We start from the raw sequence: 122500 nt of genomic DNA on the forward strand, positions 1-122500 counted from the left end.
CTGATGTACGATGGAGCTTGATTATTAAGAGCTTTATATGTGAGAAGGAGGATCTCAAAATCTATTCTGAATTCAACAGGCAGCCAATGTAGGGAAGCTAAGGCAGGAGAGATATGATCTCTCTTTTTAATTCTCATCAGAACTCTAGCTGCAGCATTTTGGACAAGCTGAAGACTTTTAACTACATTCTGTGGACTTCCTGAGAGTAATGAATTACAGTAATCCAGTCTTGATGTAATAAATGCATGAACTAGTTTTTCAGCATCTCCTGGAAAGGATGCTTCTAATCTTAGCAATATTCCGAAGGTGGAAAAAGGAAATCCTACAAACCTGTTCAACCTGGGATTTGAATGACATGTCCTGGTCAAAGATAACAACAAGGTTCCATACTTTGTTCTCGGAGACTAATTTAATGCCATTCAGGTCAGGTGATTGACTAAGCAATTTCCTTTTCTGAATTTCTGGTCCAATGATGAGAACTTTAGTCTTGTCTTGATTTAAAAGCAAAAAGTTTTGAGTCATCCCATTTTTTTGTCTTCAAGACAAGCCTGTAATCTACCCAACCGATTAGGTTCATCAGGGTTAATGGATAAATATAACTGAGTAGCGTCAGCATAACAGTGGAAGTTTATCTCATGCTGTCTAATGATTTTACCAATTGGGAGCATATGTATAGTAAAAAGAATCGGTCCAAGCACTGAACCCTGTGGTACTCCACAAGTAACCCTGGAGTATGAAGAAGATTTGTCATGTACATTTAAAAAATGAAATCCTTCAGACAGGTAGGATTTAAACCAGCCTAGTGCTGTTCCTTTGATCCCTAAAAGAACATTGTGATCAACTGTGTCAAAAGCAGCACTGAGCTCTAACAAGACTAGAACAGACACAAGATTATTATCTGAGGCCATAAGAATATCATTTGTAATTCTCACTAATGCAGTTTCAGTGCTGTGATGCTCTCTAAAACCAGACTGAAATTCCTCAAACAGATCATTAATGTTTAAATGCTCACATACTTGGATGGCCTCTATTTTCTCCAGGACTTTGGATATAAATGGAAGGTTAGATATTGGTCTATAATTCATTGGGTCATCTGGATCCAGAGAAGGCTTCTTAAGTAAAGGTTTCATTACAGCAACCTTAAAATCTTGTGGTACATACCCATTTACTAATGATAGATTAATTATATCAAGACTGGGGGCAGTAACCAAAGGAAAAGCATCTTTAAAAATTGGTTGGGATTGGACCTAAAATGCAAGTTGAAGGTTTGGAGATGTTCTCTGCTGTTTCCTGGACGCTAAACCAACAACAGCCTTCCCTGTTGTACGAGTAAAGATGGGTGAATCCATGAATGTTAAGTGGCAGTGTAATGTCTTGCCGTCAGGCTTTTTAAATTCTAGAGTTTCACCGTAGGGGACTATTTTCATGTTCATCCTGCATGAAAAACTTAGAGTGACCAATTATAATCAGAAAGAATTATATAAAATAAAAGTTTTTCATTGAACCACACCTTTAAGGTTCCCAAGAGCAATCTTGTTGCAAATGTCCTGCAATCACTTTCACCCCGTGAATCATTCATTGTAAGTAGTAAGTAAGCAAGTAAATTTTATTTATTTAGCACTTATCACAGACATAGAATCACAAAGTGCTTCACATAGATCAAAATAAAATAAAACAAAGTCATAAAATCATAAACAGATTAACATCATAAAATCAAAATGCTCTCAAAACAGAATTTGATTAACATCAGAAAAAATAAAGTCATAAAATTATAAATTTTCATAAACAGATGAAATATTAAAATTTGAGTAAAAAATAAGAGAATAAAAGATTAGGTAAAAGCAGCTTTAAATAAAAGGGTCTTTAGCTGTTTTTTAAAAGTGTCCAGGCTGTCAATGCTGCGTAAGGACATGGGAAGATTATTCCAAAGTCGGGGTGCAACAGTCTGGAAGGAGCGGTCACCTTGACTTTTATAGCTGGTCTTTGGAAGTTCTAGAAGGCTCTGGTGTGTGGACCTGAGGGCTCGGGTTGGAGCATAAGGCTTTAACAGTTCAGGAGCTTGACCACGTAGAGTATTGAAAGTTATAGTCAGGATTCTAAAATGAAATCTAAAGTTAACGGGTAACCAGTGCAGAGACGCTAGAACAGGAGTGATGTGTGCTCTTCTGTTTGCTCCAGTTAGGATCCTCCTGCAGAGTTCTGGACCAACTGAAGGTGGTCAAGGGCTTTTTTGTTAAAACATGTGAAGAGTGTGTTACAGTAATCTAGTTGGGAGGAGATAAAGGCATGGATAACCATTTCAAGTTCATGTTTTGACACCAACCTTCGCAGTTTGGAGATATTTCTTAAATGATAAAAACAGTTTCAGACCAATGTTTTTGAGTGACCTTTAAGAGGCATTGATTGGTCAAAAATAACACCCAAATTACTTAAGTTTGTCTTGACGGCAGAGGATAAATGACCAAGTTTTAAACTAATCATGTCATGGTCTGCGGGTGGAGGTAGCAGACCATGTGTGGTGGTGGGTTCCGGAGGCAGATGAGCAGGCAGACGGATGTAAAAAATAAAAAGATGTTTATTGTAGGACGGGAGCAACAGGACGAACGAACATGGACAACGACATTGAACCGACAAAGACAACAACCAGGAGGGAGGTATAAATACACAAGGGAATCAGGAACACATGGGCAGAGTAATCAGGGACAGGTGAGAACAATTAGGCAAATCAGGGCAGGAGAGACACAGTCAGGGAGGCTGGGGCGGATCATGACAGTACCCCCCCCCCCCCCCTCAAGGGGCGGATACCAGACGCCCACAAGCCACAAAACACAGGAGACACGGGCATGAACGCAGACCAGACCAGGGCACACATGACAAGGGAACACAGAAGACGAGACCAGGGAACAAGGAACACCATCCAGGGCTGCGGAGCAGGGGCCTCCCGGTTCAGGCGGCACTCCGTCTTACGACCAAACAGACGTGTCCAAGAACTTAGACCAGGGAAACTCGGACTCGAACACTTGACTTGGGCACAGGGACTCGAAGACTTGACTTGGGCACAGGGACTCGAAGACTTGACTTGACTCAAAGACTTGACTTGGGCACGTAGACTTGACTTGACACGTAGACTGGAGTAGACTCGACACGTAGACTGGAGTAGACTCGACACGTAGACTTGAGTAGACTCTACTCGACACGTAGACTTGAGTAGACTCGACACATAGACTTGAGTAGACTTGACTTGACACGTAGACTTGACTCGACACGTAGACTTGAGTAGACTTGACTCGACACGTAGACTTGAGTAGACTTGACTTGACACGTAGACTTGACTCGACACGTAGACTTGAGTAGACTTGACTCGACACGTAGACTTGACTTGACACGTAGACTTGAGTAGACTTGACTTGACACGTAGACTTGAGTAGACTTGACTTGACACGTAGACTTGAGAAGACTTGACTTGACACGTAGACTTGAGTAGACTTGACTTGACACAAACACTTGACTCCAGGAATACAGGACACCAGGAACACAGAGACAAACTGCAGCAGCAGGCGTGGGACTCAGCAGGAACTGCAGCAGCAGGCATAGGCCCCAGCAGGAACTGCTGCGTGGAGAACCTGCAGGCACAGAACCTGCAGGCGTGGACCAGGAAGTGGTAGAGCACCGGGAGCGACGCGTGGAAGCCCAGCTTGGCCGCAGGTACTCGACATCCCAATCAGAGCAGGTGCACATCCCGATCTGCTGGGTCCATCTGCAGAGGCTCGGGTGAAGGGAAGCCGGAGAAGAGCGGGGAGACCAGCCCTACCACACCGGAAAATAATGGCGTGCGTAGGGGGTGTAATTCCCTTGAGGCTCCAGGATCCGCGGCTTCAGGAGAAGAACAGGACGGGGCAAAAACAGCTGAAGGAGAATGACCCTGGCCACCCCGAAGATAAATAGGATGCGCCAGGATCTCCCAGAGGAACTTCGACCACCCCGAGAATAGGTAGGATGTGCCGAACACACAAACTCCAGGCCAGAAATCTCCCACAACTGAAAGGGACAAAAAAGAAAAAATAATCCTCCAGGAACAGATGTGTTAGCTCACCACAGGTCCAGGTTTGGTCGGTTCATTCTGTCATGTTCTGCGGGTGGAGGTGGCAGACCATGTGTGGTGGTGGGTTCCGGAGGCAGATGAGCAGGCAGACGGATGTAAAAAATAAAAAGATGTTTATTGTAGGACGGGAGCAACAGGACGAACGAACATGGACAACGACAATGAACCGACAAAGACAGCAACAAGGAGGGAGGTATAAATACACAAGGGAATCAGGAACACATGGGCAGAGTAATCAGGGACAGGTGAGAACAATTAGGCAAATCAGGGCAGGAGAGACACAGTCAGGGAGGCTGGGGCGGATCATGACAAATCAGGGGAACCATGCTCTCAGGAGCAATGGTCAGACATTCAGTCTTTTCAGAGTTTAACTGAAGGAAGATATCTTCTAGCCAGCTGGTGATAGCTGATAGACACTCTAGTAATTCAGACAGTTTATAGAACTCAGAATCCTTAAAGGAGCAGTACAGCTGAATGTCATCTGCATATAGGTGATAAGAGACATTATGAAAAGAATCAATTATCTGTCCAAGAGGGTGTATCTACAGCAGAAACAGGAGTGGACCCAAAACAGAGCCTTGGGGTACCCCACGGAACAGATAGGTAGAATCTGACATGATTTGGTTTATACAGACACTGTGACTTCTGTTAGAAAGGTACGATCTAAACCAGTCTAGAACAGTTCCAGAGATCCCCACCGAGTCACCAAGTCTGTTAATTAAGGTGTTGTGATCAAGTGTCAAAAGCTGCAGAAAGATCCAACAATACTAACACTGTGAACTCCCCGTTGTCTGCAGCCATCATGATGTCACTGGAAACTTTAAGCAAAGCTGTTTCTGTTGAATGCTTTTTACGAAAACCAGACTGGAATTTATCAAAACTGTTGTGTAGTTCCAGAAAAGTAATCGGTTGATCTGCCACAACCTTTTCCAATATTTTAGAGATAAAGGGTAATTTAGAAATGGGTCTGAAATTCTTAGGCTGAGATTAGTCCAAACTTGTTTTTTTAAGGATGGGTTCAATAACTGCATGTTTGAAAACAGATGGCACAGAGCCAGATTGTAGGGATAAATTAATAAAATCTACAATGCATGGGCCAGTTTGGTCAAACATCCTGATTAACAAGGTAGTAGGAATGAAATCAGCAGAGCATGAGGTTGGTTTCATGTGTTTTTGAATGAGGCAAATGTCCTGGAAATCTACAGGAGTAAAGACAGACCATGGTTGAGAGGGAGGGGGTTGGATGGGGGGGGGGGGGGGGTAGGAAGTAGATGTGGGTGAAAAACTTGCCCTGATATTTCTGATTTTATTCTCAGAAAGTTGTTACAGTCAGACCTTGAGTAAACGGGCATAAGAGGGGCGTGAGGTGAAACAATCCGGTTTATGGTGTCAAACAGGACTTTAGAGTTATTTTTGTTTACAACAATCAGCTGAGCAAAGTAAGTGGCCCTGGAAGTCTCATTCAGAGATGTTATCAGTTCTTTAAAGTGCAGCCTGTGACTTTCTAATCTAGTTGACTGCCAACGTCTCTCGGCTGTGTGGCATGTCCTTCTGAGACTGTAAATATTTTGATGAATCCAGGAACTTTTTCTCTTGCTAGAAAAAGTTATCTGCTTATCAGGAGCTACTTTATCTAAGCTACTGCAGCATTGTAGTGAGCATCCCAGCTGGCACCATGTGAGATGTGAATGAATCTGATTGTTCTAAAGTTGACCCATCTTGTCTTCTGACTTTTGTTGAGCTCAGTTGGGTCCCTGTTTTCATCTGTTGTTCTCAGCTTTTTCCAAACATCTGTGTTTCTGTGTTTGCTGCTATTATGCAGAGATGGGGAATTGCACCATCTCAAAGTCATCTCAATGCAACGTTTTTTTCAGCTCATCAACTAAACCAGGGTTTATTGTTTTCTGCCTCACTGGGAGGTTAAAACTCACTATGTGCGCACTACGTGAGCTGCTGGCTAAGCTGAAATATTCTAGTTGCCAATCAAAGCGCATTTTCCACTCAATTGATTCCAAGATGGGTGCCCTCTGTCTGCATGTCAGAAAATAAACAAAACGGAGAGAGCGGGAAACAGAGGAAAAGCTTCTACTTGTTTTGCTGATGAGGCGTTGCCGCCGCCGTCATTTCAAGGTTAGGAAAGTACGGTGGCTGCGAAGGAGGGCCAGGCAAGGAAATTATGCCAATCTGCTCCAAGAGATGCATCTTTCAAGCCCAGAATCCTTCTGACAGTACCACCACTTGGATCCTGAATCTTTTAAGGAGGTAGTGGAGACAGTGGACCCTTCGATCCACAAGGTACTGTTTAATTTTTGTTGATTTGGACATGCAGATGGGGGGCTACATCTGAAAACATCTTTGAATGTATCATTCGCACAGTACAGGCTACCACCATAGCAACCAAGACACTACTGAAGAGAACCATAGACAGAAGCAAGATGGAAATGAGGAGGTCAGAAGAGAAAAGTTTTGAAAAAGTGACCGGTAACTGCGGCTAAACCAAGCACGGGTTTTTGGAAAGAAGAAAAACGGACAACCCCCTAGCCAACTGAGAATAAAATCTGTTTTAGTGTAACCTTCCATCCAACCTGATTAGGACAGTAGACTGTTCTGTGATTATTTCAACATAGAATTCTTACATGTAGCACCTTGAATTATTATTAAATTCAGCTTTTTGTGCTTTGTCACCAGAAGACATACGAGTATCTTGGTGTAACCACTGGTTACCACTGGTCAGTAGGACATCTGCTTGCTTGTTTACTTTAATAATTACATTCTCACTCTCATCCTTCTGCTCTTAAATGGTGCTGCCAGACTGAACATTAACTGAGACACTTTGCTGTATTTTCTCTAGAGGGGATGAGAGTTGGGTGAATGTGTGAGAGTCACTGCTGCATTAGGCTGTAGTGATGAATTAAACATGAATTCAGTGGCTGAAGGCAGATTATAACACATCAAATATCTAATGTTTCATGAGGGAATGCTCTGAGATAACGGGCTTAACTAAACCATCCGTCACATGTTTATGAAGCACAAAAACGTCTCACGCATTCAGATTTCAGCTGCATGTTTAAATACATTCCCAGATTCTAGCAGATTAAGTTTTTCCTAATTTGGTGCAGATTGACCTATAAATGATGACAACAGGCAAGTGGACTCTGCGTTTGTTTGCTCAGAGCTCAACAAATCCTCAGTGACAGAGGATCTCTCGCTGCAGGAGTCTAATTTTATCCACAGCAGAAGCAGCAGAGAACCATGTAAAGCCAATTTAAACCACCTAATATCTGCAGGGCAAAGTGGACAAAAGCAATGCACGCTACATAACTAGATGCTTATTACAGACACACAGAGCACCAAAATAAAACACTAGTAGTGTTTCTAAGAAAGGAGGAGGGGTCAAACTCACCATGCTGGAAACTTCAAAAGGATGACAGAAAAATTAAACTAAAGAAGTGCCGTTTAACAACTTTTCAGATTAATAATTGACATTGTTAACTTTTAGAACCAGAAACTAAAAATAAATTACTGAATAACAAGCCCTGCTGTTTGGACAAAACTTGCTGCTGCTGCAGATTCCCAAGTGTCATTTGTCGCTGCTCTGCTTTCTATTGGTCAGCCCGTGTGAAGTCATGAGCAGCTGAGCTCCTCCATGTCATCAGATGTCGCTAAGACTTAGATACCAGTCACACAAGCTGCCAGAAATGCTTTAAGGATGATTCAGTGAAGAGACATAAAAAGTTTAAGATGTTAGATAATTCAGACACGTAAGTAAGGGGAAAAGCTTTAAAGAGCAGAATTATTGATTCATTTGTCATGGTTGAAAAACAAACAAATGCTCTGGCTATAATAAAGGCAGTATTCTGGACTGTGTGACGAATGTCCTGAAGTCGTGTGTGGAGTAAAACTCTTCCTGATTCCTTGGATTGTTCACCGATGTTCTGAACATATAAGTAATTGCATCTTGTGACTGCATTGTGGCACAGCTGGAAAACCTTTCACCTTGCAGCGAGAAAATTGCAAGTTCTAATAATGGCTATGAGCAGATGTGGCATTTTCATGTTATCTCCATGCATGTGTGCAGTTGCCATGTCCTCCTCATGTATGTGTGAGCATGTGACAACTCCACACATACATGTAGAGGACATGGCAACTCCACACACTTATAGAAGAACGTGGTAACCCCACACATGCGTCAGAGGATAGTGGGTTTGCTGTGGGTACATATGTGACCTTTGTCCATAGGTTAGTGTCAAAACGTATAGAAAAAAATGAGCAATCACTAAAAATCAAACAAACAATGAGAATCAAAATAATTAAACAATGTTCATACAACAGGTGTGTGAGATCTATGGCAGGTATTTTTTTAAAACACACTTAATAAATATAGATAGAGTAGCAGAAAATACTACTCAGCCATTTTAATAAACAATATATATATATATATATATAAATCGTTGTCGTCGTCGTCTTCCTCCGCTTATCCGGGTCCGGGTCGCGGGGGCAGCATCCCAACTAGGGAGCTCCAGACCGTCCTCTCCCCGGCCACCTCCACCAGCTCCTCTGGCAGGACCCCAAGGGGTTCCCGGACCAGACTGGAGATGTAACCTCTCCAACGTGTCCTGGGTCGACCCGGGGGCCTCCTGCCGGCAGGACATGCCCAAAACACCTCCCCAGGGAGGCGTCCAGGAGGCATCCTGACCAGATGCCCAAATCACCACAACTGACTCCTTTCGATCCGGAGGAGCAGCGGTTCTACTCCAAGTCCCTCTCGAATGTCCGAGCTCCTCACCCTATCTCTAAGGCTGAGCCCGGCCACCCTACGGAGGAAACTCATTTCGGCCGCTTGTATCCGCGATCTCGTTCTTTCGGTCATTACCCAAAGCTCATGACCATAGGTGAGGATTGGGACGTAGATCGACCGGTAAATCGAGAGCCTGGCTTTCTGGCTCAGCTCCCTCTTCACCATGACAGATCAGCTCAGCGTCCGCATCACTGCAGACGCCCAACCAATCTGCCTGTCGAACTCCCGATCCCTCCTACCCGCACTCGTGAACAAGACCCCGAGATACTTAAACTCCTCCACGTGAGGTAGGACCTCTCCCCGTACCCGGAGTTGGCAAGCCACCCTTTTCCGGTCGAGAACCATGGTCTCAGATTTGGAGGTGCTGATCCTCATCCCAGCCGCTTCACATTCGGCCGTGAACCTACCTAGCAAGAGCTGAAGGTCAGAGCTGGATGAAGCAAGGAGGACCACATCATCTGCAAAAAGCAGAGACGAGATTCTCCTGCCACCAAACTCGACACACTCCACACCACGGCTGCGCCTAGAAATTCTGTCCATAAAGGTAATGAACAGAACCGGTGACAAAGGGCAGCCCTGGCGGAGTCCAGCCCTTCACCGGGAACAGGTCAGACTTACTACCGGCTATGCGGACCAAACTCATGCTCCTCTGGTAAAGGGACTAAATGGCCCTTAACAGAAAGCCACCCACCCCATACTCCTGGAGCGTCCCCCACAGGGTGCCCCTGGGGACACGGTCATAAGCCTTCTCCAAATCCACAAAACACATTGGATTGGTTGGGCAAAGTCCCATGCCCCCTCCATCACCCTTGCAAGGGTATAGAGCTGGTACACAGTTCCACTGCCAGGACGAAGACCACATTGCTCCTCCTCAATCTGAGATTAAACTTTCGATCGGACCCTCCTCTCCAGTACCTTGGAGTAGACCTTTCCAGGGAGGCTGAGGAGTGTGATCCCCCATAGTTGGAACACACCCTCAGGTCACCCTTGTTAAAGATGGGGACCACCACCCCGGTCTGCCACTCCACAGGAACTGCCCCAGATGACCACGCAATGTTGCAGAGACGTGTCAACCATGACAGCCCTACAACATCCATAGCCTTGAGATACCCAGGATGAATCTCATCCACCCCCGGGGCTCCGCCGCTGTGTAGTTGTTTGACTACCTCAGCAACTTCTGCCTCCGAGATTGGACAGTCCATCCCCAGGTCTCCCAGCTCTGGTTCCTCCTCGGAATGCGTGTAGGTGGGATTGAGGAGCTCCTCAAAGTATTCTTTCCACCGTCCAACTGTAGCCTCAGTTGACGTCAGCAACTCCCCATCCCCACTGTAACCAGTGTGAGCGAGTTGCTGCCTTCCTCTCCTGAGGCACCGGACAGTTTGCCAGAACCGCTTTGGAGCCGATCGATAGTCTTTCTCCATGGCCTCACCAAACTCCTCCCACGCCTGTGATTTTGCCTCGGCATCTGCCACTGCTGCACCCCGCTTGGCTATCCGGTACCTGTCTGGTGCCTCCGGAGACCCACAGACCAGCCACGCCCTGTAGGCCTCCTTCTTCAGCCTGACGGCAGCCCGAATCTCTGGTGTCCACCACCGGGTACGGGGGTTGCCACCACGACTGGCACCGGCCACCTTGCGACCACAGCTAGCAACAGCCGCCTCAACAATCGCAGAGTGGAACAAGACCCACTCGGAGTCAATGCCCCCTACTGCTCTCGGGACGCGGTCAAAGCTCTGCCGGAGGTGGGAGTTGAAGACCTTCTTGACAGGTTCTTCTGCCAGGCGTTCCCAGCAGACCCTCACTATGCATTTGGGTCTGCCAGGTCTAAGTGGCATCTTCCCCTGTCATCTGATCCAACTCGCCACCAGGTGGTGATCAGTTGACAGCTCCGCTCCTCTCTTCACTCGGGTGTCCAAAACATACGGCCGCAGGTCAGATGATACGACTACAAAGTCTATCATCGACCTGTGACCTAGGCTGCCCTGGTACCAAGTGTACCGATGGGTATCCTTATGTTCGAACATGGTGTTCATTATGGCCAAACTGCGGCTTGCACAGAAGTCCAATAACGAAACACCGCTCGAGTTCAGATCAGGCGGGCCGTTCCTCCCAATCACACCCCTCCAGGTCAAGCTGCCATTGCCCACGTGAGCATTGAAGTCCCCCAGCAGGACATTGAAGTCCCCTGATGGTGCACTATCTAGCACTCGTCCCAGGGACTCCAAAAACAGTGGGTACTCTGAACTGATATTTGGCCCGTAAGCACAAACAACAGTCAGGACCCGTTCCCCGACCCGAAGGCACAGGGAAGCTACCCTCTCATTCCCTGGGGTAAACCCCAACACACAGGCAGAGAGTCTTGGGGCTAACAAAAAGCCAACCCTAGCCCTCCGCCTCTCACCCGGAGCAACTCCAGCAAAGGACTCTCAAGGACTTGGGTTCCAGAGCCAATGCTATGTGTCGAGGTGAGTCCGAATATATCTAGCCGGTACCGCTCAACCTCTGCCACGAGCTCCTGCTCCTTCCCCGCCAGCGAGGTGACATTCAATGTCCCAAAAACCAGTTTCGTTGTACGGGGATTGGACCGCCAAGGCTCCCGCCTCGGTCTGCCACCCGATCTACATTGCACCGGACTCTTCATGTTCCTCCTGCGGGTGGTGGGTCCACAGTTGGATGAGCCCATGTATCCGGTTTGGGCTGGTTCCAGCCGGGCCCCATGGGCGAAAGCCCGGCCACCAGGCGCTCAGTCACGGGCCCCAACCCCAGGCCTGGCTCCAGGGTGGGACCCTGGTAACCCTCCGGGCCGGGTACTCTAACTCTTTGAATTTACATCCATGAAAGATCCTCTGAACCGTTCTTTGTCTCACCCTTCACCTAAGACCAATTTGTCATGGGAGACCCTACCAGGGGCACAAAGTGCCCCAGACAACATAGCTCCTAGGATCATTAGGGCACTCAAACTCCTCCACCACGATAAGTTATAGATAACAATTAAAACAAATGAGTGTTTGTGTAATTAATATACCTATAGTGTCAATATAATTCAAAGAGAGGGTGACAGAGAACAACTAGAACAAAGTCTGGATGACAAGAGCATCCGTCAGAACTGAGTGCTTAGTGATGTTCTGGTTCTGTTGTATTTGTGTGTCACCTTTGTTCTCTCTCTCTCTCTTTCTGCAGATCTAAAAGCAAGTTCTTCACCATCCTTTATTGTTTATTTTTGTGACCTCTTCCCCTGTTCTCTTTCCTGTCATGTCCATTTGAATAAATAACAAAAAAAAGCGTCTCTAATAGTTTAAATATCAAGTGAAGGATTCTAGCGAAAGCTGTAACGACCTGTGAGAGTAAAACTGAGGCTTGTTTTCGGTACTCAGACATTATTGCTGGTTGCTTTACAGACAAGCACGACATGGGGGGAGAGAGGGAAAAAAGAAATGACTGCTTAAAGGAGATTTTCTTTTTGTCTACTCTTAATTTATCTGTTACTTGTGTTGAGAATGTTCAAATAGTAACTGAAAGCCTTACGTGACCTAAAACCCCTGAAGGAGGACTGCTTTGAAGACTGTTTATTTGGAGCTCCCCTTCTGCAGTTAGAGAGGAGAGATTGGCCACGTGGGGCTGCCTCCTCTTCAGAACCACGACTTAATCAACAACATCACGTCTGACAGCCGTGGCATCCAGCAGGAGTGCTACATGTCTGTTTAGCTTGGTCTTTCTGGCATCTTCTCTCCATCATCATCTTGTTCAGGCCAGGCTCATCATCCACCACTCACAGCCTGTAATAGAATAGAAACATGTTTAATATATTACACATATTTGCATCAGTAATAAAAAAAAACTGAATTGTACAACAGTAATACTTTTGGAGCCAAGCACAAAGTTGCACAGGAAGTCGGCCATTTTGGTCTAAGTACTCAATTTAGTGGTTTTCGCACACGTTATTAGGAGAATGATGCCCCGTCGCCCTTTCCACCGATCACCTTCAAACTTCTGCTATATACTCTTAAGACAGGGGAAAAAATTCAACCGTCGGATTTTAAATAAGTGTTTGCTTTGTATAATGTGTGGGTGTGGAGGGGCACAAATAGAGTCTCTCGGAGGTATCTGTGTACGCTAGGACCATGAAAATGATGGGGGAGGAGAACTTCCTGTAGTTCTTTGTGTGTTTATGGTCCTGATTTCCCATGAAGTTCATGTGAAGATCTGAAGTTTAAAGAGCAAAGATGACTCCTCCTTGCTTACATGTGCACGTGTGTGTGTGTGTGTGTGTGTGTGTGTGTGTGTGTGTGTGTGTGTGTGTGTGTGTGTGTGTAAGGTCATTATAATTTAATGCTTAAATATTCACATCATCAGGCTGAAGTTAGAGTTTCTGGGCATCCTGGGAGTTCACAGACTGGCTCTCTTCTGCACTTCTCTGGTTAAAACAAACAAACATATTATGTTTATTATATATTATTGGTTATAGTACACACCTGTGGTTCTCAGTTGACATCAGTGGCCCCTGATGCTGAGAAAACTCTGGGGCTCCCAGAAATTATCCTTACTATGTTGATTAAAATAGATACATTTTTGATAAATGACATCAAGACAAGGTTTGTTGGGAAAAATATTGCACTCTGCCTCGTGGCTGATAAAAGGATATGAGCATGTATGCTGGTGGCTTTATGATACACTTAGGCCTAGTCCACACGTAGCCAGGTTTTTTTAAAAACGAATATTCGCCTCTCCAAAAACTTGCATCCACACCACCTCGTTTAAAAAAAAACTGTCCACACGCACCCGGATAAATACGTTGTTAAGGACATGCCAGACCTGTAGGCGGCAGTACTTCCCCTGTTCTCAACCTCGTCTTTCGTCTGTGGTCTTCCGCAAGGAGCAGTAATTCCGCTTGCAAAAACAAACAAGCAAAAAGCGCTTGGACAATTGATAAAGCGAGTGCAGCTCTGAAGGCTTCCATGCTGTCGGCTAGTGTAAACACAGGTCGCACACGTGATGTCAGCATTTTTTTGTCGCGGAAAGTGACGTTGCGGACCTTAAAACTCCGGTTTTGTCTGTCCACACGCAGACACCCAAAACGGAGAAAACGCAGATCTTCACTTTGGCCGGAGTTTTTAAAAAGATCCGTTTTCGTGTGAAAAAACTCCGTTTTCGTGTGGATGACAGGCCAAAACGTAGAAAAATATCTACGTTTTGTCAGATCCCCGGCTACGTGTGGACAGGGCCTTACTCTCTGAAGGAAAACCAGGAAGCTGAAGAATAAACTCCATCTCTGAGTCTCCCAGTCTGACACAGCCCAGTTCTAATCATAATAAATCAGCTGCAGGAAGCCTCACACTTCTTCCTCACATCTTTCGTGGGAAAACGACAAAACAAAAACATGAGATTTGTAGATTAGCGTCTACACAACATTGTACAAAGCGGGGGTCAATGCTATTTTCCTAATTTCTCTTGTGTTATCCCTACTCTTCAGTTTACTTCTTCCTTAAATATTCTTAGAATAATTCTGTAACCTAAAACTTGCATTTCTAATGAAAATGAACCAAAACTCTCCAAAGAGTGGAACCAGAAAATGTCTCTCAAGCATGTTAGCATGGCAGCTTGTAAGCTAACTCTCCAGTCAGAGCGGAGGGTCTGAGACATGAGATACTGACCCTTTGCATGTGACGACACGCCACTACAACCCCTTTTGCCATGGTGGATGGCAAAAACACAGTTTTCACACACTGAAACTCCAGTGAAGCTAGTCAAAACAAGCCAGTTTGTAGCCTTTCATCACCTTAGTTGTTTTCACAGTGAAATGGCTTGCTGCGCAGTTGACTGCACTAACGGGCAAGGATGTAATGTCAACTCGTTTATTTTTATTTCATATAACTTTAATGGAGACTGAGGGCAGAGATGAACTGCAGCGGTCAATCAAACGGACACAAAGTATCTTTGGATTTGCAGTGAATATGTTTTTACTGGGTAAGATTAACGTTCATAGATTTCATAAGAAAGACAGAGACAGTGATAAATGTGATGTGTTAACGTTGATAATCCTAATGGATGGATGTCTCACCATGAAGGACGTGCGAGGCCGTCCACTGTAGTGAAATGAGAGATCGTTATTTACAATATTATTGCTCCAATAAATGATCATGTGAGTTAAAATTACATTATTTATTAGGGTCGTTAAGAGATTTTGTCTCATCCCGGTGTGAGAGCAGCAGCTGAACCCACCAGCAGCAAAAACTGGTAGGGATTCATACTTTTTAAAATCAGCTTCGATGTAAAGTGAAACGCTGTTTCTAACATAATGTTATAAAGCCAGCTGGCGAATTTTGGCAAAGTCGGCAGGTGGTTTTCATCGGTGAACAGCTACTGAGAGAACTTAAGCTAACGTTCGTAAGCTAGATAAATAAACCAAACCTTTGTAAATACCTCTCTATGATCCCCACCTAGGTGTCATGTTCTGTGTCCCTGTGGTCCCCAGCCCCCTCCTGTTCTCCCTCCAGGTATCTCCTCAGGTCCTGTGCTTCTTGTAGTCCCCAGCTCCCTCCAGGTTTCCCTCATGTTCTCCTAGTCTCTCCTCAGTTCTCAGTGTACACTTAGATCATTTGTTTACTTATTTTTAGATTCCCCTGTGCCTTTGTTCTACATTGTTTACGTTTAGTTTGGGTTGTTTTAGTAGCTTTGGTTTACAGGTTTAAGATATAGTTTTCTCCCCTGCTTATTTCTGCTTCTTCCCTCAGTTCATTAGTTTCACCTGTGCCCTATTCCCCACGCACCTGCTCCTTGTCTCCTAATCACCCAGCCCTGTGTATATAACCCTGTCTGTGTCTCTCAGTGTTTCTCGGTATATTGCCATTGTCAGTGTTGTTCTGTTCCTTCTCGTGAAACTCTAGGTTTTGCTCATCAAAGAGCTTTTTGTTTTTGTCCGTCGGGTTACTGACGTTAGGCTTGGCTTCCTGCTCTTTTTGGAATTTAGAATTTTGAACTTTCTTCCTAAATAAAGGATTTTACTTTGATTTTGCTCCTGCCTTGTGTCGTTCTGGGTTTCTGCATCTTGGGTCCTGACCTCCTCCTGGCTCAAACGTGACACTAGGTGCGCTACTTCTGATATCTGAACATGGACTTGAACTAGTAGAAGGAATGCTAAAAATAGCATAAAACAACAACAAAAACAATTCCAGGCTCTACTTTCTCCATGTTTAGTACTCATGTCGTTCACTGTTTACAAGTTTTGCCAACCAGTGTAGACCCACGTGATTACGTCACGTCGGTGCAAAGGTCAATATCTGATACCAGGAGGATTTGTTTAATTTCTACAGCAGCTTTCTTGTGTCAGCTGTAATACAAGTCAGTCTTTTGGAATAAATTAATAATAGTCTCATTTAGCCTTCACTATCAGGTATTAATCATATATGCTAATCCACACTTACATGAGGAGAACGTGGGTGTTTCTCAATGCCAAGGAACCTTGCCTTGAAGTCTTGGTCCCACCCCGGTTGCCTATGGGAGATACGTCATCAGGAACCGCCAAGGCATGTTCCAATGTTCATGTTATTTCGAGGCGTGTGTTCTCCGTTTGTTAGCTGTTTAGCTAGCTGAGCAAGGATACACGGGAGGTGTCTTCTAGCCTAGCCTTGGTCAAAAATTTCAGAATACACCGCAGTATTTTGAAAAGGATGGCGGTTCAGAAGCCGAGAGCTACGTCATATATACATAATTTAAAAAGTAAAAGGATCGCTTTATATATATATTGAAACTTATACGTATAAAACATAACGTTATCTCTTGTGTCACGTGACTTTACGTGACTGCCGCAGAAGCTGGGGTAATGTGATGCAAGTCTGTTCCATTTAACCGTTTTCTTTGACCAAGGAATGACAGTGTCCTCGTAAGCAAGGCGCCTGGCCTCGCAAGGTGATGTCTTGCAAGGCCAGGCGCCTCGGCATTGAGAAACTAGCATTGAGAATGCTAACTCCACACATACATAAGGAAATAATGGTAAGTTCACACGTGCATGAAGAGAACATGGCAACTCCATATTTAAATGGGGAGAACATGCTAATGCCACACATCTATGTAGAAGACACGCTAACTCCACACATGGGCTGTATAAAAGTTTGTTTTTTGCTTTTTCTTTGTTTTTTCTTTCTTTCTTTCTTTCTCTTTATTCTTTCTCTTTTTTCTTTCTTTCTTTCTTTTTTTCTTTCTTTCTTACTTTCTTTTTTCTTTCTTTCTTTCTTTCTCTTTCTTTCTTTCTTTCTTTCTTTCTTTCTTTCTTTCTTTCTTTCTTTCTTTCTTTTTTTCTTGTTTTCTTTCTTTCTTGTTTTCTTTCTTTCTTGTTTTCTTTCTTTTCTTTCATTTCTTTCTTTCTTTCTTCATTCTTTCTCTTTATTCTTTCTCTTTTTTCTTTTTTTGTTTTTTCTTTTTTGTTTTTTGCTCTTTCTTTGTTTTTTCTTTCTTTCTTTCTTTCTTTCTTTCTTTCTGTCTTTCTTTCTGTCTTTCTTTCTCTTTTTTCTTTCTTTTTTCTTTCTTTCTTTCTTTCTTTCTCTTTCTTTCTTTCTTTCTTTCTTTCTTTCTTGTTTTCCTTCTTTCTTGTTTTCTTTCTTTTCTTTCATTTCTTTCTTTCTTCATTCTTTCTCTTTATTCTTTCTCTTTTTTCTTTCTTTTTTGTTTTTTCTTTTTTGTTTTTTGCTCTTTCTTTGTTTTTTCTTTCTTTCTTTCTTTCTTTCTTTCTTTCTTTCTTTCTTTCTGTCTTTCTTTCTGTCTTTCTTTCTCTTTATTCTTTCTCTTTTTTCTTTCTTTTTTGTTTTTTCTTTCCTTTTTCTTTCTTTCATTCTTTCTTTTTTCTTTCATTCTTTTTTCTTTCTTTCTTTCTTTTTTCTTTCTTTCTTTCTTTTTCTTTCTTTTTTCTTTTTTCTTACTTTCTTTGGTTCTTTCTTTTTTTCTTTTTCATTTTCTTTCTTTTTTCTTTCTTCTTTTTTCTTTCTTTCTTTCTTTCTTTCTTTCTTTCTTTCTTTCTTTCTTCTTTCTTTCTTTCTTTCTTTCTTTCTTTTTTCTTTCTTTCATTCATTCTCTCTTCCTTTCTTTTTCTTTCTTGCATGAGGAGGGCATGGCAACTCCAAACTTGCATGAGGAGAATCAACATGTCCCTTTGGTCAAATTATTTTCTGTATTTTTTAAGGGTACCATTATTTTTGTCATGGCCTGCTCTATTAGTTTATTTTTTAACAATTCCTATGAAACATTGTTGAAAAGTAATAGCTGACTTCCATTGGTTAAATTTCATGATTTTTTTTTTATTTTTTATTACTTTTGTCCAATTCAAGTTATTTCTGTGACCGTTGTGAGTTTTTCTTTCATCGACTGAATGGTACCAACAACTTTGTCCACATCTGCTTGTATAGATATATAATGTGTATATGATTTTCTAAATGTTTGTTCCATTACATTGTAAAACTGCTGTACAGAATCATCCCAAATATGACTTAAGCTTTTTGTCATCAAAGGTAGTAAAGTGGTTTAACCACAAGGAGGTGCTCAAAGAAAGAGCCATCTGAGTTTCACTTACTGTTAAAAGCAAATATTGTTGTTCTGAACAGGTAGTCCTTTAACTTCCAGCTGTATTCATACATTGAAGCAGAGCCACTTTCTTTGGCCTGTCCTAAATATTTCACAGTTGTTTCTGCTCAAAAACATGTGATTCAAAAGCAGATTTACCTCCTTGACAGCTCTTGCGACTCACCCACTTAATCAAGGTGTGTTGGAAGCAGAAAATTGCGAGCATAATGTTTTTGCCTCAATGCATTTGGATCAGCTGGGATCAGAACTGGATGTAAACTGCATAACATCAAAGCCCAAATGAAGCATGCCAAACCCCACCAACATAAACCAAGGTAAGATAAGCTTTCCAAAACAAAGGTGTTTTTTCAGGCAGAAAGAATAAGACATGCGGACATTTGTCCAGCTACGGCCTTCCACAGAAGAAGGGAAGACACAGTTACAGAAAACAACCGAAACAGCATGAGACGGTCAAATAAATGAGGTAATCTTTTTCAATGGGGGTTTTTCATTTTAGTTTTATTTAACTTTCTCATCTCAAGATGATAACAAAACGTCCCCTTTACAGATGGAGTGTCTCACGCGTGGACGCACACACACACAAACGCACGCAAAAACACAGGCGTGTGAATTTCCCGTCCCTACGTTCATAAGCTAAATCATCCTCCCACATGCTGCAGAAGTATGTCTCCCCACGCAGATCCCCCCCCCCACCACCACACACACACACACACACACACACACACACACACACACACACACACACACACACACACACACACACACTTCAAAGCCAGAGCTTTTTCTTTCTTCCAAAACATTTAGCTGAGGGCTCTTCTCTTGGTAAACAAAGCTCTGCACATATTGTCTTCATAACCAAACAACTGCAGCTGCCAACATCTCTTGGTCTGCTGAGAAGCACACACACACACACACACACACACACACATCTCTCATGTGCAATAGACAAAAGACAAGCACTCTCATCCAAATTAGCAAGCTAATGCTACTGAATAACCCAGCAGTTAGATTTTAGCCAATAGGAAACAGATTAGTAAGGAGAAAGTGTGTGTGTGTGTGTGTGTGTGTGTGTGTGTGTGTGTGTGTGTGTGTGTGTGTGTGTGTGTGTGTGTGTGTGTGTGTGTGTGTGTGTGTGTGTGTGTGTGTGTGTGTGTGTGTGTGTGTGTGTGTGTGTGTGTGTGTGTGAGAGAGAGAGAGACGTGTTGATGGAGAGCCCGTTCCTACTGACCACCAGCCAGTTGGCTTCATCACATTTATTTTAACTTGTGGTGAAAGATCTCCATCCTCTCCATCACATGACATCAGAGCAGGAAGGCAGGGCCGAGCAACAGGGACACATCCTCCATCAGCCTCCCTCCTTCTGTTCATGGACCACCCTCCACTGCTCCCTCGCTCCGCGGCACCTTCTCTCTCAATGAGAGCAGAGAGTCAGCCTGAGCGTGAGGAGACGGAGCATGGAGGGCATGAACCTGCAGGACAAACTCAACTGAGACACCCTTTGGACAACAGACTCACACAGGTGAAGGTTTTGTTTCATTACTTTTTTAAAGTCAATGGATTTAACTTCCTGTCACGTCTCAGATGCTGGTTGGACTTCTGTCACCTCCACCTGAAAGGTGAAGCAACTCAGTACAGCTGGAATATAAGTAGAGTGAATCGCACAAAGGATTTAGGGAAAATGGTGCGCTGAGCTTTGAGCAAGGGTGGCAGAAGAGTTAAATGTCAGCCCCGTAATTAAAAGGTTGCAGGTTCGAGCCCTGCTCGATCTGTCACAGTGGTTGTGTCCTTGGGCAAGACACTTAACTCTCGTTGCTTGCTGGTGATGATCGGAGGGACCGGTGGTGCCTGTGTACAGCAGCCTCGCCTCGCCTCGGTCAGTGTGCCCCAGGGCAGCTGTGGCTACATCGTAGCTCATCACCACCAGGGTGTGAATGTGTGTGTGAATGGATTAATGAATGATTGATGATGTTGTGTTGTGCCTTGGGTGGTTCTAGGACTCTAGAAGGCACAATTTCAAATATATCTACATCTTTAAAGCAGAGTTTACATTTTTCTTTTAGTTTGTTATCAGCCACAGGAATTTTCCAACAGCAGGATATCAGTGGATCTTCGTTGGGAACGGTGGATGGTCTGATGTTGGGTTTAGTCGTGTATGAAGCTTGTGTATCATGTTGCCTCCTCAGCAGACGGGCCTCATCAGTGGCACCGGTGCTTGTGGTCTACTTGGCATGGTGCTAAAAATCCACAGGCCTGGAGAATAAACCACAGCGTGGTTAGACAAGGAAAAAGGAGGATTTGTAATTAACAATGCAGCTATTCTGTATTTCAAAATGGAAGAGAGGAGCTAGGGCATTTCTGAAGACGTGATGAGCGGCGCCAACGCAGCAGCTGTTAGGCTACTCTGTTCAAGTTTATCACACATCTTGTGTAAAAAAAAAAAGTGCCAAGAGATGAAAATGTTAAAGCTGCCGACAATGACTCACTAAGGTTTCCATGGTAACCACACACCAGCGTCTAACATCTGAGAAAAGACCCTCAGTTCTGCAGCAGAGAGAGGGACTCAGCAGGGGGAAGAAGATAAAAATTTGTTATGTTTTGATGTAAAATGTATTCATGTACTTTGAATCACGTGGGGCTAAAAAGTTTTGTTATAAGTAAATTTCAGGAATTATTATTTCTGGTAATTCTTCAAAAATGAAAAAAACAACAACCTTGAACAGCTTATTTAAAAACCATCAAAGACACAAAACGCCAGTACAGGCAAGCAAAGCTCAACTCTCTGTGACTTGATAAAGCTCTGAAGGACGTTTCTGTTCTGATGTCCACCTGAGCTCCAAAGGGGGCGGAGCTTTCTTACTGGTTCCACCAAAATCCCATTGTTCTCTTTAGGAAAGTCCTCACTGATAAAAGTCAAGGCAAGCACACTTGTACTGATGGGCTCACACGTGTTGATGGATTCAGGTTCTTTGCTATTCTTGTTTGGAGGTTTTTGATGGAGCTCGAACCCTTGCCAGCCCCCGGCTACATCCCAGTGGCTCCAGTTAAAGCAGATTTTGTCTGAGGTGGAAAAACCCAGCCTCAGCAAAGTGTAACTTTTCTGGTTGTGAAGACCTCATTTTTATGACAAATGGCAACTGATCAGGTCAGGAACAATAACATCCTGTTGGTTAGTCATCATGACAGGACTGCTGTGAGGCAAACCCGATGAAGACCATAATGGTGTGAAGGAGAGAGAATCTAGTGGGAATAAGAGCTGATGAGATTTACAGTCCCGGCTCAGGAGCCTCTAAGTAAACACCGTCCCTCCAGCCAGGCCTGACAGATTCAGATTGTGTGGTTGGAGACGTGCAGGCGTGCCAGTTCCTTCAGACCTCTACTCAAACTTCTGAGGCGAGATGACCTGTGGTTTCATAAAGACAGAGGAAGAGCACTACGACTAATAATACGCGTGTGACAGGGCCGAGCTGTTGCTGAGCTCTGACACATGGCTCCTTTTCCTCCTAAGTGCTTTTTCCTGTGCCCTCATATCGTTTATGATTCACGACGGGCTCGCACAGCTCGTTCCGTATGGCGAAACCCAAACACACAGGCTTCCAGGCAGCCGTGTTGTTGCAAAACACACTTATTAAAAACTTGTGTTGGCTCAGACGCTAAATATCAATAAAAACTTGGTGAAAACACAAAAAAATATAAACTTGAGTCATGCTATTTCTTTGACAAATGATACAATGAGGGTTTTGTTCCGCAAGTGCAGCAGTTTGGGCCGATCTCCGGGGGTACGAGTCTGTACCTGTGGACAGAAAGAGGCCACATACTGTCTTTGTCTTGAGATCATTTCATGTTTTAGATGTTCTGATCGAATCCTTCTCTGATGTATTTCATGGATCATCAGTGTACCTGTTAGAAGAGTAAAAACTGTCACACCCCCCCTCTGATTGGAACCAGCTCGGCTCGAGCTCGGTTCACCGTCACAGATCCGTGTCCAGGGCTGGACCATGCTACTGGGCATGGAAGGTGGGGACGCCGCCGTCAAAACCAGTAAGATCAAATGAAACGATTTCGTTACTGAAACAGATGTTAGTCAAAGGTATCCACTCTCCTGTTGCTAACACACACACACACATTTATCTCGTTGTTATGTTTGCAGAACCGAGGAAATTAAAATGAGGTAATGAACCCAAATTACAAGCACTTGCTGACTGTTGCAGTTTCTCCTGACAGGCTAAAAAACATTTCCACACCTCATAAATCCATCCAAGACTGCCACTGGATGCTCGTTAGATCATATTTCTGCAGTCACACCAACTCCGTGTTCAGTGGAATATATTTCTTTTAAAGTAATCTTTTTCCAGACTGTCAGAGGATTACTTTCCAGAGCTCCACGTTAGCCAGGGCAGGTATGCTGAAAGGTTCGGGTGGAATCTAATGCCTTTTCAGCCATTAAATCCACAAAAATATTAAAAACAGACATCAACACTTAAACACCCTGGGACATGTGATATAGACGTGGTAAGGGCGTTAATAACAGAGGATCCATACAGAAAGAACGAGTCGGGGTGACATGTTTGTGGGACTTGGGTGGAAAAACTCCACTGCCGAAGGCAGCTCCAGCCAAGGGCAGGGCAGTCTGCTCTGCAGTGAAGGACTGCACAAGTGTCACCGTCTGCTTCTCTTCACCAGATATTTGAAAACTAGCTGTCCCACCTCAGAATGAAGCAGGACTGGTATGTGCTCAGAGTTAAAATATTTTCTTTTGAGTGCTCCTCTAAACATCCACATGAGAATGACGTTCACACTATAGCTGCACAGATCTGGTAAAAAGTTAAAAAGGTTCACCCTCTTTCCTTCTACAGATCGAGCCCTTGTTGGATGACAGCGAGAGGAGCAGTCATGGGACTGGACATGTGGAGCCTTTTCGTGTTGTTTTGCTTGTCTCTCTGGAGCAGCAGTCAAGCCTTGACCAAGAACCCCATCTTCTCTCGGATACGAAGAGCTCCAGAGGCCAAAGATGAAAATAAGAAATGCTCCTACACATTCCTGGTTCCTGAGCAAAAGATCACAGGCCCCATCTGTGCTGCCCAAGGCTATTCCACTGACAAGGATCGGGTGACGCGCCTGGATGTGGCCTCGGTTCGTGATCTTTTGTCAAGGCAGCGTCGGGAGATGGAAACTTTGAAGCTAGTGGTGGATGTGGATGGCAATTTGGTGAATGAGATGAAGCTGTTGAGAAAAGAGAGCAGAAACATGAACTCCAGGGTGACCCAGCTTTACATGCAGCTGCTCCATGAGATAATCAGGAAGAGGGATAATTCACTGGAGCTGGCTCAGCTGGAGACACGCATCCTTAACGCCACCGCTGAATCATTGCGCCTGGCATCTCGGTACAGGGAGCTGGAGGCCAAATACTCAGCCCTGTCTGCAATGGTGAACAACCAGTCTGTGCTGATTGGAGCCCTGGAGGAGCGCTGCATGCAGCTACACAGTCATCGGCACGAGCAGTCACCCCACGGACCTCCGCTGGTGCAGGTGGTGCCAGAGAACATTCCAGTCAGTGTGCCACGTTTCACCAATGAGATCCAGAGTCGCAACACTCGAGGGTTTGCCTTGGAAAGGGGCTCTCGCTCTGGTCCATCACCCACAAGCAGCACTCTAGAGGTCCAGAAGTCTCCTGAGAGGAACTTCAGTACAGAAGGTGGGTCAAGAGAAAATGTTTTACTAATATTGTGAACTAACACACAAGAAAATCTACAGGAACATTTGAACAAATGTTTAATCTGTGTTCTGAAAGCTAAAACTTTATACATCTACGTTTCATTCTCAATAATGACTTAAAATGACAATTTGAAGCTAAATGTGGCCATGTGTTGATATTCTACCAGATTACTTGATAGTTGATGCCTCTAGAGAACGTGCAACGGATCCAGGAATCTATCAGTGAATCTTTTTTGTATTTATTCATATCTTCATTCGGTGGCACAGTCAAAACCACCACAGTCATGGCCAAATGCTGAGCAGCCTTGACTTTGTGAGCCAACCATAACAACACTCACAGACTCTGAATGCAGCTACAGATGGGCCAGTGGCCTCATTCTAAAGGTTAAAGATTTGCTAAATCAGCTGGAACGCTTCTCCACGCTCAACAGATGGAACACAAACCAGGATGGAAATACAAACGTTACGTCTGAATTCAGACAGGGAACCTGGAGTGAGGAACCCATGACCACCTCAGTTCTACTTACCAACACAATTCCTGACACACTTAAGACTCTCTTCTCCCAAGAAAAATAAGGTGTGAAGGATTTTGGGAGAGCTGGAAGGAAATGATCTGTTCCACTAGCGCAGATGTAAAACCAAGGCTGGCATAACAAAGCAAACAGAGTACAAATGCTTCCATTTGATTTAAAACATCGTACTGTTGCTCTGTGTCAAAATTGAGTAGGAGTTACTTGGCCTTCCAGTAAGCTCCCTACGCTCTTATCTGCTTGGGCTGCCCGAGCAAAAGTCTTTTCTCATTAGTGACTTCTCTGGAAACTCAAAAAGATAAAATGCTCTTTGCTTCTGACTGTGTGTTGGTTAGCTACGTACCTCACAGACTACTGGCCAGATTTGAATTAAACTTCCGAAGAGGTTTCATTTGTTGTACACCTACAATAGACTAAATATTGGCATCAATCCAATTAAAGATGGCTGCCACAGCTCACGGATCTTAGAAAACCAATGTCTTGAACTTAAAGTTCCAGGAGTGGAGGTATGGGGTGTTTCTCAACATCAAGGCGCCTGGCCTTGCAAGGAGATGTCTTGCAAGGCCAGGCGCCTTCCATACAAGGACACTGTCCTTCCTTGATCAAAGGAAACGATTAAATGGAACAGCCTCACATCACGTGACCATGCATCACGTCACCTCATGTGACACGTGAGGTTACGTTATATTTTATATGTATAAGTTTCAACATAAATATACATTGAGCCATTTACTTTTTAATTGTGTATATATTGTTTAAATTAAATATGTAAGCGAGTTACTACCTACTAGCCACCGAGCTACAACTACTAAGCAACTAACCAACCATCAATAACTGCTTTGAATCTAAAAAAAAAACCTGTTAGATATCAGCCCGATAGCTACAATTAGTTTACTTAAACTGGAAATTTTCCCTCGAAGTAGCTGCTGGCTCCTGATGTGCCATCCTTTTGAAAATGCTGCGCTGTATTCTGGGGAATTTTTGACCAAGACCAAACACCTTCCATGTATCCTTGCTCAGCTAGCTAAACAGCTAACAAACGTAGAACAGATGCCTCGGAAGAAAATGAACATTGACTCGGGGTGTGGGGGCGGTCAGCCCCATGTGAGCATCTGGGCGGGGTTTTGGGGATTGGGTCCTGACTTGTATGCTGTCGGGAAGAAGGTGGGAACACGCGCCTGGCCCATGCTCAGGGGCTTCAGGTGGACCTTGGCTCCTCTGAAATAATAACAACTCTGTCCCATCATGGGGGAGGGGGATTTCCAGGAGGGGGAGGACCCAACCTTACCTGGATGTCTTATGTCAAAAAAATTCTGGAAGTTGTACAAATTCAGGGATGAGAGTAGATAGTCTGCTGGGGTGGGGCTGGGTTGGTGCTCTCAGACTCTGTGGGGCTCTGTGATGCTGCTGCTTTGGGCCCTGGCTAGATGGGCTGGGGTCTCCATGCCCTGGGTGTCATTTTGGGAACGGAAGTGCCTATTGGAGTCAGTGGGGGAAGCTGGCTCCCTGGAGGGCTTAGGCCAACCAGCCAGTCCTCCCCATCTGTGGCCCCTCACACTCTCTATTGGACGTTTCTATTGAGAAACCTTACATATACAAGTGCGTGTACGTACACAGGTGCTCTCATAAGTATGGATTTGGGCATTTTCAACACCTGTCTTAAGGCTGTGGTTGGCACTAAATGCACTGTGATTTATTATTGTGTGATTGTTCAGTAAAACAATGTTGATTTTATATTTCCTCATCGGGTTGACACAGTGATAGCTTGCTATATTCTTGTAGATTCTTGTTCATCGCTGATTGTTTATTTTTGTGCTGCAAGCCCAATGGGCAGTTCTGATCACCATCTTATCCATGTTAAACATCTCATTGGCTACAAGCTAACTGGGCTAACCGAGCTAACAGAGATTTGTGGGCAACAGAAAAACATTAAGCAACTAGCATGAAGCTAAAAGAGCCTGCAAACCTCTGTTAGCTTCAGTTAACTCAGTTAGCCATAAGCTTGAGTTTTGATATGCTTTTTTTTGAGAGATGGCTAAAGATATTTTAGGTTTGTATGAAAAGATGTAGCAGACTATAAATGCTCGTCTCACAAAATTGACGTCATCGAACCTGACGGAGAAGAGGAGAAGAAAAATGACTGAGTTATTCGAGTTTCGCATCCTTTGCATCCTTCTTCCAAGAAGAAAGAAGGAACGTTAAATGTGGAGATTATGTCACCCCGCGGCACAGCAGCCCGTCCACAGCTGCAGGTTCCGATTACAAGGGGGAAAACAAGCGACTCATGGTCCAAAGAACAAGCAGAGGAACCTCTGAACACTATAGATCATTTATTTGGAGGAGCACAGACAATGCTAAAAGTTCAAATCTTTAGAGGCTGAAGGAGTAAAAAAATAAAACATAAAAGCAGTCCTAAAAACTGTCTAAAACATCCTATTCATCACTAGTGGCGGGACGGTGTCTAGTACAAGGAGCCACCTCTTGGCTCCAGCGGACAGTGTTGACCGACGTAGCTGGGACCCAGTCTGCTCCACCTTGTCCTTTGGCTGTCAGGCACAAAGTCGACCTCCAGCAACCTGCCGCCATGGCTCCAGCGTCGTCTCCTCGCCCGCTGGCTGTGGCGCACACCGTCAGTCTATCCGCAGCCCCCTGGCACAGCTCCGCTCCTTGGACACGTCACGTCCTCCTTGGCCCAAGGCCCTAACAAGACGCAGAGGCACCAGCACCAAAATTGCGCCACTCACATGGGGGAGGAGAGGGCATCCCACAATCCTCCACACTTGGCCGCTTGTCCACATCCCGGGATGGTGCTCCAGGCACAGATCTGCATTCCAGGGTGGACGGGCGTTCATGTCCTTGACAGAGACGTCACTGTCCAGGGTGCGTCTCTTGTTCTCAGACCTCATGCATGTCTGGTGTCTGCTGCTCTCCTGGTCTCTTACCTCAGTTCCTTTTATACCTCGTTTTGAGTCCATTGCACCTGTGGGCATTCCACACCTTTTCCCATTTGTTCCAGTTAGTGTCTCTGGGAGGTACCACAAAGGGAAAAACCATTCAAAACACAAAATAAGCATGTCAACAATAACACAAATCATGCAACTTAAAATACCAAAATGGCAAATACAAACAATGTAAATTGTGAAATTTGGAGAATGTTCATCTTCATGGTTGGACATTGTTTGTGGAGTACCACAGGGGTCTGTGTTGGGTCCAAAATTATTTTAATTATATATTAATGATTTGAGTAATGTAACAAATACACTGATATTTTTTTTTGTTTGCCAATGATACCACTATTTTCTGTGCAGGAGATAATATTAGCGACTTATAAATTTCAAGAATAATCCAAACAGAGATATCTCTATCATATACAGGTGCTGGCCAGTAAATTAGAATATCATCAAAAGGTTGAAAATATTTCAGTAATTCCATTCAAAACGTGAAACTTGTACATTATATTCATGCAATGCACACAGACCAATGTATTTCCGATGTTTATTACATTTAAATTTGATATTCATAAGTGACAACTAATGGAAACTCCAAATTTGGTATCTCAAAAAATTAGAATATTCTGAAAAGGCTGAATATAGAAGACACCTGCTGCCACTCTAATCAGCTGATTTACTCAAAACACCTGCAAAGGCCTTTAAAAGGTCCCTCAGTCTTGTTTTGAAGGCACCACAATCATGGGGAAGACTTCTGACTTAACAGCTGTCCAAAAGACAATCATTGACACCTTGCACAAGGAGGGCAAGACACAAAAGGTGATTGCTAAAGAAGCTGGCTGTTCGCAGAGCTCTGTGTCCAAGCACATTAACAGACAGGCGAAGGGACGGAAAAAATGTGGTAGAAAAAAGTGTACAAGCTCTAGGGATAACCGCACCCTGCAGAGAATTGTGACGACAAACCCATTCAAAAATGTGGGGGAGATCCACAAAGAGTGGACTGCAGCTGGAGTCAGCGCTTCAAGAACCACCACGAGGAGACTCATGAAAGACATGGGATTCAGGTGTCGCATTCCGTGTGTCAAGCCACTCTTGAACAAGAAACAGCGCAAGAAGCGTCTCGCCTGGGCCAAGGACAAAAAGGACTGGACTGATGCTGAGTGGTCCAAAGTTATGTTTTCTGATGAAAGCAAGTTCTGCATTTCCTTTGGAAATCAAGGACCCAGAGTCTGGAGGAAGAGCGGAGAAGCACAGAATCCACGTTGCATGAGGTCCAGTGTAAAGTTTCCACCGTCAGTGATGGTGTGGGGTGCCATGTCATCTGCCGGTGTTGGCCCACTCTGTTTCCTGAGGTCCAGGGTCAATGCAGCCGTCTACCAGGAAGTTTTAGAGCACTTCATGCTTCCTGCTGCTGACCAACTTTATGGGGATGCAGACTTCACCTTTCAACAGGACTTGGCACCTGCACACAGTGCCAAAACCACCAGCACCTGGTTCAAGGACCATGGTATCCCTGTCCTTGATTGGCCAGCAAACTCGCCTGACCTTAACCCCATAGAAAATCTATGGGGTATTGTGAAGCGGAGGATGCAATACGCTAGACCCAACAATGCAGAGGAGCTGAAGACGACTATCAGAGCAACCTGGGCTCTCATAACACCTGAGCAGTGCCACAGACTGATCGAGTCCATGCCACGCCGCATTACTGCAGTTATTGAGGCAAAAGGAGCCCCGACTAAGTATTGAGTGCTATACATGCACATTCTTTTCATGTTCATTCTTTTCAGTTGGCCAACATTAGAGAAACAAACATTTTTTTCATTGGCCTTTAGAATATTCTAATTTTCTGAGATACCAGATTTGATGTTTTCATTGGTTGTCACCTATAAATATCAAAATTAAACGTAATAAACATCGGAAATACATTGGTCTGTGTGCATTGCATGAATATAATGTACAAGTTTCACGTTTTGAATGGAATTACTGAAATATTTTCAACCTTTTGATGATATTCTAATTTACTGGCCAGCACCTGTAAATAACCTTTAAAAGCTTAAAACTCTGGCATAACAAACGCTAGAGGATCTACCATCAAAGAACGCAAGTCTTTGATTTTAAATTTGGTTTATGTTTTTTAAAAATAAACCATGGAATATTCCAGGTTTAAAATCTTAAATTACTTTTCTGAAATTTTATGGTGTCATAGTGAAAAAATTACTATTGATAACTAACTACCGTATTTTATTAGTTTCTGTCCAAGTGGACCATGTTTTGACCACCTCCACCCTTTCAAATGTTTCCTTTCAGGTCCCTTCAGAGACTGTCTGGAGGCTCAGGAGGTGGGACACAGCGCCAGCGGCATGTACCTGATCCGACCGGATGAAGCGGAGAGGCCAGTGCAGGCCTGGTGTGAACAGGACATTGACAACGGGGGTTGGACCGTCATCCAGAGCAGAAGAGACGGATCAGTTAACTTCTTCAGAAACTGGGATAACTACAAGGTGATGACAACTGCACTTCCTCTGCCCTGCTTGTCTCATTTTTCCTCTTTCTTCTTCTACGAACGCTCCAAAAACAACAGCAGGGTCGGTATTTGACCATTCTGGAGGAACCATCTGGGGTCTGAGACGATTTTTTTTTGTGGCTTGAATTCTCGTGTTTCTCTTACTGTAAAATCCAACACTTTGTGATTTCCATTGTGAAATATAAGAAGTCCTTCTAAGACGTCATGCTCCACACTTTAATAAAGCACACATTGCTCTCCACACCACATCTGCTGTGATCCATCCAAGATAGATGCTTGATTGGCTTACTGCACCACACCATGTAGAGTTGTCTCATCAAGTTCCAGTGAGATGGAAGAGCTCACCGCTTCAGACATCCAGTGTTCCACTTGGTCTGCGCAGCCTTGGACATGAGAAAATATAAAGGATCTGTTCATTGCTGATTTTGAGGCCATCATAGACAAACATACACCACCAGAGAAGCACCAAAATCCTGTCATTCATCATCCGTGGCTCAATCATCTCATCCACATTAGTAAGTATTCTGAAAGCTCGTATAGCCGAGGCCGACGGCTCAGGGTTCCCCCAGCCAGATCTCTGGACTTTCAGGCACAACCTTCTGAAGGTAGATGTTGATTTTCTGACATGAACTTTACAGCTGAGTGTTCTACAGGGTTTGGTGGAAGCCTTTTGCAACTGTTGTTTTGTTTTTGAAGTTTTCCTGAATTACAGAAGCATGACCAAACCACCATCCAGAAGACCTTTCTCATTTGTTCTCCTGGCAATCCCACAGACTCTTTAAAAAGAGGTTTTAGGTTCCTAAATAATGCCCATGTTTCTAAACTCCTCAAGGAGATCACATGATAAACAACAGCCATTATTTCCTGTGATCTAACTGAAACCTTCCCTTTAATTTTCTTTTGATCCAGAGTGGCTTTGGCAACATAGACGGGGAATACTGGCTCGGCCTGGAAGCCATCTACAACTTAGGAAGGCAGGGAGACTACAAGCTTTTGGTGGAGATGGAGGACTGGATGGATAAGAAGGTGTACGCGCAGTACAGCAGCTTCCATCTGGAGCCAGAGAGCGAGAGCTACCGGCTGAGGCTGGGCACCTACCAAGGCAACGCTGGAGACTCCCTCAGCAGCCACAACGGAAAACAGTTCACCACTCTGGATCGAGACAAAGACGCTTTCTCAGGTGGGTAAGCATATGGAATCCTTGAAAGGTGAATAAAACAGAACCTTTTCCTGGAGATGTCCCAAGCTAACGTCCATCCATCCATCCATTTACTGAACCCGCCTGTCCACGTAGGGTTGTGGGGGTGGGGGTGGGGGGGGGTGCCTATCTCCATTGGTCAATAGGCAATCAGGCGGGGTACACCCTGGACAGAGAGCCAGTCCATCGCAGCCAAGCTAACACATATCCCAAAATATTAGGAGACAAGAAATGTATTGAACTGTCACAAAAAAAAAAAAAAACATCTTTTCAGATGCTTTTCAGAGCTTCTTAAATGTTAAAGACCAAGTTCACTTGTTTTTTCAACACACATGCAGTGATCTCTAGCCTTGTGAATCAATTTCTGGCGCTCCTGTTTCAGGAAGTACATGTTAGTGGGAAGCAGAACACAGCAGGATTTATAGTCTTATTTCCTGATATTCGCACATCTTGCTTGTGATTGGCTAACAGCAACATGTCTCCACCACTGACTCTGTTTGCTCTGCAATGCTGATTTTTTATCTCCACAAATAGCACAAGCCTGAAGTAGTTCTGCTGTGTGGTGGAGTTGCTAATGCTAATGGTTAGCTTCTACAACTTGAGACGTCCTCTGCTGTTTCCTGGATGCTCAACCAACAACAGCCTTCCCTGTCACAAGCCAAGATGGGTCCACCTTGAATGCTAATTTATGAATTAATGAGTGATGATTTCAATGTGACGTAGATCTGACAGGTTTTTCTAATCCGAGCGTTTCACCATCTATTTTTTATCAGTGGCTAATGCAGGAAACAGCAGTAGAAGACCATTTTTATGTTTCACCAGCTTGTGAAACTCAGAGTAACCAGTCGTATAAGAAAAAAAGAAGTAAAAAAAAGTTTCTCAGTGAAGTTAAGAAGGAGAGTATTTTACAGATCATGGGTCGTTTTTGTATCCTTGACCTTTGGGGCTCAGCAAAATGATTTTTTTCTGTTTCTCTACAAAAACACTTTCTTTATTTGCTTGTAAATTTTAAAGTCAAGATAAAATTGTATTTTGGTCAGACATAGAAAATCTTTAAAGATTTTTTATGACTTTTTATTTTTTATTTTATTTTATTGTTTTTGCTCTTCAGGCCTTCTGGAGACCAAACTATTCTGTAATGCTGCAAAAGGACAGTAAAGTTCTGCTTCAGGAGGTCTCCGACTTCCAGACAGTCCCTGAACGTAGCATCCCAGCTGATTGTTAAAGACCCAGAATCCCAAACAGCCTGAAGAAAGACATTTACTTCCTTTAGAAAATAAATAGCTTTCACCCACTCAGAAGCAAGGTCATTGCTGGATTTTCTTTCATGGTGTGAGAACGTCAGACTCACAAGATGAGAAGAAGATTATCAAACTAATGTAGATAAACCTTTTGTAGCCTTTTTTAAATTGTTACTAACCTTTGACAACATTATCTTCCTCCTCTTCACATGGACTAGTACGCAGATTTTTTCCTGCAAAGACTGAACATTAAAATATTCTAATAAGTTTGATCACTGAGGTCCAATCTTCCTTCTTCCCACTTGCAGGTAACTGTGCCCATTTCCATAAAGGAGGCTGGTGGTACAATGCTTGTGGCCAAGCAAATCTTAATGGTGTCTGGTACACTGGAGGGGTCTACCGCAGCAAATTTCAAGACGGGATCTTCTGGGCGGACTACGGTGGCGGTTTTTACTCCATGAAGTCTGTCCGTATCATGATCAGGCCTATAGACTGAGGCTGCCATCATCCAGCTGCCAATCCTGGATTGAAGTTCTTAACCAGTGGAATGTGGTCAACCATCAGTAACAGACACACGTAAAAGAGTTTAGGGACATGAATCTGTCTAAATGACCTAACAAAGAGAGGCCACAAAACCTCAATGGCGCAAATATCTCAGAACCAAAAGCAGCTACCTCACCATAATAAATGTCAGCAAACCATTGATGTGTATGAAGAGAAAACAAATGTCTCCGCCTACTTTTAGAGCTCAAATGTAACGCCGTGAATCCAGGTCCGGTGACAGCCATGCCCAGGCCCAATCCCGATAATTGCACTGTGCCCTATGGTCTACTGTGAAGTGCACTTGGAAGCAGCGTGCAGTAAGGCTTCGAGTGTGTAGTGCGCGCAAGTGTGCAAATAACTGCCGAATTGGGACAGGGACCATTGTATCATCGATCACAGCACATGCTGGGATTCTGGTCGCTGACTCAAAAACAAACAATTGACAAAATTTACATTCATTGCTGTTCACATTAAATCTTAGTCTAAGACATTCAGAGCATGAATACATGTCATTAACCATCTTAAAGGGAACTTCTTTTGTTTGAAAATGCATATTTTCAGTAAAGGCACATAAGCCATTGTGCTGCCTTCTTAAAGAGCTAATTGCAGGTTAGAGACTCCCATGGACCAATGTTTAGAGAAACATAATAGAAACTCGTTGTAAACATTTTTTAACAGAAACATAAATTATTTAGGCTTTTAGTCATTTTTGTGAGAACGTTTTTTTTGTCCAAACCAAGTGACGTCAGCTGAAGGAGTCCTATTAGTTTTGTGCTGACACTTCCTGTTGTCAGCCAGCTGGGTGAGGGCGGAGGCGGCTTCTGACGCGCTTCTGTTCATAAATCAAACCTCCTTTTGTCTGTGCGTTAGTCTTGTTTATTTTCTTTTACAAGCATTAGCTGGTGTTTTACATGATGCGGTTCCAAGGATAGTAGTGCTCCCAGTTGATCATCACAAAAAGGAAGTATATTGTGCCATGGTGTCGCGAGCGGTAAAAACGTTTGCTCATCCCGCCACCCATGCGTAATCATCTCTCCCGAAACACCTGAGGACCCACTTAAATCACATGTGACGCACCCAACACCACCACCACCACAGATGAAAGCCCAACCCACAAAATAAATGGCTCCTACATCTCCGGCCCCTAATTGTGATAGAATACACAATTACAAAAACTTATGGAGCTTCTTGAAGTAGAAAGATTTTTGATATGGGTCTTTCTAGAACCCCAGTCTTAGTCTTCAGTTCAACTGTTCGTACAAAGCCAGATGAAAGCCCAACCCACAAAATAAATGGCTTCTACAAGTTTAATCCAGAGAAAAATACGGATTCTAATGCGGCTGTGACACAGAGGAAACTTTAAATGATTATAATTTGACTTCTGATGGACCAAAACCATAAAGTTATGAGTTTGCTGCTCGCCCCAGAGAGCAGAGACAAACCAGAGGGAGAAACCATCGGCCAAATCAGAGAGATTGAGGAGAAGCAGCGGGGGAGCAGCAGGTGAGTTAACGATGCTAGCTTAAACGCGTGTGCTAACATCACAGTGTTGTACAGATTACTATCGTGTACCACACAGTTAAAATAGTATCGGTTTGTTAATATAATATTAATACTAATGAGCGTCTGTCAGCTGTCTCATACTCGTTAATATCCGTTCATGTAACGTAGTTTAGCTCTTAGTGAGAGGGAGAGAGATCCCTGTCATCCGGTTCTGGAGCTCATGCGGGCTTCTGTGAGATGGATCCGACCTAGACACCAGCGAGCCAGTCGAGCTGGTATTTTTAAAAGCCGCGCATCCTCTTCTGGTAGTCCAGGCGGCGGTTCTGATCCGGTTCGGAACCTGGAAACCAGCTGACCCGCTGAGCCGCGAATCTCTTCTGGTGGTCAGTTCTGATGGTGATCTGAGTTTCAGAAATCCACATTTAATTTTTTAAACCCCGTCACAGGGAGTCCAGCGCAGACCTCCCTGTCCCGGTACCGACCGATGTGGGCTACAGAAGTCCGTCTTTTCAGCTGCACAAAACGCCCTCAGGCACGGAGATAGAGGCGTTGTTTCTCTTATCTGGAAACCCGTGGACTCGATGTCCAGACAGGCTGGAGTTGGTACAGCCTTCACAAACAATAGTTTATCAAAAGGAACACAATCCAACACTAGTAAACACACACACTGACTGGATCACATGACCTCTCTACCCTAAAACTAGCCACTCTCCACACTGAGCTGAGGCAGCGCTGAGCTTCTAACTCCCTTTGGTTACGTCAGAGGTTCAGATTTAGAAAAAAAAAGCCTTTTTAGAAGTTTTGCTGAAAAAAGACACTTTTTACTAGAAAAACTCTGTTGTTATGTATTTACAACGAAATATCCACAATAAGCATTTCAAATAGTATTTTTTGAGCATTTTATATGAATTAGAAAAAAAGTAACCTGCAATTTGCTTTTTAAAATTCCCGCACAGCTATGGATTGTGGGTAATACCCTTTGCCTAAGTCAGCATAAATGCAGACTTGGGCAAGTGCGGGTAAAGGGTACAAAAGGGGCGTGGTCAACTTCCACACTTGAGGATTGGGACATCCTATGCACTTGCACCCCTGGACTGGAACGAGTAAATGAAGGGCGCAAGCGTACACCAGGCGTGTTTTGATTACACGTTCAGCTGTAAATTTTAAAACACATGGAGTGTGTGCAGGTTAGTAGGTGGGACTTTCAGCCCTTATCTTCTGACTCACATCCTCGGTGAACACATGGATCAGAGCGGGCACCTGCCAGTCAGTTTTATTTTCCTCACTAGCTGTTGAAGTGTCCTTGAGCAAGACATCCCCCTATTCATCCACCCACACACACACTTGGGGTGTAGACTGCATACTGTGAGAGGATGAATGTGACGTGTCAGACCTATTTGAGTGGTTGGTAGATTAGAGAAATGCACCACAGACATGATCCAGAACCCATTCAGACCCTGGTCCACAAATACAACATGGCTGCTCCCCTCAACGGGATTTTATGGCTAACAACTGAAGCCGGAGACGCTTGATCAGTCTTTAGACACATGCATGGTTTGGTTCTATATTTATGATTGATGGTGCGCATTTGATATTTACTCTGCTGCAGGTGCTTGAGCTGCAAAACACCTCATTTACCTTCATGACCCCCCCCCCCCCCCCCCCCAAAAAAAAAAGCTAAGGCTTGGTTTATGCTTGATGCATTTACTTTCCGCTTGGTGATGCGGCTCACGGATGGAACGAGCTTCACAACTTGCAGCGTTTACGGTTCATACGGCTTGTCTCTGCGGTGAGCCAATATTCTCCCAAACTGTAGGGGGCAGCAGGGAGCTCTACGGCATGCATCCAACACTACACCATAGTAGAAGTAGAAATTACTGTTGTTTACAACATGGCATTCCAGCATTTTCTAACAGCGTGCTCGTTTTTTCCGACAGTGCGAGCTATTTCTCTCCAAGAATTATTAACAACATGTTGATCACGGTGATCTCTGAGAGCTGAATCATACAAATGTCTGTATTTACGAACCTCTGCCATACTAGTTCTTGCCAGTCCGCCATGTTTTTCCGCGTCCGACCGTCCGCGTGGTTAGAAAATTTCCTAGGTGCGCGGTGCGGAAAGTTTGGGCCGTGCGGAGGCGCGTGGTTGTTAAAATGACGCAATTTCGCCGCGCGGAGCCGTGCGAACCTCGCGGACGTGTCAAGCATAAACCAAGCTTAAAGCACCTCTGTTGATGTACCTTAATGCACTAAAACAGTGGTGCTTTTATTTTAGATCCCTAAAACAAAATTTCATACTGCATGTAATATTATTCTGTCCAAGTGCAGATGACCAGAAAGTATAATATATGTGTGTAATTAAGTTATCATAACAGTGAAAAGGACCAGGTGTCCTGAGGGAGCGGTGAATGATCCTATGGAAAATAGGAGCTCTTTCCTCCGCTGTAAAAAGGACAATCATTCTCAAAGTGTGCTGGCTCATATGGAAAATGCTCTTGTATGTTTTTCTCGTTTGGACTGTGATTAAAGTTCAGTACCACTATGGGAACACAAGCATTGTTGAGAAACACACACACACACACACACACACACACACACACACACAAAGAAAAATGCCTACCAGGCACATTGAGAGTTTTAAGTGGCGGGACAGACAACGAGAAACACATTTCTGAAAAACCAGACAGGATGGAGAACGGGGGTGAGGAAGGGGGGATGAACTGGGATGGAACCAGTCCAAATTTCCAAGACTTTTTAAGAAATCTTTCACATTATCCCTCACCCCAATTTTGCCATTAAGTACAGAGAAATGTGCATTCTTTCCACACAGTGGAACATGAACATGAGTGGAAGTGCTTTCAGAGACCTTCTGTTGGATGAGAAGGGTTGAACTGCTGGGTCCACGTTGAACAGCAACCCTGCACACATAAAGCACCAGCCAGTCTGAAAATAGACTGTTTATTGTGGTTCTTTTTCTTTGTTTATAACCACAGAAAATCCCACACCCGTTAGATGATGTAAAAAACTCACAGTGGTCAAACCCGGCTGGACACGCAAACACTGCCACAGACATGTAATAAACATGGTAAAGCCTTCTCACAATTAATGAGCAATAAAACTTCAAACCAGTGAGGCACAAAGTCTGGCAAAGTTATTTTATACCAGAAAACAGCCAAAATGGACAGCTTAGCACCAAACAATGGGACTACCTTCATGTTGACTTCAGCATTAAATGGGTTTTCAGATCAAACACATGCTCTGGTCAAGACTTTGCAAGCCTACTGAGACACAGCCTCTTGTTAAAGTAGATGTGAACTATTGTGGACTAGTGACAGTGCTCAGGTGTTGGGTTTAAAATAGTTGTGATGGATCTTATAATCAAGTATTCTGTAACATGTTTTTCTAAAAATCTTATCACTAAACTTTCTGTTTTTACTGTAAGAACTATTTAATGTATTATTATATATATTTTTTGTCCATTAAACAATAACTGCAATCAGACCAAAATCAGCGCTCTTCAAACCCAATACTCTAAGGTCCAAATCAATCAGTCAAAGGTCCTGAAAATCTAGCATAACCTACGTACCTGTTACCTACCTGTAACATGTGAGTATTTGGGGCCAGTGGAGAAGTGCCCCACCAGGTGGTGCTCTGGGGCTCCATGCTCATCTTTATAAAGTACTATTGTACCAAGATTACGTTGTACAAGTGTGTTTATATCATCGGCATATCTAAGTCTTTTTAAATTCTCCAGAGGAACCTGAGAAGAGGCCAGCATGTTCTGAAGAGGCAGCCATCGGGCACAAACACCACCACCCAAAGAACAGATCATCTAAGTTAAAAGTCAAATACTGGAATAGCGCGTCATTCTTTTAGCGTCCTGAGCCATGCTGGTATCTTTGTTAGCTACCAAGACAAATAAAAATCATTGCCAGTTTTTGATGATGGTTGAATTGAACATAAATTTGAGAGCCAACGTATAGGATCACTGGACTTTGATGGATGAGTTACGGAAAAGTTTTCCCGGATCAGCGCGCATCTTTTCTGTCAAGGAAATGAACGACGCGGGTGAGTGAGGCTTTAAAAACATTTGCTTCTCATATAGAAGTGTGCAGGTTTTTGCTGGTTTGTGTTTATTTAATAATGATGTTCTGAACCAGAAAACACCACTCATACAAAACCTCGTTGTAGGAGAAAGAAGAAGAGGACAACAGTAAACATCTCACAGCTGCTTGTAGCATCCTGCCATTCATACATTTGCTGTACATTGTAGCTAGTCACAGCAAGTCACCCCCAAATCAACATTTTTTTGCTGATAAACTATATAAACGTGTGTCCAATTGTGCTGCAGACACGTGTAGTCAATAATTAGGTACTTCAGTGCATCTTAGTTCAAATTTAAATATTCTGCCCAAAAGTGCGCCGTCGTTAGGTAAAAACTCTGCTCTGTATTTGAATTGAAATCTGCCACCGCTATTGGCTAAGAGGTATGCTATGATGTAAACTGGTACATTATGATGTCACAACGCCGTTGTGAGCCTGTGTGTGGGTGTATTTGTTAGTGGCTTCGCCCTCTCGGTCTGCTAGGCAACAGCATTTGTTGCATTTTTCAAACATGAAGAGAGAGTGAAGTAAGTTTCTTGTAGGGGGTGACTTGCTCTTTGACTTATTAGTTTTATGTGCTTGTAATTGTGTATATAAAATGTGTGTTTTAATACATTTTAGATTAACATGGTATACTTTTACGTGCTTTGATGTATGTTATTCTGCAAATAATTATATACTTCATGTAATACTGTGTTTATTATGTATATATTTATTCATTTAAAAAATAAGAAGTCCTTCGACGAACAGCCAGAGCCTTGACACAATGGGGAAGTCCGTGCAGTCCTGACATGTTAAGTTTAAATTTGACCAAAGCCTTTGTTTACATTCTGGAGGTATTTTTCCTTTTAGAGAATGTGTAGAGCAAAAGATCGTCCTCTCGTGTTGGTTGTCACCAGGACCCTGACTGGTTTCTCTGGTTTTGTCTCAAACCGCGCCTGTTCGGTCATAGTGTTTCTGACTGAGCCCTAGAAGTGAGTGTATGTGTGTTGACTGTGTAATGGACTGATGACCTGTCTGCAGAGGTCACCACTGGCCACTAGGGTGTGTGGTGATCAAACCTCGAGAGAAAAAGGTGCATTCAGGGATGTGCCTGAAGTCACGTACATGGGACTATCCCTGACTGTACATACTGCTGCTTGTCATTTTGGATTGCTGCTGCTCAACCATCACACTGCTTTCTATCCATGCTGCTGTTTGACTTGTATCTGTAAGTCTTCACCTGCTTGTTAAGCTAATGTAATGGTCACATTGTCAGTATGCATGCTAAGCCGCGCTGCATTTGTTTACCTATTTTACCGCATTGCTTGGCTTTGGCCTTCAGCCCATGCTGCTGCTTCACGCTGCCGTTAGCTTCTGCTCACTCAGCTTTGTATGTCGCCGCAGGGCTCCTTCATCCTTGTCAATAAAGCCATTAGACATCGAGGAGTGTATTTCTTCATGAAGGAGCCATGGTGGTTGTCAGATGCTCCGTTCCAGCCTGCGTGTTCGCCACCGACGACGTGTCCGAGGCTCTCGCCGTGGCGTTGCTGGCAAACCATGGCCTGGCCCATCAGAGCCGGACCGAACCCGCTGTGCCCGTTCGGGCCCCGAGCCTGTCTGGCCCAGCGCTGGATTGACCGAGAGTGGATGTCGGCATGTCCATCGAGGAATGGAACGTTTTTACACGCTGCTGGGACCTCTTCGGTGCTGGCTCGGGCATAGGTGATGCCCAGGCCCCCTTCCAGCTGTTTCAGTGTGCCGATCCGGAACTTGGGGACAGTTTGCTAAAGGCTAACCCAGATGCTGCAACTGGACCGGTTGAGACTCTGCTGGCTGCCATGCGCTCTCTGGTGATGATACCGGTTGCCACATGCGTTCTGAGGACTGAACTACTTCAACTACACCAGGATCGTGACGAGCCCTTTCGTGCATTTGCCGCCAGGGTGCGTGGCAAGGCAGAAACCTGCACCAACAACGCTGTGTGCAGATCGGGGCAGTCAGTTGACTATTCTGATCATATTATTCGTGATGTACTGATTAATGGGACTAATGTCTCTGACATATGAAGGGACATGTTGGGGACTCATGATGTTCTGTGTAAGTCTGTGAATAATATTATAGCACTGGTGGAGAACAGAGAAATGGCTCGCAACGCCCTCCCCTCCTCCAGCCTGTCAGCTACAGTATGTCCTCGTTCAGGTGCAGACAAGCTATGCCACCATCAGGGCCTGCTTCCTCTCCGGCCCCACCAGACAGGTCTGCTAGGGCTATATGCCCTGATTGTAAAGCGTCTTTCTGTGTTTTTTCTGAGGGATCTCGGGGTTGGAACACCAAGCCTCATCGAACGTGTGCCGACTGCTTCCGGGCCTGGAAGAGACGGGCACGGCACCAGCCACACATGGACGGACAACAGGCTGCCGTAGGCTATGACGTGATATCTCAGGTCTCATCCGTCACGTCGGGCGTCTGATCTAATGGGCGCCGCAGAGACAGGAACTGACCCTGCACCTTGGGGACGCACAGCTGCAGTGATGGGCCCACGCCGATCAGGCTCAGCCATCACATCTTCTCCTAGGGCGAATGGCGGCGTGCAAAGCTCAGGGACCACCCCCGAGTGCCCATCTCCATCCAGATTGATGATAAGGTGAGGTTCACTAGTGGAGCCTGTGCCAGATGCCCGGCTGCAGAGGCCACCGTGTCCGCCATTGCAGACACGGGGGCTCAATCTGACCTGTGGTCCCTGGAGGAGTTTCTGGCATGCTGTTTCGTACGCAGCGCCCTCCACCCGGTGGTCCTAAACCTATCAGCGGCGAACAGCTCCCCCATTGACATCGAGGGCGTCTTCTTTGCCAAGCTATCCACTGCTGCCCCTGGTGGTGAGGTGGTGTCCTGCCGCACAATGATATATGTTAGTAGGTCAGTTCACGCGATGTACCTCTCGTATGTCTCCCTGCTCAGCCTCGGCCTTCTGCCTGGAGGGTTTCCATCCTGCACGGGTGAGGGCAACTTGGTAGTGGGCCGTGACCTTGAAGCCGCCAGCCGTTGCGGTGGGCTCACCAAAGTCACATTCCTGGGAGAAGTCTGTGACGGAGGCATGGCTTCCCATCATGTGGCTTGTTGCTCATGTCCTCAACACAGCGCCCCGCCTCCGCGCCCCGTGGAGCTGCCGTTCCCATGCTCCCCAGAGAATAATCACCAGATGAAGGCGTGGCTGCTTGACAGGTACGCATCTTCAAAATTCAACACTTGCCCCCATCGACCACTACCATGCATGGAAGGTCCACCCATAGAAATACATGTTGACCCGGCGGCAATGCCAAAGACGTGCCACACTGTGGCGGCCTTGCCTTTGCATTGGCAACAGAGGGTGCATGACGATCTACTTCGGGACGAGTCCCTGGGCGTCATTGAACGTGTCCCATATGGCGAACCAGTGACCTGGTGCCACCGGATGGTGGTCACCCGGAAGCACGACGGAACTCCCCGCAGGACCGTTGACATCTCACCTCTTAACAAGTTCTGCAAACGTGAGACTTCGCAACCGAGTCCCCATTCCACCTGGTGCGCCGGATCCCGAAAGGGACCTGGAAGACTGTCACTGATGCCTGGAATGGGTATCACAGCATGCCCCTACCATGCTCACTACCTTCATCACTCCCTTCGGCTGCTGGCGTTACACCAGAGCCCCACAGGGCTTTCTGTCGTCTGGCGATGGCCACAATCGCCGCTTTGATGTGATCCTCTCCAACTTTGAATGGAAGGAAAGATGCGTGGATGACACCATCCACTATGACACCGACCTTAACACGCATTGGTGGAGAACAATCCACTTCCAGACGCACGTTGGCCGATCCGGCATCGTGTTGAACCCATCTAAGTTTCAATTTGCCGGTTTCAGGGTCTTCGATGCTACCATCGAACCCCTCCCAAAGTACCTGATGGCCATCAGGGACTTCCCCACGCCTACCTCCACCACAGACATCAGGAGCTGGTTTGGTCTGGTTAATCAGGTGGCCAACTACGTGCAGCTGCGTGATATAATGGCACCATTTAAGCCCTTTCTGAGCCCTCGATGCAAATTTGTGTGGTCACCCGAGTTAGAGGCAGCATTTCAGGCATCCAAGCTGGCCATCGTAGACTCTATCCGGGCAGGCGTAGAGATCTACGACATGGAGAGGCGCACTTGTCTCTGCCCAGACTCGTCCAGGTGCGGCATTGGATACTTCCTCCTCCAGCAGCACTGCACCTGCAGCTCCGGTGTCCCCGGCTGCTGTCCGGATGGATGGAAAATTACTCTGGCCGGCTCATGCTTTCTTTCCTCCGCTGAGCAGCGATTCACCGCTATTGACGGGGAGGCCTTGGCTGTAGCATGGGGTCTGGAGCAGACCAGATACTTCATGCAGGGGTGCGACAACCTGATCGTGGTCACCGACAATAAGCCCCTGGTGAAGATCCTTGGGGACCGGACATTGGACGAGATAACTAACTCTCGCCTGTTCAGGCTCAAACAGAGCACACTCCCATGGCGTTTTGACATTGTACACTTGCCTGGCAAGAGCAACTGCGCTGCAGACGCAGCCTCCAGGTATCCCTCGCCCTCTGGCTCTGATGAGGGCCGCTGCATGGGCACATGGACCGTGACCGATAGCGAGGAGTCGGTGCATATGGCGTCCATTTGCAGCGACGCACTGGAGTCTGCTGCCATTGCACGGCCACTCCTTAAACAGGAGACAGCCGCAGACACATGCCTCTCCCACCTCCTGCACCTCATTGAAGATGGGAGCAGCATTGACCCAAAGGACCCAGCACTGGCCGACCTGCCTAAGGTCTGTAAGTCAGTGTATGCGCAAGATGGGGTCCTGCTGTACTGTGATCGCGTCGTTGTCCCTTCGTCGTGCAGTACTTCAGCACCTCCACGCCGCCCATCAGGGCAAGTCGGTAATGGAACGACGGGCCTGCTCCATTGTTTACTGGCCTGGTATGTCTAACGACATCCAGTTGACCAGGGAGCGATGCGCAGACTGTAACCGCAATTCCTCCTCGCAGGCAGCCACACCCCCCATGCCGGCATCACAGCCATCCACACCATTTGAGGAGGTGTTCGCAGACTTCTTCGACTACAGGGGTCACCACTACCTGGTCGCTGGCGATCGCCTCTCCGGCTGGGTGGAAGTCATGAGCTCTCCTGCGGGCACCAACCTCAGGGGCTCCATTGGTCTTATCCGTCACTTAAGGGCTTTCTTTGCCACGTTTGGTGTGTCCGAGGAGTTGTCAAGTGACGGAGGCCCGGAGTTCCCGGCAGGGCGCACAGCGTACTTCCTCCGCTTATGGCAGGTCAGGCACCGTGTGTCCTCGGTTGGGTTCCCCCAGTCTAATGGAAGGGCGGAGGTAGCTGTCAAGACGGCGAAGCGCCTGCTAGTCTCAAACACCGGCCCGACCGGGATCCTCAACCATGACCGCTTTCTGCGTGCGATGTTGTAACTGCGTGATACGCCCGACCCCGGCTGCGACCTGTCGCCCGCGCAAATCATCTTTGGTTGCCCCCTCAGGGACTCGCTGTCATTTGTTAATAGGCTGGGGAAGTTCTCCAACCCTCACATCCGTCCGCTCTGGCGTCAGGCATGGGCGGCAAAGGAAGAGGCCCTCCGGACTCGGATGGCCCCCACCACTGAGTCTCTGAGAGAACACGTACGACCGCTCCGCCACCTCATAGTCAGAGAGGGCGGTGCTCCTCTAGAACCTGGTTGGCTGTAGTCCGCGGGCATGGGACAGATCTGGGGTGGTAGTAGAGTCACTAGGGCATGACTAATACCGCGTCAGGGTCGATGGGTCTGGCCGCCTCACCCTGCGCAACCGGCGCTTTCTCCACGCCTTCACCCCGGCCACCCCTCGCACTCACCCAGAGAGCGCTGCTCCCCTTCCTGCATCCAACGACGAGACACAAAGACTTAGGTCCCACCAACCCGGGGTTAGCGGGACCCCTGCCAGATCAGTCACACACACCACCCGAGCCCCAAGGTACAAACCCTGGCACTGTCCAGCCGGTACCTTGTCGTGACTTCATGTCAGCCGAGAATCCTCCAGACGTAGCCAACGGAGACGCTGCCCCAGCAGCGTGGACCCCGGAACAGTGCCCATCACCTCCCTCCTCCCAGCCAGCGGACTCCGGTCGGGTAAGGCGGCCACCCAAGCGTTGTGTACCTGAAACTGGCCAGTGGGTTAGGTCATAAGTCCACTACGCCGGTGTGTCACACGGCTTCCTGGACTGGGGCGGATGCAGAGGTCACCACTGGCCACTAGGGTGTGTGGTGATCAAACCTCGAGAGAAAAAGGTGTATTCAGGGATGTGCCTGAAGTCACGTACATATGACTATCCCTGGCTGTACATACTGCTGCTTCTCATTTTGGATTGCTGCTTCACCTGCTTGTTAAGCTAATGTAATGGTCACATTGTCAGTATGCATGCTAAGCCGCGCTGCATTTGTTTACCTATTTTACCGCATTGCTTGGCTTTGGCCTTCAGCCCATGCTGCTGCTTCACGCTGCCGTTAGCTTCTGCTCACTCAGCTTTGTATGTCGCCGCAGGCTCCTTCATCCTTGTCAATAAAGCCATTAGACATCGAGGAGTGTATTTCTTCAGGTTGTACCCCACCTCTCCTGGGAAAGCCATCAACCCACCACCATAATCTGGGGTGAGAGCATACAGTAAATGAGTGAAAGAGGCCGCCTTTATGCCATAAATCAGCCTCCAAATGTTGCTGCTTTCCACCCAAAGGCCAGCCTGTGTGCTGCTCCATCACTACTGGAGCATTCAGCTCATTTTTCCAAAAACTGTACCCACCACACACACTGAACCCTCACATTTGAACTAACCTCAAGGGGACATGGAAATGAAGGATTCGCCCACAAAAACCCAACTTCTGTGCAAGCAGTCAGATGCTGGATCAGAGAAGGTGACATCCCTGGCTCCGTCCACTCACCCCCTCAAATACCTGGCCAACAGGACCGAGGATGGACACCTCCGCTGCAGTACGGTTGGTTCTCTGAGAAACACAGCAGATTCAAGACCTGAAAGGTCTCTTTGTTGACAAGTGAAGCGTCACTGTCTACAGATTTTACCCACAAGGCCGTCAGAACACTTGGAAAAGATCTGCTGTGGGAGAATCGACTCGTTAGCTCTCAAAGGCGTACTTACAGTCAAACGGTGGATCAACAGACAGGATGCGGGGCTGTTTTCTTTAAAAATAAACAACACGACAAATTCCGTAGCTCTGACATGCATGTCTGAAATAATTACTAATCACGTCGGCTTCTAAAAAGCCTTTTGAGTCAAGAGTGAGCGGCCACTTGTGTGAGCTAAATGACCTTTTACTGGGTTTCTAAAGCAGCATTTTACAGCAGGCAGCTGCAGTTTCCGCTCCTCTTTCAGGTCTAATAAATACGGCGGAGTCACGTTTTATTCAGCCGTGAAAAACTACGACGATTTATTGTAATCAGGGTTTGTGAGTCTGCTGTTTGACTTTCTGCTGCTCACTAGTAGACCTTTGGTATGTGAACAAATCTGCTAATGAGCAACATCCAAGTGGCTCCATTATTAACCTCGTTGGAACGGCGTGCTTGTTTATTCTAGGCTCAAACCTGAAACCCTTGGGATGATCAAAGCGATCTCCTCTGTGGCAATGTGTGACCTCACAGTGCTGGAGTCAGAGCTGCTCACCGAAGGGAGAACCCACAAGCACGCCTCTGTTAACTCCGTGTGCTCTGGTTTTGGGATTCCACTTATTGTGATGAATGGCGTGAGTCATGACTGTCTGTTTAAGACTTCATGACCGCCTGGGGAGACAGAGCCACGGGGGCCATCACCCTGGCCACTCAACTGTTTTTACTCCGGAGCTAAAACAGAGAAAAACAAACGGGCCTCCCAGAACCAAGCCTGCACGAGAAGGTATGAGCTCCAGGGCCTACAAGGGACAGGAGGAGCCTCAGAAAATCTCAACATTTAGTCTGTTGAACCAGTAGCACCCCATATACAACTGGTAATTCAATGATAGAGAGTTGGAACTTAATTTACTTATTAAAGTGTATTTTTAGAGCAGCGTTTCGTAGCTGTAGGCTTGATTGACTCCTGGGTGAGGCAAGAATTTGTAGTGGTTAGATGGGACGTTGTACAAATATTCCTTTAGAGGGCTTTCTTTAATGCCATTAAAATCACTGGCAGATGTTTAAGTTTTCTTATGGGAAGCAATTTATGAGATTTAGAGGAAAAAAACGGTGCTTAGGGGACTAAAAATAAATTCCCCTCTAGATGAACTTTAACGTCAGCAGAATTCTGGATAATCTCAGAGCGGAGAATTCCTTCAGTCACGTTCCCGGCATCGAACGTTTTTGAACGTTATTCTACACATTTTATTTAATCCTCACACGCTACACATCAGGGTCCCGGACCAGAACTGGACCGGGCAGGTTCTAACATGTAAATTGGGCTGGTGAGGTTAGGCAGTTTCAGCTAGTTGGATGCATTTGATGCAGACTTGGAAGAGTTGGGAAGAACTAGCGTTCTGGTTCGTTTTTGTGAAGTTTCGTGTAGGCTTCAGTGATATGTTGGCATTAAGAAGTGTCATTAGGGTCTGACCTGCCAATTGAAGATTTAGTCTTCCCATTTATGACAACTGGACTGGGTTTTGCAGAATGCGACAGAGTAAAATCCCCTTCAGATCATGTTTTATACACTTCACTTTGCAGGCACACTTCGCTATAGAGCCAAGATGACTCCATAGTTCTGAATAAAGTAAAACATCAGATGGCTTTTATGACTGACTTTATAGTTTATGGCTTTCTTCGCTCTCACAGGCCTTCAAATCCCAGATGGCAGTGACACCTAGTGGCTAAAATATGTAACTATCAAACAGAAATGTCATTCTTGCATGAAACCTGTCAAATTCTTCCTCTCAGACAGGGGGTCCTAATCCTGGACCTGGAGGGCTGCTATGCAGCATGTTTTAGTTGTTTCTCTTGAACACACCTGATTTGAATCAGTAGGTGATTAACAGGCTTCTGCTGTTTGTGATGAACAGGTGATCCAACCACTAAATCAAGTGGGTTGGAGCAGAGAAATAACTAAAACATGCTGGATACCAGCGCTTGAGGATCAGGATCAGGCACCCCTGATCTAAGAGATTGTTCTCGCATTTGTTTGTTTGTTTGTTGCATTTTTATTTAATTTATGAGCGTCTGTAACGTTCTGCAAAACAGTAATGTAGTCTGTTCATTATGTAAGTGAAATAACGTTCACAACAGGATTAAAGAGGGTTGCTTTAAAATGTTTCTTTGAGATCATCTTGCTCAGGTTGAGAAGCTGCTCTCAGAGTCACACAGTTTGGTTAAGATGCATCTTTAAAAAAAAGAAAATCTGTGTTTTCAAACGGCTCGGTTAAACCTGGGTTTAGGTCACATTTCAAAAGAAGAATTAAAACGGTAAGATTTTGAGACACATCATTTAAAAACTGATTTGAATTGAATTGCCAAACCATTACATTTATCTTTCTCTCTCTTCTGCAACATCTGGATTTCTATCTTGATGTGCCCATGGCAGCTTTTAACAATGCATACAACATGCATAAAAGTGTTACTTTGCTTCTGTGAATGTGCCCCAGAGCAGCTGTGGCTACATTGTAGCTCATCACCACCAATGTGTGAATGTTTGTGTGAATGAGTGAATGATACACTGTAGTGTAAAGCACTTTGGAGCCCTCTGACACTGAAAGGCGCTATATAAGTGCGGGTCATTTACTTTTATAAATTTAATGTTTTCTTTTCATTAACTTTTTTAAAATAAAATATATATATATATTTCTGAATATGAATAGAGTACAAACAAGTTTTTTTGTTTGTTTTGTACACACACTAGAAGAGTTTGCTTTATTTAATTTAAAATTTACAGTGAGTAATTGTATTTAATTAATTAAAAATACAATTAGAGTATACAAAAAAATATTCACACGATGAATGATAAAGTGAAATTCTCCAGGAAATGTGCATGTATATTTAGTATTTGGCTTAGAAAAAATTGTACCTACTTTGAAATACAATGTCAATTTTAAAATACATATCTTCTAAACTAACAATTAAAAAAACAAACTGATGTTTTTGTGTAAAATCATTTAAAAGAAATGTTCAGTATTCGAATCAATGATGATAAGTATTTTGCCATATGTTTGCAGCAAAAACGAAGCTCTTTTTTAATTTAATTGTATTTTATTTTATTTTATTTTTAATTAATTAATTTATTTATTTTTTATTTTTGTCGTTTGCGGCTCTAATCAAACGCTAGCAAAATGTTAGTTTGACTGTCGGCGCGTGTTTATTTGAAATGCTTTAATAAAGTTGGAAATTTGAAACAAACTGTTATGTGATGACGTGTATCCGGGTGTTCCTAGCGCAATGGCGGCTCATCCGAGCGAACTGGAGATTGCAAAGAAGAATTTAACGGACGCAGTCGGCGATAACGTGAAACAGTAAGAAAAACGAGCTTTGAACGAGTTTTATTTTGCGTAGGGATGATGCATTTTAATGTGTCGGTCCAAAAAAGCCTAACGTTTACCCTTATTCGTTTAAGCAGTGTGCCAACTAGCGCCTAGCTAGCTGTTGCTGAACTTTTCGCTGTGCAGATTACCGTAGTTTATGTTTTATTGGTGCTGTCCGTGCTGTGTGGCACGATTAAAACGCGAGCTATATTACTCGCCCTACATATCATTGTCTCTTTACTTTTAAAATGTGTTTTGGCTTGTTAAACAAGTAAATATCAATCCCGAGTTTAAGCTTACGAGGACAGGGATGCGCTGATATGTGCAGCTATCTGTTTATACTTAGTTACTGGGCAAACCTGAAGCTGTGGTTCAAACAAAAGATCAGCAAGGAGGAGTTTGACATCGAGGCTCGTCGTCTGCTGCCACAGGAGAATGGTTGGTATGCAGATAAAGCTGATCTTTACCAATGTTACAGGAAAATGCGTGTCTATTTTCTAATATCCTCTTTTTTCTTTTTTGCAGTACACGTTCATAATGATTTCCTCTTGGCCATTCTCACACGGTGCCAGATCATTGTTTCCACACCAGGTAAAGAGTTTTTGTGTTGGCCACAATAAACCGTTTTGCCTCAATGTTATTGTAATATTATTGTGGGTCCGCTATGGACAGAAGTCTTGTCCTTGTCAGAACCTCCCAATAACCACCAGACACTAGTGCACAATAGCGGTTCTTTATTTAAAGACACACAATTATCACGCTGCAACAAGCACCAATAAAAACTGCCCCTCCCCGCTAAAACACCCCCATATAAAATAAGCAGCACACTTATCTAGTCAGTCCGTTGCGACCCTCTCCCGGGGTCAAAGCTGCAGCGCCGTCCAACGCCCTGGGATCTAACGTCATTGGCGGCGGTTGAATCCTCCGGCCTGGTGATCGCCGGACGGTAAAACGTCTGGGGAGTTGTCGCTGCTGGCTGTGGCGCCCTCTATGTCCCGGCCCTGGCTAACTACAGGAGGCGGCTGGCCTCCCTTCCTCTCACCGAAACGCCTCTCCTCTCGCTGGCTATCTTCGCCGCCGGCAGCCCTAAACAGCTGCGATCGACACCCCACCCCCTGTCACCAGAGCTCCGCGTCCGCTCAGGCAGTCCGACTGTTCTCCCAACCACGAGCCTTCCCCTCTCCGGTCTCTTTATCTCTTCCCGTGTCCTCATCCAGGGGTGGACATTAACTTCAAAACCAACCGGCCAGCCGGGCCGGTAACGCTGAATATTTACCGGCCCCGCCAAGAATCTACCAGCCCCGCTGGTCAGCTGCCAAAACGAGTCAAAATAACAACTGAACCGTTTTAAATGTAATAAACCTTTATTTTGTACACATTCACAAACATAATAACGTATTCAAGTTTGAATTTGTTTGTTCCCTCAACAAAACACGATTTTGTCGTCGCATACTTCCGGCATACAACGCAGTACATCACCAACTCCGTTTTGCTGTACTCGAGCCATTGGCTGTGTTCGAGATGAGCCAGTTCTGCGCAGATTAGACCAGCGGTGATCGGCGAGCAGCGCATGCCGGTTAGATTTGTGTCCGAATTGACGCTGACTTGCTCTGACGTCATGCATACATAGGCAACGATAACCTTGTGAGATCAAGGCGGCCGCAGATTTTGGAGCAAGGTGCTGCAGTTGCTCTCCACCGGCTGCAAAACCTAGATGACGGGAAACGCCTGGCTCTCACCTGATCTAAGATCTGATTGGTTCATATTTTGATCCAAACATCTGGTGGTAGAACATGAAATGCTAGTTGGTCACATGTATTCTGTCAGTCATGTTATGTTGATGATGACAACTATATAGGCCATAAAGAGAAATGTGATTTTTTTTCTATTGTCACGTTTCCTATGAGCACACTGAAGCTACAGCTGATAACCTTTACTCATTATTACAGTCAGGTCTCCAAATACAATATATGACATCCACAAGCACGTGAGGATGTGTTTCAGCTGCTAACAGGCACCAGAATTAAAATTGAACAAGTGTGAACGCTAACGCGATATCTTCATCCACCGTCACCCCCGAGCTCGCGCTCTCTCTCTCTCTCTCTCTCTCTCTCTCTCTCTCTCTCTCTCTCTCTCTCTCTCTCTCTCTCTCTCTCTCTCCCACTCTCTCTCTCTCTCTCTTTCTCTCACTCTCTCACACACACACAGGAAATGAGCTGAGAAAAGGCAGAGGAAATGGAGGAAAAACTACAGCTGAGCCGAGGCGCGCCTCGACTGGGGCGCGCCTGATCCGAACTGAGCAGCGGCCGAATTTTGTGAGCGATTCGCTTCTCGGCGCTTCCGCGGCCGGTGTGTCCCCGGCGTTAAACGCCGGCTTTCAGCCACTCCCCCTGCTGCTTCCGTCTGCTCTCGTCTGTTTTCCAGGCGAGGCGCTGCTCAACTCAAAAACGGCCATTCTCTGCGCCTCCCGTCTTCTTTAAACCGCCAAGAATCATTCCACCTACGCACACGCTTCTCTGCTTCATACCGTTTAGAACTGTCTCGCTTCTCCTCAACAGTTTTAAAGCGTTTTGCCAAAGATTTCCTCAAGAAATCCCATCGCTGTGGTGGCGCGATCTTCCTGCGTGCTTGTGTGTTTCTAGCGTGGTTCCACTTCGTCTTTAATAGTGAACTTATAGTTCACGTGACTATAACTAGAATCGTGCAGTACGTGCACGAATCGTACAAGTGCAGTACGTGGCTAAAGGCCTCTCCGCAGGTTCACGCGCGCAAAACGAAAACGGCGGCTTCCTACAGGGCGGGGCCATGATGTAGGTGAAAGCCGGTGTGTAAATGACAAATAAGGCTTGGGTGCCACCCGGGCGGTAAGTCGTCAAGTATTTACCGCCCGACGAGAAAATTTAGCGCCATTGGCGCCCGGGCGCTTTAAAGGTCCACCCCTGTCATCAGTGCGATAATACATCACACCTGGCCCTCGAAGGTTAACTCTGCCCTCTTCACACCACATTATCATTCACCTGCAAGACTAACTTTAAGTTTAAGCATGCATAGTTATATTAAAGTTTATTGAACATATATAGTTTATTAAAATTTTACTCAAACTTGACCTTTTCTTGAAATATGTAAGTAAGTAATGTTTATTTATATAGCTTCTTTCTCAGAAAGAATCACTAGATGCCTCACAACAGCAAAGTAATAAAGCAGCAATCATAACGATGCCATAGAGAGTGGCATATTTTTCTGCCCTTGTCATTTTGAATTAAATCTGGACACATTTCCACCTTTGTTGTTTTTCCTATTTACGATGCTGTTGAAAATATTCATGTCTTTTAGGGATGTAGAAAAAAAAGATCAGTATGGCAATAGGGGTGGGCGATATAGCCTAAAATCTATATTGCGATATAATTTGAAAAATGTGCGGTAACGGTATATATTGCGATATATGACTTTCTTTTGTATATATGTCAAAAACGACTGTTTCTAAACATACTCGCGTCGTAGTTGCATAGTGTGTTATTCCTTGGAGTTCTTGCTTTACTTGCTAGTCGACTTTCTCGTACAGTTTTGGCATCTCTGTTTGGCTGAAGTGTTTGCGGCTCGGTACCTCGTAACGTGGATCGAGTGTCTTAATCGTGTCCCGAAAGCCGCTTTTCTCCACTTTAAGAAACGGCACCATGTCCTTTAGGGCTGGGGGTAAACGATTATTTTTAAAACTATTATTCTGACGATTATTTTATCGAATAGTCGACTATTCTAATGACTATTTAGAAAATTAATCTAATGATTATTTTTCTATTGCACAATTAACAAAAACCAGAAAATCTCAAATAAATTCCTCAAAAAAAAAATTGATAAATTCTTACTGTAAGAGAATAAACTCTACAGGCCTTCCATTTTGTATAACACTGCTTTTATTGTGTTGGTTATGTTCTGGTGATGTGTAGAACTTGGGAGTGCAGGCTGCTGCCTGAGAGGTGGTAGAAGATGGAGTGTCTCCATGCTGCTTTGTTTTGGTCACTTATGTGCGTGAGGCGAGTGGTGTTACGGGTTAAACCAAACTCAGGTGATATTTTAAACTAAACCGAAAACCCACAACACTCTAAATGTAATAAAAGGGAGATCTACACCACAAAAAAGATGAACTCTAAACCAAAACGTAACAGCTTATCCCAACGCAAGAAGCTGTTAGCGAAGATGCTAACAGTAGCTTTACCAACATTAAGTTCAAGTTACCAAGTTTAAATAAACCAAAATCACCCAGCAGCAAACAGACCAGCACGGAGGAGAGACTGCTACCACCAAAACAGCTCTCCTCATGTCTGAAAGAAGCTCCTTAATGAAGGGAGAAGCGCTCCCGGTGATTTTCTACATCTGCGATAGACACGAAGCAGCGCATCTGACCCCGGAAGTTGTTGTCCGTTGCCGGGAGACGAAGGGGCAAAACAGGAAAATAATCTAGTAGTGGACGGACGTTGTTCCGGGTCTTCGGTATTTGGCGGAGATGTTAGTGAAGGCGGAGAAGAGGGCGAACTAGAGGAAGAACAGGCAGATTCCTCCTTTTTTTTTTTTTTTTTTTTTTTTTTTTTTTTTTTTTTTATTGAACTTTTTCATTTACAAACAACATGGCATAGATTCCTTTGTTTTACATTACCTGGGATCAGGTGCAAAAAAGGATAACAAAAGAGATTTTGCGTAGAGAGCAAGAATATTTGTGAAGGAAACAATCTAACAAAAGATAAATAAATAAATTAAACAAACAAAAACAAAAAAAAAAAAAAAAGAGACAGAGCTAGGGCTTTGTTTTCAAATCATACTTTTCAAAAAGATTAAGGAGTTTCATTGCATGTTTACTTTTCATAAATTTAAGGGCTTTGGAGAAAGAAAGACACTCGTTATGAAATGCATAGAATCTAGGTTTCACCTTTCCATATCTACATTTGTGAATATAAAATTTAGCAACAATGATTGTTATTTACCAGAAAGTCCCACTCAGTATTATCTAATATGGCTCCATAAATGACATCGTTCTCCGACAAGGGTTCAATACGCATCTTTGTGTATAGCCAGTCATGTATATCAGTCCAGAGAGCTTCAGAGTAGATGCATTGAAAAAATAAATGAACAGAGGTTTCTATATCATCACAAAATACACACTTATTTGTTTCAAAACCACATCTCTGTCGTAAGAATTCCCCAGATGGGTATACGTCATTTAAAACTCTATAATGGATTTCTTTGGCTTTTGGAGTTATAGGAAATTTGAGGTATTTAGAGCGTAATGAGTATATAATATCTATGGAGAAAATTTGTTTAATGGAATTTCTGAAAGGCAGTGAAGGGTGTGAAATATCATCAAGCATTTTTCTAATTGTTTTATTAGGAGTTTTAACGCTCTTGAAGTCGAAGTTCCCAGCTACTAGATGAGGAAGAGCAGGGGAGACTGAATGAGAGTTCGAAACAATTTCTTGAATTAGATTTAATGTAGGAATAGGGATGGCTCTTATTATGGAAGCGAATGAATTCTGATCAACTGTGATATTATATTTATGACAGAAATTTTCATGGGTCATCACACGCCCATCATTATCAGTTAAATGAATGAGGGACCAAATGCCTTTGTCCATCCAGTCCTTCTTATATAATGATTTGTTTTTAATTGTAATATATCTATTGTTCCAAATTGGCGTGTTGTGTGGAGTGAAATTATGGTTGTATAAAAGCTTCCAATATAAAAGGACTTGTTGGTGGAACTGGGATAATTTAATCGGAAGTTTCTTAATATTGAAATCGCATTTTAACAAAAGGTCAATGCCTCCAAACCTTTTGAAGATTTCCCTGGGTATATGATACCAGAAGCTTTTATTGTTAAAGAAGGATTTTAACCAGTTAATTTTCAGTGTTCCATCCATGATCTCAAAGTCTATAGCTTGTAGTCCACCATCTTTATATTCTTTGGTCATTTCTGCTCTCTTAATGTAATGCATTTTTTTCCTCCATATATAATCAAAGTTGATTTGGTTGATCTTTTTAATGGCTCTGTTAGGAATGGTCAGTGAATATGCGGGGTAGATACATCTAGGTATGCTCTCCATTTTAGTAAGAAAGACACGCCCAAGTAAACTGATGTCTCTCAACAACCAGGAGTTTAGTTTAGTTTGACACTCTGCTATTGTTTTCCATATATTCAAGTTTTCCCTTTCAGTTGGGTCTTTGGATATATGTATTCCTAAGTATTTTACCGTTGACCTAATAGGAATGTTATATGCTTCTGTTAAATCACTTTGATGAATTGGCATTAACTCACATTTTTTTAAGTTAAGACTAAGTCCGGAGGCCTGGGAAAATACCTTAAGAACTTCTATTATCTTAGGAGTCTCTGTAAGATGTTTCATAAAAATAGTTGTGTCGTCTGCAAGTTGGCTAATGATTACAGGTAATCCCATAACATTTAAGGGAGCAATATCTGAATTTTTAATAAAGATAGAAAGCATTTCTGTAGCAATTATAAAGAGAAAGGGAGAGATAGGACACCCTTGTTTAACCCCTCTTTTAATATCAAATCGTGGTGACGTTCCATTTGGTAATGAAATAGAGCTAGTTGCATTATCATACAGAGATTCAATGGTAGCACAGAATTTGTTTCTAAAGCCTAACTGTTTTAAACATTGAAAGATAAAGGGGTGTTCAATAGAATCAAAGGCTTTATAAAAATCAAGAAATAAGATAAAACCGTCATCATCAATTAAGTGACTATAGTCTAGGAGATCCATCACCAAACGAATGTTATTGTGAATAGATCTACCTTTCATAAAGCCAGATTGGGAATCACTTATAATTGAGTTTAATTTGCTTTTTAATCTATTGGCATAGGCTAAGGTTACAATTTTATAATCAGTATTCAATAATGTTATGGGTCTAAGGTTATCTATAATTTTAGAGTCTTTACCGGGTTTTGGTATCAGAGTAATTAGGCCTTGTTTCATAGTGGGAGGAAAATATAAAGTATCAGTTGCTTCATTTAACATAAGAATAAATGGATTTTTTAACAGATCCCAAAAGTGTCGATAGAAATTAGACGTTAGGCCGTCACAACCGGGGGATTTATTTATGGCTAAGTTTTTAACTGCGTTGTCTAGTTCAAGCATAGTAATATCAGCATCGCATAACTCTGCAAAATCATCATCTATACTCGGGATAAATTTCTTAATGTGATCGAAGAAAAAGTTTGAATCAGTCTCAGAGAAGGCCGCTGAGTATAATTTGCTGTAGAAAGAGGTCAATTCTTTTGCAATTAAAGTTGGATCTGTACATATTTGATTTTGAATTAATAATGTTTTAATTGAATTTCTTTCTTGCCTTCTTCTTTCTAGTTGACAAAAATAAGCTGTGCTTTTTTCACCATCTTCAATCCATTTAGCTCTGGATCTTATGTAGGCTCCTTCTGCTTTTTTTAGATACATTTCATCAAGCTTACCTTGTAGAGTTAATAATTTTTGTTTGTCACTTTCATTTGGTGATGCCTTATTACAATGCGTATTAATTTCTTTAATTAGATTAAGTTCTGCTAGTTTATTGTTTTTGTGAAATGATTTCCCAAAATGGATGGAGAATTCTCGAAATTTGAATTTTAGAAACTCCCACTTTGACACATAAGACCCTATAGTGTTATCAGCCATCACTTCAGTGATTAGAGATTTAATACCATCACAGTATTCATGAGAAGTTAGTAATGCAGAATTGAATTTCCAGTAGCCTTTATTTCTGAGTCCACCGCCAGGAGGCGCAAATTTCAACTTTATAACTGAGTGATCAGACAGAGGAGCTGCTGACATGCAGCAGTCTGAGACATGAGATGTAACTGAAGCAGAAATTAACCAGAAGTCAATCCTAGATTTTAGGTTATTATTTGGTTTGAACCAGGAGTATTGTTTAAAATTAGGATTTGCCAGGCGCCAGGGATCTACTAAGCTGTGATTGCCACAGAAATTAGATAAGGTGGAATTATGAGAACTATGTTGACACCTAGAAGGGTATCTATCCAAATGCTCATCATAAACCATGTTAAAATCACCTCCAACAATAATACTTGCACTTGGGTAGGTTAGTTTTAGATTAGTGATATTGTTAGAAAGTTCTGTAAGCAAGAGTTTATTTTGATTTGGGTTGTTAAAACCATAAATATTAGCCACAATACAATACTGGTCATCACTATTTAAAACACAGATTAGCCAGTGACCATTGCTGCTAGATTTAGAAGCTACTAATTTCCAAGGAGAATTACAAAATAGAATGGCCACTCCTGCTGATTTGGTGGAGCCGTGGTCAAAAAGAATTTTATCCCCCCATTGATTAATCCAGAATTTTTCGTCCTCCTGTTGTGAGTGTGTTTCTTGTAATAAAATAATGTTAGCTTTCTCTCCCTTACAAAACAAAAAAATAGATTTTCTCTTATTAATGTTTCTTAAGCCCCTAGCATTCAAAGAGATGCAAAACAGATTAACATTCATTATTAAACTAACTAAACTAACTAGCAACTGCTAGAGAACAATAACTTCAACCGACTTTTGGAAAAGTCTGCGAAAAAAAAAAGGACATAAGGCTCAAAAAGGCACAAAAGGATATGTTAATGTCCCTTCAATATTTTGAATTATTGGACCATCCGGACCGTATTTAAGTCTTCCTGTTCTTCAGACCGTGATTTTGTGACCATCGATGTAACCGTCTCCTCCTCTGTAGTACGCTCGTTTTCCAGCCGCCCGTGCTTGTTGAATTTTAGGCCACAGCGCCATTCGAGCCTCCCTGTCAGCTTTGCAGAGGTCTTCAATGAATCCGATCCCCAGTTCTTTGCAAATGGAGGAATCCTTGGTCATCTTCCACAGCGCGTCACGGTGTAATCTTTGTGTGAACTGGACGAGGACATGCCTGGTTCTTTTCTCCTCTCTTTTCCCCAGCCGATGAGCAGAATCCACGATATGGTTGATGTTCGGAGCCCATTCAGGTGAGATTTTTTTCAGCAAGTTTGCTATCATATCTCGCGTGTCTTCTCCTTCACGTTCCTTTAATCCTTTGACTCTGAGGTTCCATCGGCGTTTGTACCTCTCTAACTCCAGGACACTTTCCATTAGCATGGTGTTATATTTTTTATTGACTGATACCTCTCGCTCCATGGTTTGTAGCCGCGTTTTACAGTCTTTGATCTCCGCTGCGTTGAACTCCACTGCTTTAGCCATGCTAGCTAGCATATTGGAGTTGTGACTAATTTGCGTGCCGAGGCCCTCCACTTTATCTGTGAGCTTTTTTATCGCTTCAAGGATGGCCTTCGTACCTTCATCTGTAGTCTGGTCCTTCATTTTGGAGGTTGTTTTGTTCTTTGCCGGAGAGAAAGGGTCTTTCCTTTTGAGGCTCTCAGCCGAAGTTTCCATCTTTGCTGCGTAGTTGTGGTGGGTAGCGGCCGTGTCACGTTTTGAAGACGGTTCCATGGCTTAACTCTTTCTTAAAAGTGAATTTCACAATGATATAAAGCTTGAAATATCTGGTGAATATAGCTGGATGGTCAGGTTGTTGAATAACTGGGACAAATAGATTGCGTTCAGAATTTGTGATGCACCCGCTCCGCCATTTTGCCGGAAGTCAGATTCCTCCTCTATTTACAAACTCCTGGGGATGCAACAAGTGGGCGCGGTGCGTCGACTTCCGGATCTGACGTCGACAAATTTTTAGAATCGAGCCGTCAACGTCATCGAGGCTTCGCTACAGCCCTAATGTCCTTACACAGGTACGTGGTAATGGCATTTGTAATATCAATCCACCGTTGATTATTTCTCTCATACTGAGTGCCTTTAGCAAATGCTTGTAAAATATCCGTCTGCTGGTGTTTTAGACCACCTTTTTGCTTACCGCTCGACTGACTGGGCGTTTGTTGAGGACGCGGTTTTTGGCTTTCTTCGTATTCCACAACGTGCTTCGTCTTGAGGTGGTAAAACAAATTAGATGTATTCCCTAATTCTTTCTTCCTGCATACTTTGCAGATTATATTGTTCTGCTCCACATCCGACTCCTTAAAGCCAAACCAAGTCCAAATGACCGATGTTGCACCGGTCTTCTTTACGAGAACCTCCTCCTCCTCCACCACAGGCTCCATGCTTTCAGCCTCAAGGCCTCAACAGACGCTGCTTGATGACGTCATCAACATGCGCTACCGTGATAGGCCGATATAGTCAAAATCTCTACCGTTGGTGAAATTAATATCATTTCTACCGTATACAGTTTATACCGCCCACCCCTATACGGCAATATATTGTGATATTTTTCTGCAATTTTATATCAATATTTAAATGCAGTTTATCGAATTTTTGGAAAAATTTACATGCAAACATTTGTGTATTTTCTTTTGGTGCAATTCAAATGGTGACTGCTAGATGGCAGCAGTGTGCAATGGGTTTGGTTTCCACCACCGAAATGTAAATCCCTCTATTATGTTACATATCAGTTTGGACTGTTTATTGAATTTTCTTACAATCATTTTGGTCTAAAACATTGCTAATATGGTCTGGCTGAATGTATCGCAATATATCGTATCGTCTCCCCTGTATCCTGATACGTATCGTATCGCATCGCCAGAATTTCACCAATACACATCCCTAATGTATTAGTGATAACCATAGCTCTGTTTGTGTCCCATTCTGTGTTTTGCTATCTGACCTCTAGAGGGTGCCGGGCCGTTACAGTGGTCGGGGAGTTGTGCGTCAAAGCCTGGCAAGCCAAAAGTGAGAAAAAAGTGTTCCTCTAGACAAAAGTTTGATGTAAGTATATTTTCTCATTGCAAAAGCAGTTTTTCCAAAAGGTGCTATCAGCGATTTATATCAGACAATTCGTGCTAATATGGATGGTATAATGAAATGTTCTGCATAGTTATCCTGGTGTTTTATTGGTTCCTCAGCATCGCTTCCAGCCTCAGAACCCTCTTAGTGCCGCTCAGCCATTCAGCCCTAGAGAGGCAGGAGGTGAGGAAGAGGAACTGCGCCTCAGTGCCCAAACGCTGCTGCTGCCGACGCGGGGCCAGCTGGAAGCCCGTATGATGGTCACTGCCTTTGAGCTGGGCCTGGATAATGTCACTGAAGAGTCCATCAGCACTATGGTCTATGCTGTGGAGGTGTGTGTTTAACCACGCCAAAGTCTCTGCGTAATAATTAGGGATGGGTACCGAACTCGGTACTTTTTAAGGTACCGACCGAATTCCATAGTACCGACCGAGCACCGATTCACGTCATTTGAAACGGTGCCTCGTTTCGGTACCCGTCCTTCACAACGAGAACCTGCCTAGACAGCTGCGCATGCGCAAGAGCGTTACGTCGTCGGTCGCTGCGAGCCAGTTGTAAACAGAGCAGCATGGTAGAAAGAACGCACGCTAAAGCTTGGGTCCACTTCACTAAATGTGATGGGTAACTGGGTGATGATGAAACCAGCGACAACGATCTAAGTGTGACATCCTCATCTTAATCTGCTCCGGTAGGTAAATAAAATGTTTAAGATAATGTTAGCTTGATTTGTTAGTTTCCGTTCCGCTAATGGTGCGTTCGCTTTCTCCTCGGAACTCCGAGTTTCCGACTAGAAGAACATGAACGCGCTCTAAAGTTTGGCGTCACTTTACTAAATGCGACGGGTGACTGGGTGAAGATGAAACCAGTGACAACGATCTAAGTGTGAGGCATCATCGTTTTAATCTTCTCCAGCAGTTAAATAAACTGTTTAAGATAACGTTAGCTTGATATGTTAGCTTCCATTGCCACCAATGTTATCAGCTAATGGTGCGTTCGCTTTCTCCTTGGAAATTCTAACTTCCCAGTAGGAAAAATCAAAAGAAAAAGGACGGCAAAAGGAATGAAGATACACAGTAAATTTAGTTCACAGTAAAGATGTTTGCTTCAGTTTAATTATCAGCTTATAAAACTACAAGAACGATGTTAAAATACAAACAGTTGAATGTTATTTATTGTGATATTTATCAAATATGGTTATATATTGAGAAAAATATATATTTAATTATAAAAATTTTTTAAATATATATACACTCAAAAGTATCAAAAATTGGTACCGTTAAGTACCGGTATCGATTCCTAGGTACCGGGAATTAGTACCGGATCGATTCAAATGTCAAAGGTACCCCTCCCTATAATTAATCACTGTATACATTTAGCTATCCTCTGAGTTATGTGCTGTGGTTGAGCAGAACCACCGATCTTCTTTAGTGACAATTTTGTTTTAATAAATGAGAATTAGAATGTTACTGTGATGTGAGCAGAAACGTATCTGTATTTCAGCACCATCTGAAAGATGTTCTGACTGCCGTGATCACCCGGAGGAAGGCCTATCGATTACGAGATGCTCAGTTCCCGTACGCATTCGGCAGCGATGTCACACCTCAGCCTTATCTGAAGAACAGCCTCACTGCCTTCCACGGGATCAGTGAATGGTAGGGAATGAAACAAGTGGTGCTCGCTGCAGAACCACAAAGGTGGAGCTGCACCAGAGTCAGCCCCGCCCATTCCATCAGAGTCAGTCCATTTCCTTCCAGTTGTCAGACATGATAGCATTCTGGAACCAAAGAGGGTGTTATAGCTAATATCATCTAAAATGCAAGATTGAGGACGGAGTTGAGAAGTTAATTGAACCGTTTTTGTAAAGGTTCCATATAATTAAAAATCTAACTTTTAGAACTTTTTACCATGTTATATTGTCATTTCCTCATAAGAAACACGCCAAAGCCATTTTTGGCCTCATTCATGCATTTTCCTCCCATCTCAGCTTCAATTTGGTCTCCTCCCCCGAAGCGGGTCTGGTCTTGGTTCTCAAATCTGGATATTCTGTGAATTTTCTGACAAATAATTCCTGAAATGACTTCTACTGAGACACCGCTGGAAAAACCGTACATCCCATCTACAAAGACACACTGGATGGCACAATTACATGTAACGCCACCAGCTTTTTATCAGATGTGGTGGTGAAGTGGTTATGGAGTCAGGTTGGAATGTAATTTTGCGCCGGTTCGCCTCCCGGTAGCGGCAGCATGAAGGTAGTTTAAAACCCTTTTTCTTCTTTTCTAGCTACACTTGCCAGTACTATGTTTACAACCATTTATTGGTATACCGTTTAAAATATAATGACTAATGTGTTTGTTTTATTTATTTATTCGTTTATTTAGCCAGTGTGAGTCCATCTGTGAGCAGAGTTTCAACTGTAGCGTTATGGATTTATGCTCTTTTATGAAAGAGAAACCATGCTACGTATTAGTTCGGAATATTAATTTTAATAAATCAATAACCAAATTTTATATTGTTCAGAAGACTCAAAGGTTGTTTTCATCCATAAACTGCCGATAATATCTGAGTGTCTGTGTTTCAGTTCAATGAGGAAACAAGTTTGAAGGATTAAAAGTTTTAATTCTTCAAATTAAACTAATGATTTTGAAAATTGACAAACAGGAAATAACAATCACATTGGCAACTTTGTGGGACAATCTTTTAACAGTTTATATGCTGTTCTTGCTCAAATAGACCTTCTGTTGAATTTATGAAGATTGAGAATGTTGTGACATGAATGCGTGTGTGAGTCTGATTTTGCTTCAAGAAGAAACAGGTGTCTGAGTGAAGTGATGGTTTGGATAAACTTAGGTCTTATCATAGAACTGCATCAAACGCTAAAACCGTGCTCTGTCTCACCGAACTCTTGTGGACCCTCTTTCGGATCCGGGCCGTGGAGGATGTTGTGGTTCATCCAGATGACACCGGCGGCTGACAGGAGACGTAGGTGTCGAACGGAACCGGTCCAGAGTTGCCCTCGGTACACGTGGATGGTAGAGCGTTTTATCGATGCGCTTTCTTAAGTTAATTCACTCAGAAATCAAAAGACTCGGTAATGAGTCTTCGTTAGAAGTCGCGATTCAGCTATTCTGCCTGGCTTGGCAGAAACAGCGTGAAAGGGGGGAATAACGAGCCAACAGGCTCTGCCCCCCCTTTGGTTTTCAGGTCTGTTCTCTCTCGTTGTCCAACACGAACTGAATCATAAGACTGAAAACTTACCAAAAACCTTTCTCTTCTCAAAGCAAACGTGCGTCATCAAATGTGTCTGGAGTTTACTGTGAGCAGGTGTGTGTGGATGTGTGTGAATGTTTGTGCTTGAGTGTGTGTGAAGGTCAGTAACAAACATTCTCAACATTATTTAAGAATGGATTCATTAAACCATTATAATTACCCCAAAGCTAAATAGTCATTCATTTGATTAATCACATTTATAATGAGCAAAATGATAATGGTTACTTTAACATTAAAATCAAGAAAAAGAAGTTTAAACTTTATGTTTTGACTTGGTCTGGGTACAACTCATGTAAACACATCTTCTGGTAGACTGCAGGTGGCAGATGTTATGGTTTCCTCCCAGACTCGCCGGCGTTCAGGACTTAATCTGTGGGTGAAAGTTCTCAGCGACCCAGCTTTGACACAGCTGAGTCCAACACCACCATTGTGACAGAAAACCCATATTTCCTCACGTTACATTCCCCCCTTTTGTGACGACATGGAGGTCAAGCAGAGGCCACCTGACGTCACAACCACAATAACGTGATGTACTCGTGAAGGTAGACATCCCAGATGAAGGCAGGAACGATGAAGCGTCACCACAGGTCTCGTGTAGAAGGGAGTCTATCCTGATCAGATGATTAAGGCCAAAACTGTTGCAATCATTGTAAAGTAATCCACTTAGGGAATCTTGAAAGCAGAGCTATTTCAATAGCAGTTAATTTTCATCAGCAATAATGCAAAGGTATTCAAAGGATAAGCAGCTCGTGTGTCACACGGAGCTGGGCAGGTGATGTGTTCCCCAGGCGTAGTCCAGGCGAAGTCCGGCGCAGATCTCGACCCATCCCGAACCACGACCGAAGCCCCATGCGACAGGAAACCAGTTGAAGGATGGTGAAGACGACCCCTCTGATGGGATGTAGTCCATACGAGCTCGGAGAAGGAGACAAAGTGAGACAGCTCACACGATAGATAGCATTTGATGCAAAACAAAGAAATCAATCAAAACCTATCTATGGGTGCCTCTGGGAAAATGTGGGTGCCTTTTGTGAATTATCTAAAGAAGAAATGTACTGCACCCTGTTCTACGTGTCATGTAAAAACGTGATGCAGGGAAAACACAAATAAAAGAAAGTAAATCCTAACTGATATGTGAGACTCAGCAGGCTGCACTAATTAAAGGCATATATATAAAAGAAATAATCATGAAAATGAAGGGCAAATTGGCTTGTGGCCCTTTAAGGGAAATAGTAACAAAATAAAATTAAATTTATAATCAAATATAATCATGCTACACAAAGCACTAATAAAAAGATAGAGATGTAAATCAGTTCTAAAAATGTAAATCAGTAGGTTAGTAATCCCTAAAGATGTGAGTTAGTAACAGGACCCTGGCTGGAGGCAGGTAACCTGAAAAAAAAAACCCAAAGGATATCACATTTGTTAAAAATTCATCCCACAAACGAGAGAATTTGTAACGGTCCACCAGTCAGTGGAAAAGAATCCGGTCAGAATAGAGTTTTGAATCTGGTATTGCGGACCCACAGAGACACGAGTTTGGACGTATCTGTGGGAGCAGGCTCATAAGCGATTTGGTTAACAAACCGTTTGTATCTTGTGTTACGGACCCACAGGGAAACTTGTTTGAATTTACCTGAGGGTCCCGTTTGGAACTGGAGCGAAGCTGATGGTTTAGCTGTTAGATCAGAACCTGATTTTACCTGCTCAAAGTTGTGTTGCAGCTTTACGGAGGCGACTTTGTTGTGATCAGAAATAGTAGTGAACTGGAAATGCGAAAATGATGCTCGCAAAGCAGGAGGAGGCTCCCCACCCCCCTTTTGTTTCTCAAACTTATGCCGTGTCTGTGAGACAGGAGAAGCATAACAAAGAACAGTTCTTAAGCTCTTAAAAGCCCTAATACCAAGAAGATGCACATTGTCACCTGAATCGTGCTGAAAGAGTAGGTGTTCAGATGTCCAAAGACCTGGAGGTGCTGGACTTGGAGGTTCTGAAAAGGAGTGATCCAAGGATGGTTGTGTCACGGGTGTCAAAGCAAACCTAGCTATGTTTAGAATCAGATACAGACATGATGCTAGCTGTAGGAACATGGTCTGTCCTAAAAACTGAAGCCAAGAATACTTTATTCCCAAGAATGATGGAGGTTCCCACACTGAATCAGAAAAACCCGGTTTAACCAGAGTATTTACAGACTGACTAGAACTCTGCCCCGTAGAAGGTGCAGCACCTAACTCCGGGTCGGAGGTCAATGTTGTCAGCTGAATTGGTGGAAGGTCAGTGTCGATTTCTGCAATGACCCGCCCGCTCGGAGGAGGCGTTCCCCCGAACCGGTTAAAGTCCGCAACGGAAAACTCAGAGCCACTCAGCACCCCCCCTTTGTCAGGAGGGGCCCCGAGCATAGCATCACTGCACGCACCTACACCTCCCGGGCCGGGTTGCCTTCCCGAGCCCGTGAGAGAGGTGTGCGCAGCAACCACCGAGCCACCTTTAATATCGCCACTGACCACAGGACTGCTGGAAACCGCAGGGTTTTCTGCGTCGTCGTGGTCACCTGTAAGAGAAATCACAGGAAAGAGAGCACAGAGGCCCGAGACTAAGTCACACCCCTGTGAAAGGAGAAAAGAATTGGCCACCGTATTAGCAGAGGTCACAAACTGAAAAGTGACAAGGTCATTCACATAAAGGTCAAGATGTCCGGGCACAAACCCCTTAAATGGCATGGTAGCTCCGTCCGGAGACCACAAGTGTTTCACGGCGGCTGACGTTTCCATCACGCCCCGATAAAGAAGCTGGTTTGTGCATGAGGCGGACTGACGAGTAAAACAGACCTCTGACTGAAGCGGTGGGTCACAGCCTGAAGATTTCACACCCATGCTGGAGAGATGTTCAGCCTTTAACATGGATGACAGAGGAGAAGCATTAGGAACCAAAGGGTTAATCACAACTTGTTTGTCAGAGAGGTTAACCATAGGCTCAAGAGATTTATTCAGCTTAAAAGTAGCAGAGAAAGTGTTGTTCATGCGTCCAGCACCACCTTTGTGATAGAAACCCATATTTCCTCATGTTACACAACTAAAACGCTGTTTAGGAACGACCAAATTCAAAGAACTTTTAGAGACATAAATATTTTGCAGAAAATCAACATTACAACTAAAATATAAACAAATTAAATGTTTCAGCTGGCTAAATAGATTGCTGCCGACCCCACCGAGAGTCGAACCAGCTTCAGCTGAGGGAAAAGCAAAACTTAAGTCAGACGATCTTGCCACTGGACCACCAGGACCCACACAATAGATGCTGTTGTAGGCCACGTTTGTTGGAGCGGCTGTGGGCAGATATTTGCTAAAAGAAACCTTTTCATTTCTGGATATATTCAGGCTTTGGCATGTAGCAAGTTATATTTATCTTGTTTAATTGGAGCATAGAACATAGCATCAACATTTGTAAACCAGTAACAGCCGTAATTCATGTGGGTCAGGTTAGTTTACGATAAAGTAAACAAAAAAAACAGAAGTCAGTGGGCTAGGCTGAGTTTGCGTGAATGGGCGGGGCTGACTCTGGTGCAGCTCTGCCTGTGTAGTTCTGCAGCGAGCACCTCTCTAATAAAAGGCAGGCCACACGCTCACACACACACGCATGCACGCACACACACACCCAGACAGAGCTGTCACATGTTGGTGCCATGTGAACTCTGCTGCTCTTATGTGTTTTTTTCTTCTCAAGCCCTCCTCCCAGTGCTTCTCTGCCTGCATGCCCACCACCACAGGTGTCACCAGATGAGGCTGAACAAAAAGCTGTTCACCTGCTGGCTTGTTCCTCCGACTCACTTCCTGTGCCGCTCCCTCCAATCAGCATGTTTGACCTCCTGGAATCATTAAAGGTGAGATGACCAATCAGGGTTAGGAAGTGAATGAAAACAACAGGGGATCCGGACTGAACAGACCAGCGTGTTACGTTAGAAATGTGTAGATATGACGAAATAACATTGATGTTTACTACATTAATAACATGTTTTATACTTACAAATTATTTGTTTTGTAAGAAAAACATTTTAGACTCTCATGGCCATCCTGGTCTGAGACTAAGATGTAACCATGGCAACATTTATCTGAACTATCGACCATAATAGAGGGATTTACATTCCAATGGTAAAAACCAAACCCATTGCACACAGCTGCCAACTAGCGGTCAGCATTTGAATTGCACCAAAAGAAAAGAAAATACACAAATGTTTGCATGTAAATTCTTCCAAAAATTAGATACACGGCTTTTGAATGTTGATGTAATATTGCAGGAAAAAATATCACGGTATATTGCCATATCGATATTTTCTTACATCCCCACTCCAAATTTATATATTTTCAATAACTATTAAAAACATTTTCCAATTAAAAAACCCTGCTAAAATCCAGATGTTATACAGGAAAACGCTCGTGGACTGCAGGTTCTTCTGCATAACAAAACCAATTATTCTCCGTGAAAAATAAAGACTCCTGAATCTGTCACTTTAACAAAAGTCTGAGTATAAAATACTTCAGACACTGGAAATACAGCAGGGTATCCGCGGGTCCTTAAAAAGTCTTAAATTTGCTTTTCCAAATTTAAGGCCTTAAAAATCCTTAAAAATGACAAATACCATACCATACCATCTTTATTTATAAAGCACATTTAAAAACGGCATGGCAGCCGACCAAAGTGCTGTACAGAATAAAAAGTAAAAACACAATATAAAACAATACACGGTCAACAATAAAATGCACAACAAGGCAGATAATTAAAGTCAATAAAAAGACACAATAAAATAATAAAAGTCAGGGATTTTAAAATGCCTGGTCGTAAAAGTGAGCCTTCAGCAGCGATTTGAACCGGAGGAGGGATGGTGCCAGCCTCACGGAAAGAGGAAGTGCATTCCATAGTGTCGGAGCAGCATAGACAAAAGCACACTGCCCCCGCGTTTTGTATTTCATTAATGGAACACGAAGCAGCAGGCAATCAGCAGACCTCAACGCCCGGTTTGGCACATATCTAGTGACAAGATCTGACAGGTAATCAGGTGCTAGACCGTTCAGGGCCTTAAAAACAAAAATCAGGACCTTAAATTTGACCCTAAAGTTTACGGGTAGCCAGTGGAGCTGCGCCAGTACAGGTGTGATATGTTCTCTCCTAGGAGTGTTTGTTAAAAACCTGGCTGCCGCGTTTTGTACGACCTGAAGCCTGTTAAGAGCGGAGGCAGGTAAACCAATTAAAATGGAATTTGCATAATCCAGTCGAGAGATGATAAAAGCATGGATTACGGATTCCAGGTGTGCTCGTTTCAGGATCGGTTTTAAGCGGACTAGTCTGCGCAGCTGATAAAAACACGATCTGACCACTGCATTAATCTGAGGGCCCATGGAAAACTGTGTATCAAATTTCACCCCAAGGTTGGTAACACACTGCTTGAGGTCAAAAGGGAGAGTGGCCAAATCAGAAGATACTTGAGTTGTTTGGTTAGGGGTCATCAGGAGTGCCTCAGACTTAAAATCATTTAGCTTAAGGAAATTATTAGCAAGCTAAACCCTCACTTCAGCCAAACATTGGTCCAGAAGAGAGATGGAGTCTGGTTTTTTCAAAGCCAGGTAGATCTGGCAATCATCTGCATAAATATGATAGCCCAGGCCATATTTCCTCAGGATGAAACCCAGGGGAAGGATGTAAATTGAAAATAGGAGAGGCCCAAGCACAGATCCCTGCGGGACTCCCCATGGAAGTGGGAGGAATGCAGAGGAACAATTACCCAACTGGACCTTGAAAACTCTGTTTGACAGATATGAGCAGAACCACTGAAGTGAGGTACCCCTTAGCCCTACCCATGACTCAAGTCTATCCAGCAAAATATCGTGGTCAACGGAATCAAATGCTGCAGAGAGATCTAATAGTAGGAGCAAAACAGGCGACCCAGAGTCAGAAGCCACCAGGATGTCATTGGTCACGCGAAGAAGGGCTGATTCGGTACTGTGAAGTGGCCTAAACCCAGACTGGAACACGTCATCCAGAGAAAAGCTATTCATGTGTGCTGTAATCTGTGAATAGACAATCTTTTCAAGGACCTTAGACAAAAACGGTAATTTGGAGATTGGCCGAAAGTTTGCAAGGTTTGAGCCATCTAAACCAGGTTTTTTTAAAATTGGTTGCACAACCGCCTTTTTAAAAGAAGTAGGAAACACCCCAGTAGCCAAGCTAGAGTTAAAAATGTCTAGAATTGTGGGGCCCAAAATAGGGATGATCTCACCCACCATCTTCGGAGGGAGAGGGTCCTCGGGAGAAATAATCCTTAAATACAGTTTCCAAAGGTCTTAAATTACCAAAGACCCAATAAACAAGATTCTTTTATTTCTAAAAAAATTCGTGAATTTCTAGTTAGTGTTCAGCATTTTTTGTGTATGATGTTGGCGTAAGCGGAACCGTACACATTCAGTGAAAGGGGACTATCTTTAGAAGAGCACATTAGCTGGTTAAGCTAGTGGGAGCTAGTGCAAGTTTAATGGTAACTGGATGGCTAATCCCACGTTCGCGACGTTCCAGGCAATAGCTAGAAATCATAGCTTAAATATAATTTCAAAAAACAGCTTAAATTTGGTCAAAGTGGCCTTAAAAAGGTCTTAAATTTGGCTCCCTTAAACCTGCAGATACCCTGAAATAAAGCCAGACAACAGAAACTCATGGGTTCAGTTCCAGACGCAGGAGGCAGAAATTTACTTTCAGTCTTAATGAAGAAGCTTGTCACATTTTTAAATGTAAGTTTTTTCTATCACATTTATTATTGTACAAAGAAGTTATCGTTTTGTTCCCAGTGTTGGCAGAAGACGAGCTCATGAAGACAGACAGAGCCTTGTTTTTACTTCGATGAGCCCGAGCAGGCTCAAAACCCGTCTGTTAATGATCAGCTCTAAACACGTCAAGCTGAATCTCCCTGAGAAAACGGCACGACTTCCTAGGAAGTTACACAGAGACCAACCTTTGTTTTAGTCTTGGATGCACTAAAATGTTTATTCAAGCATGCATACGTCTCAATTCACCGAAATAAAGAAGCGGAGGAGAGAGAGCTACACCTAACCCCTAAAGCTGGGCGGACACTGTGTGACTTTTTCACTCGTAGCACTCGGCTTCAGCTCAAACTGTACGACTTCCTCACAGGGCAGATCTCACGAGTCATGTGCTCACACTAGAGCCCTGCACTGAAGCCCTAGGCCCTCGGGTCGGCCCAGCCCGACGGCCCGAGGGCCTAGGGCTTCGGGCCAACGACTGTGTATTTAGCTCGGACACGGGCCGGGTGCCTTTATTTTTAATCGAATTCATAAAAAATAAAAACTGAAACACTTGAACGCAGCAGCACCTGCCTGCTTCTCACGCACCGTTAGCTCAGTGAAGGTGTGTGTGGTTTATAAATGCGCCTATATAAACGAATTCTCAAACTGCTGATTGAAACATGTGCCCCTATTCTAATATGCCATTTTATGTCCACTTTGATGTCAGAAACCATTCGTTTATTCTCATGAAAACGGCAGCATTCTGTTTTTCTGTGAATAAATTTGCTCTGCAGTTAAAAAAATACAGCATTCATTGCTGGGTTTTTCTAACTGGAGAGCGCATTTTCAGAGCGGCAGATTAAATTTACAAACGCTTTATTAACTGGGGGCGTTTATTTAATCTGCCGCTCTGAAAATGCGCTCTGCAGTTAGAACGTGAGAATGCTGCTTTTTTTTCTAATTGCACAAGAGCGTGTTTTCAGAGCAGATTAGATTTACAAACGCATCCAATTAATATGGTGTCCATAAATTTCATCTGCCGCTCGAAAAATATGCTCTGTTAGGGGAAAAAAAGCGCATGAATGCTTTTTTTCTTTCTTTTCTTTATTATTTATTTATTTATTTATTTATTTTTACTGCAGAACGCTTCTCACAGATGATTAGACGGCTGAGCATTCTATCACGCTAAAACATTATGAAAGATTAAAAAAAAGTGGGGCTCGGGTCGGGCCAGAGAATCCTGAAAACCTTTTCGGACCGGGTCGGGCTGGGGCTCCACCCTCTCGGGCCGGACACGGGCTCAGATTTTAGGCCCGTGCAGGGCTCTAGCTCACACTGTACGTCTGGTAGCAACACGTCAGACCTAAAAACATGCTAAAAATAGCCGTTTTTACTCAACACGTCAGACTTTTTTGACTTGCCTGTTGTCCTTCGGGAGTGCTGCAGGAGGACACACAGGGATTTATGGGGGTTGGATGAGGAAAACGAAATAAAGAAAGTAAATCTGTGTTTTGTGATCAGTTTAATTTGACATGAACACGACAAACACGCTTTTTGACAATCTTTGTGAGTAAAAAACGTGTAGAAATAAAAACAAACAACGTGTTATTAGGGAAATAGCGGGTGAGCGGCGTTGATGCAGGATTGCGCATGCGCCGTGAGCGGTTCTGATACATTTTGGGTCGCAGCTGCTCGCAGCGCCGCTTCAACAGTGCGATACCCTCACGAGGGACGAGCAAAATATCAAACACGCCAGAAGTCCGTGTTAGCTCACGATTGCTGATCGGTAGCTGGTCACGTGGTGTTAATCGCCTCTCGTAACCCCCTGTACACTACACCACGCTCAGCGCTAAACTCACCCCGATCTCGTGGATTCTCGCACGACTGGAAAATCGGCTCAAAAAAGTGAAAAAGTCGCACAGCGTACGCCCGGCTTAAGTCTCTTCCTCGCCACATGGTGCACCTTTCCTTCGGTCTTCTTGCTCAGATGAAGATGTGTTTTTGTGTTCCTCAAACGGCGCAGGTGCAAGGCTTCTGCAACTTAGAGGTCCACTTTTCATTAATAATTAATAAAATAGGTTTCTGAATGTAAGTCTGTATCAGATAAAGATTGAGGTGTTACGTGTAACTGACTCTGCTGTATCTACATGTGTAAAGCAAGAAAAGATAGACTTAGGGTGGTGGATGTATACCTGCCCCCATCCAGGACCAGACCCACCTGTCTGATGTCCTTTAATCACCTCAAGACGTGGAACTTCAGTCAGTGGTGTACAGTGTGGTTGGACTTTTTATTCAGAGGATTCATCACGTGTAAAAACAAGGGAACATTTTATAATCTAACCATCAAGATTCAGCTAAAAGCTCAGAAAACTACAGAGTACATTAGTCTTTCCTGCTGGAGCAGATGTTGTTCACAAGTAATCAAAGCATGTCACTTTTTTTCTCCTGTAGGTTCACCGGGGCGTCATGCCCTCTCACACCATGTACGCCCTGAACATGGAGCGCATCCTGGCTCGCCTGTGGCACCCCAGCCACGAAGAGCTGGAGCAGGACCACGTGCACCGGCAGCGGCTGGCTGTTAAGGAGGGCACGCTGGTCAACTGAGACGCACTCTGCTCTTACTCAGGACTTGAAGAAGGAACCACATCCCAGGGAACCAGACTGGTGCCCAGCCGAGATGGGGTGGAGGATGCTGCGTTTGAAAAAGCAGACAGGGCAACAAAAAAAGACACCGGGAGGCTGTTAAGTTTTCTACTCATGAGTGGTTTTCCAGCTGTAATGGTGTTTTGTTTCTTATAAGAGAATTGACTTTAGTTGAAAGGTTTCTGAGTTTACGGCCTGTAGGATGTAACGGCAGAGCTTCTGAACGAGTCCGGCTCTGGAGCCAGCGCTCTGAAGTATTAGTGGTTCTGCAAAATAGCTGCAGGTTTAAATCAGGATTTTATTGTGAAAGTTGTATTTTTCCTATAGAGAATCATCAATGTTGCAACTTATCCTGAAACTATGAAAGATGACTAACCAGTTAGTTATACTACATACGGACAGCCTGGATGTTGTCGTCAGAGGTGCGTCTGTCCGTCTGAATCTAACACCGAGTGAATCACAACCAGCTGTCAGGTCCGTCGCTTCCGGATCAGTGCAGCAGCAGCGGCGGTATCGAGCGGGCTGTTAGTTTACGCATTCAGATGACTTCTGCTTTACTTCCTGCTTTGACCACCGTTACGGCCATGCTCATAAACATGACGTTTAAGATTACGTGGACTTTGGTTAAAATGTTCTCCACATAGATTATTCTTGTTTGGTAATTAGTTGCTTTCAATTTTGTAAAGAATCCATAAAGGGTCAGAAACCCTGGGTTTGCCCTGTGAGCTGGTAACCTTTGAGTAGCCGGCTAAACACGACCAAACAAGCTGCTCTAATAACAAAAACAAATCTCGTGTTTTTATTCAGTTTGGCAGCTTCTATCACTTCAGTCAGAACATTTAGAGTTCGTCTCAGGAGTCTAAACAGTCCAGAGATGGCTGAAGTTAACACACCTGTGGTTTATGGAGGTGTGTGTTCAAGTCTGCTGGACAGCTGGCCTCAAAATTAACTTTACAGGAACTATGTAGGTGGTCCCGTGTGTGTGTGTGTGTACGCGCGCGCGCGCGTTCAGTGTAAATACATCTGTGCATTTTCTAAGAGGTGTCAGATATTTATGTTCTGAAATCATTAAAGCCTTTTTAATAAAACATGAGCCCCTCGTGAGGAGTGTAAACGAATCCAACTGGTTTCACTAGCTGCAGTCTTCAGCGGTGGTTCAGTCATGCGCGCGCACCTACCCTGCTGCGCACTCCGGCCTTATTTGGATTCTTGCGGCTCGATGACTCAACCCACCCCCCCACCCCCCACCCAATAACAGTCTGTCCACTCCACACACCTGCTTGCTAATTCAAAAGGCCTCGCGTGCATTTTCATTTTAAGTATGTTTTTATTTTTTGCCTTATTTACAGTTAAGTGCTCAAAACGTAGCGTACAAAATATTACAAAGTGTTATTTCAGGTCTAACAATGATACTATAGTATGAGTAGAAGTTTATGAAAGTAAGGCAGCCGTCAGTAACCCGCTACACGCAGCCGTGGGAGTGAAAGCTGGTAGTGTTTTATACATTTATGTGACCAGAATCGGCTCCAAACGGAAGTCCGGAGATCGGGTGTCCCCGTGCTGTGATCCGACTGGAAACAAGTCTGTTGTGTGCAAATAACAGAACAGGAAGACTAGTAGAGCAGAGTTCGTCTGTGCGCCTGGACAACAATTCTTATGGCTTCTGATCTGTAATAAATCACATTTACAAGCCAAACGCCATCAGAGAGTCTGGGTTAGTGGGGTGGCTGTGATGTTCCTAAAAAGTCTCCAGCAGCCACCTGAAGTTGCATTTGGTCCCTTCTGTAGCCGCGGTGGTCTAGTAGGCCTGGAGCTGCTGCGTCAGGATCAGCTGACAGCCGCTGTTGACGTGGTCCATGACCTTCTGCTTGAGCAGAGCCAGCTCGTCCCGGAGGACGTTAGCGGAGGACACCAGCTCCGTGTTTTGGGTCTTCAGGTTCTTGACCCTCTCCTCTAGCCGGGAGATCCTCTCCAGCTTCCTTTTCCGGCATTTAGACGCGGCCACTCTGTTTCTCATGCGCTTCCGCTCCGCCTTGATGCGCTCCTGCGTCTCCATGTCTATCGGGGAGAGCGGCGGAGTGTCGCCGGCCATCTCGGGGACCGTCTGCGGCTCTTCCTTGAGCGCCTGCAGCCGCGGGTGCTGCGCTGTCCCCAGCTGGGGGTCCGTGAGGTTGTGGGGCGGCTGCGGGGCAGCTGGATAACCTGTAGGCGGGTTCCTCTCCCCGACAGGTGCGGAAACGGAGCCCACCGTTCGGCTGAAAGCGGCGAGGTTGGTGTATTCCGGTGGTTCCGTGCGCACCGTGCAGCTGTAGGGAATCCCGCCGCTCTCGCACGCAGCCGCGCCTGACGCACCGGTCTGTGCGTCGGGGTGGGCGGCGGGGATCTGCTGGTAGTGGAGCTCAGCCAAAGCCCTCACAAACCCTTCGGCAAAGCCCTCCTGCTCATCCGTGATATTCTTGGGACAGACGAACTGGGTGGGGGTGGGGGTCGTGAGCCCGTTACAGGACTGGATGATCAGCCTCTCCAGCTCCGGCGAGGCCAGCTTCAGCAGCCCCACGTCAGGGGACGTCAGGATGTCCAGGGCCTTCGCGCCCAGCTGGGGCCTGAAGTTTTTCGGATCGTTCAGGTTCAGAGTCATGCTCTGCTTGAGGGTTTTCGGGTTGAAGCCGAACACTCCCGTTCCGTCATGCTGAGGGTTGGAGGCGTTTTCATCATAAAAAGTTGCTTCCATTTTCCCAGACATAAGTTGGAATCGCTGTGAAGGTTTTTGTTCCGTAAATAGTCCCAATTTTTACTGTTTACATTCGTTCAGACACAACCTGTCCACTCTCCGGAGACAGAGGCCGTCTATTGTTGAAGTTCAACTCACTTGACAACTTTGCGTCCCGAGAAAACTTTCGCCCCCTGCTCAGAACCGGACGGTCATGGACAAACAGGCTTCCGTCGCCTCCGAGCCGCTGCTTCTTCTCCGCTTCTCACTTTCACCGTCTTATTGGAAAAAGTCAAATCGGAGCCTGAAAACGACAAATACTTTCAATCACTTCCAACGTGGAGACGAACTTTATCCACCTCTAAGCTGCAGCTCCACTGAAAATAACAATGATGTCATTTCTACGGACTGTCATTGGCTGGAGACCATCGTGAAGGCGGGGATTGTCCGATGACATATCCGTTGCTCCGACAACCGGCTGATTCCCCGCCCCTCCCGCAATGGATTATGGGATTAGGTAATGCAGGCAGTGGAGCAATGTACTCTGGGATTACGTAGTGTTTTTGAATATTTAGTTACCCGCTCAATTTCTTTTGTATTAATCCCAGACAGTGGAGTTTTTATTGCCCGCAAACAGGAGATGCATCATATTCTCAGGGATCTGAACACGAAGAACCAAAACAGATCAGCTGGTAGTGGTCTGGAAAAGTGGAATGAGAGTACACAGGCCTGACCTACATCACACGCTCTTATGATGTACTTGATGTATTATTTAAAAATCAACAACTGTTCCAAATTGTGTCGGCTAATGTTAAATTCATGTTGGCCTTAAAGCTCACCGAAGCAGACGCACGAAATCTACAGATTTTCATTATTCACCAAAAACGTAAATACCGTGTGTGTGTGTGTGTGTGTGTGTGTGTGTGTGTGTGTGTGTGTGTGTGTGTGTGTGTGTGTTTGTCTGTGTGTGTGTTTGTCTGTGTGTGTGTTTGTCTGTGTGTGTGTGTGTACGCGTTTGTGTGTGTGTGTGTGTGTGCATGCATTTGTGTGTCTGTTTGTGCGCGTTTGTGTGGGTGTTTGTGTATATATGGGAGTGTGTGTGTTTGTGTGTGTATGTGTATGTATGTGTGTGTGTGTGTGTCTGTGTGCATTTGTTTGTGTGTGTGTTTGTCTGTATGTGTGTGTGTTTGTGTGTGTGTACGCATTTGTGTGTGTGTGTCTTAGTGTATGTGTGTGCGTGCGTTTATGTTTGTGTGTTTGTGTATATATGGGAGTGTGTGTGTGCCCGTGTGTGTGTTTGTGTGTGTGCATGTGTTTGTGTGCATGCGTTTGTATGTGTGCTCATGTTTGTGTGTTTGTGTATGTGTGGGAGTGTGTGTGTGTGCATGCATTTGTGTGTGTGTCTGTGTGTGTGCGGGTTTGTGTGTATATGGGAGTGTGTGTGTGTGTGTATGTTTGTGTATGTGTGTTTGTGTGTGTACGCATGTTTGTGTGTGTGTGTTTGTGTGTGTGTCTGTGTGCGCATTTATGCGTGTGTGTTTGTGTATATATGAGAGTGTGTGTGTGTGTGTGTGCAGGCCAGCTAACAGTCTAGCCTGAAACAAGACAACATTAGACACCCCCCATTACACACACGCTCACAAAGACTGAAGATGAGCCCGGAGGAGCAAGGGAAATGGAGACATTTTGGTGAGTGTGTGTTCCACCGATCAGAATTCACTAAAACTCTCCAAACGTCCTAACTGAGTTTACACAACGCTGAGCCTTGTTCAAGATGCTAAACGTAAAGAATGTCAACAAACCAATGGTCACCACTCTCTCAGTTTACAGATATTAATCTAGCATTCACTCTGTAGGCTAGCTGAGTGTGTTCCACAACACACACCACAGCTCTAAGTAATCAGGAGATATTTGCTTAAAGCTTGACGAGTGGTGTTGACCCTCGGGGTTTGCGTGAGTACACCAGGATAAAGGAAACTCCAAACTCCATCCAAAACTCGATTAGTCTTTAGAGTCTTTCTAATTCAAGATGGACACATTAGTAAACGGCCATGACTTAGTAACGCTTACAGATGTGGAGACATTTGATGAGATGATAGCTGAGTCATTTATAATACTCAGATTCTGCAAATCATTATAATCAAGATTAGACTAAAACATGACTACACTAAAGACCAAGTTCACTCTTTTTTTTTCATCACATCTGCAGTGGTCTCTAGTATAAACTAATGCCTCGAGAGCCGATCTCTGGAAAAAAGCTCTCACAGTGTAAGTCGTGAGTCTCACTCAGTGTAATTAATGACTCAGCAACCATCTTAGCAAATGTGTCCACATCTGTACAGTTGCTGAGTTTTAGCCCCTTTTTGGTGTTTGTTCCTGTCAATTAGCTGAAGCATCCATCTTGAATTAGAAAAAGGTTAATAATCTGTTGCAGATTAAGTGATCATGTTTCCTTTAAAGATGCGGTTCACTTGTTTAATCAATTTGGGATTTGGAGTCTTATTTCCTGATATTTGGACATCTCATCTCTTATTATCAGACAGCAAAACAATAAGACTGACTTTGTTTGCTCTGCAACGTCGATGTTTTATCTCCACAAATAACTCAAGCCTGGAGGAGTTCTGCTGTGTGGTGGAGTTGCTAATGCTAACAGTTAGCTTCTACTAGCCGAGACATTCTCTGCTGTTTCTTGGACCCTAAACCAACGACAGCCTTCTCCGTCAAGAGTCATGATTGGGTGAGTCCGTGAATGTAAGTGACAGTGTGACATAGATCAGTCATGCTTTTCAAATCCTAGATTTTCACCATCTATTTTCCACCAGAAGCTAATGCAGGAGATCGGTGTATGAGACTATTGTCATGTTCAGCTTGCATGAAAAACTCAAAGTGACCCATAATCAGAAATCATTTTAAAAAAAGGGTTTTCAGTTCACCACACCTTTAAATCCATCCGTGGCATGAAAGGCCGGCGACACGTGGGATGCTTTTAAGCCTAATTATTAAATGATGTTTAATTATAATAACTTTACTCCTCATGCAGCTACATAATAGACCCATTTATAGTGTCCATTCTGGTGTGGTCCTGTTTCAGATGTAATATCTGCTAATGCACAGCTGCTCCTGTGCAAGTGTACATTCTGCGTTTGGCTCACAGGCTTGTGGGCAAAAACTGAACCTGCTCCAGCCCATGATGTGTGTTTGTAGCTGCAGTCCAGTCTGTCTGGTTTCTCCCTCTGTATTATTCAACATGTTCTCCACCAGGCAGCTAAATAAGTGAACAGCCCCAGTTTAACTGGGATAACCAGAGTTGCATGTGGTCAACAATTTAAATGGGGATTTTCCTCACAGCCCACTAATGCAACACCATGTTAGCAAGTGGTTCAACACCCGATGCCAAGTAGTCTATTTCCTTATTATGTTCTTCTTTTCTTTCAAGTTTTCCTGCCCCTCGAAGGTGTGCGGGTGTGGAGAACACAGCATGCTGTTTTCCTTTCAAGCTGTAACCGAGTCCAGGCTGTTTCCTGTTCCTCTGTCAGCTTTTCCCCTTCAGCTGGCCCAACAGGCTCCCCGTTAGAGAATAGTGTTATTCCCCTCCCAGTTTGGGCCAGCTGTTTCCACAGCATGGAGTTTTCCAATCGGGAGCTGGACTTGCCTGCCTCCCAGCAGGCCCTGCAGTTGTTGTTTCAGAGGTGGGACCGTCCAGGATCCGGTCCTACGCTACGCCTTCACCAGAGCTAAACACAGAGGGGTTGTGTGTTGATGTATCAACAGAGTTCTGATTACCTTCAGACGTGGAGTTAAGGGACACACACACACACACACACACACAGGCTCAGAGAAAGACGGATGAGATTTCAAACGTCTGTGGTGTTTGTTGAACACCAGCTGCTTTCTGTCCTGCTCCTGAGGTTTCCCCTCTTTGCTCCATGTCTGCTGACCATTACTGGTCCAAACACACTGGTCTCCCCCAACCACTGCCTCTAGGCAGCTGCTTATCTCCTTAAAAAAATAGCACAACAGCAGAGTAGGTGGCATACTGAGAAAAGGGTCTCAGTGCCAAGAAATGTCACAACATTAACTGTCTGCCTTTGGGAAATGTTTAAATTTTCCTCGTGAATTAAAGCATAAACACAAACTGCTGCCCAGGTAAACCAACAGTCTCCTTGCCCTCAGACACGTGATAAAAAGTAGTGTGCAAGTCATTTAATCGAAGATTTGATGAAATCTGCCAGCATCCTCAGGCTTTTATAACAGATGTTATCATTTTTAATCCACTTGTTTTAAAGCTCTTGGTTCAAGTGATGAGTAAAATCAACCAGCCTGAGATTACTAGCACCGTTTTAAATTAGCACCATAAAAATAAATCATCAAATCAAACTTTATTTATACAGCACTTTTCATGCGTAGGATGCAACACAAAGTGCTTAACAGATTAAAATGACCCATATAACCCACATTCCCTCCCTTTCCCACACTTAAAACAATCGTGACATTTTCACCCCCGTAACGGAACGAAATGACTGTTTTTTTCCCTCCTCTGCACAAGACTAGTCTGCATGAGATATGGCCTCAAGGTCTCATGCATTCCTTCTGACCTGCTCATTTTCAGCTCAACAGAAGAACGAAGAATGAACTCTTTTCTTTTAATTAATCAAAGAACTCTATTTTAATAAAGCTAATCCATCAAAGTGTTAGTCAATAAATAAGATGTGACCGATCTGTGAAATCAAAATATTAATTACGTTATTATAATCCTATAGAATATAATAAGTAACATGACTTTAAATGTTCCAACAGGACTGATTTCACGTAGCGTTAAAAGACATGACACATTACTTTCACTGATCCAATCAGAATCTGACAGATCTGACGGAGGCGTGGTTTTGGTGGTGTTTGGTAAATCTGTCAACTTTTCATTCGACCATAACCCAAAACATCTGAAGTATAAAACTATGCCCACGTCATCTAACACCAGTTCAAAGCGTTCCAGAGAAGTTGTCGGAGTGGCCAATCCTTAACTTTCCTCTTCAGCCAAAAGAACCAATGACAAGCTGGGAAATTCATTTTTGTTCCAACTGCTGCAACGGTTCCTTTCAAAATAAAAGCTGAACCATCAAGACCCAGGCTCAGGTCTCAACAGACGACAACAAATTGTCGTGACCCGGAAGTATCTCACAGACTGGACTGGTCGGAACCGCTGCTTTTCCTACCATCTCGGTTCCAGAGAAGGTCAAGCTAGACCTCGACATTCCTGATCTAACGGGGACTTCCTGAAGGGTAGGTAGACCGGCAAATGGTGTCTCATGTGTTTATGAACCTCCTAACCAAAGCTTAATGCGACAACATCACCTTCAGTTCCCATCAGAACTAATCGCTTCTTTGGATTTGCTGGTTCTGATCAACATCACACGTCATCCATTCACCGTCTCATCCACCTTAGTTACACCATACATTTAGTGTTTAAAGTCAGTCTCGTTTAATTTTTTTGTAATAAAATTCTTAACTTTTAAACTTGACTCTCTCTCTCCTGTTGTCTCTGAGTGAATACGAAGCGGTTATCTAATCCCTGCAATAAAAAGATCCAATCTTCTGCTTTAAATAACTCACAGATCTGTAAGGTGGATTTCATATTTCCTATGGAATCCTACGCCTTACGGCTCATTAAATAACATGTCATTTAAATCATTACACCCCCAATCCACCCCCCCCCCCCCCCACACACACACACACTCGTCCACATAACACCTTAAAAGACCACAGTAAACACTAGGCTGAGCTCAGATTGAACAGGTAATGAAAGAATAAGAATGAAGTTATTATTCTGAATGGATTATTCCACTCAATAAAGCCTCTTCCAAACAAACTTAAGGCACTTTGTATCATCGCACTACTCTTTCATAACAAGCCTGCAAGCAGAGCCCTTGTTGTTACGCACCTGTTGGGTTTTCAGATATTAATGGCCTTTCTTCTTCTTCTGCGGCCCAAAGAGCAGCGGGCACCCCCACACATTGTACATCAAAATGAGCGGCTCAAAGGTGGGAGGTGTGCTATTACCTTTCTAAGCAATCCGATTTACCGTGGCGAAATTATTTGCAGAAGAATTCTCAGCTTTGGACAGATTTTCTAACTGAGTGTGCAGCATTTTTAGGTCCCTTTCTAAAATGTATTGAGGAACTTTCTCGTTATTCTTTATTATGAAAGGAAATCATTACTTTCTGAAACGGCAGCAGTTTCCTTAATGAATAAATGAATCAATTGATTGATTAATTCTGGAACTTTCTAGGAAGTCTTCTTCGGGAATTTTCTCATGATTAAGTAATTAATTGTGCCTTTATGACATCATGAAGACACAAGGTGCATTAAGGAGCCCCGGTTCCCACTCAGTTCATTATAGTGACAAGCCCCTGGTGAGAAACACGTCCCATTCTTATCCTATCCTCGACTCTCTGTCCGAGACACAAGAACCTTTGATTTTTACTCAAGCCTTTACTCTGAGTCTGATGGACGATAACTGGGATTGAAGAATTGAATAGACTTTGTTGATCCCACCGTGGGGAAAGTCACTTGTTGCAGCAGCACCAACACTTCACCAAGAGAATAATTTGAAGAAAAATCACAACAAAGTTACACGTACAAGGTACACACAGGGAGTAAGCTGGTGTTGTAAACTTTGACCAAATAAAACAAAAATGCAAATAAAAAAAATGAAGAACTCAAGTTCTAGAACTATGCAGCTTACTGTAAGAGACACAGACATATTATGTAAATCTGGTATTGCACAGGTATTGAACACATACAGAGTATTGCATTGGTGTTATTGTGTAACAGGATAATGCCAGTAAAACTGAGGAGTTGTAAACTCTCACAGCAGAGGGGATGAACGAGCTACGGTGGCATTCTGTTTTGCATCTGGGATGTCAGTCTGCCTCTGAAGGAGCTGTCCATGGTCTCCACAGTGGAATGCAGTGGGTTGGATTGAGGTCTTCTTCACCAACATCCTCTTTTCTCACGTCTCCTCAACTGAATCCAGTTAAAATGTTTGATCAACGAGGGCGGTTCAGCAGAAACTTTCTGGCTGTACTCAACAAAAAGTTATAATTTCCTGTCGAGGAAGTTAGTCTCAGCTGGACTGTACCATGATGAGACAGAAAAAAGACAAAAACTGAACGTGCTTTTTATAAAAATGAAACTAACGAGTTGGAACTCACGATAAGAACCAAGGAGGACACAGAGAACGATCTCCAGAGTATAATTGCAGTTCTCCAGTTGGATCAAATCCTGCATGAGCAGGAATTAGAAATCCTGAACCAGGAGCTTCCACAACAACAAAGTTCTGATCTCCAGTCTGGTTCTGAAGACAAAACACACAAAAGACAAACATCAGTGGAGATGAACATTTTGTTGGACTCAGAAAATCCAAATGATGGTCAACTGAAAACAGACCTTTACCCAAAGAAGATGTTGGCCTCAGAGATGTTTCATAAACAATCAAACGCCAGAACATCTCTACATGGAGGTGCTTTAAGAAGTTCACGATTCCAGCGTGTCAACGCAAACACAAGGATAAGTCATGAGTCAATCTTTTTTTTTTTTCAACTTTATTTTCATTTATTGACATTAAAATAAAAATACAAAACTAAATTGCTAAAAGCCAAAATGAAAAAGGAGACAAAAAGAAGAAAAACGTATGTTATGAGCCCCGTTTAACTAAAATAACATTAATACAAATGAAACAAACGTGATTATAAGAACAATATATTTTCTGGACTGGTTGGTCGACACAACCCCAACCCACGAATTGAAAAAAAGAGAGAAAACAAGTTACACAGAAAGAAGCATAAAGTTATATACATATACACTTACATATAAACACATATGCATACATAGACTTGTTCCCTTTTTTTTCTTTCACCCACCCATCCCCCCCTCCCCTCACGCGTTTATGTAACAGATCTATATAAGTTAATCATTTCATTTTTTTTCTCTTCTTTTGAAAGTCAATATTGTTTTTGCATTCTTGATTTCAGTATTTAATTTATTCCACATTTTAACTCCATATATGGACACACAATGTTCCTTTATGACTATCCTATGTCTAGGTATGTTAAATAATTCATGTCCTTTTAAATCATATTTACTATGTCTTTTTGAAAATCTTTTGATTAATCCTGCAGGTACGTTCCTTTTGTTTGCAATATACATACATTTTAAAATATTGTAGTCCACCAGATCATAGAATTTCAATGTTTTTAATTTTATAAATAATGGATTGGATGGATCTCTGTAGTTGCTCCTTGTGATTATTCTTATTGCTTTTTTCTGTAAGATGTAAATGGAATTTGTGTAAGTTTTACGTGTTGTTCCCCAGATTTCAATGCAGTAGTTCAGGTATGGTATGGTATGATCAGTGAGTTATATAACAAATATAATGAATTATTATCAAGCAACCCTTTTGCTCCATGTAACAGTGCAGTAGTTTTAGATATTTTAGTTTTGACACTGTTTATATGCAGTTTCCAAGAAATGTTTTTCATCAATGATGACTCCCAGATACTTGACTTCTTTAACTCTTTTAATAGTAATCTCATCTATATTTAATAAAATTTAATCATTTGAATATGTATTACTAAATATCATAAAACATGATTTATCACTGTTTAATGATAGTTTGTTCCCATCAAACCATAGATTAATTTTTTTCATCTCTGCATCACTTCTATCATCTGGTCAACATTATCTCCTGAATAATAAAAAGTTGTATCATCTGCAAATAAGGTGCATTTATAATATACTGGATACCTCAACAATGTCATTTATATAAATGATAAATAGTTTAGGGCCCAATACCGACCCTTGTGGTACACCACCCAATGTGCACTTTTGGAAAATGGGGTTGCACAAAGAAGATGTCAAAACTTTTATTTTGCTCTCTTACTTTTATATCTAAAACATGGGCTGCATGATGGAGATGTTGTTGGCACTGTGGCCTAGCAAAGAGGAAACTGATTCAAGTCCCAGCCGCAACCTTTGTGCGTGACGCTAGAATGTTCTCCTTGATGCATGCGTGGGTTTACTCCAGGTGCTCCCACACATACCCACTCACACGTATGAGTGAATAACGAAGGTAAAAAAAGTAGAATGTTCCTGTAGAAACTTTGATGAGAGACACTTACAGAATCATCTCTCACATTAAAAGTCCTGCAGATATTTTCACACAGTCAGAGAGATGGGATTTTCCCACCCTGTGACACCAGCTGTCATACCTTTCTGGAGGTATTCGGCATTCTTCTGATGACCGTTGACAAATTTCCCTCTCCTTTTATTAACATTTTACTTTCTTTAACATAGAAAGTAGTTCATCTATTTAATTTGTATCTGCTTCGTCTTTAACTCAAATTTCAGATTGAGCTACCCTTTCAAACTTTAGGTGTGTGGCTTTTTTCTAAAGATTTGATTACCACTGTCTTGTACCAGGTGACAGGTCCCATTTTCAAATTTCTTCATGAATGTTCTTGTTCAAACTATTCTTGTAAAACGTTTACGCACCATTTTATGGAAAAAACCAACGGAACCACTCAAAGCTCTGGCTCATGTTGTATTTTTCCAAACAGCTACTGGTAAAATACTTCTCACCCAACCTGGCATGTCACCCTTCAGGTTCTGCTCTGTAGTAGTCACATCCTGAATGTAGAGTGTGGATTGAAAAGGGCAGAAATACTTTCAGAAACATGCTAATTTCAGTTTAGAAAAATCCCCCATTTAGTGTTTAGCTTCTTTTCTTTTGGCTGCATTGGGCTCAGTCCTATGGTTAAAATCTGATGTTAGCCCAGATCTGGACACCTGGGGGAGTAGAGGGAGGTGGAGGATACAGTCGATAAAAACGGCTCTCCCTTGCCCTGCCTCCAGCATGCCTCTATCTAAAAGGCTAGCTTATCCAAACTTATCTCCGTAGTTATGCTGCTATAGGCTTAGACTGCTGGAGGATACACTGACCACTTTCCACTCTCGACTACTTTCTTCTACAATCTGCTCTTTAACTGTATTATTTCCTGCTATTTCAGCTGTTAAACTTTTTTTTTCTCTGTTTTTCTCCCCAGAAGAAGCTACAATGGTGTTCTGCTGAGCTGTGGTGGCCCCATGGAGGGGCCATCGGCTTGAACACTGCTGCTAACCACTTAATCATTCTCCTTCTCCTGATAATAACATTAACTTTCCTTGACATTGGATGTGCTACTACTAGTTTACCCGTTTAATTATAGATTCACTAGGATAAATACAATAAAGTTGATCTCACACCAAATAGAATATTTACTAAGAAATCACAATGTAACCATAGAAACACTACTTGGTATATATGTTGTGTGTGAGGATTGCTGTGAAGACTCTGACACTAGTCAGTGACTTGATGCAATTTGCTGGGTTTCTTATATAAGAAACTTTTTAATGATTGGCTTAATGAACTGACCTGCATTGGAATGTTTACTATGTGAAGTGCCTTGAGACGACTCTTGTCCTGATTTGGTGCTATATAGATAAACTTTAATTCAATTGAATAAAACAGCTTCTGGTATCTCAAATTGTCAAGATTTGTTGATTTTATTAGAGATTGAACACACACACACACACACACACACACGTATATATATATATATATATATATATATATATATATATATATATATATATGTATATATATATATATATATATATATATATATATATACATACATATATATATATGTACAGGTCCTTCTCAAATAATTAGCATATTGTGATAAAGTTCATTATTGTCTGTAATGCACTGATAAACATTAGACTTTCGTATATATTAGATTCATTACACACAACTGAAGTAGTTCAAGCCTTTTATTGTTTCTAATATTGATGATTTTGGCACACAGCTCATGAAAACCCAAAATTCCTATCTAAAAAAATTAGCATATCATGAAAAGGTTCTCTAAACGAGCTATTAACCTAATCATCTGAATCAACTAATTAACTCTAAACACCTGCAAAAGATTCCTAAGGCCTTTAAAAACTCCCAGCCTGGTTCATTACTCAAAACCGCAATCATGGGTAAGACTGCCGACCTGACTGCTGTCCAGAAGGCCATCATTGACACCCTCAAGCAAGAGGGTAAGACACAGAAAGAAGTTTCTGAACAAATAGGCTGTTCCCAGAGTGCTGTATCAAGGCACCTCAGTGGGAAGTATGTGGGAAGGAAAAGGTGTGGCAGAAAATGCTGCACAACGAGAAGAGGTGACCGGACCCTGAGGAAGATTGTGGAGACGGACCGATTCAAGACCTTTGGGGACCTGTGGAAGCAGTGGACTGAGTCTGGAGTAGAAACATCCAGAGTCACCGTGTACAGGCGTGTACAGGAAATGGGCTACAGGTGCCGCATTCCCCAGGTCAAGCCACTTTTGAACCAGAAACAGCGGCAGAAGCGCCTGACCCGGGCTACAGAGAAGCAGCACTGGACTGTTGCTCAGTGGTCCAAAGTACTTTTTTTGGATGAAAGCAAATGTTGCATGTCATTCGGAAATCAAGGTGCCAGAGTCTGGAGGAAGACTGGGCAGAGGGAAATGCCAAAATGCCTGAAGTCCAGTGTCAAGTACCCACAGTCAGTGATGGTCTGGGTTGTCATGTCAGCTGCTGGTGTTGGTCCACTGTGTTTTATCAAGGGCAGGGTCAATGCAGCTAGCTATCAGGAGATTTTGGAGCACTTCATGCTTCCATCTGCTGAAAAGCTTTATGGAGATGAAGATTTCATTTTTCAGCACAACCTGGCACCTGCTCACAGTGCCAAAACCACTGCTAAATGGTTTACTGACCATGGTATTACTGTGCACAATTGGACTGCCAACTGTCCTGACCTGAACCCCAGAGAGAATCTGTGGGATATTGTGAAGAGAAAGTGAGAGACGCAAGACCCAACACTCTGGATGAGCTTAAGGCCGCTATCGAAGCATCCTGGGCCTCCATAACACCTCAGCAGTGCCACAGGCTGATTGCCTCCATGCAACGCCGCATTGAAGCAGTCATTTCTGCAAAAGGATTCCCGACCAAGTATTGAGTACATAACTGAACATAATGATTTGAAGGTTGACTTTTGTGTATTAAAAACACTTTTCTTTTATTGGTCGGATGAAATATGCTAATTTTTGAGAAGGACCCATATATATATATAATGTTTCCTTATTTCGAGTATTTTCTTACAGTTCCACTTGGAAACCTATTTGACATTTCAGTGTTTTGTCGAGATGTGTTACCCTATTTAAAACGGGCACACACACACACAGAGAATAGTGTTATTTTGTGTTTATATCAAATACAAGCCATTTTACTTACAAGAACAAACAAAAACCGGACAGAAAATAAGAATCTTTCTATTCTAGTCCATTTAATTTAAAAAGGGTGCTTTATACAGCAGAGTTCAGGCAGGGAGAGCTAAACCCGATGGTTAAACCGCTGGGAAAGAGTTTTTTGCGGGGCACATTTTTCGGCGTAACACCGGTGTAAATAAACGCGACTGTATCCTTTTTGTCCGTTTCCACTTGCCGTCTTGAACTGCTCCTACATGTCAAAGTTCATTCAGTGGCGATCATTAGTAAAACGTGATGTTTTGTGGGCAGAAGTAAAGGTTTTAATCACACGGTGAGTCAGACATGTTTGTGTGGATTTAAAGACGTAAAAGTACTCAGCTACGTAACGTTTTAAGCGTATTTCACGCGTTAAATAGTCTTGTTTTGATTGGCTCTTTGGTCGCCTTGCTGCAGCGGTTATCTTCACAACAGAGAGTGGGATCATGAACGTTTATTCACAGAAACGCAACATAAGTTCATACTAGTGTTAACTTAAATGTTTAATATTCCAACGTGTCGTGGTTAATAATCGACCAGGTATGCCTTGTTCCCCCTCCTGATGGGAGAAGACTTCTACTATGTGGGGGTGGATGTAGGCACCGGAAGCGCGCGCGCCGCTCTGGTGACCCGAGAAGGTCAGATAAAGACCACCACAGAGGAGCCTCTCAGCATCTGGAGGCCCAAGCCCGAGCACTACGTCCAGTCCTCCACAGAGATCTGGCAGAGATGTTGCACAGCGGTAAAGGTAACGCAGCATCCCAGGTCTTAGACAGGTCCAGACCCTGTTATACACGCAGCCGAGACCATGATGACGTCATGTATCATGCAGAATGAGGGACAGAACGTGTGTTAATAAAGGGAACTAAATACAGATAAACACAAACAGATAACACAGAGTTAGTGATGCAAAACAGGTACGGTTACATCTTCTGCTGATGCAGACATGCCTGATTAATTAATCATTTATTACTGGTGATTTTATTAATCATTGTTCACTTAAACTTGAAGCATTTGCTTTGGGCATCATTAGTGTATCATTATTTACTGTACATTATTATTATCAATATTATTCATAAGAATGATTATTAATGAAATGTACTGAGAATGAGTCACAGGATCTATTTCTGTATATCTGTGCAGTGACAGAGAAAACATGGTGTATCTGTTTTTTTATGTTTTATCTCTTTCCTTCAAGAAGTTGAGCTTTAGGACCTGAGGCCTTCCAGATGAGCCCAGTGTTTTTACGTTTCTGTGGTATTAGTTAGCATCACAGCTAACTAGCTCATCAGTTTATTGAAGAACCTTTAAGCTCATATTTTTCATTCATTTCAATAACTTTGGATAAAGCACACACACACACACACACACACACACACACACACACACACACACACACACACACACACACACTTCATTAGGTTCATAAAGTTTCTAAAATTGTTACCGGTTAGGGTCCTAGGGTTAGGGATCTGAATCTAGTGGCTAAGTAGCTGGTCATGCATCACTCTCAGCTTGCAACTTAAAAAACTTTTTAGTGTTTTGCCATGCAGCCATGGTGGGAACATCATGCTAACACCACACATGCATGAGGAGAACATGCTAACACCACACACACATTGTGAGAACATGCTAACACCACACATGCACGAGGAGAACATGATAACACCACCCATACATTGTGAGAACATGCTAACACCACACATTCATTGTGAGAACATGCTAACACCACACATGCACGAGGAGAACATGATAACACCACCCATACATTGTGAGAACATGCTAACACCACACATGCACGAGGAGAACATGATAACACCACCCATACATTGTGAGAACATGCTAACACCACACATTCATTGTGAGAACATGCTAACACCACACATGCACGAGGAGAACATGCTAACACCACACATTCATTGTGAGAACATGCTAACACCACACATTCATTGTGATAACATGCTAACACCACACATACATATGGGAATATGCTAACCCCACACATGCACCAGGAGAACATGCTAACGCCTCACCGCACCACACATACATTGTGAGAACATGCTAACACCACACATGCACGAGGAGAACATGTTAACATCACACATACATTGTGAGAACATGCTAACACCACACATACACGAGGAGAACATGCTAACACCACACATACATTGTGTGAACAAGCTAACACCACACATTTTTGTGAGAACATGCTAACACCACACATGCACGAGGAGAACATGCTAACACCACACATGCACGAGGAGAACATGATAACACCACCCATACATTGTGAGAACATGCTAACACCACACATTCATTGTGAGAACATGCTAACACCACACATGCACGAGGAGAACATGCTAACACCACACATTCATTGTGAGAACATGCTAACACCACACATTCATTGTGAGAACATGCTAACACCACACATACATATGGGAATATGCTAACACCACACATGCACCAGGAGAACATGCTAACGCCTCACCGCACCACACATACATTGTGAGAACATGCTAACACCACACATGCACGAGGAGAACATGTTAACATCACACATACATTGTGAGAACATGCTAACACTACACATACACGAGGAGAACATGCTAACACCACACATACATTGTGTGAACAAGCTAACACCACACATTTTTGTGAGAACATGCTAACACCACACATGCACGAGGAGAACATGCTAACACCACACATGCACGAGGAGAACATGATAACACCACACATACATTGTGAGAACATGCTAACACCACACATGCACGAGGAGAACATGCTAACACCACACATACATTGTGAGAACATGCTAACACCACACATGCACGAGGAGAACATGCTAATTCCGAGCAAAAAGGCGGCAGCCTGGATTTGAGCCTGCAATTTTCTTGCTGCGAGGAACCAGCAGATGTTCTGGCTTCAGCATCATTTAAAGCTGCTAAATTCTAGTTGACTTGGACATGGTACAGATGGAACCAGTGGGATGTGTTCTTGCTGCAGAGAGTGACCCGTGGGGTGCAGAAGAACCAGGTTCTGGGGATCGGATTTGATGCCACCTGCTCCTTAGTGGTTTTGGACCAGAACTTCCAGCCTGTGTCTGTCACTGAGGAAGGTGAGTGTTCTGTGTATCGTGTCAGTGTGTTTGTAGTCTGATCTGAATCTGCTGTATTATTTATGCATTCCTCGGTGGTAGAATGGAGAAGTTTTGAGTTTCTCTTCTGAGTTGTAACATTTTTGTAGATAGTTTTATTATCTCTTGCTTTTTATCTTTGCCCTTCCCACCTTTGTTTAGTTCTGTAAAATTAATCACGTTGGAATTTAAGATATAATTTCTGCTCAGAATAATCAATGTAACATTGTAATCAACAAAAATTAACTATTAAAATTTTGTCTCATTCCGGGTAGCAAACATGCTCTTTTTTCTAGTCGTGCCTTCAAATGACTCTCCCAGTGCCTCTCCCAGTGCCTCTGCCAGCCTCAGCCCACCTGGCCTGGTGGTGTTTTAAATAGTCAGCCCAACATAAGACAGCAAAACCCAGTAAAAGATAATGTGCCTTAAAAAAATAAAACTTAAAGGGACTTCACAGTTTTGAATTTTTATGCTCGTGATCGCCCCCTCAGGCCAAAAGCATAACAGCAGCTTCAATAGTAGGCTCGTGCACGAGGTGCGCGTGCTGTACGTGCACACTCCTTAATGAAAAGACCCTTTTACTGTTTGTAAACAATATGACGTCAGCGAGAATGCGCGCGCAGCTTGGCAACAGAGAACGGCGTTGTGTCAGGCTTTATCAAGCTACGCTGCGGGGTTATCACCGGCAAATCTTGAATGTTATATTATTAAAGTCACTTTAACGAATGGCAACAGACTCCCGGATCCCTGTGGCATTACGGAATGGGTGGAAGATGTAGGTGCGTGGCCAGATATCCAGTGGCCCGATATGTATACGTTTTTAGTGGAGAGGCCCAGTAAGTACACACGTGAGAAGCTACGGGCATACACATCGTTAGATGCATACAACTATGTTGTCTGTGGCCACGTACAGAAAGTAAAATATCACGACATAGACTCTGAGTTTTGCGTCTTGAAGGCAGAAGTCCTTCCTAGCCAAAGACAAGGACACAAGACTGCTATGTACGAGGCTTGGGTCATAGTAAACAAACCAGAGAACTACGTCTTCACAGCCAACTGTACCTGCATGGCAGGGTGAGTATAGCATAGGTTTCTTTTTTTAGCGTGCTCAGAGTACAATCGTGTTCATTTTAGAGAAATACAGTTTATACTAATATGCAGTGGGAAAATACAGATGAATTAGAATGAAATGTTAATTTGAAGCATGAAATAAAGCGTATACATTTGTTTAATTATGTAATTTTGATGTTCCAGACTTGGGTCATGCAGCAGCAATTTTATTCAAAGTTGAGCTTTGTGTTAGGATGGGAAAACCAGAAAACCTCGTCTGTAAATAAATAGACTGCTTAAAAGCAAACCGGCAAACACAACTTACTTTATTTAATAGAACACGCGTTAACCAGCTTTCTGGTGTAATCTTAGTACATAATTACCTTACCTGATATAAAATGGGCGCTACAAACTCGAGCATTTCGGATCGTGTTTTCAGTCGTTTTCATCAACCCTTTTGATGGCCTGCAGCCACAGACACCTCCGATTTTGTTGAAATGGATGTGCTCCCTTCGGAATTCTGTAAAGTTTCAGTCCACTGCTTGAAGAGAAGCGATTCTGGCATCCATACACGCAACAACCCGACATTTTTATGTGCTCAGAACTTCAAAACAAAGGGTTTAAAACGCTGTTTTAGTATCGAGTGTGAATGAGGAAGCCTTCACTCTCGTTGCCAGGCTGCGCGCAAAACTTTTGATGATGTAGGTAGTAAAAGGGTCTTAACAGCTGAGACAGTCTCTTGTGTGTGTGTGTGTATGTGGCTCGGAGGACAGAGGACAGGAGAACGCGTAGCTAATTAATTAAATAATTTGGTTCTGTACCTTTCTCTTCAGCACAGCCGACAAAGGTTTAAGATGGGTCAGTCCTCCTGCATGCTCAGATCATTCCCTTCCCTTGCTTGAAAAATTGTTCCAAAATGAAAGTTGAACCCACATCTTTTTTATCTGTGAATTCAATGCCGTTCGGCGAGTCTCAAATAAAAATTTGGGCATCTTACTGTAAAAAATATACCATTAATGTAAAATAGAGACTCTAAATAAACTATGTTCACATCCAGAATCAAACCCAGGTCTTCTGCATGAGAGTCCGACGTCTTACTAGGTGAGCTAAATTGTCAGTGACGTCTTCAGCATCTGTAACATTTATATCCTTGATGACAGCTGAAACAACGTTCAAACCAAAGAACGGTTCGGAGCGAAAATGGCTATTTTGTTGCTAATTTGCAGGAAATATCTAGAAGAAAGTTCTACAGAAAGTAGCTAAGGGTCCTCAGAAATGTAGCTAGCTTTGTCACTAGGCGTTAGGAACAGCGACAAAGTGGCACTGCCTCTCTCTCTGCTGCTAAAGCTACGGATAGCAAATGCTACGGGCGATGCCTGAGCGTGAACGCGCATGAAGCAGCCTGCTCGACCCGAGCATCTCTCTTTTTCTGTGATTTTACAGAAAAACAGGCGATCACAGTAAAAATGCCAGGGCTCATTCTACAGGACCAGGGCATTGCAGGAGAACGTATGAAGAAGACATTTATTATTTCTATGCATGTTTTGGCTGTCAAACTTCCATAATGTCCCTTTAAATATCTTTATCACTATTGTCTCATGTCACGATCTCATGAAGTCCAGAAAGAATTAATTTTTTCTGATTCTTCAACAATAATTTTGGTTTTAAAAAAATAAAAATAAAAAAAGCTTGGCCCTCCAGGCTCCCCTAGCAGCTTTTCTCTGCTTTTCTAGCAGCCTGAGAAGATGGGATGGTGTCCACTTTATAAAAGAGAATTCCAGTTATATTGATCTCTTAAGTTTTGATAATGACCAAACAGCCCAGCGCCGCTCCTCCCTGGTGTCTGTGGTCTCTTTAAAATGTGAACTCTGGATATTTTATGACATATGGTTCAGGGAAACGTTTGCTGGAAATGTGTGTTCTTTACAGACAGCCTGTCAAAACGAATATTTCTGAAGTTATTCATCTAAAATATAAACTGTAACGACTTAAGTCTGATCATATCGTAGAGTCTGGAGCTCTGTGCCCCGGGTCCAGCAGCGTGTCTCAGCTCTCAGAGTAATTCAGATTTTTATCTCCATACTTGCACACCCTTAGGATGGATAGTGTTTGTGTAGTGTCATATGGGAACAATCCCTTAAGGACAGGAGTCCCTCCTCCATGGTGAGGTCAGGGGTTGTCGTCGTCTTCCTCCGCTAATCCGGGTCCGGGTCGTGGGGGCAGCATCCCAACTAGGGAGCTCCAGACCGTCCTCTCCCCGGCCACCTCCACCAGCTCCTCCGGCAGGACCCCAAGGCGTTCCCGGACCAGATTGGAGATGTAACCTCTCCAACGTGTCCTGGGTCGACCCGGGGGCCTCCTGCCGGCAGGACATGCCCGAAACACCTCCCCAGGGAGGCGTCCAGGGGGCATCCTGACCAGATGCCCAAACCACCTCAACTGACTCCTTTCGATCCGGAGGAGCAGCGGTTCTACTCCGAGTCCCTCCCGAATGTCCGAGCTCCTCACCCTATCTCTAAGGCTGAGCCCGGCCACCCTACGGAGGAAACTCATTTCGGCCACTTGTATCCGCGACCTCGTTCTTTCGGTCATTACCCAAAGCTCATGACCATAGGTGAGGATTGGGACGTAGATCGACCGGTAAATCGAGAGCCTGGCTTTCTGGCTCAGCTCCCTCTTCCCCACGACAGATCGGCTCAGCGTCCGCATCACTGCAGACGCCGAACCAATCCGCCTGTCGATCTCCCGATCCCTCCTACCCTCACTCGTGAACAAGACCCTGAGATACTTAAACTCCTCCCCTTGAGGTAGGACTTCTCCCCCGACCCGGAGTTGGCAAGCCACCCTTTTCCGGTTGAGAACCATGGTCTCAGATTTGGAGGTGCTGATCCTCATCCCAGCCGCTTCACACTCGGCTGCGAACCTACCCAGCAAGAGCTGAAGGTCAGAGCTGGATGAAGCTAGGAGGACCACATCATCCGCAAAAAGCAGAGACGAGATTCTCCTGCCACCAAACTCGACACACTCCACACCACGGCTGCGCCTAGAAATTCTGTCCATAAAGATTATGAACAGAACCGGTGACAAAGGGCAGCCCTGGCGGAGTCCAACCCTCACCGGGAACAGGTCCGACTTACTACCGGCTATGCGGACCAAACTCATGCTCCTCTGGTAAAGGGACTGAATGGCCCTTAACAGAAAGCCACCCACCCCATACTCCTGGAGCGTCCCCCACAGGGTGCCCCTGGGGACACGGTCATAAGCCTTCTCCAAATCCACAAAACACGTGGATTGGTTGGGCAAACTCCCATGCCACCTCCATCACCCTTGCAAGGGTATAGAGCTGGTCCACAGTTCCACGGCCAGGACGAAAACCACATTGCTCCTCCTCAATTTGAGATTAAGGGTCAGGGGTCATCCAGGCTAACAGCAGAACTCATCCAGCCTGGATGCTAGTCGTCTCCTAATCGAGTGTTTTTGCCATAAAAACTTCTCCTTGCAGTAGTTTGGTTCTGGCTCACGTTCTCTGGTTGTTTCTTGTTCTTCCAGGTGACTCACAGCAGAATGTGGTCATGTGGATGGACCATCGTGCTGCAGAGCAAGCTGCTCGTATAACAAACACCAACCACAGGGTCCTGAGCAGGGTCGGAGGGGTCATGTCACAGGAGATGCAACCCCCGAAGCTCCTGTGGCTCAAAGAGGTGAGCGAGGTCACCACCCAGCCTCGGCTCTCTTTTAACTAGCTGCTTGGTTCAGTCAGATTTACCAACCTGTGATTTTTAGCTGTTCAGTCATAAGATTTGTTTTTATTTCTGATGATTCGTTTTCCTGTCAGAACCTGAAAGACAGCTGTTGGGACAAAGCCGCCCACTTCTTTGACCTTCCTGACTTCCTGTCTTGGAAGGCAACAGGCTCGCTGACGAGGCGAGTGCTCTTAGGTGAAACCCTTCTGTTTTGGTTAGGGTTAGGGTAAATGACACTGACCCACGCTTCACTATCTCTTTGTCATGGTTGGTTTGTAGACAACAACACAATATCTCCATCAGCTTTGATTGGTGTGTTTTATCTCAGACAAAATGTTTCTGATGGTTCAAAGCGACACTCCGAACTCCTAACAGACATCACAGCTCACTACGGTTCTGTTCCTCAGATCTTTATGTACCCTGGTGTGTAAGTGGACCTACTGTCCTCCTGAAGGATGGGACGACAGCTTCTGGATCAGTGTTGGACTGGAAGACCTTCTGGAAAACAACTTCTCTAAAATAGGTGAGAAACCTATGACATAGGTCGAGACTTTAGCTTCAGCTGAAACCGGCGTACAGGCGTTCTCTGCTTCATATCTGTACTCCTCAAAGCAGGAGCTAATTCGTGATTGGTCATCGCAGAACGTGGCTCTGGATTTTGTCTAAATTCCACCTGAGCAGGTGCTCAGTTTGATCCCAATTTCCATTTTATATTGCACCCTAATGACTTCATGTTCCAGTTAGAATCAGCAGAATTCAACCACACCTGGTTTTCATAAACAGGCTTAGTGGATTTTGTGGGTTGGACTGTGTTCCAGACAAGCCCCCACAATGCGGGTGAAAAATTGAGGCCAACGCGGAAGTGACATAAATTGCAGTTCCACCCTCATCCACTAGGGGCTGGTGTCAGAAGCGAGCAAATCCTCATTGACTCCCATGTTAAAAATACCAATTTCACAGCAGAAATAAACATGTTTACAGCCTGGTACCAAAACATGTTTCTGGTTTAAATGATCTAGTTTACACTCATGACAACTCTGAGGGGGGTGAATTTTTTTCTCACTCTTCTGTTTAAGTGTATTAAAAGCCTAAAATTCTGTATAATTAATGAGCACCAGACCCACGTGACCACAGAGCTAGCTCCGTGGAAAGGCCTCAGTAGAGCCTCGGTCTGGCCTGGAAACTGTTCCGGGATTTTGAGTCTCTGTGTTTGTGTATTCTGTTTTGGATATTTTTTGTGCAATTGTTGGACAAAATGACTTGCTGTGGCATTAATTGCACTAATAGAGCGTCCAAGGAGTCTCCACTTCATTTTTATCGGTAAGTAAAATTATATTTATGTATTTTAGGTCACTGCCGAACTGAGCTTAGATTTTACCATGTACTGTTTAACCATGAAATTTAAATGTAATAGGGTAAAACCCAGTGCATTTAACATAATGGTGCACTTTAGAAAATGGGTTGAAATATAACATGTTGGTGGAGCTGGGTTCCCACTATCGGCTTGTGGAGCTCTCGGGAGACCAATGTTTTCCACCAGTCCTCCCCTCCCCGCAGCTCGGCGCATCTCTGTCTGATCGCGGCTTCTGACTGCTGCGCGGCTGCCGGCTTGTGGAGCTCTCGGAGACCTCTGTGTTCCACCCGGTTTTACCCAGCGGTCAGCCTGGCGTATCTCTGACTCAGAAGCTCTGGTGTTGTGCACAGTTAACTCTGGTTGTAGCTAGGTTGCTACCGCCGTTAGCTTAGCTCCCACCTCTGCGTTAGCTTTGGGTTAGCTTCAGGTTAGCTTGTAGTTAGTTCGACCGGGTGTCGTCAGTTGATCCCAGCCTTACAGCCCCACCCTCAGCCCTTTTGTGGAATTTTCTGGGCTTGACGGAACCTGTGACACGGTCAAAATGGCGGTGGTGGCCACCTCCCATTTATCTTCAAAAATATGTTATTGGAGCCTATGGAAACCCATTGTCCAATATTTATATTTCGATGGTTCGAGCGGACCGTTGTGTGTGGGAGACCCTGACTGTTTCTGAGCATCTAGGGGAAGAACGTGGCTCATTAGACTCCTGATCCAGGTGGAATCAGATTTACAGCCGCTTTTTGACTTTCAATCATAACTTTGATATAAATGTTCAGGAAACATTTAGAACATTTTCATAAAAGCATGTTGAAGGTGTTTTTTTATTAGTTTGTCTGCTTTTTAGGCATATTTTAGACCTTCTGTCCTTTTGTCACCAGGCAGCGTGGCAGCGCCTCCAGGAAGTCCTCTGGGAGGAGGTCTAACAGCCGAGGCTGCATCAGATCTGGGTTTGAACCCAGGAACAGCCGTTGGTGCTTCTCTCATCGACGCTCATGCTGGAGGCCTAGGTACTGGCCGTCACAGAATTCTGGATTCTGCTCATTTTCTCAGAGTTGTTTAGTGCAATAAGTACAGAAAGCTCCTCCTCCAAATCCAAACATTTCTGGTATTTTATTATTGACGGCTCTTTCTACAGCAGCCCTTGTTATTACGCACTGGGTCTGGGTTTGGCATTAATCGCCTTTATTCTTCTTCATCCGCGAACATTAATGCGGCTCGAACGACAGCGTGCACCCCCCACAAATTATACATCAGAACAAGCGGCTCGGCGGTGGGAGGTGTGCTATAGGGAGCCTAAGTCTACATCTACTTCTGGACCATGGGTCCCTGGAAGAACAACAAAACAAACGCAAGTCAACAGGGCTAAAAACGCTATTTTCCGATTCCGCTTGTTATGTTCCATGGATTTCACATATCAATCAATCAAACTTTATTAATAGAGCGCCTTGCACTGCCTCTGCGAAGGAAGCCAGTGTAACGCTGCCAGCACAGGAGTAATATGTGCTGATTTCCTTGTCCCTGTCAGAAGCCTGGCTGCCGAGTTCTGAACCAACTGGAGACGATTCATTACTGCCTGGCTCAACTCAACAATAGTCAAGCCTAGAAATATACGACGTCCATGAATTTTAAAGAAGCAATATGATACCAAGAACTTGCTTATTTTTAAACTGGAGAAACGTCATTTTAGGGTTTGTGTGAAAATATGTTCAGGACTACAAATGCGCTGTCATCAAACCAGACACGAAGAAAAACGGAAAATGGCTGCAAGTTCGGCAAACTTCAAATCCTTCCTGGCCATGTGATAATTAGCAGCCATGCTAGGGGGGAGGATAGTCTGTCGTGACGTCATATATGCGACGTGCCGATGTAGTCGTGCTAATTACGAACTTTTACAAGCTGATAAATCTCAAAGCACATGGCTGGCATGATTGAAATACCATCATTACTTTTCATTTAAATTGCAGTACAACATTTGCGTGATCCAGGGCGTAAGGCAAAGCCGATTTGAAAATAGCGTTTTTAGCTCAGTTGACTTGCATCCATTTTTTCTTTCTTCCGGGGACCCGCGAGCCGACTAGAAAGGGAGGAGACAGGGTCCATATTACTTTTCGAAGCAATCCGATTTACCATGGCGAGATAATTAGCAAAAAACATTAAAAAAAAATCCCATTTTTGGGCAGATTGAACTATCCTTTCAAATTTTGAGCGTGCAGCATTTTTCACATTTACATAAAAACTGTCTTGTGCCCGGTTTTAAAACATCTTCAGGAATTGTTGAGTTGTTGAATTTGCAACATTAATCACTTTTATTATGGTAACTGCTGCTGCTTCAGCAACAAGGGCCCTTATTGTTATGCACCTGGGAAGTTTTCAACATTAATATCCTTTATTATTATTCTTCCAGGGGCATTAATGCTTCTCTTTAAAGGGGCATTATGGAAGTTTGAGAGCCAAAACATGTACAGAAATAATAAATGTCTTCTTCATACATTCTCCTGCAATGCCCTGGTCCTGTAGAATGAGCCCTGGCATTTTTACTGTGATTGCCTGTTTTTCTGTAAAATCACAGAAAAAGAGAGATGCTCGGGTCGAGCAGGCTGCTTCATGCGCGTTCACGCTCAGGCATCGCCCGTAGCATTTGCTATCCGTAGCTTTAGCAGCAGAGAGAGAGGCAGTGCCACTTTGTCGCTGTTCCTAACGCCTAGTGACAAAGCTAGCTACATTTCTGAGGACCCTTAGCTACTTTCTGTAGAACTTTCTTCTAGAAATTTCCTGCAAATTAGCAACAAAATAGCCATTTTCACTCCGAACCGTTCTTTGAACGTTGTTTCAGCTGTAATCAAGGATATAAATGTTACAGATACAAAATATGTCACTGGTGCTTTAGCTCACCTGGTAAGATGTCTGACTCTCATGCAGAAGACCTGGGTTTGATTCTGGATGTCAACATAGTTGGTTTAGAGTCTCTATTTTACATTAATGGTATATTTTTTTACAGTAAGATGCCCTAATTTTTATTTGAGACTCGCTGAACGGCATTGAATTCACAGATAAAAAAGATGTGGGTTCAACTTTCATTTTGGAACAATTTTTCAAGCAAGGGAAGGGAATGATCTGAGCATGCAGGAGGACTGACCCATCATAAACCTTTGTCCGCTGTGCTGAAGAGAAAGGTACAGAACCAAATTATTTAATTAATTAGCTGCGTGTTCTCCTGTCCTCCGTCCTCCGGGCCACACACACACACACACACACACACACACACACACACACACACACACACACACACACACACACACACACACACACACAGGACGGTGTCAGCTGTTATTTTTGTTAAGGAGTGTGCACGTGCAGCATGCGCGCCTCGTGCACGAGTCTACTATTGAAGCTGTCGTTACCCTTTTGGCCTGAGGGGGCAATCGCGAGCATAAAAATTCAAAAGTCCGAAAAGTCCCTTTAATGTCTCCCAAATATCATTTTTTGGGTTGTTCACCTCAGCATGACCCAAATATCATGATTTTGGGGGTCACCCAAAATTGTTATTATTATTATTATTATTATTATTTGCTTTCCAGGCGTAAAATTCCACTGACTGAATTCTTTAGTCAGATCCAAAAACAGCTAAATTATGTCTCCCATCCTCTCTTCAGGATGGAAATCTTGGCTCACAAAATCTGGTGTGTGGTTTAGCTCTTGGTTAAAGTTATCTGATATAAAAACCAACTGTCCCCCCATCCAGGTGTGATCGGCGCCAATGTGAGCGGCTTCAACCTGCCCTGCGAGCATCAACCAATCACATCACGCATGGCGATGATCTGCGGGACCTCCACTTGTCACTTGGCGGTCAGTGTTAGGATTAGGGTGTATTTATGACTCGAGCTCAGTATTCACCATCAGTGCATTTATGTGTAACATGTTTTTGTATTTAGCTTCCTGAACAGCCTATGTTTGGAGAAATAGGTTGTACACCCTACACCTAACACGGTTATTAATCCAGAGACTTTAACACCCAACTCTGAGGATCACGCCCAGCAGGAGATTGTGATTCCGGCCGAGGTGACGGCCACATTAAAGCCTGATGAAATTATTTTTTTCCAAATGTAGTTTTAGGAATTCTGTGCTTCAGGATTTAATCGTTATTGTCACCTAAAAGGGTTGGATAAGTAAAACTTAAGCAATTAACACATAATTTCACTCACACTGATGAAAATCTGAACATGACCAAATAAAACATGTTCCAGTTTATTTTAATGATGTATAAAGTTTGTTTCTTATGAGAGGAAATAATCTGCTCTTCCTTCTGTAAAAGATTTCTCAGCTATAGACCTAAAATCCACATTAGACCCCTGCTGACAGGCTGTTCAGCTACAGTCAGGTGATAATAATAATAATAATAATAATAATAATAATAATAGAAACAAGGACGTAATTTTCACTTTAGAAGTGGGGGGGACACGGAGGGGGGGGGGTCTTGACAGTATGCTCTAATGGGAAACAGGCTTCAACACAAACGGTTGTTTTCCGCTTGGTCCTAGAGCTCAACCAGTGTCAATTTAATATAGCGTAATATTGTTTTTGGATGGTAAAAATTGCAGGGGTCAAAACTTGACTTTGGAAAAAGTGGGGGGGGCATGTCCCCCCTGTCCCCCCCCCAAAATTACGTCCATGAATAGAAATATTAACGAGTTGAGTTGCTGTGTGTCTGGAGCAGGTCAGTGGGCGGGCCCTGTTTGTGCCGGGGGTGTGGGGACCCTACCTGTCTGCTATGGTACCTGGTCTGTGGCTCAACGAGGGAGGCCAGAGCGCTACAGGAAGTCTGGTCAGAACCTGCCCTCTCCTTCAGGCTGCACACAAACCCAGAATCACCTCAGACTGTAACAGGAACATAATGGATGTGATGAAATAGACCAACCCACTTTTTTAATAACTTCTTCATTCTGTTACTCAGCTGACCTGCTGATCACCTGCGATGCTCTCTCTCCTCCCTCAGATCGACCACGTGGTGCAGGGCCACGCCGCCTACCCCCAGCTCCAGCAGCAGGCTCAGCTCAGGTCACATGATCCCTTCACTCCTTTTAACGCTTTGATTTGTGTAACACAGTCGGTGTTATTCAGCTCCTTGTGCACCGGTCTCTTCCAGAGGGGAGAACATCTACACACACCTGAACACACACCTGGACTCCATGGCTCGCTCGGGTTCTGCTGCTGACCTGCTGGGGTCCAGCCTTCACGTGTGGCCGGACTTCCATGGAAACCGCTCGCCGCTCGCCGACCCTTCTTTGAAAGGCATGGTGAGGGCTCAGCGAGTGTGTTTGGGACCCAAATATCCCAGAATGGGATCGTAGGATGGACGTCTAGAACACGTTCACTTCAGAGTCGCTCCAGTACATGATGGCCGCCACAGCGGACATTAACGACACGAATGTCTGTTGTTTATTTACAGCTGTGGTAGATAAGAGCTTGTTCAATTAAGGATGATTATGGATATCTTTTCAACATGTGACCAAAACAACAGTAACCATCATTATTCAAGAGGAGTCGGAGGCGACGTGAAATCTGACGCCGGGGACACACCGGCCGCGGAAGCGCCGCAAAGCGCCGAGAAGCAAATCGCTCACGAAATTCGGCCGCTGCTCGCCGCTCCTCAGTTCAGATCAGACGCGCCCCAGTCGAGGCGCGCCTCGGCTCAGCTGTAGTTTTTCTTTTAAACACTTGGTGTCCTCCATTTCCTCTCTGCCTTTTCTCAGCTCTTTTCCTCTACGTTTGAGTGTTTGTACGCGTGTGCGTGTGTGTGTGTGTGTGTGTGTGTGCGTGTGTGTGTGCGTGTGTGCGTGTGTGTGTGTGTGTGAGAACCTATGGTATGAGTTGTTTCTGCCAGTTGAATCTCTTGGAACCCGCTCCAATTCTGCAGCTGTATCCTAGCAGTTTCTTCCTAAACGGGTACGTATAAATAATCATGTTTTTCGGGGGTCGTACATCTCCTTGTGTTTCTCAACTTCCATAATTAATTTAAAGTCATCCATCCTAACTGCTTGCCTCAGACTTTCTGCCTCTCTGTCCTGTTTGCTCCGTGAAAAGACACCCAAAACCACACCCCCTTCACGTGGTCACACACGCACACAAGTTCGATGTGTGTGTGTGTTCGTGTGGTTTTTCTGCAGTGTCTGATTATGAACACATTTGACTATCGCGGAAATTTATTTTGAAATGCTTTATTTTGTTAACTTTACCGGCCTGCCTCTTATGTCTACGTTTGACTTCCTGCCAGAATTGACGCGATTCACCCGCGGCTCGCGAAAAAAATAGAGCCAACGCCGAAATGATCGCTGCACGGCGCGGGCTGGAGCGCCGGCGCGAGGTGATTCGCGGCGCTTCGGCGGCCCATGTGGTCTATAGAATAGCTTAACAAGGGCGCCTAATGAAGGCGGTCCTATTTTCGCGGCGCTTCCGCGGCCAGTGTGTCCACGGCGTGAGGTCTCCGAGTTTCTGTAGTAATCAGATTACTAGCTCCAGTGTTCCTGCTGACTTGAAACCGTTTCCTGGATGAATCTGAAAACTGTTGGTGTAGAAAAGAGAGGCGATGGTTGCATCTGAACTAGTTCTTTTGCTTTGAGTTCAAACAAGAGCCTCTGGACTTTAGAATCCGACCCAAACGTGTGATCCAGAACGACAAACGCCAGAACCGTTGGTGAGTTAGCGTGTAATAATGAAGCTCTCACTTTGGGACTTCCCTGTTTGGACTGAGAGGTTTCTGATCCCAGGTCCAGTTGTGTGTGTTTACTCAAATCACAGAGGCCCTCCGTCTGGTCACCTGGGTCTCCGCTGGTGTAACCGTAGCAACAAACTATCAGTGCTGCCGTGGCTTCATCTGACTGTAACCGGATTACAGGATACAATAAGATAATTAAAAGAAAAAATAAACAAATGGGCCAATAATTAGGTTCGGGGAGAATTGGAGGTTGTTTAAGAATGACTGGAGTCACGGGTATAGCATGAAACGGTTTATATACTAAATTTTAATAATAATGGGAAATATAACACATAAAGATAACACACAAAAACAGATGAAAACAATCGACAATAGTAAAATGGTCGGTATGAGATTTGATCATATGAGTCACAAGTCAGCCGGCGTCAAGTCAAATCCCCACGCTTGGGGTGAAAGTCAGAGTCCGGTGGTGCGATTTTTTCCTACCGCACCGTTGAGATTGTTCACAGAAGAGAGCAGTCTGCTCTTCAGTTACTTGAGATGTCCTGGTTCGTTCAGTGGTTAAGGCTCGCCATCTCCCTCGTCAGGAAGAAATCCAGTTCTCGTTCCAAGTGAGTGATCATAGGAGTCGGGATCAAACCCAAGGAAAAAAAAAAAAACCCAGCCTGTAAACAACAGGACTGTTAGCGAGTTGGCATCGACCCTTCTCGTCACATCACAGCATAAAGTCTTACAGACTTAAACAAATGCTTCACTCTATTGGCATAGCCAATCATGTTTGGGTTCACAGTTCAACTAACATAACATCAATTTGATTGTCTATTAAAATAATTCTCAGTAGCTCTGGAAATATAATTACATATGACAACAATTGTTCAGCTCAATAGGCTCAGTTAGATTCTATTACTCTACACTATTCGACAAGAAATACATTCATGACAACAAGGATACATTTAGTTGTGTTTCTATACAGCATTGTGACACCTTGTATATCTGTAACACAATAAATAAATAAATAAATAAATAAATAAAATGTTCTATAACAAAATTCAACAAAATATAAATTCTGGTCCTTTGGTCCACCTTTGTAAAATAATTCCTCCCTAATCAGTTAGCTTTTATTTATTTTTATTTATCTATTTTTTTTATTATTAAATGTTTGGTTAAGGGACGCATTGCTAATTCTATGGCGTTAGCTATAACGCCCCTGAGGACCTTGTACATCTAGGCCGTACCACCATTAACTGGCGGTTTGAGCCGTTAACTCCTGGGAATCCCATATGCCCTACCGCCGTTAACTGGCGGTTTGAGCCGTTAACTCCTATATGCCCTACCACCGTTAACTGGTAGTTTGAGATGTTAACTCCTGGGATCTAACGTCTAGCAGCCCACTGCTGTCACCTCGGTTGCTGTAATTAGCTTTTTGAATTTAATAATTTACTGAATTTAATCTCATTCACTCACCAACGCGCTCCAACGGTTCCCTCCTACAGAGGATTGGTTCACTCTGTCGTCTCCACACAAATCTATAAGAATGAAATTAATTTGATAAGCTATTTAAGTTTCCTTTTTTTTTAAGTTGCATCGTTAGCTTTTTCTCTTCTTTTTCCTTTACTCACCGCGTTGGTTCCAAGTTCCTAGCTCTTATTAGAAGGAGTCAAGTCCGCCTCTCCCTCTATCTATGCGGCACCCAAATCAGGGTTCTTCACGGCCTCGACCGTTGTTTTTTTTTCTCTCTCTCTCTCTCTCTAACCGCTCAGTCTTTGCTTTCTGTATCTGCGTGCTGCACAGCCGTTTGTCTCTCCTCTCGCTCAGCTGCGTCGCACGGTTTTATTTCGCGGAGGCGGGACTTATTTCTCTCAGCCAATGAAATTTCAGATTCCCACCTGGACCAATAGTATACAGCTTTCCTCTTCTGTTTCTGTTAGGGATGTTCAAGATTCTTGTTTTAACCGATGTTTAATATTAAACTCGTTATTTTAGTTATTCACCCTTCCAATAATTCATTATGAAATTATCTATTAGTTAATTAGATATCTATTAATTAGTATTGTTAATTTCCTTAATTTATATTTTATATTTTATCTAAATTGAGGATGGATCATATTAGTAAGCCAATTAGTTAATACCTCATTAAGGTTCTAGCTTCTGGGTTACATCCTCCCCCATTAAATATCATGCACGTCCCTGTGCATTGTTTCTACGGGGTACACAACTTCTTGAGTAAGAGAGTCAATAAAAGCTTTATTAAGTCCTTGGAAAAGGGACCTAACTACGGTCACTAGTGGATTGCCCAATTGAGAGTAAGTTAGTCTTTGAGGAGGCTGACTACTTCGTTCAGATCTCCTGACATACATCTCTGGTTGCACAGTATCATGCTCATCCGTTTCGGTTTGATTCTCAACTGAGACAGGACGAAGTGAGCTCTCTGTTTCCGACAGAGCTGATGAGCTATTCTCTAAGACTTTGGTCTTTTCAGATGTATGTGTCTGATCGTGTATGATGGGTTCAAAACTTACATCACGTTGCTGCGACTTTAGGACACCATCCAATTGAGGTAGGTTTGTGTTAGTTTCATCCCCCGTTTCTACGTCAGGTAAGTATACTTCGTTTTTTTTCGTTTTTTCAGGTAAGTATGTTGCTGCTTCTTTCACTCTTTCAGGTAAGAATGTCGCAGTTTCACTCATTCTGTCAGGTAAGAATGTTTCGGTGTTGATGCCTTTGTCAAGTAAGGACAATTCAGCATTTTCATTACCAGCTAAGGTTGGTTCCTTGCGATCCCCTGTGTGTAAGGATAGTGTGTTTTGTTGTTGAATATTATTTACCGGTCCTGAATCTGCTATGAGTTCCCTATTTGGCAAGGTGACCGCTATTTGATAGGATGGTCGGTTTAGCACTTGTGGAAGATCAGAGTAATAAAACTCATCTACCTCTTCGTCAAGTGGCTCATCTGGGTCAGGTTCTAAGGCTGAACTCTGTCTTGTATGAGGTCTGCTAGGTTTCGTAACGCGTTCTGTTTCATTTTCTAATGAAGAGAGAAAACCACAAGGCAGTAAAAGATCTCTGTGGAGTGTTCTGTTGGGTCCTTCTCCGTTCTCTGGTTTTACAGTGTATACTGGCAAGTTTTCCATCTGTTTGAGAACTATATATACTGTTTGCTCCCATTTGTCTGCTAATTTATGCTTTTCTCTTAAGCGAAGATTTCGGACTAAAACACGATCTCCCACACCTAGTGTGGACTCACGAATGTTTCTGTCGAACCGTTCTTTGTTCTTCCTCGCTGTTTTTTGAGAGTTTTTTATGACAATGTCATAACTCTGTTCCAGATGACTCTTCAGTTCTTTAACATACTGAGAATGAGTTATAGAGGGCTTGTTCAAATGCGGTAACCCAAAGGCAATATCTATAGGCAACCGAGGCTGCCTACCGAACATTAGCTCGTAGGGAGAGTATCCCGTCACGTCATTTTTTGTACAATTGTACGAGTGAGTAAGTGGTTTTACAAAATCGCGCCAGTGATGTTTCTCAGTGGCTTGTAAAGTTCCCAACATGCTGAGTAATGTACGATTGTACCGTTCAACGGGGTTGCCACGAGGGTGATAAGGGCTCGTTCTGACTTTACGGATACCAAGTAAAGAACAAAGTTCCTTGATTGTACGTGATTCGAAATCCCGTCCCTGATCACTATGAAGACGCTCAGGAAACCCGTAGTGGACTAAAAAATGTTCCCACAGGTTCTTCGCGACGGTGGTGGCTTTATGATCTTTGGTTGGGATGGACACTGCATACTTTGTAAAATGGTCTGTAATCACTAAGACATCTTTAGTGTTCTTACTGTCTGGTTCTATGGAGAGAAAATCCATGCAAACTAACTCCATAGGTCTGGTGGTGGTAATACTCACCATTGGAGCAGCTTTGTCAGGGAGGGCCTTCCGACGGATACATCTTTCGCAAGTTTTAACTTTGATTTCGATATCACTAGCCATTCTTGGCCAGTAAAAACGGGACCGAATGAGATCTGTCGTACGTTCAACCCCAAGATGCCCCATATCATCATGTAGGCTTTGCATGACTGTTGAACGTAATGAATCAGGCAAGACTAACTGCAATGATGTCTCTGGTCCTAATTGGCGTCTCCGGTACAGTAAATCATTTTGAAACTCAAACCGTTTCCACTCTCTCAAAAGGTTAAGAACCACCGGGGGTTCTGCAATAGTATCAGTTGGCGGTTTATTGTCAGTCATAAGCAGCTGAATGACTCGGCCAATGGTTGGATCTTTCCTCTGCAAGGAGACAAGGTCAGCATGGTTATACTTGGGCACAGCAAAGAAACTGTCACTATTGTCTTCCAACTGGAATAGGTCTGGAATGGCCGCTGCAGACATGGCAAGTGACTGAACTAAACCACAAGGAGAATCAGTCTCATCCAAGACCATGTGCTTTTGGCATGTTGCCTTCACTGCTTCGGCTTGAAGTTGAAGCTCGACTTCTTTGACAGAGGATAAAAGATGAGATCGGAACTCATCTAGTCGTTGGCATTCCTCAGTGAATTTTGAGTTGTCTTCAGGTTTATCATGCAGCCTCCTAGACAGGCCATCCGCGTCAACGTTCTGTGTACCTGCACGGTATCTGATGTCAAAATTATAGGTGGACAACGCAGCTAGCCAACGATAGCTCGTTGCATCGAGTTTTGCCGTTGTTAAGAGGTAAGTTAACGGATTATTATCAGTAATGACAGTGAATGTGTTCCCATACAAATAGTCATGAAACTTATCTGTTATGGCCCACTTTAAGGCTAGAAACTCCAACTTGTGCGCAGGGTACCTAGTTTCACTAGAGCTTAAACCGCGACTTGCATAAGCGATTACCTGTGTGACACCGTTTTGCACTTGGTATAGCGCTGCACCGAGTCCGGTCGTACTAGCATCTGTGTGTACTAGATATGGGAGTTTTGCGTCAGCGTAGCCAAGAACTGGCGAAGTGGTAAGTTTTTCAATAATAGTTTGAAAGGACTTCTCACAGTCTTGGCTCCAACGATTCCCAAAGGGTTCTTTGGGGTTCAAGTACTTTGATCTACATGGTGGTGTTTTAAAGTTTTTCCGTTTGGGTGGATAACCAGCCGTGAGAGATGTTAGTGGCTTGACAATATTTGAATAATCTTTAACGAAGCGTCGGTAATAACCGGTAAATCCTAAGAAAGATTGGAGTTCCTTCAAAGTCTGAGGCTTCGGCCATGTTTTGAGTGCTTCCACCTTATCTGGATCGGTTTTTATGCCATCTCGAGATACTATATGTCCAAGATAACGCACAGATGTCTGGAAAAAACGACACTTATCTGGTGATAGCTTGAGTCCGTATTCTCTAAGCCGTTCAAGAACGTGAGAAAGTCTGGTTTTGTGTTCTTCCAAGGAGTTGGAAAAGACGATCAAGTCGTCTAGGAAAACTAACACTTCCTTCAGATTAATGTCCTTCATACACTTTTCCATAACCCGTTGGAAAGTGCTTGGAGCATTTGTTATTCCTTGTGGCATACGGTTAAATTCATAAAACCCAAACGGGCAAACAAAAGCAGTTTTAGGTTTATCCTTTTCACACATCTCTATTTGATAGTAACCTGACTTGAGGTCCATCACAGAAAACCACTGTGATCCAGCGAGAGCAGAAAAGGACTCCTCCAAGTTAGGCAGGGCATATGCGTCGCGAATGGTTTGCAGATTAAGCTTTCTATAGTCTATACATAGACGTACCTCACCATTCTTTTTCCGAACTACCACTATTGGTGAGGCAAATGGAGACTCCGACTCTCTTATTATACCGGTTTCCAAGAGGGCTTCCAAATGTTTTCTCACGGCTTCATAATCATGTGGATGGATCGGCCGAGATTTCTGTTTGAATGGGGTCTCGTCTTTTAAGTTGATGTGATGTCTTATCTGTTGTGTATGACCAAAATCAAGATCGTGGTGCGAAAACACATCGGAGTAAGTGTTAAGTTTGTTGGTGATCCTCCCTTTCCATTCTTCGGACAAGGGCGAAGTACCGAAGTCAAAACTGAGAGGAGGGTTTGAAGGTGAAGTCTGTTGCTGCGAACTACACGCCACAAGTACTTTCTGATCACTTTTGTCAGGTTCTGGATATGGCATAACACGATCGGCTTTAACTAACTCAGCGATCACACAGTTAGTGGGTAATGTGATGTCATGGTTAGTTTCGTTTCTTAGTACAACAGGTACTTTGTATGGACCATGTGAAGGTAAGGAAATGAGGCAACAGTCTACAATTATACCCCCTGGTAGAGAACCATTGGTGGGTTGTTCAATGAGTGCATAAGGCTCATGCTTGTTTTGGCTGGGTTGCATAAACCCTTCTAGTAACAGTTTTTTATTTGCAGGGAGAACTTCTTGGGTTCTCCCTCGAAGCTTCACCACACCAACTCGTCCATCTTTGCTTTGTTTTTTTCTGACTGCTAAGGCTTTTAGCACGTGTTGGTACCCATAAGAGAGTGCCTTGGAATCAGGTAAGTTATTGGCAGACAATTGCTCATACAAAGGATCGAGTGTGTTTGTGCCAATGAGTAGTGGTGTATCAGAGTTTGAGCTTATATCCGGAACCACTAACGCAAGGGTAGGTAACTCAAGTCCAGACTGATCGAGCTCTTTTGGAAATGTGACACTTATCTCTATGTATCCTAAATAAGGAACTGCTTGACCGTTTGCGCCCTCGACTTCTAACAGATTACTGATGGGTTTAATTGAGAGGTCAGGTAAGTGTTCTTGGTAAAAAGAATTGGCAATGGTGGTTACCTGGGACCCTGAATCCAGTAAACAATTACATTCAACACTGTTAACTGAGACTGTAGCTGTGCATCGCCCACCCACTAATCTTTTGGGAAGTTTTGGCACTGAATGAGCATGAACTGGCTTGCAAAAAAGTCTCTCTGTCCTTTCCTTAGAGGGACTTGGTTCTACTTTAGCACCTATCTGTCCCACGATAGGAGCTTCTACCGGTTTAAAGGAGGAGACTGAGCAATTGGCTTTGACATCTCCCACTCGCGCTGCTTCTGTCTAAGAGCAAGTCTTTTAGTTGCAACTAGTGCTGGATTTGGCTCGTTGCTACAGCTAGAAGCTATGTGCCCATCTTCTCCGCACTTAAAACAGTATCCAGGCTTTGGTCTGGGCACCACTGCTGTTATCTGCTGAATCTGTTTGGGCTCATCTGGAATTTTAGTCCCCACACGGGGTTTTGACTCTTTTTGAGTTTTCTTTGCCTTTTTATCTGTGTTGTTAACCTTAAGCTGTGCAATTTGGCTCCTGAGCTCAGCGATTTGTTTGCGTAAGTCATCACAGTTATCATCTATTTCCAGTTCACAAGTGTTTTTACTCTGAGAGCATGTTGTTTGCACATTTGAATACACTCTAGTTCGTTGTGCCCCTAAGTGTTGTTTCATGCGTGCTGCTTTAGTAGCCTGTTTGTCTTCTTCAGTGCGCAGTTTGAGGAGAAGTGCTGTAAAATGAGGCGGGTTGTCTTTCTTTTGTTCGAGTTGCAGGTTTGAAATCAGCGAGCTGTCCCAACAGCCTCTGCAAAACTGCTTGAGCAGCTGCTGGTCGGCGTCACTGGAGGAAATTCCATTCCTCTGAATAACTAGGTTTAACAAGGTGTATAACCTCTGAAAGTAATCGGAAGGTTTTTCACCACTGTCCTGGTTTGTGTTTAAAAAGCGAGCAAAGAGCTCGTCGCCGTCTTCGACAGCTGCGTAAGCTGAATCGAGATGTTCAAGGTACGTTTCCGGGTCGGATTTTGGACTAAGAGCTTTAACGATGCTCGCTGCTGGGGCTGACAGACTCTCCACGATTCTTCGTACAATTTGGGACTTGGTGAGTGAAGGATCATTTATGCATAACACTACACTACTACGCCAAGTATCATAGTCAGTTTCAAAAGAAGGGTGTGGAACTCGCCCTGAGAACGGTTTTAGTCTGTATTGTGAAGTAGGCGGAGGGATAACCTCACTGCTTTTAACAATGTGTTCCACAATAACTCGCTGAACCTCAGGTGTGTTTAAAAGATTTGGTGGAATGCAAGGGTTTTGTTTTCCAGTCTCTGTAGGTGGACAATTGTCCTTTGAGTTGTTCATATAGTTAACTTCTGGTGTTAAAGGCAGGGAATATGTAACTTGGTCACTATGGAGCATTGGCTCTGGTTCAGTGACTGGTTCAGATGCATGGGTAGCCCTTCCTAAAGATTCCCCAATTTTTGCCAGTTCCTCCATTAGAAGGTCTTTAAATGATTGATTGCTACGCGCAGCTATGTCCCTGAGCTCTGACAGATAGGCATCAGTGGCAGATGTGCTAGTTTCTAGACTGTACGCGCTGGCTAGGTCTTGAATATGAAAGAAAACATCTGGGTTCCTAGTACAAGGTTTGTCATAGGGTAAACATTGTTTCTTTAATTCCTTAACAGTGGCTTCATGTTGAAACTCCACAATAATCTGATCACAGTTTGGTAACTTAATGCGCCTGTTAACTGGTCCGAATCCTTCCATAAACCCAAAGACTTCGTTATCAAGGTCTGTATCAGTTAACCCACTGATTAAAACAGCATTTGAAACCTTGACCTTTTCTGTTTTTACAACTTCCATTTTAAAACACTCAAAAGTACCAATAATGCCAAAATGGCAAACCACTGTGACCTCCAGGCACTCTTATGATGTCAGTCAATGGTTAGCTAAGGTAACAACTCTACAATTCTCCTGGCTGGCTCGCCAAGTTTTATGTAACCGGATTACAGGATACAATAAGATAATTAAAAGAAAAAATAAACAAATGGGCCAATAATTAGGTTCGGGGAGAATTGGAGGTTGTTTAAGAATGACTGGAGTCACGGGTATAGCATGAAACGGTTTATATACTAAATTTTAATAATAATGGGAAATATAACACATAAAGATAACACACAAAAACAGATGAAAACAATCGACAATAGTAAAATGGTCGGTATGAGATTTGATCATATGAGTCACAAGTCAGCCGGCGTCAAGTCAAATCCCCACGCTTGGGGTGAAAGTCAGAGTCCGGTGGTGCGATTTTTTCCTACCACACCGTTGAGATTGTTCACAGAAGAGAGCAGTCTGCTCTTCAGTTACTTGAGATGTCCTGGTTCGTTCAGTGGTTAAGGCTCGCCATCTCCCTCGTCAGGAAGAAATCCAGTTCTCGTTCCAAGTGAGTGATCATAGGAGTCGGGATCAAACCCAAGGAAAAAAAAAAACCCAGCCTGTAAACAACAGGACTGTTAGCGAGTTGGCATCGACCCTTCTCGTCACATCACAGCATAAAGTCTTACAGACTTAAACAAATGCTTCACTCTATTGGCATAGCCAATCATGTTTGGGTTCACAGTTCAACTAACATAACATCAATTTGATTGTCTATTAAAATAATTCTCAGTAGCTCTGGAAATATAATTACATATGACAACAATTGTTCAGCTCAGTAGGCTCAGTTAGATTCTATTACTCTACACTATTCAACAAGAAATACATTCATGACAACAAGGATACATTTAGTTGTGTTTCTATACAGCATTGTGACACCTTGTATATCTGTAACACAATAAATAAATAAATAAATAAATAAATAAATAAATAAATAAAATGTTCTATAACAAAATTCAACAAAATATAAATTCTGGTCCTTTGGTCCACCTTTGTAAAATAATTCCTCCCTAATCAGTTAGCTTTTATTTATTTTTATTTATCTATTTTTTTTATTATTAAATGTTTGGTTAAGGGACGCATTGCTAATTCTATGGCGTTAGCTATAACGCCCCTGAGGACCTTGTACATCTAGGCCGTACCACCATTAACTGGCGGTTTGAGCCGTTAACTCCTGGGAATCCCATATGCCCTACCGCCGTTAACTGGCGGTTTGAGCCGTTAACTCCTATATGCCCTACCACCGTTAACTGGTAGTTTGAGATGTTAACTCCTGGGATCTAACGTCTAGCAGCCCACTGCTGTCACCTCGGTTGCTGTAATTAGCTTTTTGAATTTAATAATTTACTGAATTTAATCTCATTCACTCACCAACGCGCTCCAACGGTTCCCTCCTACAGAGGATTGGTTCACTCTGTCGTCTCCACACAAATCTATAAGAATGGAATTAATTTGATAAGCTATTTAAGTTTCCTTTTTTTTTTAAGTTGCATCGTTAGCTTTTTCTCTTCTTTTTCCTTTACTCACCGCGTTGGTTCCAAGTTCCTAGCTCTTATTAGAAGGAGTCAAGTCCGCCTCTCCCTCTATCTATGCGGCACCCAAATCAGGGTTCTTCACGGCCTCGACCGTTGTTTTTTTTTCTCTCTCTCTCTCTCTCTAACCGCTCAGTCTTTGCTTTCTGTATCTGCGTGCTGCACAGCCGTTTGTCTCTCCTCTCGCTCAGCTGCGTCGCACGGTTTTATTTCGCGGAGGCGGGACTTATTTCTCTCAGCCAATGAAATTTCAGATTCCCACCTGGACCAATAGTATACAGCTTTCCTCTTCTGTTTCTGTTAGGGATGTTCAAGATTCTTGTTTTAACCGATGTTTAATATTAAACTCGTTATTTTAGTTATTCACCCTTCCAATAATTCATTATGAAATTATCTATTAGTTAATTAGATATCTATTAATTAGTATTGTTAATTTCCTTAATTTATATTTTATATTTTATCTAAATTGAGGATGGATCATATTAGTAAGCCAATTAGTTAATACCTCATTAAGGTTCTAGCTTCTGGGTTACATGACGTTAGTGGGTAACTGTTTCTGCAGGTGGTCGGACTCTCTCTGAGGCACACGTTGGACGACCTGGCGCTGCTGTACCTAGCTACCATTCAAGCCCTCGCTGTGAGCATGCTGGAACTACCTCGCCGCTGCATGTCCAGATGGTTATCTGTTAACGGCCTTCCTCCTGTGCCATCTTCTCCCGTTTTAGCTCGGCACGCTTCACATTTTGGAGGCCATGAGAGAAACGGGACACGACATCAGCACCGTCTTCATGTGTGGCGGGCTGAGCAAAAACCGCCTGTTTGTTCAGGTTCAGGCCAACGCCACAGGTACGGAGCGCAAGAGGAGACGATGCTTTCTGTTTGTCAGGCTCATCCTGGTGGGGGGGTGGGGTCTGGATAGAGGGACAGCTCAGAATCATGGCTCGCATACGCTCAGTCAGGGTGACATCATAGTCAGAGGATACTAGCTGTGAAATGTTCTCAGGAATGCCGGTGGTGCTGCCGGATCAGATGGAGGCTGTTCTGGTCGGAGCCGCGGTGCTGGGAGCGTGTGCATCACGGGGCTACGGCACCATACAGGTTAGTTCTCCTCCAGCAGCACGTACAGGTGGAACTGGAACAGTTAGGACACTAATGAAACTAATATATGAGGTAGACTCCTCACATGCAAATCCAGATATTCCAGCCTTTATCCGTTTTAATTGTGATGATTATGGCTTACAGCTGATGAAAACCTCACACTCAACATCTCAGACAATTAGAATATTAAAAAGTCCAATATTCACACTCTAATCAGCTAATGAATCCTAAACACCTGCAAAGGAATCCTGAGCCTTTAGATCAGGGGTGTCAAATATGCGGCATCCGGCCCGCAAGCGGGTTTAATCCGGCCCGCGAGATGGTTGTGTGAACTTTATTCTCATACTTTACAATGTAGAGTCAAAATAAACTTATCTTTATGAGTAAGTTTTCTCTGTAATGAGTATAAATAAAACAAAGCTGCGCTCAAGGCTCACACAAGAACTTGAATGACATCCTGAAGTTGGCCGCCACTCGGGATGTGACTTCTGATGTTGATGCTCCGGTGAAAGCTAAAAGATGTAAAGTAAAATGAGTCAAATATACTTTAAGTGCTGCATGAAACTGATCTAGCCATGTGATCTGTAAGCTCTTTGAATCACTGAGGAATGTTTTTTTTATTTACTGATTTTTTATTTTTTTCAATTTCTCAAGTACACTTCAAGTGTTGTACTTGTACTATTTTGGATACACTGTCCTCAGGCTCCAACTTTGTTTTATATTGATTGTATTAAAACAAAGAAAACAATCTGAAGATGTTTTTAATTTGCCGGTCCGGCCCACTTGGGACTAGATTTCCCTCAATGTGGCTCCTGAGCTAAAATGAGTTTGACACCCCTGCTTTAGATGGTCTCTCAGTCTAAACGGGATTATTGACATAAATGAACTTTTCCATCATATTCTCATTTTTCCAGTTTCACCCTGCAGTTGTGTTCCTCATATAGTAGTACCGGACTGTAGAGGTCAGAGGTCATACGCCCCACAGCTCAGGTTTTTACAGCGGCTCAGCCTCCTGCCTGGAGGAAGTAGGGTGGAGAGTTCCCGGGCTGGATGGGTCTGGCCCATCATTGCATTCCTTGCTCTGGTTCTGGTAAGTTTCTCTAGAGAATAGAGGACGCTGTTGGTCATGAGCAGAACCAGTAATTTCCAATACAGGAAGCTCCACCAATAGGACATCAGTTCCCAGAATGCACTGGGACAACCATGACAAGCCCCTCCTCTCTCACTGGTGTCTTCTGTCTGTTTCTGTCTCTTTTAAAACAAAACAAACGCAGAACTGAGCTCAAGCCACAGCCGCCAGCTTTACCCGACTCTGACCCGGATCCGGCTTCAGAAACGGAGATTTAACATCTTTTTAGATCAGTTCTGTCAACGAGCATCTTTCCGTACACTCTGATTGGTGTTTCAGCTTGTGTTCTTTCTTTATACACACGTTTGCCTTTTTCGTCCAACAAAAACAAATCTCAAAAGGTGGACTGGTGGGAAATCCAACAGGGGTTTGACTCGGTGTCTCCCCCTGCTGGATTTAATCAGACCACAGTGAGAGGTCATCCCAGTCAGCTGATTGGTGTAAAGCACGTGTCAGACACAAGGCCCGCGGGCCAAATGCGGCCCGCGGAGCATTTTTATGTGGCCCGCGAGATAAATATCAAAAATATATTAAAACTGGCCCGCTGGCCGATTTTACAGCAAAGACTACAACTCCCATGATGCTTTGCGGCGTCAGCGCGGAGCCGACGCGCCCCCTCCTTTGTGTTTTTTCCAGCGCCTGCTGCCGGTGTCTGCAGCTCCGCTGTCTCGGACAAACACTCCTCTCACTCAGCGCCGAGTTTACTCAGCTATTTTCTGACGTTGAAGCCCAGAAACGGAGATTCTAGCCGCTCAGTAATGCGTTCACGACTGAAAGAGAAAGTTTTCCAACTAACATCCAGACAGAGCTGATATAACTCCAGCGACACGCTCAAACCAGCACGACTTTGTCGTTGTGTTTCCTCCCCGACACACAACAACGTGGTCAAGCTGCTCAGACATGTTCATCAGCACAAACCTATGTGAGCACCTGTTGTCATCTAATGTTGTCATTATTATGATGAAGATAAACAAAACAACAGGAGTCTCCTCCTCAGCTCAGGTCAGCCCCATGATGCAGGTATCTGGCTGGAACAGGTGAGCATCACAGTAAACCAGTGGAGCAAACTGAGCTTTAAATATGTTGGTTTTATGCTCTTTTTCTGCTCCAAAACATAAAAGTTAACAGGTGAGATGTTGCATTTTCATTTAAGATAAAATGATATTTTTATTTTGTTGTTGGCCCGTGAGAAAAGATTTAAAGATTTAAAAGATTTTAAAAATGCTGAATATACCACAAGTAATGAATACCACTGATGCCTTTTATTTAAAACTGACTTGCTCGTGTGTAATTAGGTTATTCCACATTCAGTGTTAATGCAGAAATAAGTTTGTTTCCAAATTTAAAGGTTCAAAATTGCATATATGTTGATAAAGAAAATGTGCAAATTTGCCGTCACTTTTTCAAAAAATATTACGTTTGGCCCTCGACTCCATCCCAGAGTTTCATTTCAGCCCCGTGTGAGTTTGAGTTTGACACCCCTGCTGTAAAGTGTCTGTTGTCAGCGGTAACTGCCTGGAGCTCACTACCGTTGGTCCAGATGAACTGAATATAAAATGCTTTTATTCCCACCTGCTTGTCTGCAGCCATAAATACAGCAGGCAGTTGTTGCTTCTGCTCCACACAGCGTAGGCACACTTTTCCTGAATTTATCACAAACCAGGCCTCAACAGACCCACATCAGTGTTTGGAGAAGTAATGGGTCGATGGACGTAATTTTCACTTTAGAAGTGGGGGTGACACGGGGGGGGGGTATCTTTACAGTATGCTCTAATGAGAAACAGGCTTCAACACAAATGGTTGTTTTCTGCTTGGTCCTAGAGCTCAACCAGTGTCAATTTAGTATAGCATAATATTGTTTTTGGATGGTAAAAAGTGCAGGGGGTCAAAACTTGACTTTGGAAAAAGTAGTGGGGGGGGGGGGGGGGGGCATGTCCCCCCTGTCCCCCCCCAAATTACGTCCATGGGTTGAGGATAACGTGGAATAAAACGCATGCAGCATGATTTATTAGGTAGCTTTTGTCTTGTTTCAGGAGGCCATGGCGAGAATGGCTAAGGTGGGGCGAGTCGTTCAGCCTGACCCCAGCCTGAAGAGGTGAGGCTCTCCTACAGGACGACTCTTCTTCATATTTCTGCTAAATGAAGTTTGTGATGTGAAACTAGTGCTGATACTAGTTAACTAGATGAGTGTGGGTCTAAAACGGGCCATTAGAGGCCTGAAGTTGGCTTCACACCAGAGTTGTGTAATCGTTTTTCTGTTGCAGCTTCTATGAGAGGAAGTACAAAGTGTTCCTGCAGCTGTTCTCCCACCAGAGGGAGTACCAGGCCCTCATGGACCAGAGCTGATGGAGATCACAGGGACAGCATCTGTCCTCAACTAGACTCTGATGTGTTTTACTGGATATCATAAAGGAAAAGACCTCCTGAAGCTGAGATGACCCAGAGTAACAGACCAACTACACGATTATAGGAAATCTGAATAAATAACTAAATAAGGTGTCCAGAGGGGATTTTGTAGACCTCGGGTCAGTGATTACACCTTGTCTCATATTTCATATGAATAATCATCATGGATGTCAAAATGAATAAACTTATTTTTTTAGATTTCTAAAGCCGATGTCACAATTTTTGTTTTGTTTTATGTTAAACAGAAATATTTTTACATGTTTGCTATTATAATTTTTCAAGTCATGTCTGGAAAAGATGTTGAGCTTAATTTGAAAAAGTTTTCTAATAACAATTTCATGTTGCTTTGCGCTGTATAACATACGAAAGATCAGACCTTACCTAACACAACATGCCACCCAGCTCCTGGTGCAATCTACTGCAATGCCCTTCTAACTGGTCTTCCAGCCTGTACTGTGAGACCTCTTCAATTGGTCCAGAACGCAGCGGCGCGTCTGGTCTTCAATCAGCCAAAAAGAGCACACGTCACCCCTCTGTTCATTGAGCTCCACTGGCTACCGCTAGCAACACGCATCAAATTCAAATAGCTAACACTAGCATACAAAGTCCGAGATGGTACGGCTCCCATCTACCTGAATCCTCTTGCAAAGGCTTGCGTCTCAGCCCGGCCGCTCCGGTCGTCACAGGATGTTCGGCTAGCAGTGCCTACACCACGCTCAGGACAATCCAGACTCTTCTCATGCATCATTCCACAAATGTGGAATGACCTACCAAGCACTACCAGAACAGCGGCTTCCTTTTCAATTTTCAAGAAACTCCTGAAGACCCTGCTCTTCAGAGAGCATCTTCTTAACTAGCACCCTCCCTGCACCCGCCCCCCCCCTCTACTGTCCACTCCTTTGTTCCCTCCTCTCCATGATTGATGTCAAGTTGTTGTTATTGTTGTCGGCCTCAAGGGCAATATGCCGATTATCACTTGTAAGTCGCTTTGGACAAAAGCGTCTACTAAATACCAGGGGCGGCGTTAGGCCCGGCTACTTGGGCTGAAGCCCCGGATGTTTCATAGAAAGCCCCGGATCTAAATCGCGGAAGTAACATGCAGTACCAAAGTCCAACAGAGAGGGAGCAGCTGGCAGTAGTTTGTATACAGCCTGCCTGAGCCTCCACCACAGAAGAAGAAGCCCTTCAGCAGCTGGCTTCTTCTACACTCTCTGCCTGAAACGCATGAGTGAAGATGGACATAAGGAAGTTTTTTAGACCAAAAGTACAACGACAGAACCCCAGCTTTGATGAGACTGGTGCTGACTCAGGTTTGTGAGTCTTATTTGAAAATATTTGTTGTGCTGCTGGTTTGCCTAAAGTTAGCTTACTATCAGGTAAAGTTGTTGGAGAAAGAAAGGGAATATTTACTATCATCTCACACTAAACACTAACAGGAACAATACTCTGCCCTGAATATGCTTAATATGTAGCTTCAGATTAAAAATTATGTGGTACAAGACAAATATATATGATGTTGACTAGTGCATGTCATGTGTGTGTGTGTGTGCACGCGCGCGCGTGTGTGTGTGTGCGTGTCTTAAGCCCCTGATGTTCTTCAGTCCTTAATCTGCCCCTGCTAAATACATAAACATAAACAATTTCTAGGGGTTTGCCATCTTGGGTACCTCACAATTCGATTAAATTTTGATTCCGGGTCCTACGGTTCGATATTTAAACGACCGTTTGTTTGTTTGTTTGTTTTTCGTCATGCCAAAGCTTTTTCATTCTTTAAAATTAATTCAGCTCACATTAATTCAAGTTACCAAATAACGTTTACTCCACTAAATTCATGTAAGACAGAACAAACACCCAACATACTTTTGCATGAAATCTACAGGAAAAACATTAATAATGAAAATGAAAGTAAACACGAGCAGCCAGTTTTGCCTTTGGAAACGGAATCGGCGGAGATGGCAAACCGGAGCGATGCAGAGATCACGGAGCTTCCGGATGTACGTCTGAAGCTCAGATGAACAGACAGTTCACGATGACTGTAAAGGGGACAGCCACCTTTTGGAGCGTGCATCAGAGACGCTGATGCACGCTTTTATCACCAGTAGAATTGATTACTGTAATGCCCTGCTTTCTGGTCTTCCCACAAAGAGTACCTCAGGTTTACAACTCCTACAAAATTCAGCAGCTCGTGTCCTGACTAAGACCAGGAGGCAGGAGCACGTTACACCACTCTTAAACAAGCTGCATTGGCATCCTGTACGTTTCAGGATCAATTTTAAGGTTCTTTTAATGGTTTTTAAATGTCTTAATGGTCTTGGGCCTTCTTATCTCTCAGAACTGCTTCATAAATACGAGCCTTCCCGGTCCCTGCGCTCCTCTGGCAGCCATCTCATCGTCATTCCAAAAGTCAGGACACACTCCCAAGGCGAGGCATCCTTCCAGTTTTATGGCCCTCGCCTCTGGAACAGTCTGCCAGAGGACCTCAGGGCCGTAGAGAGTGTTCTTGTTTTTAAGGCCAGGCTCAAGACTCACCTTTTTAGTATAGCTTTTAAGTGATTTTGATCAATTTTAGCCAGTTTTTACCTTTATATATATATATATTATCAGTGTTTTATTACTTACTCCTTTTAGTTAAATGACATATTTTCTTACATATTTATTTAAACTTGTAATAATTATTAGTTTTAACCAGTCTTAATACTTCGTTATACAAAATTTTATAAATGTAATTATATGTTTCTACTTGGTCATCTTTTATCACTGTGTTTTATTTAGATTTTTATTTGTCAGCTGTTTATGTTTAATTTGTTTCTTAACTGTTATCTTAGTCTCATTAGTAAACTAGTGTTTCTTCTGTGGGAGCCGGGGTGCTTCCCATGTTTACTCTTGCCAAGGCTATTGCTGCCAATCTTGGTGCCCCCGGTGCAGTTGGCTCCTTTGATGGCGTTTTCGTCTTCTTTGTATCTACGACGTCTGCACTCAGCCAGCTGCCCTTTCTCTATTACGTGTGTGTGTGTGGGGGGGGGGGGGGGAACAGGAGAACGCACAGCTAATTAATTAAATAATTTGGTTCTGTACCTTTCTCTTCAGCACAGCCGACAAAGGTTTAAGATGGGTCAGTCCTCCTGCATGCTCAGATCATTCCCTTCCCTTGCTTGAAAAATTGTTCCAAAATGAAAGTTGAACCCACATCTTTTTTATCTGTGAATTCAATGCCGTTCGGCGAGTCTCAAATAAAAATTTGGGCATCTTACTGTAAAAAAATATACCATTAATGTAAAAAAGAAACTCTAAATAAACTATGTTCACATCCAGAATCGAATCCAGGTTTTCTGCATGAGAGTCAGACGTCTTACTAGGTGAGCTAAAGCACCAGTGACGTCTTTTGTATCTGTAACATTTATATCCTTGATGACAGCTGAAACAACGTTCAATGAACGGTTCGGAGTGAAAATGGCTATTTTGTTGCTAATTTGCAGGAAATATCTAGAAGAAAGTTCTACAGAAAGTAGCTAAGGGTCCTCAGAAATGTAGCTAGCTTTGTCACTAGGCGTTAGGAACAGCGACAAAGTGGCACTGCCTCTCTCTCTGCTGCTAAAGCTACGGATAGCAAATGCTACGGGCGATGCCTGAGCGTGAACGCGCATGAAGCAGCCTGCTCGACCCGAGCATCTCTCTTTTTCTGTGATTTTACAGAAAAACAGGCAATCACAGTAAAAATGCCAGGGCTCATTCTACAGGACCAGGGCATTGCAGGAGAATG

The 122500-nt window shown here is 43.7% G+C and overlaps 4 protein-coding genes across 10 annotated transcripts; 3 read left to right on the forward strand and 1 right to left on the reverse strand.

Annotated features, from left to right (window-relative positions):
- Positions 1-19860: 19860 nt before the first annotated feature.
- Positions 19861-33256, forward strand: angptl1b (angiopoietin-like 1b). The gene is made up of 5 exons (XM_015957613.3): positions 19861-19989; positions 23324-24162; positions 29968-30161; positions 31094-31364; positions 32932-33256. The coding sequence occupies exons 2-5, from the start codon at positions 23340-23342 to the stop codon at positions 33117-33119; spliced, it is 1476 nt and encodes a 491-aa protein (XP_015813099.1). The 5' UTR covers positions 19861-19989; positions 23324-23339; the 3' UTR covers positions 33120-33256.
- Positions 33257-49150: 15894 nt separating this feature from the next.
- tada1 (transcriptional adaptor 1) lies at positions 49151-72992 on the forward strand. 3 transcript variants are annotated; one of them, XM_054743721.2, is made up of 8 exons: positions 49151-49268; positions 49624-49715; positions 49803-49868; positions 59985-60079; positions 60217-60429; positions 61598-61749; positions 67091-67247; positions 72607-72992. In XM_054743721.2, exons 1-8 carry the CDS (start codon positions 49195-49197, stop codon positions 72757-72759), a joined length of 1002 nt encoding a protein of 333 aa, XP_054599696.1. In that variant the 5' UTR covers positions 49151-49194; the 3' UTR covers positions 72760-72992. The 3 variants fall into 3 exon arrangements, with proteins under 3 accessions (XP_054599696.1, XP_054599776.1, XP_054599716.1); XM_054743801.2 differs by having other exon boundaries at positions 67134-67247; positions 72607-72841; XM_054743741.2 differs by lacking the exon at positions 49151-49268 and having other exon boundaries at positions 49624-49719.
- A 1113-nt stretch (positions 72993-74105) lies between these two features.
- On the reverse strand, positions 74106-75773 carry LOC107384375 (transcription factor Jun). The gene has a single exon (XM_015957616.3). It carries the CDS (start codon positions 75539-75541, stop codon positions 74597-74599), a length of 945 nt encoding a protein of 314 aa, XP_015813102.1. The 5' UTR covers positions 75542-75773; the 3' UTR covers positions 74106-74596.
- A 12284-nt stretch (positions 75774-88057) lies between these two features.
- On the forward strand, positions 88058-118946 carry fggy (FGGY carbohydrate kinase domain containing). 5 transcript variants are annotated; one of them, XM_015957617.3, is made up of 16 exons: positions 88060-88165; positions 88411-88618; positions 90880-90991; positions 95609-95760; positions 95895-95983; positions 96210-96325; positions 98035-98163; positions 100899-101002; positions 101871-102053; positions 102150-102211; positions 102300-102450; positions 114670-114744; positions 114833-114953; positions 115111-115205; positions 118368-118429; positions 118599-118946. In XM_015957617.3, exons 1-16 carry the CDS (start codon positions 88089-88091, stop codon positions 118678-118680), a joined length of 1818 nt encoding a protein of 605 aa, XP_015813103.1. In that variant the 5' UTR covers positions 88060-88088; the 3' UTR covers positions 118681-118946. The 5 variants fall into 5 exon arrangements, with proteins under 5 accessions (XP_015813106.1, XP_015813103.1, XP_015813104.1 ...); XM_015957618.3 differs by having other exon boundaries at positions 101871-101978; XM_015957620.2 differs by lacking the exon at positions 88411-88618 and having other exon boundaries at positions 88058-88165.
- Positions 118947-122500: the final 3554 nt, after the last annotated feature.

The sequence above is a fragment of the Nothobranchius furzeri genome, chromosome 11 (genome assembly GCF_043380555.1).
Source record: "Nothobranchius furzeri strain GRZ-AD chromosome 11, NfurGRZ-RIMD1, whole genome shotgun sequence".
In the NCBI taxonomy this organism is placed as follows: domain Eukaryota; kingdom Metazoa; phylum Chordata; class Actinopteri; order Cyprinodontiformes; family Nothobranchiidae; genus Nothobranchius; species Nothobranchius furzeri.

Bases quoted from the DNA above. Each gene is read 5' to 3' on its own strand.
- angptl1b (XM_015957613.3), top strand. From the start codon at position 23,340: ATGACAGCGAGAGGAGCAGTCATGGGACTGGACATGTGGAGCCTTTTC. The intron at 24,163-29,967 runs GTGGGTCAAGAG...GTTTCCTTTCAG, and splicing joins GAGGAACTTCAGTACAGAAG to GTCCCTTCAGAGACTGTCTG. The intron at 31,365-32,931 runs GTGGGTAAGCAT...TCCCACTTGCAG, and splicing joins AGACAAAGACGCTTTCTCAG to GTAACTGTGCCCATTTCCAT.
- LOC107384375 (XM_015957616.3), bottom strand. From the start codon at position 75,541: ATGTCTGGGAAAATGGAAGCAACTTTTTATGATGAAAACGCCTCCAAC.
- tada1 (XM_054743721.2), top strand. From the start codon at position 49,195: ATGGCGGCTCATCCGAGCGAACTGGAGATTGCAAAGAAGAATTTAACG. The intron at 49,869-59,984 runs GTAAAGAGTTTT...TCTGACCTCTAG, and splicing joins GATCATTGTTTCCACACCAG to AGGGTGCCGGGCCGTTACAG. The intron at 60,080-60,216 runs GTAAGTATATTT...TTGGTTCCTCAG, and splicing joins CCTCTAGACAAAAGTTTGAT to CATCGCTTCCAGCCTCAGAA.
- fggy (XM_015957617.3), top strand. From the start codon at position 88,089: ATGTCAAAGTTCATTCAGTGGCGATCATTAGTAAAACGTGATGTTTTG. The intron at 101,003-101,870 runs GTCAGTGTTAGG...TGTCTGGAGCAG, and splicing joins CCTCCACTTGTCACTTGGCG to GTCAGTGGGCGGGCCCTGTT. The intron at 114,954-115,110 runs GTACGGAGCGCA...AAATGTTCTCAG, and splicing joins GGTTCAGGCCAACGCCACAG to GAATGCCGGTGGTGCTGCCG.